General features: G+C 37.2%; 1 pseudogene; it reads left to right on the top strand.

Moving 5' to 3' along the window:
• Nucleotides 1-26,878: 26,878 nt before the first annotated feature.
• Nucleotides 26,879-124,928, top strand: LOC110193920 (dicarboxylate carrier SLC25A8-like; annotated as a pseudogene).
• Nucleotides 124,929-144,179: the final 19,251 nt, after the last annotated feature.

The following is a 144,179-nucleotide window of genomic DNA, read 5'->3' as shown; positions in this document are numbered from 1 at the left end:
TTTCCCAGTTGATTTCACGTTGCAGAATTATGAGTTTCTGGAGATCATGAGATCCAGGTTAGCCAGGTTGGAAATGATGAGACTAATTCCCTGAGTTGCCCTTTTTAAGTGGTGGAGGATCAAGTAGGAACTCTCAAATGTCTAACTTCTACTTTCTCTAAGTGGAGGAAGGGGCAGGTGATGCAAATGAGGTGTGATTTAATCCTGCAAAATTATGAGTTTCTGGAGATCATGAAACTTCAGTTGTCCTAGCAGTACCCAAACTGAGTAGATGCAACTTTGGAGGATGGTGGTTGTTGTTAATGAGTCATTTTGTCATGTCTGACTCTTCATGACCCCATCTGGGATTGGCAAAGATGCTAGAGTGGTTTTCCATTTCCTTCTCCAGCTCATTTTCCAGATGAAGAACTTAGGCAAACAGGGTTAAGTGATTTGCCCAGGATCACACAGCTAGTAAGTGTCTGAGGCTGGATTTGAATGCAGGAAGATAAGTCCTCCTGACTCCAGGCCTCTATTCATTGCACCATCTAGCTGTCCATTAGAGGATGGTACTCAGTTGGAACATTTACTCAGTCTGAATAACGAAATTGAAACTTTCAGCCAAACTTCCCCCAGCTTTGGTTGCAGTTTGTCATTTGGTATGAGTGGTCTGAAACACTGAGACACCTTGGCCAGTGTCTGAATGACCTAGAAGGGCTGTTTCCACACAGCTGATGAGGACACTATGAGAAAACTGTCTGCTGCTGACTGTCATGCAGCTGCCTCCCATTAGAAGAATAATGGAGTGAATCTGTGCCTCAGGTAGCAACACAGCACCAGCATATTAAGTTAAATATGGAGCAGGGATCCAGTTCAGAGGTCCCTGGCTTAAAAGACAGTAGCTACTCTGGTTACTTTAGTGAAGCAAATTGGTGCTGCTCTAGAATAATAGTCATGGCTCCCATATATATGATGCTTTGTTTTCTGTTAGCATCAACTTGAACCCAGGTTTTGACTCCTGCCCCAATTTTCTTCCTTTCTCATTTGAGCTCTGACCACGAATTAAGTTTTGCTTTCTCTATGCAATTTGTTGTCTTGATAGTCTCCATGCCTCAGTTTCCTTATCTGTAAAATGAAAGGAGTGGGCTTAATGGTTTCTAAGGATCCTTCTAGCTCTAAACCTATGATCCTATTGTTCTCTGTTATTATAATATGGTAACAGAAGAGGAAAATTGTTTTTGTGAGTTGGGTTATGCAACGGAGAGCAACTGTACTGGCTCAGTGGCTCTTAAAATTCAGCTTTACTAATCTAAGCTCATTATACTTTGTGTGTACTTTCCTGTCAGTCACAATTATATACACAGCACATTTTCTCCAGATATAGTCGATTACATGCCATTAACGTAAGCTTTTAGTCCTACAAACTATGGTAATCTTAAGTGACAAATCATAAAGCCATAGCATTTTTAGCTGGGTGATACATTAGAGATCATCTAGTCCAGTATTAGGGCAGCTAGGTGATGCTGTGGACAGAGTGCCAGGCCTAGAATCAGGAAGACTCCTCTTCCTGTGTTCAAATCTGTCCTTAGACACTTACTAGTTGTGTGACCCTGGGCAAGTCACTTCACCCTGTTTGCCTCAGTTTCCCTATATGTAAAATGAGCTGGAGAAGGAAATGATATACCACTCCAGTATCTTTGCCAAGAAAACCCCAAATGAGGTCATGAAGAATTGGACATAGTTGAAGAACAACAACAACAAGTCTAATACTCTCGTAATACAGATGAGGGAAGTGAGGCTCTACCACTTGTGTAGAATCGCAGGTAGTAAGTGACAAAGCCAAGAGGTCTTCTGATGGTAGATCCACTTCTGGGTAGATCCACTTTGCTATTCAAATGATAAGTGTTGGGGTCCTAGAAGAACACACTAATCAAGGTGTCTGAGGCATTGAGGGAAGAGAACAAAAGGCAATTTCAGTTTGATTTTTATTCTAGGTGATAGTACTTTCCCACAATGCAGAATGGGCTTATCAGAATATTGCTGAGGATTTTCCCCCCTAATGTTGTTCAGTTAGGCAACTTTCCTTTGGATGAGCCCTAAAGAGGAAGTACAGCATGAAGGAAAACACTGATGTAGGAATCAGGAGACCTAGGTTTGGATGAGTTACTTCTGTACCTCTTTTTCTATAAAATGAGAGGATGGAACTAGATAATTTCTAAAATTATTAGTTATGTTATTCTATTTCTAAGAACACCTCCATACTTTACCCCTACCTTCCACCAACAACAGAGAGATCGTTTTTATATTTGGTAGGTTCAATTGAAGCAGAAAAGTAATTTCTGTTTCTGGAAAGGAAAGGATCTCTTTAAGAATAAATGCATAATTTAAGGAAAAACAAGATTTTTAAGGGTTTAGTTAACATAATATTATGCCTTTGATTATGGTTTGAAGAAGGAAGAAAAACTAGATCCATTGACATTCTGTCACATCAAATAGAACCATGGCATGTACTTTGAAGTACCCTTTCTATGATTGTTGCAATGGGCACTTGTCCGCAAGGGTATCTTTAGCCCCATGAAACCAAAACTGGCAGAGATGAATAGACCTGTTTTCCTTCTTAATACTGCTTTAATAAGAATGCAGAGTAGAGTCAGTTCTTTCCAAGGGAGTTATACAGTTCACTGCTCTAAAAGAAACAAAACTTACAGTGGCATTAATTACATGATTAATTAGCAAATCAGAATTTCTTCCTCTAGCTCCAGAGATCTATAATATGCCCTGGGAAATGAGAGGTGAAGAGACTAAGAATTTCAAGCTTAAGCACAATTTCTACCCATGCCCCCTCATCCACTCCACAAAATTCTTCCATGGCGTCTGTTTCCAATTCCTTCCAGACTTCTGCAGAATTTGGGGAAGGAGAAGAAGGAAGGAAGAGGCTGCAGTGATGATTCAAGGTAATTAAAATCATAGGATTCAAGCCTTCCCCAATCTGAACCTTTTTTATTCAGACCACACCCTGGCTTCCTATTCTTTGAAGCTCACTTCCTGGCATTCAAACCCAGCCCATTCTGGTATTTAAGACTTTCTTCACTCTGGTAGCAAACTATATTTGCAGAGACTGATCACTCTCTGCCTCTCATTCATACAGTTGACACACACAGGATGCCTCGGTGTCGTCTAAACATGCCTTGTCCTTTCTGGCAAGGATCTTGCTTCTCCTTAGAGTACCATGTGCTCATCAGTACCCAGTGAAAGCCTGCGTACTTTCTAGGGCACACAGAAACTGGTCCATCCACACACACAGCACTAAAAGTCCCTTAGAGAATCAATCCATTGGATTCAATTTTTCAATCTTTCCAGATTTCTGTCTCTCTCATAGAATTTGCTTCTCAGATAGAGAATCATCCTTTGGGATCAGAACTGGGAGGGCTCTTCAAATCTAATTTAGGCAGCAGATCAATTTATTAAGATATCAGACCCACATACTTTTCTTTGCTCATGACCCAAGGCTAGCCCAATGAACCAGGTTGTAGAATGAGGAGGACAAAAGATAAGTTCTTGGGGCAGCTAGGTGGCACAGTGGGTAGAGCACCGGCCTTGAAATCAGGAGGACCTGAGTTCAAATCCAGCCTCAGACCAAACACTTGACACTTACTAGCTGTGTGACCCTGGGCAAATCACTTAACCCCAATTGCCTAAAAAAAAAAAGTTCTTACTATCTTCATGGTTAGGTGGAGACAATATTTCACCGTTCATGAGAATCTCCTTATACTTTCCTTTCCTACCTATACTCTAGAATCTAGTCAAACTGGCTTACTGACTGATTCTTGTACAAGAAATTCTATCCCCCATTTCTATGCTTCTCACTGTCTCCCATACCTGGAATAATAATTAATAATAATATTAATATCTGGCATTTATATGATGCTTTAGGTTTTGCAAATCACTTCACATGTGTTCTGCCTATCTTCCTTCAAGACAGCTCACATCTTACCTTCTTCAGGAGACTTTCTGGGTTCTCTGGAGCCACATTTCATCCCATGTATTCTGTATGTATCATGTATGTATGTAGTTAATTGCAAGAGGGCAGGGAGAGTGTTGTTTTTTGTTTGTTTGTTTTCTGCCCTTCTCTGTGCATAGGCACAGAAAGTCTATTCCAATAGGAACTTTCTCTACTTTACAATTCCCTTATAATTTTCCCCTAGACAAGGCAAGAAGACCCCAGACTACTTTGCAGAAAAAGCTGTGAAAACATCCCTCTTTCCTGCCCCATATGAAGCCTGCTTTGCCCTCATAAGCCACCTCTTTTCTGCCTTTGAAGCATTTTTTTCTCCTTAAGATTTCATCATATTTAGCCCTACTTTTCCTTTGGATTTTCTGCTAGGCAAATAACTCTGCAGAGAGGTTATTTAGTCCTTTTTTCTCTTTTTGGTGATATACAGAGAAATTCTGTTTGATTCAGTAATGCACTCCAAGAATTTAAGTAAATTTAAGTAAATTTGCCATCTTACTTTCATGAAGCCAAATTTGCTGTTCTTTACAATATAATAAGCTCTGAATACATTCCATGCACATAGCCCCTAATGCTCCCTGCTGTTTCCAACAATAAGTACTGGGCTTCATGCTCTTGGCTCATGTTTTTCTGAATAAGAGGAGATGTATGGACAATTTTCTGTCTCCTCATCCTGTGCTTGGCATTTCAACCACTTCCACAGAAGACTTTTTTGAATTTTCTCCATGATTTCTGATTTCCTATTGGGCCATTATATTCAGCCACAGTCACCAATAAAGTAGCTCCCACTTTTAAAGGAGACTAGCTCAAGATGGATCAGCATAAGGTTAAATCTCCTCTGTGAGTGAGCTATGGCCTTTATCTGTTTGGGAACTGGTGGAAAGTGGAGGAAAAGTAGGAAGAAGATTTGAGAAGTTACTTTTAGCTCTGACAAGAGGCAAGTCACTTAATCTCCCTAAGTCTTACTTGGCTCATTTGTAAGATGAGGGGGTTGAATTAAATGATCCCTATGGTCCTTTCCAGCTCTAAATCTTATGATCCTATTATTCTAAGTAGAACATAGGTCATTATTTGACAGCATTGAATGAGCAAAGGAGTGCAATATAAAGGACAGGCATATTGGGACTGCTGGTAAAGATTTTTGTTAAGTGACAAAACCTAGAAAGGGAGGAAGCTCATTATCATCATTTCCATCGTTGACCAAAAATCCAATTTTTGATAGGCCTGCCCCTTTGAAAGATTAAATGCTCTAAGGTGAGAACTTGACTTGCTGAGAGAAGGTAACTAGCTGCGCTGGAGTTTAATAGGCTACTCTTTCCTCTGATGACCTTGAGCTCTACTGCTTGAACTAGGATGGTCAATTTAGAGCTAGAAGGCACTACAGAGGTCTTGTAGTCCAACCCTGTGATTTTACAGTTAGGAAACTGAAGCCCAGAGATGTTGAATGCCTTGTCAGAGATTATAGTATTTCTAAAGCTCATCTTTAACTTTCTGCGTTGTCCTGCTGTTGATCACTCTCATTTTCTTCATACTGTGTTCTCTCTAGGTTTTTGTGATAGTATTCTGTCTTGACTGTCATATTTATCTGACTTCTTCTTAGTTTTCTTTGCTGGATCTTCTTCTAGTCATGCCTGCTAACCATGACTGTCCGCTTAGAATACCATGTGCTCATCAGTACCTGATGAAATACTGTGTACTTTCTAAGGCACACAGAAACTAGTCTGTTCACACACATACACCACTAAAAGTCCCTTAGAGAATCAATCCACTGTATTCAATTTTTCAGTCTCTCCAGACTCCTTCCTGATTCCTCTTCTCTTCTCCTTTTTATACTATTTTACTTGGTGATCTCATTAGTTTTAATGGATTCAATTACTACAAATCTTTTTGTTCAGCCCTAACCTTTCTGCTCATCTCCTGTCTCCAAATAACTATCAGATCTCATAGACTGCACATCTCATAGACATATTAAACTCAACAAGTCCGTAACTGAATTCATTATCTTTCTGCTCAAACCCTAACTTCCTCATAATTCTCCTATTACTGTTGAGGGTACCACCATCCTCCCAGTCACCCAGGTTAGAAACTTAAGCCATACTTGACTCCTCACTACCTTTCATCACCGTAGCTAATCTTTTGCCAAAGCCTATTGTTTCTACCTTTGCAACAATTCTCAAAAACATCCCTTTCTCTCTTTTGACAGTGGCATCAACTCTGGTGCAGGTCCTCATCACTTCACACCTGGAATAATGCAATAGCTTGCGGGTGGGTCTGCCTGCCACAAGTCTCTTTCCATTCTAGTCTATCCTCTACTTGGCTGCCAATGTGATATTCTAAGAGCACAGGTCTGACCATGTTACTCCCCTACTCAATAAAGTTCCCATAACCTCCAGATTCAAAATATGAAATCTTTTGTATTTAAGACCTTTATAACCTGCTTTCCCACCTTTCTTACACCTTCCCCTTCCTTCCCCTCCCACTTACTCTGTGATCCAGTGACACTGGCTACTTTGCTCATATTAGAATACTCCATGTCCAGACTTGGCATTTTCACTGGCTGTACCCCATGCATGGAATATTCTCCTTCCTCCATTCCACCTCTTGGCTTCTCTGGCTTCCTTCAGATCCCAGCTAAAATCTCACTTTCTATAGGAAGCCTTTCCTGAACACCCTTAATTCAAGTGCCTTCCTTTTGAAGTTGAGTATTTCCAATTTATCATATATATCACCAGTTTGTCCATAGTTATTGGCATGTTGTCTCCTCAATTAGACTGTGAACAACTTGAAAATAGGGACTGTTTTTGCTTTTCTTTGTGTCTCTACCCATTACAACAGCTCCTGGAATGCACATGGAAGGTGTTTGATAAATGCTTATGGGTTGATTAGCTGATTGCATCATTCTAGCTCCATTCATTTTTAAGAGTTCCTTGTATAGCACCTTAAGATTTACAGAGTACTCTCCTTAAAACAATTCTTCAAGGTAAGTAGCATTTGGGGCAGCTAGACGGTGCAGTGGATAGAGCACCAGCCGTGGATTCAGGAGGACCTGAGTTAAAATCTGGCCTCAGACACATAACACCTACTAGCTGTGTGACCCTGGGCAAGTCACTTAACCTCATTGCCTAGCCCCCCTACCCCAAAAAAAGGTAAGCAGCATAACCCCTATTTTACAGATGAAGAAATTGAGGCTCAGAGACTTGTTTAGGGTCACATAGCTAGGAAATATTGGAACTTGGAATTGAATACAGGTTCTTAACCCTCAAACCACTACCTTTTCTTCTATGTCATATTGCCTTTTATATAAGATTGCCTATCGGGGAAGCTGTAGAAGAGATTCTGGAAGTTTGGACTGGAACACTTCTAATACAGCCATTTTGTAAGACAATTTGAAACTATGCAAATCAAGTGGATAAAATATCCACACCCTTAGATTTATGCCCCAAGGAGGGCAATGATGAGAAGAAAATCTTTGAATATGCCAAAGTTTTTATGGCAGCACTGTTTTGTGATAGCAAAGAATCAGAAACAAAGTAGCTGGCCATCAATTGGTGAAGGGCTAAACAAATTGCATTATACAAATATAATGGAATATTAATCTGTGTTGTAAAAAATGATGTGTGATGAACACAAAGAAGTGTAGAAAGCTCTTCATGAACTGATGTAGAATGAAGCATGGTATATACAATATATACAACCATGACAACAATGTAAACAGATAGACTAACCCACCCACCCCCATATGCACACATCAAAAATGAATGTTGCAAAATTACAAGGAATAAGCATGGCTTGAAAGAAGAAATATGACCAAGTCCACTTCCACCTCACCTTTGTAGAAGTGGGAGGTCCACAAGTATTGTGCACTATACGTATTTTAGGCTTTTCAAAGTATTGGTAAGTTCTTTTCCAAGGTCAAACAATTAGTAAATAATAGAGCTATGATGTGAAACCACATTCTGACTCTCAATACAGCATTTCAAGGTGAATTCTAGTTTCTAATGTTTCTTTGACAAGTGTTCACACTATTCTATTTTAATGGTTCCTGTACTCTCTGAGGTAGCCTTTTCCTTAGTTGTACAATTTTGGTCCCTAAAACGTTCTCCCTTGCTTCAAGATAATGATAATAATAGCTAGCATTTGTATAGTGTTTTAAAGTTTACAAAAGTCTTTGCATGTCTTTGATCTTCATAATAACCCTATGAGGTAGGTATTATTATTATCTGCATTTTACAGAAGAGTCTCAGAGTTGCCCAGGGTCACACCAGTAATAAGTATCTGAGACAGGATTTGAATTTAGGGTTCCCAGATTCCAAGGCCAGTAATCCATCCAGTAACACTACCTAGCTGTCCTAAGAAAATCTGCCTTGTTGTTACTAATGCCCATTGGCCTTAGAAGAACTGAGGAGGCCTTGGTGGCAAATGGGAATATACCAGGTCAATGAGATGCCATTTCTGAAACCAGGGAGCATCTTTCCCTTTTTTCTGTCTCAACCTGCTCTAAGGGATAGTGGTCCAAAATTCTGAGAAAGAACTACCAAGGAATCATCAGTTTTAGGCACAGAATAACTCCTAGAACAAGCCAGATGTAGTCTGGCCCCATACTTTGGGAGTTAGGGTGAGAAGGGACTGGCAGGTTCTGTGTCCTCCTAGACTCACAGCTATAACCTAGAAATCTTTGTGTCAAATGTCTTGCATCTGGGGGGTAGAAAAGATTGTGGTGCTATCAGGAGACCCAAGCTCTAGTCCTTTCTTTATTGATAACTCACTGTGTGATCTTGGGCAATTCATTTCCCATCTCTGAGCTCCCATTTATGCTTCTATAGAGGGGGAAGAAGGATGATAATAAAGGGAGAAGATAGCTAGAAAGGTAGGGATTCAGCATCTATTGTGTATCTTGGTATCACGTGGACTTCTGAGAATTGGAGACAGGACTCTGGGTTTATGCATCTCTGTTCCTTCCTATAGACTCTAAAAGGTGCTGCTGCTTAGGCCTTTGCTTCACTAACAATGCAGTTGATACTGGGCTGAGAGGGACTAAGACTGTGATGAGTGTGTGGTGCTGATCAGATCATATTTGAGAAGACCCCACCAGCTCCTTTGAGACAATATCATTCTTTCGTGACTTGAGTCTCAGAGAAGCAGCTGCCCCAACTTCTCTCCATAACAAAGTATAATTTAGAGTAAACAGCTCTCTGCTGTAGTTAGCAGTGTCTCCTGCTGCCTGCTTATAGATTACAAATATACTCTAGTTGATTTTTGCAAGGGACTGCAAAATTTATGGCCTCAAGGGAGGAATATATCCCTGAATCAGAATTGCCATGGATATGGGACACTTTACCTAAATGTGCCAGCACCAGTGTTACGAAAATGGGGAATTCTGAGACTGTTTCATGAAGAATTCTGGGAGAAAGATGCCAGAAAAGGGAGAAGCCAGTAGGAGAGACAGATTTTTGGAGTCTGCTGTGTATCTTGGCACCACATTGCCAAAACTTTGCACCATGGACTTCTCAGAATCAGGCCAGGGCTCTTGGTTTATGCTTCTCTAATCTTTCATTTAAAGCTTTTAAAAGGTTGTTGCCCCTGCTTGGTGCTGACACTGCTGTTTTAGTTAACAATGAAGTCTATCTGGAGCCAAAAGAGACTATGTGTGCTGCTGATTAAACTAGGTTTGAAGAGATGACCCCACACACACCTTAGAGATCGTATCCTTCTCCTATGACTCTCTGAGTGAAAAATAGATGCCCTGACTTCTCTGTGAGACTGAGAGGAAGTAGAGCCCATGGTTCTCTGCTTTTTCCTTATCTACCAACTTCCTAATGTTATATAGAGTAATTTGTTGTCCAGTCATTTTCCAGTAGTGTCCTACTCTATGTGACCCCACTTGGGGTTTTTTTGGCAAAGATACTGGCTTTGTTTGCCATTTTCTTCTTCAACTCATTTTACAGATGAGGAAACTGAGGTAAATAGGGTTAAGTGACTTGCCCAGGGTCACACAGCTATTGTGTCTGAGGCCAGATTTGAACTTAGGAAGATGAGTCTTCCTGACTACAACCCCAGTACTCTATCCTCTATGCCACCTAGCTGCCCTATAAAGAAATCAGTGACTGCTATAAATTAATGAATGAATAAAAGTGAAGATGTTGGGCTCCCTGGTCTGTATGGCTTCTTGTAGCTCTAAGATTCTGTAATTGGAAAGAAAGGACAACCTTAAACTTCTTGCTAAAGTTAAGAAAAACTTTTAAAAAATTAATAAGAAGCTTCTATTAATTCAGAAAGGGATACTAAAACCAGAGGGACCATATCAGTGTATTATACTTGGGTTTTTTTTTTTAAAGGTTCTAGGGGTCAGGGACCAGTGAAAAGTGTGGCTTTATGTAAGGATCAGTTTGTTTTTCATAAAATAGTTAGATAAGGAGTGCTGGAATAAGGAGGCTTTTCTCAATGAATATAGGATTAAATAAGAGTCTGGGACCTGTCTTTGTGCAAATTGCTATTTAGGCTGACTTGGGAAGTGTTGAGCCCCAATGTAGAAGTTAAGGCCCCAACAATTTAAATGTTGTAGTCTCTGGAGAAGAACCCATGAAATTAGAGGAAAGTTACAAAAAAGTCTGATTATGTCAAAGGCATAAAGAAGGGAAAGAAGGGAGAAACAAAAGAAGAAGAGGAGAAGAAAGAGAGGAAAGAAGGGAGAAAGGAATGGACAGAATCAATGGAAGGAAAGGTAAGGGGAGAAAGAAATGCAAGGGGGTTGGTAATCAGATTTGTTAAACTGGAGCATTTCCCGTGGAGCCAAGGCAATATTCCAACCCTTTCCAGTGGTTACCATGATCAGGGTACTTGCTAAATTACCCAAAATTTACACTAGCAAATTTTACTAGTTTGTAAACAACTGGAGGTCGTGTTAAAGATTATTGGTGACCAGACCTGAAAAATTGTCTACTTAGTTATTAAAAGGGGAAATAACTTGCTCTTATTCTTTCTTTCCCCCCATAAAATTCATGGCTTGGGAGTCCTCCCTTGGAATTCCCATCAGTGGGTAGGGACTTTCTTTCCCCTTCTCAGTAGCAGCTAAAAGCACATAGCAGTGAATACATGTGAACCTGAAACCAAAGCTCAAATCCCTAGCTTCCACTTCTGTTTCAGGGTTCTTTCCTTGAGCACAGGTGGCAAAATATTGATCCTATGATGGATTTTCTAGCCTGACAGATGCCTTATGAAATCATATTTCAGAAATTCCCTCAAACTATATACCCTTCTCTGAGGAGAAAATGACTGCTGCCAGGAGGATAAGCCATGCACATGTGGCTTACCAGAAGATCTGAACCTTCAGTTACTGTTAAGATAGTGCAGACTGAAAAAAAAGTGAAATCTATTCAGTCCCATCAGTCCCCCAGGAGTCTTTCCTACCTAAAAGGAAGAAGTTATCATTTAAGTTTTCAGTATGTGTTCATGCTTTTTTGAGAGTCTTTTGTGTTTTTTAGCATTTCTTTTGTGTTGAAGGAAATAATTAGCTATCTTATTCCTGGTATCTACTACTTGCACATTGAGTAACTTTTCTGGAAAAGATTCCATTAATCTATTTTAAGGAGACCCTAGACACTGAGCTATACCTAAATTTTATTCAAACTATTCTCCCCACAATCTTGGAATTCGGACATAAAGAACCAGAGAGTGTAAGAAAAGCTGATGCCCCCTCTTTCTGGACTTAAGCTGTCCTCAAGATTGAGTCTGAATTCCATGTGAATCCAGAGATGGGCCTTTTATAGGATAGGGTGTCCCCTCCCTGGACAGTGGGTTATAGAAGAAGAGGAAAGAAAGTGGGAAAGAGGAAAAGAAAGAAAGGAAGGAAGGAAGGAAGGAAGGAAGGAAGGAAGGAAGGAAGGAAGGAAGGAGAGTGGGAGAGAAGAAAGGAGGAAGGAAGGAAGAAAGAAAAGAAGGGAGAGAGGAAGAAAGGAAGGAAGGAACAAAGGAAAGATGGAAAGAAAGAAAGAACAAAGGTAGGAAGGAAACTTGGAAGGAACAGTTACCCAAAATATGTTGTATTCCATAGGGAGAAGAGAAAGAATTAAAATAGCTAAAGGATGAAATGGAAAACTTGTTATCTTGAAATGTGTCTTCCCTCACCCAACCTTAGCTATAATTCCCTCTTTTTTGTAAAATTAAGGAGAATAAGGCCCAGAGATGTTAAATGGTTCATGCAGATAGTAAGAAGTAATTCGGACCCAAGTCTTTTGACCACCAGTTCAATATTCTGTGCACTGTGTCATGGTGATCACAGAGAAGCATTGCCCCTTTAGAGCAGGAGGGTAGAATTTCCAAGTGAACAGCCATGATGCCCAAGCTTGTTCTTCCACACATTGATTTGTTATTCTGTATTCAGCCCAGCATGAAATTTTCTGCCTAGTCTTCATGTAAATGATTTTTAATTTTTTTTCCAATCTCTTCATCATGAAAAATTCAGATGGGTAGCATGTGTCACCTATATTTTGAAAGCTCCAGGCAAAATGTGGAATTTCCAGTCCATTCTCAGAGAGAAGCTGGTGACTCTGACATTGAAATGTGGGGCCCTAACGGTTCTTTAGTGAGGCGTTAAGTGCAATTCCCATGTACGCTTTTTCAATAGAGACTGGGCTCAGAAAGGATGGAAATGTTGACGTGTCCTTTGCAATTGTTTTCAGTAGAAGTTGGTGTGTAATTTCCTAATGGAGAATTCCTACCTTGCCTTAGTATATAATATTATAAAATGTCATGTTCAGTTTAGAAAATATATTTTTACTTAAAGTTACTTGTCTTTTGGACCCTTATGCAAAACCAAACAAACACCAGTGTGCCTACTACTAGGTGGAGGCAGTGGCACATACAAATAATAATAGCTAATGTTTATACAATGGTTTAAGGTTTGCAAAGCATTTTATAAATATTAACTTGTTTGATTCTCACAATGACATTGTCAGATAGTTGCTATTATTATCTTCATTTTATAAATAAAAAAAACTGATGCAGACAGAGGTTAAGTGACTTGAAGTTATACTGATAATAAGAATCATAGGCAGAACCTGAACTCAGGTCTGCATGATTCCAAGTCCAACCTATCCACTGTACCACCTAGTTGTCCAAGTGTATATGTATATGTGTGTGCATATAGTATATACAGGAAAAATTACACAATAAATATAAGGTAGTTAGTTTAGAGGCTGCAGAGGTAGTTCTACCATCTACATAATGCTTCTGCTTAAGAATATGTGACATATTCCTAACACGATCTTTAAGTTGCTTCCTTCCCTCTTTAGTATTGAAGTGCTCTATTACTCTTTTCTGCTTTTGTGGGTAAGGCTGTGTTTGCCTGCATTAGTCAGGAATCACTTGGTCCGGGTCAGCTCATAAGTCTCCTGCTCTGGAGGCACCTCCCATATCTATGCCAGGCTGTGCTAGTAACTCATAGTAAATTTACTTAGTGATCAAAGCCCAGAGTTTCAAAAACAGATGAAAATAAGATGTAAAAAGCAAAGGAGAGTGACTGAAACTCTTTGAGCCAAGCTTTTTTAGGAGGGAGAAATCTAAGAGCACTCATTAGCTCCCTGAGGCCCTGGCACAGAAACTGCTAAGAGATAACATTGAGAAACAAGCAAGAGACCTGGGGCCATGTCTCATTCATCCATGTGTCCCCCACAGTACCTTTCACATGGTAGGCATTTAATAACTGTTTCCTGAATTAAAAACGAGTCAGCTTGCTTGCCAGGAGAGAGTTAAAACTGAAGATTTGTAGAGGAAGATTACTTACTGCTCAAGGTTTATTGTTTTCTTTCAGTTCAGCTTTACAGATACCTGGGGTAAAAATATAACTATAACCATGTGGATTTCAATGAATATATTTCCTTCAATTACCCCGATGGACAGTTTCTTCCACTTACCAGAACCTGTAATCATAGAGAACCTAACAGGTAATTGTCATTTAAATAATTTCAGATTTTTCTTACGCTTAACCCGACAGAGCTGTGGGCAACATCAGAGAAGAGATGACAGCCTGTTCAGATCAACACAGAAATCCAAGTGTTTTGGACAGCCTCAACCCTGATGATCACATTCAGGAGTGGATGCTTCACTGAAGCACCAAACCAGATTGCTACAGAAGATTGTGAGTACAACATTGCACGGCTACAGTGGTAGCTTAGAGTCCCCTTAGTTCAGGGTCATTAGCCTGGGATCCATCTACCATTGGGAGGTCTATGGATAAATTTCAGGGGGTCCATGAACTTAGATGGAAAAATACGTTTTTATTTTCACTAACTTTTGATTTCCTTTGAAATCCTGTATATTTTTTACAGTAGCTCTTTTTATGGTAGCAAAGCACTGGAAATTGAGTGGGTGCCCATCAATTGGGGAATGGCCGAACAAGTTATGGCATATGAATGTAATGGAATACTATTGTTCCATAAGAAATGATAAGCAGGCAGATTTCAGAAAAACTTGGAAAGACTTATATGAACTGATCCTGAGTGAAGTGAGCAGAACCAGGAAAACATTGTACACAGTAACAACATTGTGTGATGACCATCTTTTATAGACTTAGCTCTTCTCAGCAATGCAATGATCTAAGACAATTCCCAAAGACTCATGATGGAAAATATCCACATCCAGAGAAAAAAAAAACTCTTGAGATTAAATGTAGATCGAAGCATCCTATTTTCTTTTTTTTTTCTTTTTCTTTCTCATGGTTTTCCCCTTTTGTTCTGATTCTTCTTTCACAACATGACCATGTTGAAATATGTTTAATATGATTGTACATGTACAGCTCATATCAGATAGCATGCCCTCTTGGGGAGGGGGGAGAGGAGGAGGGGGGAAAAAAGATTCTTAGAGCACTGAGAAGTTAAGTGTTTTGACTGTGATCACACAGTTAGTATCCTTGTACAAGATGCAGGGCTAAGTCTTTTTAACTTGAAAGCCAGCTGTCTATCCATTATATGATACTGTTGGTATATCTGTCACTCCTTCTGACACATGTGTATACATATATACATATGCACATGTATAATAAATATATACAGTTCAAAAATTAAATAAGTTGTAAATGTTAAATTTTTGATAAGGTAATACATCTCTTAGAATGATCTCAAACTAATTTGATCAGAAGGACCCTTACATAAAGTATTTACTCTATAAAAAAGAAGAAATCCAGTATATTTTATTTTATGTGTTTTAAAACATTATTCTGAGAATATTGTTCAGTCATTTTAGTTGTGTCTGACTTTCCACGACCCTATTTGAGGTTTTCTTGCCAAGGATCCTGGAATGGTTTGCCATTTCCTTCTCCAGTTTATTTTACAGACAAGAAAACTGAGGCAAACAGTGTTAAGCGACTTGCCCAGGGTCACACAGCTAGTAACTGAGGCCACATTTGAACTCAGGACTTCCTGACTCCAGGCCTGGTGCTCTATCTATTGTGCCATCTTGCTGGCATTCTGAGAACTAATATATGCTATTTTGCCAAAATATTACAGTGAGATAGAAAAAGTTCATACTCCCTGATCTAGAACTAACTCCCTCATTTTTTAGATGAGGAGCTGAGGTCCAGAGAGGTGATATTATTGATCACACGACAAGTAAGCATCTGTAGCAGCATTTGAAGCCAGGTCTTCCTTACTCTGAGATCAATACTCTGTCCATTGTCTCATATGCCCTTTAAGACAAACATAAAACATGTAATATCATAAGCACCATAGACACTGACATTCTCCAAGCACTCCCTTATGATATATGGAAGAAAAGGGCCAGAAAATGTCCGTAGACTATCATCTGAAAGAGACAATTTATAGGATGCAGGGGCAGAGCCCTACTCCAACATAGCTTCTGCTAATTCAATTTCGAATAACTCATTCTTATGTGGTGCTTTATGGTTTATTGATTTTTAAAATCACATTAGCCCTTTGAGGTATTCGGAGACTCATAGAATCTAAGACTTGGAAAGGAATTTCATGTCCAAGTCTCATACCTGCCCAACAATTTCTTCTACAACATGCCTAAATGATCATCCCACTTGTGCCCTCTGATAAGGGAGAAATCAGTATCTTCCAGGAAAACCAATTCCAGCTTTTTATGGCTCTAATTAATGGGAAGATTTCCTTATATCAAACCTAAATCTTCCTCTAGATAACTTATACCCCTGACTCTTAGTATTGCTCCCTAAGGTCAAAAAGGTTAAGTCTCATCTCTCTTACCATTCCCCAAATTAAAAGTTGCCAAACAATATGAACAGAAGGTTTTCTAAGGAAGAAATTTAATCTATCAATAGACATATTTTTAAAAAATGCTTCAAATCACTAAAAATTAAATAAATGCACCTTAGGCAACTCTGATGTTCTACCTGGCAAAGTTGACTACAAAAAGAAAATGACAAATGTTGGAGGACATATAGGAAAACAGGCACATTGATGCATTGATATTAAAGCTGTGACTTGTTCCAGTCATTCTGGGAAGCCCACCCCCAAATTATTATTATTAAGTAACAATTGTAAAACTGTGCATATTCTTTGATCCAGTGGTTCCACTGGCCTAAGAAAGAGGAAAAGGACTCCTGTTTGCTAACATATTTATTGCATCTCTTTTTGTTTTGGCAAAGAACTGGAAATTAAGGCAGTGTTTATCAATTGGAGAATGACTGAAGAAATTATGGTATATGAATGCAATGGAATATTATTTCATTGTAAGAAATGATGAAAGGGACAATTTCAGAGAAACTTTGGAAGACTTCTATGAAATCGTGTAGAGTGAAGTGAGAAGAACGTGAAGAATAATTTATAAAATAAAAATTAGCTTTACATTGTGAAGACAAACAATTTCAAAAGATGTAAGAACTTTGGTCAACACAATGACCAATCAATCATGTTTCCAGAGGCATAATGATGAAAGATGTTATGCACCTCCTGACAAGAGAGGTGATATACTTAGAGTGTAGGATGAAACACACACTCCTACTATCTATCTATCTATCTATCTATCTATCTATCTATCTGTATGTATGTATGTATGTATGTATAGTATATGTGTGTATATATTGACATGGCCAATGCAGGAATTTGTTTTACTTGACTGTATATTTGTTGCAAAATTGTTTGTTTTTCAATTGGAGGAGGTATGGGAGAGAAAGAAAAATAGATTTTTTTAAATTAAAAATAAAAAATTTAGTCTAAAAGTCTTCTTCTACATGACAGTCTTTCAAATACTTGTAGACAAATATTATCTTCTAGTGTAATTATTTATTAAAGGTAGCTAGGAAGCACAATGGACAGTGTACTGGATCTGAAGTTAGGATGATCTGAGATCAAATCTGCCCACAGACACTTATTAGCTGTGTGACTCTAGGTAAATAATTTAATTTTTATTTGCATCAGTTTCTTCACCTGTAAAATGGGGATAATTATAATACCTACTTCCCAGAGTTGTGTTGAGGATCAAATGAGATATTTGTAAAGTTCCTAGCACATAGCAAGTGATTTATCAGTGCTTATTATCAATATCATTATCATCTCTATTTTAAAGATGAGAAAACAAGACTCAGAGAGGTTAAGTTATTTGCCTGTAGTCACATAGCTAATAGACATTAGAGCCAGGATTCACTCAGATTTACCCAGGTCTCCTTCCTCTAATTCCAGCATTTTTTCTTTGTGCCATATTACTTCTCCCTATGGAATATTTCAAAATGTTACAAAATTTGACCCTGCAAACCAGGAGTTCTTAATCTAGGTTCTGTGAACTTAATTTTTTTTTAATAAGCGTATTTCAATATAGTTATTTTCCTTTGTAACCCTATGTATTTTATTTTACGCATTTGTAAACATTATTCTGAGAAGGGGTTCATAGGCTTCACCAAACTTTCAAAGGGATCCCTGTCACAAAAAAGTTTAACAATCCCTTAACTCAATTTTTCACATAACTCTACTTTGCCTGAAGAAAGTTCAAAAATCAATGGGTATTATACTAAATTTGATGACTGGTTACTGAAAGGCTGTGGTCATTTCCTAAAATGTTGGCAGTATTTCACTTTTGACTTTGTTGCCCAAGAATCCCAGAAATGTTCAAAGGCATTTCGGTAGGCATTCTATTGAAGATTTTATTCATTTCATTCAGTTTGATTTTCCTCAAATTGCAACAATATGCTAGCTAGACAGAAAATTAAAGTTTGAGTGGAATGAGAAGTCATTGAGTCCATTCTTCTGAATTCAAACAGGAAGTACCAAAGCTTACCTGTTTCTACTTGGATGTTGCTGTAGTCAAGATGCAGACTGCCTTTACTAGGAGAGAAGTGGGAGTGGGGGTGTGTTAAGTGAATGCGATTCTTCTCAAGAGCACCTTTATTCATCCTTTGAGGTGACCAGAGGTCTGAAACACATAATGTTTAGATTTTTATAGTAAAAGCCATTAATATAAATAGGAAATCAATAAGCAATGTATTCAACATGCATATTTCAGTATCACATTGGGAGACGGTATTGTCAAATCCCTTGAGGTTAAGAACTTTGTGTGTGTTGGGGACTTGACAGGGGAAGGTTATCCTAAAGCAATTCATCTTGAGTCTGTTCTTATCACCTCCTAAATCATTCAGGGCATCTATTTTTGAATGTTTAATTAACTGACTTTTTCCATCCAATGTCCCTGCTCTGTAGCTACTCCCAGGAGTAATCACAGGATTAGTTGCCGAGAAGATCCATCTGCAAATGGTGGCTTGTAATTTGGCAGAAGCCTATAATTCTGACATTTGGTAAGGCTTTGGCTAGACCTTTACTCTTATTAATAATCCTCTTATTTAGAGAGATATTTCCATATCTTCCTCCCATTTCATCTGTTCTGTTCTTGCAATACCCCATTCCTCAGTAATTCTCAACTGTAGTCTGGACATATCTTTAACAAATAGTTTTGCTGGTTGATAAGAACTACTTGTTCATGTAAAACAACTGTATTTAAAAGATAATCCTATCTAAATTTTCAAGCACAGATATATATTCTTATCCATAAATCCAACAACCATTCATATCCAGTATACCATGGAAAACTCAAAATGGAGCAGAAGAGGCCTCTAAGTAACCAAAAAAGATATCACAAAGTTCATGCACCAAAATCATCATAAATATTACTCATATACTATTGTGATAATGAGCAGGATGCTCTCAGAAAAACCTGGAAAGACTTATATGAACTGATGCAAAGTGAAATGAGAACATCGTACACAATAAGAGCAATATTGTATGAAGAGCAATTGTGAATAACTTAGCTATTCTCAGCAATACAATGATCCAAGACAATTCTGAAGAATTTGTGATGAAAATTACTGTCTATCTCCAATGAAAGAACTGATAGAGTCTGAATGCAGATAGAAGCATACTTTTTCTTTAATTTCTTTATTTTTGTTGTTTTTTTCTTTTGTTCTGTGTTTTCTTTCATAGCATGACTTACATGGAAATATGTTTTACATGACTACATACATATAACCTATGTCAAATTGCTTGCCTTCTCAATAGAGGAGGGGTTAGAGAGTGAACAGGAGCATTTAAAACTCAAAATTTGAAAAAAAGAATGTTAGAATTGTTTTTACACAATTAAAATAAAAATATTACTAATAGAAGAGTCTGACTTCTGACAGAGAAGAATTATTGTTAGCTGGTTCCTTTTTATCAATCCATCAATTAATCAAGTAATTAATCAGTAAATAGACTATGTACCACATACTACTAGTTGCTGGGAAAGACACAAAGAAAAAAGCAAAAAAAAAAGTGTCTTCAAAGAGCTTATATTTTAACAAAGGAGACAACATGTACATACAAATACATATAATATATATGTATGTATATATATACACATACACACTCATATATATATGTGTGTATATATAGGTATGTGTGTGTATACACACACACACACACACACACACACACACACAAGCACATTTATAGGTCTCTACAAAGCACGTACATAGAGAAGATATACAAAGTTGCCTTGGAGGGAAGGTGTCCAGGAGGACCAGGAAAGACCTTATGCAGAAAGTCTTACATCTGAGCTGAGACCTGAAAGAAATGAGATTCCAAGAGCAGAAGTCAGGAGAGAGCATTTCAGGAACGGGAAACAGCCATAGCAGAAGCCCTGATATGAGAGGTGGAGAGTCACGTATGAGTAAGAGTAAGCAGTCCAATAGGGATGGACTGTACCTGGAGGGGAAAAATAGGCTCGAAGTTTGGAAAGATTATAAAGAACTTTAAATACCCAACAGAGGAATGTCTATTGGATCCTTGAAGTCACAGGAAGTCATTGGAGTCATTGAATCAGAATGTGACTTTATAGTTTTTTCTGTATCCCTTACCCTCCTACCCCATTCTGTTAGACATAAGAATTTTATACTGCATGTATTGTGAAATACAAAATCTTAACATGGTATTTAAAACATATCATGATTTGGCCACTACATAGCTTTCCAATCATTTCATATTACTACTTTCCTCTCTAGTCAAACTGGATTGCTATCTCTTCCATATACATGACATGTCATGACCCACACAATAGTCCTTCATGCTTATAATGCACTTCTTCCTTGCCTCTGCTTCATAAAATCCATGGCTTCCTGCAAAACCCAGCTCATATGTTACTTTCTACATGAATTCAAGGCCTCACCTGATACCCCCAGTTATTAACACTCTCTTCTTCCTGAAATTGCTTACAATTACTTTGCATACAATTTGCATTTATTTACTTCACTCATGTTGCATCTTCCCAGTAGATTATAAACTGCTTGAGGAAAAATTATTTTTATCTTTGCATCCCTAGTGCCTTGTGTATAGTAGATGTTTAATAATGTTTGTTGAACTGAATGGATTTAAAGAATTAAAAAAGAAAGTAGGCTGGGACCATTGAGATGATTCTACATCCCTCAGTGAATCATGAGAAAATGTGTCCCTGTACCATAGAATAATTCAGTAACCAGAAATTCATAGTGAAGACAATGGAGGAGTTAAATTACATTCTGGGCTCTCTGTTTAAGAAGACAAGGAAATATGCAATGCATTTTAGAAAGATTTTTTTAAATTATGAAAATAACGGAGTTTCAAAAAAGTTTTAGTATTTAGAGTAAACTTGAGTTACCTGGAAAATTTGCTGTGGGACAGCTCAATAAATCCGATTAAGCATTAAGTGCTTTCCATGAATGAAGTCCTATGAAGTAGGATGCCTACTACCAGAATGCCTCAACAAGGGGTGAAGGTGACCTTGAATTACAGAATTTGAGACTTAAAAGGGATTTCAGTGGACAGGTAGTCCAATGCATAAACAAAAGGAATCCCCACTGTACCATACTCTACAAGTGATCATTCATCCTCAACGACTCCCAAGGAGGGAGAAGCCACCACCTCTCAAGACAGTCCATTCCCATTCCACATCTGTATTACACTCATTGTTAGGTAATTCTTTCTAATGTCCAGTGTAAATTGACCTTTTTGCAGCTTCCACCCATTGTTTCTCCTTCTGCCCTTTTGGACCAAATGGAATAAATCTAATCTCTCCTGTAATATGAAAGACCTTAAAAACCTTGAGAGCAGCAAGGAGGTGTAGTGGATAGAGCACTGGGCTTAGAATCAGGAACACTCATTTTCAAATCTGACCTCACACACTTCCTAGCTGTGTGACCCTGGGAAAGTCACTTAACCCTTGTTTACCTCAGTTTCCTCATCTGTAAAATGATCTGGAAAAGAAAACAGTAAAGCACTCCAGTATTTTTGCTAAGAAAACCCCAAATGGGGTCATGAGGAGTCAGACGAGTGAAAAACAACTCAACACCACCAAAACTTTGAGCACAGCTTTTACTTTCTGCCAAGCATAGATCATGGACTATAGCCACATTGACACTGGACTATTAACAGCTACTTTTTGAGTCTGGCTATCCAACTAGTTCTTAATATATCTGATTACATTATCTAATCCATCTCTTGGTATCTCCATAAAAACAGCAGGGGATATTTTATTAACAGTTTTGCTAAAATCAATATAAACTGTATCTATAGAATCACCCTCATCTACTATTTTAGTAATTATGTCAAAAATGAAAATTAAATTAGCCTGGCATGACCTGCTTTTTAATTTGTATGCAATTAAAATTCATTGATCTTTTTTAAACATCACTATTATTTTTGACTATGTCCCTTCCTCTCTTATATCCTGTGAGCCACCCTTTCCTTATAAAAAGACTTAAAAAGAAAGGGAAAAAAGCAATTCAGAAAAGCCAACTAATGTATCAGCTAAGTCTGGCAGTATATGCAATATTCCACACTCGTAATCCCCTAGCTCTGCAAAGAAGGGAGAGAGATGTTTCTAGGAGAGATTATACAATTTCCTTTATGGGAAGTGGGAAGGGGAACTTTGAAAGGGAGAAAATCTCATCCGCTCTCCCTTTGAGCCTGAGGATTCTGTAATTCCTTTTTTCCTAAGGAATCTAGCTTGATTATCTTTGTATGACTACTCCTTGAATATCACCTATAAGGGTTGCCCAACTATCTCTTTAATGAGCCATTCTAGAATTTTCCCAGGGACTGAAGTAAGGTTCTGTACTTTATAGACTCCTCTCCTCTCCTCTCCTCTCCTCTCCTCTTCCTCTCCTCTTCCTCTCTCTCTCTCTCTGTCTCTCTGTCTCTCTGAAATTCAGAACTACAATTTGCCCTTTTCTAATTTTGTGGTACCTTCCAATTCTCCATGATTTTTTTTTCTTTCAACCAAAGACAAGGTTTATTAGAACATCCATCGTATTGGGCAGACTTAAGAAATCTAAGCAAGTGGGCCAAATTTTAAGAATCTGAGCAGTAGCTAGATTTTAAGAATCTGAGCCTCCACGATTTTTCAAATGTTGCTAACATTGGCTCAGCAATCACACCTGCCAGTTCTTTTGGGACACAAGGATACAGTTCATCTGGGTCCACTTCGATTCATCAAGCACAGCTATGTATTGTTAATATTGCCTTACTTCTCTTGAGTATCAATTCCTGTTAATAAATTTTGTTCTGTCAGTTCCAGTGTAAAGGTCACTGGGCTTTGCAGAGGACAGAGAAACAAAATAATAATTGAGCAGCTTTGTCTTCTTCCTTTTTGTCAGTTATAATCAAACCACCCACTTCAAGTGAAGGAGGGTAAAAGTTCACCTATTAGCCCTCAGTGGCCCAAAGGCAGAGTCCAAGGCTCCACTGGGGTGGAGATGGGAATGATGTCCCTTCTTTCATCCTCCTTTTTCTTCCTGTGCAACTAAGAAAGAAAGCAACAGAAACGACAGCTTTTGTTCTCCTAATCTTCCTTTACCAGCTTCAGCTCATTCTGAGCTTCCTTAGTACTTCTGAAATTATATTCTTACAGTAATCTGCTGCACAAATAGTCATTCATTATTACCTCTCTTTGCTTCCATCTTTTTTACATTTCCTTTTAAAATCTAACGTAATTGATGAATTTCTGTGCATCCACATTGGTTTCTTTAGACAAATCCAATTTTTCTTCCTCATTGGAATTGTTTCCCTTTGTATTTTCAGAAATTTTTTTCATCAGCATTTTTACTAGGATGACTTCTCTCCATGTAATCCCACTTATCTTTACTCTGAACCCTTTGAAAGATCCTTTCCCCAAACCTAACATGCATATCAGATTTTGTTCTATTTTCCTCTCTCCTATTAAAAGCTCTAGGATGAAGCAGTCACTTTGTCCAATGGATGCCATCATTTCTACCCTAAACTAGTTTCTCAAGTGAAGGCAAATTCTAATGGCTCCAGGATCAAATGTAAATTCTTTTGCAATATAAAACTCTTCACAACCTTTTTACCTTTCCAATTTTCTTACACTTTTCCCCCTCCACTTCACTACCCTGAATACCCTCTGTGATCCAGCCATGATGGTTTGTTTGTTGTTCCTTGCACATCTCCCACCTTGAGACTTTTGCACTGACAATATTTTCTATGCCTGAGAATATTTTCTTACTCAGCTTTTAACTCTTGGAATCCCTGTACAAGAAGACTGTTCAGAGTGGCTGAGGAAATTTGGTTATGGATTAGTATTATTTTTGAAACAATCAAGACAGTTCAGGCTTAAGAAAGATTCAGAGTTTAGAGAGTATCTGTTGGGTATATATAGAGAGAACTGCCTCTGACAGTAAATCACTTGAGGCAGTTGAGGAAAGCACCTCATTGTCAGCTTTCTTCTTCCCTACCTTGGTCATAGGAAGACCTTGGAGAACTTTGAAGGTCCAGAGGACTTCCTAGCTTTCTATTAGCATTTTAGCAGTGTTTCTGGAATAGCTGATGCCAGTGTCTGCATTGGGAGCCAAGAGCACACTGGATGTAGATTCATTGCCCAACAGAAGAACTTAGTAAAGAAGCTACACCATGCCCAAGGGAACTTCTTGAGCACCTTATGAAGGGGAGAAAGGGACTTCCAGCAATCAGGAGATGTGAATTACCCCTTTGTTTGTTACAGGTGCTTGCATCCATTTTCCCCTGAACTCTGTAGGTACTACTGGCAGAAGAGTGTGTCACAGACTTCTTTTTGGATAAGAGGACAGTGTTTATGTAACTACTTAACATAGCACCTTAGTAAATACGCTTTCTAAGAAGCTAAATGAGTTTGACTGATTATTCAATATCAACTAAAAATATTGGGGAGAACACACTAGGATGGGGCTCAAGTCAATAGCATTAGATAACTTCACTCAAACCCTCAGGACTACCCTTAGAGCCCTGAAGGGACATAGTGGCCTCCCTATGAGCATCCAATGTGCTTGTACAAACGGGAGTTGGGAAATAGTGCAGATTTTGTATATGCTACATATCTGTGTTCTAATTCAAGCATGTTTTCTTCCTCATTAAAATGTAAGCTCTTTGAGGGCAGGGACTGCTGTTACTTTTTATTGTATCCCCCAGCACTTAGCACAGTACCTAGCACACTGTAGGCTTTTAATAAACACTTTTTCATTGATTGCTGTAAGAGAGATCTGAATTGACTTCACCTTTGTTGATAAAATTGTCACTAAAGAAACTCAAGAAATAATTAGAGTCTGTGGTTTAGGGAGAGAGACAGGGAGGGAGGAAATGAAGGAGAGAGAGAGAGAAAGAAAAAGAAAGAAAGAGAGACAGAGAGCACTCCAGAAATAGGCATAACTGAAGTCTCCCATCATTACTATGCCATGCCTCTGAGCCAGGCTTGTGATCTGTTTCCCAAATTCTCCCTCTTTTTCTTATTTCTGTCCAGTTGGGTCTGTATGTAAATACCCTTGGGTATTATGCTAGGGGAGCATAGATGCTGTCAAGTTCTATCATGCTCTAAAGACTTTGATCTAGGAGTAAGGTATACCATCTTTTTATGTCCCTTTTCTCAAGAGTAGTTAATGATGAAAAGGGCAAAAAAATGCTTTTTTTTCTAAAGGAAGAGATTCTAATGCCTTCCTTCTGTTGATTATCTCCTATTTATCTTGCATACATGTTGTTTGTATTTACATACATATTTTTTGTAATTACTTATGTGTTGTCTTACCCATTAGATTGTGAGTTCCTTGAGGGCAGGGAATGTCTTTTGCTTTTCTTTATATTTCCAGTCCTTAGCACATTGCCTGGCACATAGTAGGCAATTAACAAATGTTTATTGACTGACTGATCAAAGCATGTAAGTAAAATATGCCTATTGTTATGGATGAATATGAATCTAAATAGAAAAATAAACCTTGTTGGAACTTCAGGACTAAGGCATCATTTGTATCTCAGCTAATTTGTATATTCATGTTTTATGACTAAAGAAGGTAAAATTAAGAAAATGAGAAGTAGTAAAAATTTGGAGACTGAAGTGTGGTTTAAAAAAAAGACTATCAATTTGACTGGAGAATGTTGTATCATTGTAACTTTTTAAGTAAAAGATGAATTTGGAGGTTCTCATTAAAGCAAAAGAACACATAGCCAGAGGATAAATGTAGAATGAAGGAAGAGTTGAAAACACAGAAGGGGGCTATAAATCTACTCCATTATAGCTATGGGACAGTTCACTGCTGTCTGACAGAGAGCTTCAGCTGAGAGGTTTCTGACTGGTCAGAGAACTGACATCATTGGCCAAGAGCTCCATCCACACCTATTGCCCTGCAGTGCCATCTAGAGGTGAAGGGTGAATTTTTTCAAAAGGGCTAGTAGGTTTCTGTTGCTACCTCTAAACTCATGAAGGAAAAAGAAGGGTAAAGAGTGGTTTAAAAAGTAATCCTGAACTGTGTTGCTGTGAACTCCATTGTGATTGGACAACATTACACCTAGATGAGTGACTAAGTGGCTGGTCTGGTCTGTATAGCCAAGAAAGTCAGTTTGATGAGCTTTGCAATTTTTCTGGCTAAAGATAATTGCTATTCATATAAAGCTAAAAGGTTCATTGAAAAAACTTAAAAAAACTATGTTAAAGCAAACATGGGAATAGTCAAGCAAAGAAGAGAAGCAGTTTTCTGTGGTATTCTGAATGGACCAATAGCACTGAAGCCCACAGTCTAAAGTTTGAGTTACCCTAAATGCTTCAGTTTTCCTCCTTTATGGGTTTCCATGTCAGATTCCTGTAAATATGTGCTCACTCTTCACATACTTATGGAGTACATTGGTGGAAGAGTGTCATTTATGTTTATGTGTATATTGTGATGTATTTTTATTTATGTATTTGATTTACCATATTAGCATTTATAATTATATAGTATATATAATATATGTATATGTGTATGTATATATATATTATATGTATATATATACATATATATATATAACTATAGATATACTGTCTGATAGATATTATCTTCACCAAAGGGATCTTCACCAAACAGGCTGTAGTTCTTATTATGGGCAGGAGGCAGAGCAAGACAGAATGGTGTTAAAAAGAGTTCTGCTGACCTATGATGGATGGAACAAATTTGTTGGGTATTGCCAAGGCTTTAACAACCTGGCTGCACTTGTCCTAGAAGTGATGGAAAGCAATGAAGACGATATACTGAAAATCATGATTTACCTCACTGAAAAGGTACCTCCAGGAAGCTACTTTGTTAATGATCTCCAGGCCTTATCTGAGGTCGTGGTAGTCTTCAGAGATCACTTGAGAATGAAACTTGCTGAATTATCCTAGCACCTGGATAATCTTCAGAGATCTTTAAACAGGGAAGGAGGAGGTAAATATGAACCCCCACTTACAAATGTCTTGTATTTTTTTTTTCTGGGAGACCATAAGTTGTCTCTACTTAATCTGTAATTTTTTTTTAAGTTGACATTCTGCTTGTATAGAAACCATATATTCCTTTAACATCATTACATTTTGCTTTTCTTCTTCTAGACTATTCTTAACTTCCTCATATTTTTATTCCCAATCAATTTATCTTTGTGTGTGTGTGTGTGTGTGTGTTTGTTTTTTGGTGAGGGTTGCCACCATAAATTCAAGTGTTTCTATTCTGACTATTATTTTTGCCGTGTAGTCCATAAATTTTACTTTCAGGATTATTATTTCTTTCTGGAATCATTTGTGTTTCTCTGATTTCTTAGAAATCTTCAGGGTTCTCTGTCTCATCAGATCTTATTTCAATTCCCTTTGTCTTGCAATATTTATTAAGAGATGTTTAGATTTCCTGGAGGCCATCTTCCTTCCATTTTAACATCTTCTCTGTTGGTTTATCTGTTTGTTCTTGAGGTTCTTAACTGTTTTCTTCATCCTGAGATCTTTTGGCAATTTTAGTCTTTTCTCCTCACATTCCCCCGTTGTTTACTTCCTGACTCCTTCTGTTTTGATGCCAAGGGGTTGAATCTCAAAGCTATCTCAGCTTTAACCAACATTGCGGAATTTACTTTTCATGGGCATTGGTCTCTGCTCCATGTGACTTCTGGAGACAGAAGTTCCCACAGATGGATACAAATCTCCTTTCCTTCAGGTCTTTTGTAGGAACCCTTCCCGCTCATCCCCCACCCTGTCCACGTTCCTTCCGTTCTTTAATTCTCTGGCTTAGTGCTATTACAACTCCAGTCAGAGTACACTTCTGTTTCCCTATTCTTCCCTTTTTTTCACAAAAGTGAGTTGACAGCAGAACTGAGTTTTGTTTACTTATTGCCCCAAATGATGGGGTGATAGCAGGGGCAAAGCACGCTAGCAAGCACTACAATAACAGTAAGGAAATTGCAGAGTGCATACCAGAGCACAAGCTTTTGGATCATGTTATTTCACCTTGCTAGAGAGTGGAGGGTGTTGGGGGAGGGGTTTATGAATGATCATGTTAAAAATTAAGGATTAGCCTTCTCTGCTACCAGGTTGTCACCTCATTAGACTTCTTGACATCTTAGCCTGTGGAGACAGCTACAATCACTTTACCTCTTGCACCTGCTACTTTTCTTCACTTTCAACTCCTCATTGGCTTTTTTTCTTCTCTCCTTTCAAGTGCGGAGATTATTCAACTTGGCAGAGAAAGTGGAAACAAAAGTTAAGAAGCTCTGTCTTTCTATTATCTATCACATATATTTTAAGCAGTGGCCATATCCATTCTTTGATACCCCTCTTCAAAGCATCTGTTTTATAATGGATAAACTGCTGGCCTCAGAGTCAGAAAAGACCTAGGTTCAAATCTTACCTCAGATACATACTGGCTGTGTTACTCTGTCCAAGTAATTTAATCTCTCAGCACCAATAAAGGAAAAGGACTACATAGCTTCTATGATCCCTCCCAGCTCTAAGATGTAAGATCTTTCCCCCAACATATTTATAATGTTAGATTGCATCAAGTGTTCTCTAAATTGATAGATGCAGCTCATGTATGACATGGATAGATAGTCTGGGATCTCTCCTATCTCTTCAGAGAGTAGGAGGAAGGCTATGCCTTTACCAGCACACTAACTGTGGGGAGGCAGGCAAGGTTTATCATTCCTGAGGCTGGGCAAGTTCTTTTTCATACAGCAAGAGGAATATTAGCCTAGAATTAAATCATCTGCCACCTCTCAAATATCTCTGGTCTGAGGGCATGAGTCCTAAGCTCAAAAGGAAAGTCATTTCTCTGATCATCCTAGAGAGAGGGTAGTCTTTATCTTATGTTCACCAGTTTATCCCTCTCCAAATGTTGGTTACACAAAAAGACCATCAGATATAGCAAGTAGTGAGTAAAGCCACTTAACCAAATAAAGCAAAAAGCAGAGATTGAAACTCTACAATTAAGAACATACTAGAATATATACAAAATTAAATGAGCCCTTTAGTATGGAGCAAATTAAGATCTAAGCTCCAATGAAGAGAGAGAAAATAATCTCTCTTACAAAAGATCCACTCTCTCCAGTCTGTAGAATTACAACCTTTGTAGATCAGGGGCTGGATTGCCATACACTTCCACAGCTTAAAAGGCTGCAGTCTACCATTCTTTCTTTTTCTTTTTACCACCTCCCTAAAGTTCCTTTCTTCACGTGTCTCCAAAAGATTTTCTGAAACCTGACCAGTTCTTATAGCAGTTACATAGTATTATACTCTGCACTTTCTCTTTCAATTGAGAGTCATATCTTCCTTCTTGTACTCAGCATGTAAAATTTTACCAGACATTGAGGAAAGCCAGGTTACATATATCAGTACTAGCATTTTTTGAATTATCCTTATCCACACCAGCCTCAACATAATTTGGGCTTTAGTAATGACACAATTCTTATAGAACTATGTCATACTGAGTACTATCATACTCAGTTACTTGTCCTTTATAAATATTTTAAAAAATATATTTTTGTAATTAATCTTTTTAAATTTTAAATTAAATTATATTTTCCATTTTAAATTATTTCCCTCCTACCTCCCCTCTCCCACCTAAAGAGAAAGCAAGAAAAATAAAGCCCATTACAAATAGCGTATCTTTTAAAAATAAAAATTGGTCAAAGATTTATGTATGAATTGACATCATCCCCTTAAGTCAGCATCCTCTTTTGCTCCTCATTAGAATTATTTCTCTGTGTGGTTTCAAAATTTCATTCTTAAGAGCTTTCCATCCATCTGGGTCTACTCTTGTTGAACTTTATGTAATAGGCTCTTACTCATCCTTTCTCTGAGCCATTTAAAATCAGTCTTTCCTTAGCATGCCTTTTTGACTATGTCTGGTTTTCCTCTCCTCTATCATAAACTTTAAGATGGAGTACACACTTCTCCCAAAGTTCTCATCATTTCTACTTCAATAACTAGTTCTTCTTTGTTGATAAGAATCTGTTCCAAGATAAGAGTTCTTCTCATCAGTTCTCTAACCATTTGAAAAATGAAATAAAAAAAAACAAACTAGTAATAAAAATAACAATTTGCTGACATTTTTGTATTGCTTAAAGATTTTTGTAGTACTTTGTATATATTATATCATTTGATCCTCAAATGAGGTAAGTACTATTATAATCCCCACTTTACAGAAGAGGAAACCAATTCTCAGAGAAGCTAAGTGTCTTGTTCATGGTAGCACAACTAGTAAATATCAGAGTTTGGGGCAGCTAGGTGGCACAGTGGATAGAGTGGCAGTCCTGGAATCAGGAAGACTCATCTTCGTGAGTTCAAATCTGGTCTCAGACACTTACTAGCTCTGTGACCCTGGGCAAGTCACTTAAACTGTTTTGCCTCAATTTCTTCATCTAGAAAATGAGCTGGAGAAGAAAATGGAAAACCACTCCAGTTTTTTTTCCAAGAAAACCCCAAAATGGGGTCATGAAGAGTTGGGCATGACTGAAGCAACTGAACAACAATAATATATCAGAGTTAAAATTTGAATATTGATCTCTCCTGACTCCAAGTCCAGCATTATCTATACTATAGCATGCTTGTCTCAAGCCAAGAAATGATTACATTTTCTACTTTTGGAAGAGATATAGCTCTGGTGGTGTCTGGATAATTGAAAACTTCTATCATCACTATATCATGTTTCCATTTCAGGCTTGTCATCTGTTTTCTTAACTTTTAATCTAATTTTTCTTTCTCTCCCTATAGACTGTCACATAACTAGACAGCAATATCACTTTATTTCTGCTTCTGCTATCTTCAGCCAAATTCTCTTGACCATAATTCTCTCCTCTGGTTTTTAGATTTACAATTGAAACTTACCTAGTCCTTTTATCTATTCTGATTCTTTTGAATAAGGTATATTTTTCCATTGCCATATTCATGTGTCCCATCCTACCAACTTTTGGTAATATATGTGACATCAAATTTGCCTCTTCACATTACTTTATACATTTGAGAGTAGACATCTGAGGTTACTGGTTTTATTGCTAGTTCCTTTCTTGGAATTTTTCTCCTGTAATAACATTACCATCTTTATGTTATTCTTATTCTATTGAAGGTATTCTCCATAGTCTTTAGTTGGGTATTGATACAAAGTCAGTAGAGTGTATAAAGGAAAATAAAGTCCCGTAATACTGAAAAGGGTAAATTGGCTTTTAATGACTTTTAATACAAAACAGAGGAGTCCGTGTTTGATTCTGTGTAGAACAGTGAATCACTATAGCTTATCAATTAGGGGAACAACATTCAAATTTGTGCTTTAGTAAAATTAGGTCAGCTAGCTGGCACAGTGGATAGAGCAGCAGGACTGGAGTCAGGAAGACTCATCTTCCTGACTTCAAATCCAACCTCAGGCTCTCACTAGCTGTGTGGTCCAGGGCAAGTCACTTAACTCTGCTTCAGTTTTTCATTCGTAAAATGAGCTGGAGAAGGAACGGTAAACCATTCCAGGATTTTTGCCAAGAAAATTCTTACTGCTGTCATGAAGAGTTGGACACAACTAAAATGACTGAACAACAACAACAACAACAAAATCAGTCTAAATGAATAAATGAAGAAGCATTTAGTGAACACTTATTATGTGTCATGCAGCACTACACTATGTGCTGGAGGTACAAATATAGTCCTTCCCTTCAAGGAACTTACATTCTAAGAAAGGAAGACAATACATATAAGGAAGGGATGGCCAGGAAGGATGATTTGGTCTGGAAAGTCACTGGGATGGTGAGGAGAACCATAGAGCATTTGATTGACATGACCCTTCAAAAAATGGTAACTTCTTTTGACTATTGTTCCAAGATCTAGAGATGGCAAGGAGGGGAGGAAGTAGAGAGGAATGTGGGTGATGAAATGATGTAAAAATAGTTGGGGAGCAATAGGCATCATGGTGGATCTCAGTTGGTCCTAGTTATGGAGGGCTCTGACAGCAGGACCCAAGGGCAGAAACTGGAGACTGAAGTGCAAGGCAAGTGTGGGTTGGATGCCTCGTAGAGCAGAAAGACTTGAAAGGGGAGGTCAGACAGGAGGTTATACAATAGTTCAGACAATGTATGATGATGGCCAAAACTACAGTGGTGGCTATATGAGTAGAGAAAAAGGGTTGGATTCAAGAAAGATGGAGGCAGAAATTAGACTTGGTGATTGATTGGGTGAGCGAGAGTGAGAAAATGAGGATGATACCAAGGTTTCAAATTTAGGTGACTAGAAGAATGATGGTATTCTCAACAGAGATAGGGAATTTCAGACTTAAGGGTTGGAGTCAAGATGGTAAAGTAAAGCCAGCATTTTTTCCGACCTTTCCCAACACACTTATTCTCCAACAACTTAAAAAGTGCATCAAGTTGAATTTATTTTTTTGGAGAGGGGTAGGGGAGGCAATCAGAGTAAAGTGGCTTGCCCAGGGTCACACAGCTAGTAAGTGTCTGAGGCAGGATTTGAACTCAAGTCCTCCTGATTCCAGGGCCACTGCTCTATACGCTGGACCTCCTAACTTCTCCTTAAAAAGTGCATCAAGCCAAATTCTGAGTGGGAAACCCAACAAAAAGTTAGATTGAATAATTTTTGCAGACCAGGGCAACTAAAGAAGACAAAAGGAAAAGTCTGTGAACACTGGAGTGGGTGTTGACTGGGAGCACAGAGCAGAGGAAGTGGCACTGACTATGGGCTGTGGCTGAGGTAGCAGTGGTAGGGAGCAGCCTAGCACTAAAGGATGGTAAGGGGATCATTATAAAGAGATTCCAGGGGATCATTGTACTAGCACTGGTTACAGGATCAGGTGCATTTGGCAGCTATGTTGTCCATTACCCAATTTGAGGTTGCAGTTCCAGGGTAGAGAGGAGTAGTTGCATTCACAAAGGAGCAAGGGCCTTACCTGTATAAGGGACAGAGCTCAGACTAGAAGGACCATGTCCAGACCTCTCCCCTAATCAAACCATTTTGGAAGCATCACAATCTTACAGGCCTCCACTGAGCTGTGAAAACAGCAGCAGAACATAAAAGACAGAAGCTCAGGTCAGACCCCTGCCCCCAGAGGTGAACAGAGTCCAACTCTAACATGAAGTTCAAAGTCAAGAAGTATGCTGGAAAGATGAGGAAACAACAACAAAAGAATCTAGCCATAAACACTACTATGTGGCAGGGAAGCTCAAGACACAAAATCAGAAGAAAAGTATTTGAAAATATGTAAAAGCAAAGCCTCAAAGAACAATGCAGATTAGACACAGGCCTAATAAGAATTCCTATAATAGGAGCAGCAGAGGAAAAAAATTGGGAAAAAATGGGAGCTATGCAAGAAAAGTATGAAAAGAGAATTAATAGATAAAAAGGGCAAAAAATAGTAAAGAAAAAAAAAACCTTAAAAATCAGAATTGGCCAAATGGTAAAAGAGATACAAAACCTCACTAAAGAAAATGAGTTCTTAAAAATTAAAATTGGTCAAGTGGAAACTAATGACACCATAAAACAAAAACAAAACATTCCAGAAATAAGAAATGTCAGAAAAGTGGTGAGTTTGGAGAAAAAGATATTAAATTTTCTTTTGGCCATATTGATTTTAAAATGTTAGGGATATTCACTTTGAAATGTTTCACAGAAGGCTAATGGTATAGGAATAAAGCCTAAGAGACAGATTAGGGCTGGATATAAATCTGAATCATGTACATAGAAATAATTAAATTCATATAAGATGATGAGGTTAGCAAGAAAGAGAAAAGAGAAGAGGGCCCAGGATAGATTCTTGGACTACACATAGAATGAGGGAGCATGTTATGGATGAGAAACCAACAAAAATAGACTGAGAAAAGTCAGGTAGAAAAAAAATCACCCAAGGTGATTCCCCAGAGGACAGACTTCTAGGGACAACACAGTGGGTAATCCTAATACTGCAGCTCATGGGCCCCACAAGGGTACTTGTTATTAATAATCAGACAGTAAACCAATTAGATTCAGGCTTTAGTTATCATTCTTTCTCACCACACAAATATGCTTGTGTGGTGTGATCAGTGAATGAAAGGAAGTTGGAACAATTGTGCCTTGGACAAATACTTCTGTCAGTGTGAATAGGCAGTATGGAAAAGGAGGGAAGAGTCACAGAACATGCTGTCTTGGTAGGTGTGCAGAAGGCAATGGTCCCCGACTCCTTCCACCCTTCTTCTTGAGGGAGCTTTGAGTCTGGCTTCTGAATCATGGGATTGATAAGAAAGAAGACAAAAGGAGATGAAAGAAGTCAGAATACTTCATTATGCATTAGCATAATCTCTTTATAAAATTCCTGTGTTATGAGTGAAGAAGGCAGATGGCACCTGGCACAGGGGAATTGAAAATCACAAACACCATGATAATTGTACCTGATCCTGTCAATATTATAGGCTAGTTATCCCAGGCCCAGGGAGAGTGATATGGGTTTATCAACATTTGCCAGTGTTCATTTCTCTATTCCTGTATTGAGATTGGTGAAGTATAGTTTGTTTTCACTTGGTGAGGAGTCCAATGTATCTTCATCACCCTTCCCCAAGGTTATGTGAAAAGGCTTGCCTTCCTGAGAGCATTAATGTGCAGCTCTACACTGATGACAATGTTAACTGGGCCAGATGAGGACATACTAGCAGAGTCCCTAGATTGGATAGTGGCTCAGATGAGGTACCCTAAGAAAAATTAAGGATTCGGCCTAGTCAGTCAAATTTTGGGGAATACACTGGGTGGGGAAAATACGGAGGATTCCAGGCACAGTCCAGAATAAGTTGACACTTGTTTCCTCATGATATAAGAAAGAAGCCCAGCGACTTTTTGAACTCTTCAGGTTTTGGAAAACCAACATTTCCCACCTGGGTATCTTGACCCTCACTTATCAAGTCACTTGCAAGTCTGTCTCTTTCAAGAGGGTCCCAGAACAGGCTATATCACTAGAAGATCTAAAGAAGGCTATCCAGAATTCTCTCCTCTTGCACCCTTATGACCCTACAAAGTTAATTTTTCTGAAGGTCCATAAAGACCAGGCCGAGTGGAGCCTTTGGCAGACATCAAGGGGTGGACAGTATAAGCCACTCTTAGGTTTCTGGAGCTCCAAGTTCTCCAGAGCATCCATTTACTATACCACTTTTGAAAAACAACAACAGCAACACCACCACCACCAACAACAACAGTTTCTTGCCTGTTTCTGGGCCCTAACTGAAACTGAACTGATGACACAAGTTTATATAATCACCTTTGTCCAGAGTTGCCTATTATGGATGATGCAACTTGGTCCCTCTGATAAGATAAGTAAAGCATAGAAGGTTCCTATTATCAAATGGAAAGGGCACATTAAAAATCATATTTGCCTGAGTCCCTCCAGTGTTAGTACCCTTCAGAAACAGGTGGTCACTGTGAAAGAGACTCAAGCCTCCTGTATAGTTCTTAGAACTCTTAACTCTTCTGTTGACACAATTCCTCCTTCCCTTCTTCTCAACCCATAAGGAACTGGCTCCTGAGTGATGTCATTTTGCTGGGTTGACCAATGATTCCATCTGTTATGAGTGGCATGAACAATTGGACTTCAGCAGCCACTCATCCAGTAACAAGGGGATACCTTAGGAAAAGGAAGTATTGGCAAATCCTTCTCGTGGGCTGAGCTCCATGATGCATGACTAGCATGTGAGGGAAAGGGTAGGGAAGATCTTCATCTATATTAATTCCAGTCAATAGGGCTTGGAAAACTCAGGACTGGATAATCAAAGGCTCTCCCCTTTAGGGTCAGGACCAATGGTGGAGTTTTGCTGATAGCTCTCACTGTATTTAGTTATTTGTGGGATGTCATCAACCACAAGAAGCATTCCAAGTTAAATGTCTAGGTTTGGGCCTTAGGAAAAAAAAACCCAGAAGTTGAAGAGTGGACACATTGCGAATATGGACATTGGGGTGTTAATTTCTTACTGTGCTGAGAACAGGACTATATTATCCTCTAACCAAGGACAAGGTGGTTATTCCTGCCTAGCTGGAGTCTTTGTGACAGTCAGAGCACCCATCTGACTCAAATGGCCCCCAACCTATTCCACATTGGCAAAATGGCATTCTCCCATTTCATTGCCCCTGCTAATCAATAGCTTCATTGCTATGCACATAACTTCCTAGATTGTGTGTCCAACCTCCAAGAAACCTTGTCTGTGATATCAGTGCTACCCTAGAAAGGTCCCAGCCCAAACCAATCTTGGTTATTCTTTGGGCCCAGATTGCTCAGAGTGAATGTAAATAGCAATTGTTTCTGTTTTAGCCAGAAACCCTGAGGGTCTTCCCCTCCCAAATTGATTTTTTTCTTCACTAGGTAAAAGAGGTCATTCTTTGCCTCATTTCTTAACCTAGCCTTAATCACTGAATGGACATTGCCTCAGTCAAACTGACTGAGAAAGACCTTAGCTAAAAAGGCCAAGGTCTTTCACTGCACAGAGGCCATCTCCAATCATCCTGATCTATATCTTGTCATTGGCTCCAGATGGCTCCAGAGGAGAAAATGAGGCTGGTCACTTTGCACAGCCCTCCCTCACTTAAATCCAATTCATTTGTAAGTCATGGCATCACCTTTTTGATGTCATGGTCCTCTTGGAGAACGATGGACAAACAACAACCCTAAAAATGAGAAGGGCTCTCTAATACAATTATTTCTTAGATCCAATCTTCAAGAAGACTTTCCTGATAAGAATGAATTGTTTTTTGGATATAGTTCTTGTTGACTGTATCTAGTCCTTCCTTACTCTTTCCTCAGTATGGAGTTGCCTTGGTCTCATAGTCCTTGCTCCCCTCAGAGGTTCCCATATACCTTGGAGACATTGCTCAGGTTCCTCTCAGTAGATAGACTTCCTTTTTCTGGGATAGTTCAGACAACCCTTTCTCAGAAAGGACTTGGGAGGCTGAGGACTGGTGTTGTTGGGAGATGACTTACTTTCTAATATTATGAGAGGGATAAAGTTGTTGCCATATAATTATAGTGGATGCAAATTTACTTGGAAGAAAGAGGAGCCTCTAGCTAACTTGGTGGCAATTTTAAATTATTGTATGGGGGTGAGGGAGGATCCTTATTTAGCTCCCATTGAAGAAGAGTGAAACCCATCTGCATAGTTCTCCAAGGGGGCATGTGACTTTCAGGGAAGGGGTGGTTTTGGTGAGTGAGCCAGGGAATATTGAGTGGGTGGCATCATTGAGAGAATCCTGAGGTATGTAAGAGTTTTATGATCTTTTAGACATTTTACTACAGATGACCCCAAGACATGATGGAGAATTGTTGACTATGCCCAAAGTGTCATCATTGGTGTATGGCCCTCATTTTCTGGTGCTGCTTCAATTTATCATTATACCCTCACAACAAGAGAAGAATCAGTGACTGATTTGGTGTCATCATCTGTTGTATATTCCTTATACTTCTCATGCTGCTCCAGCATCATCATCACCTTGCATTAGGAGACCCACTGTGAACCACAAAAATTTGGCATCACCTACCACATGGGTGAGATTATTGAGATTTGAGGCTTGGATGTTTCAAAGTGGGGAGAAAATACCCAATTCTGGCTTTTGTCTTCCTCCACATTTTTTCTTTCTTTTTCCTTTTGATGACTTTGGGTTGAGGGACTGTTATTCCTCTTCTTTTTCTTTTTCTTTTCCTTTTAGTACTACTAATAACAAGAGAATTGTTCAATAAAAGCCCTTGTAAGCATGTAAATGGTGGAAAATCCCAGAAGATCCTTAGAACTGTGCCATCAGAGGGATGTTATTAGATGGGATTAGGGTTCCTCCATTTTCCTAAAATAAAAATTTATTTTCCCTAAAAGCAAAAATGTGACCCCTGACTTGATTTGCCCCTGCTTCCTTCCATGCAACATCCTGGTTACCTAAGAACATAAAAAATGGCCATCTACATTAGATTTGGAGAGACCATACAAATCTCCATCCCTTGCCATGCTGAACAGATGCATTTAAGTATGGAATACCTAAGTGCTACTCTATTCTTCTTGAATGTCCTTGCTGTGTCAAGGCAAAGTAAAATTTTTGTTAACTGTCCAAGGGCTTACAAGTCCTTCATTTCATACCAATATTGAGCCTGAACCCGAATGAAGAAAGTGCTGTAATTAGGTCTGTCTCTACCATTTTGACCTCCTATTAATGAATATATGGCAATGACTGGAATCTCTTTCAGTTTTTAATCCACAATCCGTGAATAACTGTCACAGATTATACTTGTAGATTTTCCTAACACATCCTCATCATTTTTCTAGCACCCCTTACCTACTCAAGGAAAATCTGAATTCCAAGTTACCCTTCAAATACAACTTAGTCTCACCTCTCTGGGCCTCAGCTTTGTAATCTCTAAAATGAGGGGACTGCCAGAGGACAGCTGAAAAAAAAAACCTCACATCCCTCTCTTTATTGCCAAGGTGGGGGAATATGGCTATGAAGCATTGTGTGAGCTATTAGACATGGTTAATGTGTTAGTTAGTTTTACTGAAACTGCCTTTTCTTTTCCTTTGTTTTTTATCTTCATTACAAAGGCTAGAATGGCAAGTAGAAGAAGTGAAAGGGATATATTCAGAGATGAATGTGATTTTAAAACAAAAGACATAAATAAAAACTAAGATTAAAATTAAAGTAATAAAATGAGGGGGCTGAACTGGATAGTATCAAGGGGCCCTTCCAACTCTAGCTCATTGCACAAACTGCTCTACATTTCTTATATATTCTACATCTATTGAGGGAAGGGACTATATCTTATTTTTCTTAATATCTGTCTCAGTGCCTGTCAGAGTACTTGCTTAATAAATGTTTGCTGAATATTGAGGTTAGAAAGGTTTCCCCCCCCTCTCCCTCTCAAAGCCTTTGGGTGTATTCATTTATTCAACCTGAGGCAGGAAAGAAACCTGCCATCACGGTGCTGAATCAGCAGAAATGAGAAAGCCTTTGTATGGATTTATCTTTGACAAAATTCTTTTTCTCATTTAAACCATATGAACACAACCATGTTTTCTTAATATAGAATCCATAATTCTAGTTCATTGTAACAACTTGCAACAAAGAAGTCATTTTAAAAGAAAATTGTGGAGAAAACCTTTGAAAGTTTGGGGATTCATTATGAAAACTAAAATTGCATTATTTGGATATTTCATATGTATAACACTCTTCTGCTTCCTTATTATAGCTTGCCCTCAGGTGCTCATAACTTACAGTGAATTTAAGTCAATGTATTCCTTCTTGAAAGGGATTAGGGAATGAAAGACTTGATCTTTTATAAAAGGAACTTCATAATCAGTCAGCAGACAAGGGACATGACTTTCCAGGGGGAAATAATGATCTTTATGGAATCCCTGATACCTAATATAGAGGCAGATGGTTGGTGCGGTGGATAGAACACTAAACCTGTAGTCAGGGAATACCTGAGGTCACTTACTAGCTGTGTGACCATTAGCAAATCACTTCACCTCTGTCTGCCTCAGTTTTCTCAACTGCAAATTGGGAATAATAATGACACCTAGCTCACAGGGTCATTGTGAGGATCAAATGAGATAGTATTTGTAAAGTGCATAACACAGTACCTGGAAGGTAGTTGGCCCTTAATAAAGGCTTATTCCCTTCCTTTTTCTCCCTCCCTCCCCCCTGCCCCCCCACAGCTCTGAAATCATGTCATGCAGGTGGCTCCCTGTTCTGACTGTTTATAGAACCAGTCCTGTTTAATTGCCACAATATAGTCCTGACTGAGGGGTGTTTCTGTCTTTATTTGCCAAGAACTGTTGCCAAGTGGGCAGGCTCATATTCGTAGTTCCTTCCTTATTGCCTAGGCCTCATTTCCAGGAAGAAATGGTGGGAGATTTGAAGTGATGTTTTGAGCTGGGAAATGGATAGGTAAGTGTTACATTAATGTTACCTCTGCCATTCATATACTTGCTAAATAGGCAATAGTTTGTAGTATAGTGGAAAGAACATTGGATTTAGGGTAGAGGCAAAGTCTGTCTCTTTTATGAGAATCACTTTATCTTAATGGGTTTCTTTACCTGTAAAATGTGGGGGTTGGCCTAAAAGGGTTTCTTTTAGCTTTAGTGTTTGGTAATGATTTAGCTATTACTCACCATCAAACAATAAGCTTTTATTAGGTACCAGACACTATATGCTAGACATAATGCCAGATCCTGGAGATACAGAAACAAACAGAATTTAACACCTTGTGACAGAATTATCTTTACCTAAAACTTTTAATGGATTCTGAGCCACAAACTTCAATCAGTTTGCCACACAGCCTGACACCCCAAACTTTGACAGGCATATGGATAACACAGGGAAACACAAGCACACCACAAAGCCATCCAGATACCTAGACTCCCCATAACTGTGTTAATTTGCTACAAAGAGGTTTACTTGGCTCTTTTGCTCTTTTCCATGTCAACTCAATTAGCTATCTAGTTGTTATATAATTTAGAAATATAGATAACATATTTAATATATTTAAATACTTATTCTATATAATATAATGCAAATAATATGTTAATATAATATGATTTAATAATATATCTCTATATTTCTAAATTATATAATAGCTAGAGAACTGTTATAGTATCTATTATGTAATTTAGAAATAATAGGACAAACACTTGGATTATCTCTAATATTATATGCTAACTTCAGGCAGGCTCAGAGTGGGAGAGAGACTGCTGAACTCATTAAGGATATTGGCAGCTACTCCAGTCTATCTCTCCTAAACATCAACTCTCCTTCCTCCTTAATTGAGGTAATGCTTAGTACCAGCTGGTACTGTATGAGGTAAATCTCTCAGGATTTTGGACAGTTTGTGACAGATATTCTCAACTAGAGTTCTTTGGCACTCAATAACATCACCAATTAAGCTCAAGGAATGCCTTCTCGGACTTTCCCTCACATTTGATCAGTTATCGAGCCTTGTAATTTCTTCTTTTGGAATTTCTCTCATAGGAGAATGTATTCCTTCCTTTTTCCATTACAACCTCTAGATTATCTTCTTGGACACAGTATTTCCTTTCCCCTGGTTGAGTGTTCGATAAATATTTTTTAGTATTTAAAAATCTTCAGTAGCTTCCTATCACCTATAGGATAAATGCCAAACTTCTTATTTTGGCTTTCAAGGCTTTCCATAGCCCAGGCCCAGACTATCTGTTTTCCTAGTACTCCTAGACACAAACCCTAGATTGCTCCTTGCTCTTTAAACATGCCATACATGCTCCAGCCACCTAGCATTTGCTCACATTGTCCACTCCCCAGCAATGACGTGAAATGCTTTGCACTATCTGTACTTATCTAAATCTTACTCATCCTTTGGAGTCTGATCCCATTTCTACAATGTTCTCTCCTTTCTGAGCTCTTAGAGCAGTCAGTATTGATATTACTCATTTGGTCCTTATTATATCCAGGTTTTCACTGCTAGTTACCTTTTTATACATAAAATTTGTCTCTAATTAGACATTAAGCCACTTAAGGGTTGGGGCCATATCTTATGCACCTCCATATCCTTCAGTGCCCAACATAGTGATTTCTATACACAAAGTAGATGCTTAAGAAATGTTTACTAATCATTTGCTGTTAAATTATCAAAACAAAATGAATTTTCATTCATTTTAACTTTAAAAGACTCAACATGCTATATGTCATGCCTGAGTTATAGGAAGAGGATCAGAAAGCCAAACAAGAATATGGTATCAATCCCAAAGGTGATTGGGTGATCCAAGGCCTGTTGTCCTTTTCACACAGCCTGCTCCCCATCCTCAGGTGGTTTTGAGCCTTGTCTCTTTTCTACGACTCTGAACCTTGACTTTTTTCTGCCTCTGCCAAATGCCACTTTTAAAGGGTAAATTAAAAATCTGTCTCCTTGAGCTCAAGACTCCCTCCAGAGATCACACAGCAGAGTGTGAAGAACAGACTGTATTAGTACAATCTTCCAAACTGCTCTCTTGTCTGTTTTCCTGGTGAGTGTTTAAAAAATTAAAAACATGCCAGGAGAACATTGTGTTTTGGGTAGGAAATTTAAAGGTTGGTAGAAATCTTAAAGGATCTCGAGTGGGAGTGGATATGACATTGTCTTTTGTTTGTTTGAAGGTCTCTGGACTTTTCTATGATCATCACAAATATGAGAGATATTCCCTTGCCCAGGTGCATGGAAGAAGATATAGCTTCATTAGATGTATACACTATTTTTTCCCCTTAAAAATGAGAGTATGAATCCGAGGATCACAAAACTACAAAACCATCTGGGGACTAAATTGGGTGCTTAGAATCTTAAAACAGGAATAGCCCTTAGGGATTATCTAAGCTAATTCATTAATTTAGCCAAAGAGGAAACTGAGGGACCAGAGAGGTTAAACAACTTGCTGTGATTCAGGGGAAAGGGAACTCTTAGAGTTAGGAAGACTTGGGTTCAAATCCTGTCACTGACAACTGACTGTGTGATCCTGGGTGAGGCACCTCTCTATAAATTGCTGAGAAGGTATCAATTTGCATAGACAGAGGACATACCTCATCAAGAATTCTCACTGTCAATGAAATCACAGGCATGGCTAAAAAAAAAAAAAGAACAAGATTATACTGGTAGATCTCAAAACCACATCTGGAAGACTCTCCACATTGGTTATTAAAAACACATCTCATTGCCATGCACTCTTCTGGAATTCCTTTGGGAAAGAGGAGTTCAACTGGCCCCTCCTCTGACTTGATTCAGGGACTTTTAAAGCAAGCATTTTACCTCTGCCTCTTACCCTATCCCTGTTAGGGCAAGGAGATACATGAAAAGGCAGAGAGATTTCTTTGGAACTATGGTTCCAGGCATTTGTCAGACCTAAGGCCTAATGCAGCCAATACTCAGAAGAGAAGATCAATGAGGTTGCTCTCAGCATAATGTGGTGTAGTGAGGGTTGAACAGGATTAATGGGATGGTAGAAGGTGAAGGGTACAGTGTGATCAAATGACCACACTGTTCTCCAATAAAGTGATCAGATAGTCATGACCAAATTCTTCTTGGGAAAGAGAACACAGACGAGGACTGATGAATCAATCCTTTAAAGTCAGTCCTTTAGGGCAGTGGTTTCCAAAGTGGAGGTTGTGACTTCCAAGGGACCATGTTCTTACCCCAGAGGGCATATGATCAACATGTCTTGATCAGAGGGTGGGAAGATGGGTCACAATCCACTCTACCTTCAATAGCCAATGGTGGGGTTTGTCTCTGACAAGCCTTATCTCCCCAAACTTCCTTACTCCACCTGAAGTGGATAAAGCACTAGTCAGGAAGACCTGAGTATAAATCCAGCCTTAGACACTTCAGTAGCTACGTGATCCTGGGCAATTAGCTTAGTTTCCTAAAATGTAAAAAAGGGATAATAACAGTACTTAATTCATAGGGTTGCTATGAAAATTACTGTTCAAGAGAGGGCATTTATGACCTTACCATTACTCAGATACTCCCTGTGGCAGCTGCATAGGTATCATTGGGAAAATTCACTAACTTAGTTTTCCCCCTTTCCCAACCTCAGATATCTTTGTAGATAGATGTAGCAGGGTCCTTCAGAGGCAGGTTCTGCTCTCTGGGATAGTGCCCAGTGATTAAGAACCTCATCTATCTCTTTTTTGTTTTTGGTGGGACAGAGCCAGTCCTAGAGGATGAGAGGGCTTGGTTGGGTTATGATCTATATTATAGATTTTATAACATCATCTATACCCCAAACCCATCCATCTTCCAAATTTTCCCTATTATCAAGGCAGTACTATCTTTCTAATCACCGAGGTTTACAATCTTGATGCCATCTTTGATTTCTAATTCTCCCAAATACCACTTATCCAATGAGTTACAGATCTTATTATATCTACCACCACAACTTATCTCACAACTTATCCCTTTCCACAGCTACCTTTTAAATTCAGGTCCTCATCACCTCTCCCTTGCCACATGTTGATAGCCTCTTAATTGGTTTATTTGCCTCATGACTCACACCCCTCAAATTCTTCTTCCACAGAAGAGCCAAAGTGATTTTTTAAAAGAGCAGGTCTGACACTGTCACAATAAACTCTTGTAATTCCCTAGTAGCTCTAGGATCAAATATTATTTCATCTTTATCTCCTGTTAAAATGTCTATTTTATGTGAGTTTTACAGTATCCACAATTTTTAGTACATTCATGAATGTATATAATATACAAATTAGTATGCATACACATGTTAGGGGGTGCATGCTCATTTTTTGTTTTACTGATGGAGTGAACAATCAAAAAGGTTTGGTGAGCATTGCTCTAAGGAATGAAAGTCAAGCAGTCATCATTAAGTAACAATAACAGCTTATATTTATAAGGTACTTTATGGTTTACAAGATGCTTACCAAAAGAAAAAAGCCTTTGAAATAGGAAGCGATAGAGTTATTATTCCCATTTGATAGTTGAAGGAAACTGAGGCTGAGAGGTTGAATAACTTCTCTACCATCATGAAGCTGCTAAGTGGTAGAGCTGGAATATAAATTCAGGTCTTCTGATCAAAAATCCAGTGTTCTTTACCTTGCATCATGCTCAGGAAACTGAGATGTTTGTTAACACATGTGGTTATAAGCTGATCAGCTGGCCCATAGCACAGGTAGCATACACACACATATATACACATATGGGCTGCATCTATATGTATATATAGTGTGTTTGTGTATATATATGTATATATGTTTAAGTGTGTGCATGTGCATATATGTATGTATATACTCTGCTAGCTGTCATTTGTAGCCATAGTTATAGACTAGAATTTTGCATTAGAGGGGTCTTGGAAATAATTTCGGAACTTATAAAAATGTGGGAGCAGAGGGGGAGAGTACCATTCTTTCACAAAAGCTACTGGCTGGTAGAACTGTCAATCAGGATCAGAGTAGCCAGTGATGCTTTAATTGGTAATTATCCACTCAGACAAGAGATGCAGGAATAATGGAAGCTGTAGAATGTGTCTGGTGACCCAGCATAAGGAAATCCTGGAGAGAATTCTAAGGATGAAAAGTGTATGCTGTTCCTATGGAGACACCAGACCAACATCAGATTCTGCTGAACAGTCAGATTGTGGCTTTATCTGATGTCTTTGTAACACCAGCACACCTAAATGTCCTATTGTGGTTATAGCCTAGCCTGTCACACATGACTTCCTTTTAAAGTCATAGCTATAACTGACACCTGGTTGGTTTATTTGATTCTGTTTATTTAATCATTTACTTATTCATTTGGGCAGCTCAGTGGATAGAGAGCTGGGATTAGATAGAGAGCTCAGGAAGACCTTAGTTTAAATCCGACTTCAGACACTAACTAGCTGTGTGACCCTGGCCAAGTTATATAACCTCAATTTACTTTAATCCTTTGGAGAAGAAAATGGCAAATGACTCCAGTATCTTTGTCAAGAAAATGGTTAGCATTGGCATGCTGTGGTCTACGGGGTCACAAAAAGTTAGACATGACTGAACAACTGAACAAAATTAATTTATTCATTCATTCAGTAGCTAGATGGCATAGTGGAAAGAGTGCTAGATTTGAGGCCTGAAAGACCTGAGTTTCAATCCTGCCTCAGATACTTCTTAGATGTGTGACCCTGGCAAGTCACTTAACCTCTCTTTGCCTCAGTGTCCTAATCTGTAAAATAAGGATAATAATGGTACCTACATTGTAGAGTTATTGTGGGAAACCGAATGAGATAACATAAACCTTAAAGCACTATGTAAATATTAGCTATTAGGATTATTATTTATTCATTCACTCTTTCATTCATTCAGCAATCATCCATTAATGTAACCTAAGTCCTTTTCTCTCCCTTCTCTACAACCTCTCACTGACTGACTTCATCAATTCTCAGGGACTTAATTATTTTCTCTATGTAGATTACTCCTAGGACTATACAATTAGCCCTAGTCTTTCTCTTGTGCTCCAGTACAACCTCACCAACTACCTATTAGATATCTTAAATTTCATAAGCACTTCAAACATGTCCAAAACAGAATACATTTTCTTTCTTCACAAGCCTACCTTTCTTTTGAACTTTCTTATTTTTTATTAAAGATAGCACCACCCTTCCAATCATTTGAGTCTTTAACCCTGATATGATCCTTGTGTCCTCATTCATTCAACCAATCATTTTCCAAATCTTGTTGTTTCTACTTCAATCTGTCACCCAAGTCCCCTTCTCTCTATCACAACACAATAGTTTAGGACTTTATCACCTCTAACCTGAACTATTCAATAAGTTACTAATTGGTCTTCCTGCCTCAAGTCCCACTCTTATACAATCCATCCTCCATATAGCTGGTAAAGTGGTTTTCCTAAAACCTGGATCCAGCCACACGACTCCCCTACTCAGTTGATTTCAATGACTCCCTGTAATTCTCTTTGACGCTTAAAGACTTTCAAAGACTAGCCCCAGTCTATGTTCCCTAGCCTTATCATACATTGCTTCCCTTCATATATGCCATGATCCCGTCAAACCAGATTAACCTAGTCAAAAATGCATCTTACAGTTCTTCATATGTGGTAGTCCATTTTCTGTCTTTGTGCCTTTTCCCATGGCCTCCATTCCTGGAATGTCATTCTCCTTCATTTCTGTTTCTCAAAATCTCCAGTTTCCTTAAAGACTTAGCTCATGTGCCATGAATTAGGGATGAGATAGAAGAATCACTTTATGTTTCCTCACCAATGCATTCTGCGCGTGGAAATTGTTGCTATTCCCTAAGCAATAAAAAGTAAAATGAAATCAGAATGAAATCCAAAGTTGCTTATAAAACTTTCATGCCTTAAAAATTGCACTAGAAGGAAATGCCGAGTGTGTCACTGTGTGAAGGCACTACACTCTGAAATAACTGAGTTAGAGAAACAAACACATATTGTCTGCCTCTCTGACTCACACACTTTAAAGGACTAGAGATTAGGAGACCTCTTTCTTTCTTTTTCTTTCTTCCTTTCTTCCTTCCTTCCTTTCTTTCTTTCTTCATTTCTTTCTTTCTTCCTTCCTTCCTTCCTTTCTTTCTTTCTTTCTTTCTGTCTTTCTTTCTTTCTTTCTTTCTTTCTTTCTTTCTTTCTTCTTCTTCTTCCTTCCTTCTTCTTCTTCCTTCCTTTTCCTTCCTTCCTTCCTTCCTCTTCCTTCCTTCTTCCTTCCTTCCTTCTTCCTTCCTTCCTTTCTTTCTTTCTTTCTTTCTTTCTTTCTTTCTTTCTTTCTTTCTTTCTTTCTTTCTTTCTCCCTCTTGCTATTTGAATATTAAAGACAAATACAAGTGCTATTGAACTGTCTAGAATTTGAATTCTTTTGTCTTGGACCTGCAGTGTTATAGATGATCCATTCAACTGGTTAAACCAAATTCCATAAAATGTCTCATTTCATTAAATAGGCCTTGTTTGAAATAAAATGACAGCAAAGCTCTTTCCTCTTTACTGTGGATTCCTCAGGTCCTCTGAGCTAACTTTATCTTCGTTGATACTCAGATAACTGATGGCTGATGCATTCCTCTTCTTTATCCTTCCCTTCCTCCCTTTCAAAGTACAGTGGACTAGAAGTTTCTGGTTTCTAGTCTAGTTTCTGGTTTCTAGTTTTAGTCCTGCTATAGGTTGAGTAAATCATTTCCTTTCCTTTTCTTTCCTTCCTTTTCTTTTTTTCCTTTCTTAGCTCAATACCTTATGAAACTTCAGACTACAGTGATTTGACATTCACATGAAGCATTATAGTTGTTGGTTTTCTTTTAGCTAAATAAAATTTTCTTTTAATAAACTGTGTCCGTAAGTATGGAAATAGGTGCTAACCTAATGGGCTGTCTACTGGGGACATTTTTCATGTTTATGGATGAAATCTTGGGCCACTAGCCATAAAATGCTTCTAAAAATATCACACTTTGAGCCATAGGTAACTGTGACAAAAATGCATACAAATAGTATATAAATGTAATCCAAATAGTATATAAAGTACTGAAAGAATATATAATAAGGGAAGGCAGCAAAATAGGTTAGAAAGAGCACTAGACTTGGAATCAGCAGATCTGAGTTTGAGTTCTAGATCTGGTACTTACTGACTGTGCAATCATGGGCAAAGTCTAACCTCTATAAAACATAATGTCCCTGCCTCTAATTGGGGATCCTGCACTATACCTTCAGAGAAGCAATAGGGAATAGTATATAGAGGGGATGGCTTTGCATTCAGAAAGACCTGAGTTCACTGCTGCCTCTAACAGGCAGCCTTTAATAGCTGTGTGACAATGGGGAAATTGATTAATCTCTATGCATCAGGCAACTGTATGATATTTGAAGTCACAGACAAGTTGTTGGACTTCAACAATGGAGGAACTTTTCATTCTAGGAGTTTCTTATCTTAATGGACTGCAAGAAGCATGGATAAAACAAATACATAAATCAATTACCTGCCGCACACAGAAAAAAGTTCTTTGTAGCCTTAAAGAGCTCTGTAACTGTGAGCTGTTAATGCTAATAATAAAGTATGGGATTGATTTGAGGTTGTACAGTGCAGTGGAAAAATACTCTGGAAGTTAGAGGAGCTGAGTTCAAATTCCCTCTCTGACACTTTCCTGTGTGATGTTAGGGGTAATCTCTCCGGGTCTCAGATTCCTTATAAGTAAAATGAAAGAGGCAAACTAGAGGTGAAGCAAGCCAAGTTTTGCAAGAAATGTAAGATTTGAATTGATAGGAAAAGGGGATATCCAGAAAGGAGAAATAGATTAAAGAAAGAATTATAGTTACATATTACTACAGATATTTTTCATGATAATAGTAACAATAATGGTAAGCACTTTAAGATTTGCAAAGTGTTATATACGTATTATTTCACTTGATCTTTAAACTTCCTTGTGACTTAGGTGCTATCACAGCCTCCTCTCCTCTTACAAGTGAGAAAACTGAGGTTTAAAAAGATAAGGTTGATTTGTCCAGGGTCACACATCAGTATATCATTTTGGAAATTCCAATACTCTAAAGATCCCTTATGGACTTTCTAGCCAGAAAAGTATTTCAATGCAGTGGTGAGCCCTTTTGTTTTGACTGAGAAGATCAGTTTGATTCCCAACCTCATCACTTTCTAGCTGTGTGACCTTGGGCAAATCATGTAACTTCTCTGATCCTCAGCCCTGCCATCCATAAAGTGTCAGTAACAATGCCAACCGTGCCTAATTCACAAAGTGGCCTTAAGGATTAAATGAGAGAACCCATGTGAAGCCATTATTATGTGACAATTTCAGGGATATCCTGATTATCATAGTTTTGCTCTTTGATTGCCTTCAGCACTGTTTCTTCCTTTTCTTTCCCCTTTCTTTTACCACTGTCTCTTTGTGATTGAATTCTAGTCCGATGCTCTCTCCACTGTCTCCCATCACCCCCTCCTCCACTCCCACCTTCCCCCCACCAAGCCCCAAACTGCAGGGAACATTGATGTCCAAAGCTCAGCCTGGTGTGGATTTCTTCTCCAGGCAGGCTGACAGATCCCTGGCAGCTCCAAGCTTTGCTGATGACAAGGGGTTTCTGAGTACCTGCCTTCCTAAACAGCAAATAAAGATAGACAGTCTGTCAGAAACATGCAAACCTGGCAGACTCAGAATTGGTAATGATAAAAAACCAAATACCCCTCTAAGCCCATTATTCACATAGAAGACCTTAAATTAGGGAGCAAGAGCAGCAAGAATGCAGAATCTGCTTGGGAATTAAATGATACAAAATTGCAGAATAATTCTGAAAGGGGCAGTAGAGGTCATCCTGGCCAACTCTCATTTTGTAGATGAGGAAATTGAGGCCCAGAAAACTTAAATTACTCTCCCAATATTATACACATGGTAAATGGCTGAGATGGAATTGAACCTAGATCTACTGAGTACAAATAAATCCAGTGCTCTGAGAGCTGAAGGAGACTTTCACACTCCTCTAAGATCATAGGTTTACTGTTAGAAGATGCCTTAGAGGTCATCTTGTCCTAGCCTCTCATTTTGAAAATGAGGAAACTGAAAGCACAGAAAAGAATGACTTAGCTAAGCATGTCACAGCAGGTAATTGGCCAAGCTGAAACTGGGGCAAGATCAATGTAAACCTGTCTCTAGCACAGCACAAATCACCCCCCTCCCACTCCAGCTTAGTCATTCCCTTCATTGAACTTTCCATGTCCTCCCAAGAACAAGGGGTTAAAAGAAATGCAATAACCATTTTTTTTTCTTGGAAGTCAATTACTTCCCTACCTCAGGGTAGTTATTTCCTTCAGGGCACCAACTATCTAGTGAGGTAATAATGATGGTGAAAAGTGGTAGAACTTTAAAAAACTTAAGAAACCTTTTTTTCTTGCTTTCTCTCTCTCTGTCTCTCTTTCTCTCTTTTTTAACATGTAGCAAGGATTGCACACTTTGGAGAAGATGAGTCTGCAGGGGCTGTACCAAGTATCCTATGCCTGATGGGAAATATGTGTCCTTGATGCTAAAGGAATTTTGGGATGATTCAGAGAATTCAGGGTGGTCCTAAGGGCAGATGGCAAGGAATATTTGGGATGTATACACAAGGGAATCGTTCAATACCATTGGGAAGGGAGAGTGGGTCTAAGGGATATTATGGATAGGGAATTCAGAGATATGTCTGTTAGAAATGGTGATAAGGAAGTAGTGTCCAGCCTAGGAAGAGAAAAGAAATAAGGATCATTGGCAAGAAATTTCAGTAAGAGTTCTGAGGGGAGAAGGAAATGGCATCTTCCTGGGGACCTCTAGTAACTCCTTGTTGGGAATATAGGGTGACCTAAGTGTGGGGGAAATGGTAGCGATAAGCAATAGTATAAGGCTTGGTCCAAATATGATTTCTTCCAGACTGCTTGTCAGTGTTCCCAAGTATTCCTTGTTCACAGGTTCATTGAAGCTTGTTATTAACTTTATTTTTTTCTGATTCTTCTTTATCCAGTCTATTCTAGTGTTCTACTTTTGTATTTTTTGTAGCCATTACCAAATAGTTTTGATGATTACTTTTTTTTTTTGGGTAGCCAATGGGGTTAAGTGACTTACCCGGAGTCACACAGCTAGTAAGTGTCACATGCCTGAGGCCGGATTTGAATCCTCCTGAATCCAGGGCCAGCGCTCTATCTGCTGTGCCACCTAGCTGCCCCTGATGATGATTAATTTTTACAGTACAATTTGGGGTTTGGAAATTCTATTTTCTTTGTCATTCTGACTTGTTTAAGTTTTTTGAGATTATAGACTTTTGTTCCTGTAAATAAACATTACTTCCCCTCCCAGTTCTATAAAGTATTCCTTTGCTAGTCTCATTGGAATAATACCAAACTTAGCTAATGTTATCATTTTTATTATATTAGCATGGCCCCTCCATGAGCACTGAATATCCCTCCAGTTATTTAAGTTATTGTTTATTTCTATGAGGAGTGTTTTAAAATTCTATCTATACAAGTCTTACATATATCTTAGTAGATTGACTCCCAGATATTTTATGAATTTTGTAGTCATTTTAAATGGAAATTACCTTTCTATCACATCCTTTTGGATTTTATTATTTCTATGTAGAAATTCTGACTATTTTTGTAGGCTTATCTTGTAGCCTGCTTGTTCTTAGCCAAAGCTGACCAAGCCAGTTCGGGTCTGATGAGAATGGATGGGTACCTCAGATATGGATTCTAAAATGAAATGAAATGTTTGTAGTCCATCTAACAAACTGAGGTTTTCTTAACCATAGTGTGGAAAAGGCATTCAGAGCATTCAGAGGTGTTCATTGAAGATACAGTTGATTCATCTGAGTGTAGTTTTCCTGTGCTGCTGTTGATTATGCCTCTGGTGTATGGTCTGAGGCCTTAGAGAAGAGTTCCATTCCGCTCCTCATATCTGGCTATTTCTGTTCTTGGGGAGCCAGGAAGCTATGATAATGGTCCTTAGTCCTCTGAGTCAGTTAAATCTTGAGGATGAGAACTGGTTCAATGTGTTTGAAGGAAAAAAATTAGGTTAACTCAATATTGTACCACCATACCTCCCCCTTTGTTGCCAAGATCAAAGGTTTTTAGAAGATCTTCCACCACTTAAATGAGTGAGGACTGTTCCTCACCCATTGGGAATCCAAGAAGCCTGACAAAGGCAGCACTGGAAGAAGAAAAAAAAACTAAAACAAAATCAGAAAGATATTAAAAAGAAAACAAATTAGAAGACAATAAGCAATGTTACAGTCCCTTGAAGGAGTGACAATCTGGGGGAAAAACGACCAGGAAATCTCAGACTTCACCTTCTTCCATTTCTATAAGTACTGAATCCTGACTCTTCATGGTTTAATCTATATGTTGTATGATTCTAAATCTTTACAGTTTCTAGTCATTTTCTTAATGTAAAGTGCTGATGAGCAGGAGCAGCTTCAAGAATACCAGGGCTATCGCACATAGGATGTCCCATCCTCCACATTCATTGATATTCATTAGGAGTCAGGGTCATCTATGGTGAGGCTTTTGTCTTACTACTGGACTTTGATGACTCAGGAAGAGGGAGTTAGAATGATGACTTTGTGCAACTCTGCCTCACTTAAATCCACTTTATGGTCACCAGCAACTCAAGATATCAGCTCTGATGTCATTGGTGCTCTTCGTTAACCTTTTTCATGTCCCGGAGTCACTCATTTAGTATCTCCTGACCATTAGACAAGACCCCTCTCTCTCCGGGGACTGAAATTGGGAGGGGGCTGGAATACCAAATCTTTGCCCAATTAGAGATATCTTCAGAGAGAATACTTCTCTTATTCCATGGGACCTGGTAGGTCTTTTGATCCCTCACTCCTAAATCTTAAAGAAGTCAACTACCTCCTGAAAACATCACCCCTTGGTCCTCTTAAGCCACTAGTGTCAAACTCAGATAGAAAGCCACTAATCCATATATGAGGAACTACTAATCCAAGTACAAGGATCCTTGCTCTCCACATATTGACCGTTTTAAAATGTAATATTATCTATGTTTAATTGTATTTTCATTTATTTTGTTAAATATTTCCAAATTACATTTTAATCTGGTTTAGGCTATATTCAGAAGTATTGTGGCTGCATGCAGTCCATGGCTGTGTTTGACACCTCTGCTACAAGCATTGTCCAATGACCACTGGATACTGTACTGGTAACAATGTGGAGGGTACCATAAGCTCTAGATTCCAGTAAGCAAATGGTAATACTGGGTCTGCCTTGGTCATGTTCCATGAAGAGTGCTCACTTTGTACAAAAGACTCATGAAGAAAAATGCTATCCATATCCAGATAACTGATGCATTCTGAATGCAGATTGAAGCATATTTTTTCACTTCATTCTTTTTTGTGTTTTTTTTCCTTTTGATCTATTTCTTCTTTTACAACTATGACTAATATGGAAATACTTTTTACGTGATAGCACATGTATAAACTGTATCAAACTGCCTACCATTTTCAGAAGGAGGGAGAAAGAAAAATTTGGAACTCAAAATCTTGTAAAAATGAATGCTAAAAAAATTTTGACATGTAACTGGGGAAAAAAATAAAATACTATTTAAAAAAAAGAGTGCTCACTTTGTTAAGGCACATGTCTCTGCCCAGTGTTAAGGAAGGAAGGAAAGAAGGAAGGAAAGATTTATTAAATGCCCACATATTCCAGGCACTGTGTGAAGTATTTCACAAATATTATCTCATCTGATCCTCACAATAACCCCATGAGGTATGTGCATTATTATGGAAACAGAGTTAAGGAAATAGTTAAGGGAACTGGGGTAGACAGGTGTTGTGACTTTCCCAGGGCCACAAAAAAAGTGAGTATCTGAGGTCAGATTTGAAATGAGGTCTTCCTGACTCCAAGCCCAGTGCTCTATCAACTGTACCATCTAGCTATACCACCTAGCTTATCACAGTGCCTGGCACAGAGTAGATACTTAATAAAAACTTATTGACTGACCTCACTCTCTCTGCTTTTGGGGTCTGAGCTACTATTCCCTGCACTACCATTGTGGGCTTGGATATTGGTGGATTAGGGTGGTATGAGGTATTCCTGCTCCCCCCTCCCCCCAACCCCCCCCCACATACATACACATACTACCACAGCACTAGCTAGGAGTGTTGTAACCAAGGAAATTGTAGTATGGACCTCAGGTAGTTTGGGTCAACTTTGTCTCCAGGTGAATTGATATTAGATCCTACTATGACCCTTTGGGCAAGAAAAATATTAAAGAAATTTTTCGGACTTTGGTCCTTAGTTCAGGAGACTCCAGAGGAAATTCTTGCCAACTGCATTCAATTTTGTTGTGGACTTTTATATTCTTAAACTTTTTTTTTTTTGCCTTGTGAAGTTGGTATTGAAATATGTTTTTAGTAAAAGGACTCCTCGAACCCTCAGGCCTGCATGGTTCATTGCACCAGAAGTAGATACCAAGCAGGGCCAGCTGCCTCCTGCCACCGAAGCCTTCGCTATCTTCCTATGCCAAGACCTAAATCTGCCTCCCTATACTGTGGCACAGTGTTACCACAGGCTTAAAGAGTGCCACACTGACACTATTTCCCTGTGCTGGGGCAAAAACATTGCTGCGTAAGTTTACACTATTGGGGCCTGACTGTCCCACTGGGCTCAGTTTCAGCAAAGACTTGCTATGCTGGATTAGGTGCTGTCCTCCCTGTACCAAGATTATGCTGCTGCTGCTGACACAGCTGATGTGGCAAGCCAGAATGTCATTGCCTCTGTCTGGTTCATTTCTTTGATGATGTCAAGAATGGCCACATGGGATGGCCTAGGAAATGTCAAGAGGTTCTGACCTGCCAGGTCAAATCATGGATTCTTCCCATTTTCTCCACTGAAGGAAATTCTTCTTGCTGCCAGTCAGTCCCAACATAGGGACCTAGGAACTCCTGACATCTTAAATGCAAAAGCCTGCCACTAAGACTAGAAATGTCCAGCTCGATATCCCTCACCAAAGCTCAGGAAAACACAAAGCCAAAGAGGTGGTCAGAGGTTCCTTTAGATCAATACACATTCTCTATCTGCCATGAGCAAATCATCATTAATTCTGCCAGATCCAAAGAGGCCTCTCAGTCACTCCTTACAGGGAGAGGGAGAGGGAGAAGGATGAGAAGGAGAGGAAGAGGGAAGAAAGGGAGAGAGAGAGGGGAAAGGAGAGAGAAAGGGCAGGAGGAAGAAGAGAGAGGGACCAGTTCTAAAGTGAAAGCAGAAGCTGTCTCTTTTTAAACTTTTGAAACTGCTGTATTCCTTCCCTTGTGAAATGCATCTATCCTTGTCTCCAAAGGTCCCAGCATTTCTGGAAAGAACAAGTACTATCTTCGTCTCAAGTGTTTCCTCAATGTCTTATGCCAAAGAACCCCAACAAATCCACAAGGCACAGCTCCCAGTGGAGTATCTCCCAGACCCCACAAAAAGCCTCAAGTAGTTCCTTCAGCACAGCTTTTTTTTCCTTCAAAATCAAACAGTTCTTTCCTCATTCTTTCATGTTAAACATTCTTTCACAGTTAAACAAAAACTATTCCCTTTAAACTACCAAGATACAGTGGGGTCAATTTACATCACAGATAATTCCTTTAAAAGCTTGGAGCTGTTTCCACATTCAGAAGGCTTTTACTCTGGAAGGGCAATCGATACAAATTCATTTGGTCACAGCAAGGGATTGGGGTCTAATTCTTCAGCATTTGATTTTTGCTACTGAGGTAGGAGAGAAGCTTTCCATTTAAAAAAAAATGAATTCCTCTCTAACCATTTGAAGGCAAACCAACTTCTTTCCTTAGAATAGGGGTTCTTAACATTATTTCTGTAACAGACCTCACTTAGCAAAAAAGCCTATGGGTCCCTTCTCAGAAAAGTGTTGGGGGAACGTGGTACCCAGGGTCAGAGCCCTTGCTTTCGAAAAATATGGAGATTTTTTATTAACAAAGTAGAAAACCTAAGCCCTCTATCTACTGTACCACATAGCTGTCTAACAGAGAGAAAAGCCATTCCATTAACTCTCCCCACTGAATCCTTTATCTGATCTACCTAACACCATGAGAGGGGTCCACTGTGAGGCTGAACCCCAAATGATGTTAATAACTCAACTGAACTCATTTGTCTATGATTAACTCCTACTAGTTATGCCCTCTTCATCCCAGTGATCCTGAATCCTCTGCTGTCATCCAAACCCAATTCTCCATCTTCCACTGCCTCTATTATTCTTATCCTTCTTAACCTGAACCCCTGAATATAACACTAAAGCTACCCACCCCTTCCACTATGCTCTCTGAAATATTTGCTTCTTAGGTAATGACTTCACTTTCATCTTTTTCCTTTCCCATTCCTTTCATCTTCTGACTTTTACTGAGACTAGGTACACTCCTAATAACATAGCCTCCCTGCTACCTTTTCCAGAACTGGTTGTAATTTCTTTCACTTCTCCACCATTCTTCTTGACTCATTGGTTAAGGTGAGAGATTTGGAATACTTCTTTTTCTCCACTGCCACTTCTAGACTCTCCTTCCACCTTCATCACTGAGTAACCTCTCTTTCTTTGAAGTTCACTCAATCCATTTATGCCACCTAGTCAAAATTCTGGTCTATCTTTCTTTAATCAATGAATTCAATGCCTAGGTCACAGTCTTTCTCTCCTCCCCAATTTCTGCCCTCATACTAGGAGACTTCATTTGTATTGATACGTCTTCAAACACTAACCTCCCAGCTCCTCAACTTGCTGATTTCCATTGACATACTCCATCACTTCACCTCAGCTACAAAAGAGATGGTCATTTGCTTGATCTTGCCACTACCCACAAATGTTCCACTCCACTTCCATGCTTATGAACTATGAAATTCCATTATCTGCTTATACTCTGCTATCATTCCATCTATTCTTTGGCCTTACAACCTCTGACCCTTTTTTTCTTCTTCACCCTGACAGCCAGTCCCTCAACCATTTAGTTCTTTCCCGGGTTATGACTTGTGCACAGGCTGTATGCTCCTCCTTTCCCCATTTTGACCCCTTAGTGAACCAGTTCAGTTCTGCACTGTCCTTCTTCTCTTGACTCTCTTGCTCCCATATTTTATTGCTGATCTTGCCCTGCTAAGCCCTAACCTTAGATTACTCCCACTGTCCATTGCTTTTGCTTTTACTCACCTGCTGCCAAATAAATCTAGAGAAAATCATGAAACTATGTTGACTGGGTCCACTACAAATTTATGGTAAGTCATCTCAAGTGGGCCCTTAATGCAACAAGGCAATCCTTTTACAATTCCCTAATGGACTCACTCTTCCACTCAGTACAGAGGCTTTTCCCAACCTTTTCTTCTCTCCTCAAACTTCCAATAGATCTCCTTCTCTACATTCTCTCAGCTGAGAATCTTCCTTCATATTTCACTGAAAAAAATAAGGCCATTTAGAGAGAACTTCCTCTTCTCTTCCTCTCCCCTCTTCTCCTCGCATCTCCTGCATAACTTCTAACACTATCTGCATCTTTATAACTGTCTCAGATAGTGAGGTAATTCTTGTCCTTTCTCTAAATATACAAGTAGTCACATTCTATCTCATCTTTTCCAGTAGTTTGCCCTCTCTACCATCCTCACTTTCTTACTTATGTCCAATCTTTCCCTGTCTATTGGCTAGTTCCTTACTACCTAAAAATATGCCCACATATCCCTCATATTCAAAAATCCTTTTTTTTTTGATTCATCCATTTCCAGTATCTACTGTCCTATATTTCTCATCTATTTTGTGGCCAAATGCCTTGAGAAAGCTATCTATGATAGGTGCCTTTGGCTTCCTTTGCTTTCACTCTCTTCTTAACTCTCTACAACTGGCTTCCGTCCTCATCATTCAACTGAAACTGCTCTCACCAAAGTTAGTAATAATTTATTTTTTTAAAGTATTTTTAAATTTTTCTCATTAACCTGAAAACACAATTTTTAACATTTGTTTTCAAAACGTTGAGTTCTGAATTTTCTCCCTTTTTCCCTACTTGCCCCCTCGTCAAGAAGTCAGGCAGTTCAATATAGATTAAACATGTGTAGTCGTGCAAAACATATCCATAATAGTCATGTTGTGAAAGAAAATATAGACAAAAAAATCAATAAAAATAAAGAATGTTTAAAAAAAAAGTATGCTTCCAAATGAACTCAGGCACCATCAGTTCTTTCTCTGGGGATGGAAAGCATTTTTCATCATAAGTCCTTCAGAGTTGTCTTAGATTATTGTATTGCTGAGAATAGCTAAGTCATTCACAGCTGATCATCCTACAATATTGCTGTTACTTTGTATACAGTACGTATCACCTTGCATCAGCCCATCCAAGACTTTTCAGGTTTTTCTGAGAGTATTCTGATTATAATTTCTTATAGTACAATAGTATTCCATCATAATCATGTATCAAAACTTGTTCAGCCATTCCCCAATTGACGGACATCCCCTCAATTTCTAATTCTTTGCTCCCAGAAAAGAGCTGTTATAAACATCTTTGTACACATAAGTCCTTTTCCTTTTTGATTTATTTAACTCTTTTTGGATACAGATCTAGTAGTCATACTGCTAAGTCAAAGGGGATGCATAGTTTTATAGCCCTTTGGGCATAGTTCCACATTGCTCTACAGAATGGTTGAATCAGTTAAAAACTCTACTAACAGTGCATTAATGTCTCATTTTTCCCACATCTCCTCTACCATTTGTCATTTACCATTTGCCATTTACCTATCCTATTAGCCAATCTATTAGCCAATCCAGTACCTCAGAATTGTTTTATTTTGCATTTCTCCTATCAGTAGTAAGTTAGAGCAATTTTTTCACATGGCTATACATAGCTTTGATTACTTCATCTGAAAACTGATCATATCTTTTGATCATTTATCAATTTGGGAATTGCTCTCATTTTTATAAATTTGACTCAGTTCTCTGTGTTTGAAAAATTAGGCCTTTATCAAAGAAACTTGCTTCAAATTTTTTTTTTTGCCGTTACTATTGCTAAATGTATATCCCTCCAACCTACTCCCCCTTTATTCTATTTTCTCTCTCTCCTTTCATTTTGCCCTTCCTTAAAATGTTTTGCCTCTGAATATCCCCTCCTCCCAATGTGCCCTACTTTCTATCACCCCCCCTTTTCTTATTCCTTTCCCCTCCTACTTTCTTGTAGAGTAAGATGAACTTCTTTCTTTCTTTCTTTCTTTCTTTCTTTCTTTCTTTCTTTCTTTCTTTCTTTCTTTCTTTCTTTCTTTCTTTCTTTCTTTTTTTTTTGCTAGGCAATGGGGTTAAGTGATTTGCCCAGGGTCATACAGCTAGTGAGCATTATGTGTCTGAGGCCAGATTTGAACTCAGGTACTCCTGAATTCAGGGCCGGTGCTCTATCCACTGTGCCACCTAGCTGCCCCCGAGTAAGATGAATTTCTATACCCAATTGAGTATGTATGTTATTTCCTCTTTGAATCAATTCTGATGACAGTAAGGTTTTCTCAATCCCCTTCACTTTCTCCCTCTTCCCCTCCATTGTAAAAGTTTTTTGTTGCCTCTTTTATGTGACATAATTTACCTCATTCTACCTCTCCATTTCTCTTAGTACATTTCTCTCTCACCCTTTAATTTTATTTTTTAGATATCATTCCTTCATATTCAACTCACACTTATACCCTCTGTCTATATATGCTCTTTCTAATTACTCTAATGTTGAGAAAGGTCTTATGAGTTACAAACATCATCTACCCATATGGGAATGTATATAGTTTAACATTATTAAGTCCCTTATGATTTCCCTTTCCTGTTAACCTTTTCATGTTTCTCTTAAGTCTTGTATTTGGAAGTCAAATTTTCTATTCAACTCTAGTCTTTTCATTAAGAATGCTTGAAAGTCCTTTATCTCATTGAATATCCATTTTTTTCCCTGAAGGATTATACTCAGCTTTGTTGGGTAGGTGATTCTTTGTTGTAATCCTAGCTTCTTTCCCCTCTGGAATATCATTTAATGTAGAAACTGCCAAATCTTGTGTTTTCCTGACTGTGGCTCCACAATACATGAATTGTTTTTTTGGCTGTTTGCATTTTCTCCTTGACCTAGGAACTCTGGAATTTGGCTATAATGTTCCTGGGAGCTTTCATTTTGCATCCCTTTCAGGAGGTGATCAGTAGATTCTTTCAATTGCTATTTTACCCCCTGGTTCTAGAATATCAGGGCAGTTTTCCTTGATAGTTTCTGGAAAGATGATATCTAGGCTCTTTTTTTGATTATTACTTTCAGGTAGTCCAATAATTTTTAAATTCTCTCTCCTGGATCTATTTTTCCATGTCAGTTGTTTTTTCCAATGAGAGATTTCATATTGTCTCCTATTTTTTCATTATTTTGGTTTTGTTTTATTGCTTCTTGATTTCTCATAAAATCATTAGCTTACATTTGCTCCATTCTAATTTTTAAGGAAGCATTTTCTTCAGTAAGCTTTTGGACCTCTTTTTCCATTTGGTCAGTTCTGCTTTTTAATGTATTCTTTTCCTCATTAACTTTTTGGACTTCTTTTGCCATTTGGCCTTGTCTGTTTTTTAAGATGTTATTTTCTTCAGTATTTTTTGTGTCTCATTTACCAATCTGTTGATCTTTTCTCATGATTTTCTTGTATCACTCTCATTTCTCTTCCCAATTTTTCCTCTACCTCTCTTTTTGAACTCTTCCATGGCCTAAGACCAATTCATGTTTTTCATGGAGGCTTTGTATGTAGAAGCTTTGACTTTGCTATTTTCTGCGTGTGTGTTTTGATCTCCCTTGTCACTATAATATCTTTCTATAGCCATATTTTTTCCCATTTTGGGCTTATTTTCCCACTCTATTACTTGACTTTTTACTTTCTTAAAGTGGGGCTTTGCTTCCAGGGTGGAGGGCATACTGTTCCAAATTTCAGGGTTTTGTACAGCTGCTTTCAGAGATGCTTCTAGGGACCTGTAAGTTTTCAGTTCTTCCAAAGTGAGCAATCATAAGCACTCTTTTCTGTCCTGGAATTGTGAGGAGAATCCCCCTCCTTTCCCTGTGTCTGCAAGCTCTGTTGTTCTAGGGCTCCTCCTTGCCCTGGGATTACCACCCAGAACTGGAACCCAAATCCAAGTATGGGCAAAGCAACAAAGCTTTGCCTCAGTGTTAGCAAAGAGACCCCTGTAATATCCTTCCGACCAGTTGTTTGACCCCCTCACCATCTGTGGGCTGAGAGTTCTGGAAACTGCTGTTACCGATTCAGTCACTTCCAAGACCTGATCCTGGTTTGCTGGGGCCAGGTTGTGCTGGTGCAGCCTGTACTGGGTTGCATTTCTCTCTCATCCTTATGCAGTAGAACTTTCCTGCTAACCTTCCAAGTTTTCTTGGGCTAGAAATTATTTCACTCCATTTTTTTGTGGGTTCTGCTCCTCTAGAATTTGTTTAGAGTAATTTTTTAAAGGTATTTGGAGGGAATTAGAGGAGAGCTCAGGCAAGCCTCTGCCTTTACTTAGCCATCTTGGCTCTGCTGGAACAATTTCTTAATTGCCTATTCTAATGGCCTTTTCTCAATCTTCATAATTCCTGAACTCTGCAGCTTCTGACCATGTAATCCCTCTCTTCTCTTTGATACTTTATTCTATATGTTTTTGTGGTAGTACTCCTGTTTCTCCTCCTACCAATCTTCTTTGCTGGATCTTCATCCAGGTCATTCCCCTTAACTATAGTGTCCCCCAGGGCTCCTTTCTGGCCCCTTTTCTCTTCTTCCTCTATACCATTTCACTTGGTGATCTCATTAGCTCCCATAGATGCAATGATCATTTCTATGCTGATGATGCTCAAATCTATTCATTCAACCGTCTCTGCTTGCTACTAACCTCCAGTCTTACATCTCCAACTGTCTTTGGACATTTGGATGTACTAGGGATATCTTAAATCCAACACATCCAAAACTGAACTAGTTATCCCTCTTCCAATCTTCCCTATTACCATCAAGGGAACCACTATCCTCCTAGTCTTTCAGACTGGCAACCTAGGAGTCTTCTCTTTGTTTTCTATTTCACTCCCCTTTTCCAATCTATTGCCAAGTCTTGTTGAATTTACCTTAGAAAAACTCTCCTATATGCCTTCTTCTCTTCTTGATGTGGCCACTACCCTGGTATCATTTTGTCAAATTGAACTTACTAAAGTGCAGTTTTGACCATGTCACCCTTCAATGCAATAAATTTCAGTTACTTCTTTGACCTCCAGGATCAAATATGAAATTGTCAATTTGACTTTCAAAGCCCTTTATAACCTGGCCCCTTCCTACTTTTCCAGTCTTCTTATTCTTTACTCATTTATCCTGTGGTTCAGTAACACTTGATCTCCAGATTGTGCAATGTCCAAGCTGTCCTCCATGCCTAGACTATGTCCCTCCTCATTTCTGCCTTCTGCCCTCTGGCTTCCCTGACTTCTCTCAAATTCCAGCTAAAATTCTACCTTCCTCAGGAAGTCAATCTCCCCTACTGCTAGTGCATTCCTGATGTTGATTATCTCCCATTGATCCTGTATATATCTTGTTTGTACATAGTGATTTTCATGTTGCCGCCTCCATTCCACTGTGAGCTCTTTGAACACTAGAATTATCTTTTACCTTTCTTTGTATTCCCAGCATTTAATACAACTCCTGGCACATAGCAGGGGCTTAATAAATGCTTATAGACTGAATGATACAGTGTAATGCTGAACTCAGCTTTCCTGAGTTGTTATTGGTTATGCTGCCGCAGGTCTTGTGTCGTGGTTATTTATATATTCGAGCAAACAGGAAGAGATGTAAGTGGCTGGAGCCTTAGTCCCCTGCACTGATTAAATCTCAAGGATAGTTTTAATGGTTTTCAAGGAAAAAAAACAGGCTAGCTTGCTTTAGGATATTGCTCCCACTATACTGCTACCTTAGTAGAGTTATTGTCTATGTTAATAATTTTGCTGAATCTGTTTTTTTTAGTTGTGTCATTATGCCATCAGCACATTGAAATATAGTTTTCATCTTTTTACTCAAGTTTATGCCTTTAATTTACTTCTCTTGTATTACGGCTGCTTATTGTATTATTGCCATTTCTAGGACTATCTCAAATAACAATGGAGAAAGTGTGCACTGGTATCCAAGAATATGGGCTTTTCTTCTGCCTAATTTACTGGATTTTATCTTCTGTGAACTGGATGTATAAGATTATATTCTTTTCTTATTGTAGCTACTCTAGTTTGGTGGGCAGTTTCCTTCCTACTCCAGCCTTTAAAAATAGCTATCATTTTATTGACTTTTTTTACTTTTATATTTCTTAAATTTCCCCTTATATCCTTTTCCCTCCTACTATGAGAGAGCCCTCTAGAATAAAGACTTTTTTTAAAAAAGAAATAATAGAAAAAATAGCTAATCTAATTAACATATAAAAAAATCTGTGTTACAGGCAATATTTCATATCTGTTGTCCTGGGAGTGTGCTGGATTCATCTCTAACCAGCTTGAAAGAGCTGATTGTTAAAATTTCAAAATGAGCATTCATATCTTGGAAATTGTCAATTGCTACAAATCAGGGTTTGATTTAATGTGACTTTCTAGACTTAAGAAAATGTTCACAATGTAGACTAATTATAAAGGCATGTGTGTGCATACTATATTTAGGGGGGTAGACATTGGGTGTTAAACATTTATGAGTGTGCATCTGTGTAGCTCTATAAACACTGCTTGAGCTCATCAGAAGTCCTGTAGAAAGGTCAGGTAATGAAACCATCAGTAAATTAGAGGCCTGGTAATTGCAGACTAATAATAATAATTGGCATTTATATTGTGTTTACAGTTTGCAAAGTATTTTACATCCATTTTCTCATTTGAGTCTCACAGTACTTCTGTGTGGACCCTTTGTGTGGAACTTTTGCAAATCTGAATGCCCACATGTGCTTGCATGCATGCATTTGTATATGTTTCTGTGTGTGACAAATTTGTTTTTTATACTTTCTCAGTATTCAGTTTCAATTACTTTATAGTGGTTGTTCTTTTTCCTTTACCTTGTTATTGTTATTGTATATATTGTGTTCTTGGCACTGCTTACTTCATTTTTTATCAGTTGATTTGAGTCTTTGCCTTGTTTTCCATATTGAACTAACTTAAGTTTCTTCCAGAATAATAATGTTTCATTATGTTCATGTACCACACTTAGTATTCTAAGTCTATCAGTTCTCTATCTGGAGGTGGATAACACGTTGCATCCTGAGCTCTTTGGAACTGTGGTTGGTTATTGTGTTAATCAAAATTAGTAAGTCTTTCAAAATTCTTTATCTTTTTTAAAAATTTATTTTATTAATTTATTTTGATTTATCAACAATCACTTCAATATGCTTTTGAATTTAAAATTTTTCTCCCCCTTCCTCCCTACCACCCTCCCCCAAGACAGCACACAATCTGATATAGGCTATACATTGACATTCCCATTAAACATATTTTCACATTAGTGAAGCTGTAAGCAAAAATTAAAACCAATAGGAGGAACCATCAGAAAGAGGAAACAAAACTCAACAGAAAAAAAAGCGATTCAACTTTCACAGTTATGATTACTATCTGTGACTTTTTCTGCATCCTTTCCCCCCCCCTGTTTATGCTTTTCTTTCTCCTCTCTCCTTTTCCCCCTCTTACTAATGTTTTGCTTTTGACCACCACCTCCTTTAGTCTCTCCTCACTTCTATTATCCCTTTCCCTTTTCTTCCCCTTTGCCCTTACTGCTTCTTCCCTCCCTTCTATCCCCCCTCCCTTTTCTTTCCCCTTTTCCCTCCTACTGCCTATAGGGCAAGTTATATTTCTATGCCTAACTGATTATGTTATTCCCTTCTTGAGCCAAATCTGATGAGAGTAAGGTTCAAATAATGCTCACCCCCACCCCAGCCCTTCTTTCCCTCTGCTGTAATAGGATTTTCTGTCTTTTCCTGTAATGTAATTTACCCTTGTCTGCCTCCTCCTTTCTCAGTACATTTCCTAAGATCAGACTAATCCACTGTAGGATTTTGGCAGCTTACCTTGTGTTGGGCTGGAATCAGAAAGGCTGGAACTTTCAGGCAATTCTAGGTTGCCTGCTTTTCCTTCCCTTTAGCTTTCTTCAGCTCCTTTTAGATGGTGCTGCAGGGTATTTATCTGCTTGTGGCTCCTTGCAATGCTGCCTCCCTCGTTTCTTGCTAATGCACTGGGAGATTCCTTTTTGGTAGAGTGCCAAGGCACCTGGTGGTTTTCTGAGCTGGTTTCCACTGGTTCCCAGCCCTCACTGAGGCACTTGGAGGTCCAGGTGCTGGTGTTTGCCTGCTCTACCACCTGGGCTTCAGGATCTCCTCCTGGTTGACAGTTGGGAGTGTAGGGTTCTGACAGCTTACCTGGTGTTGGATTGGAATCAGCAAGGCTGGGACTTTAGGAAGACTCTAGGTTGCTTTCTTCTGCTCCTTTCAGATGAATGCTGCAGGGGGCTTATCCGCCTGTGGCCCTTTCCAACGCTGCTTCCCTTATTTTTGCTGAGGTAATGGGAGACCCATTTGCTGGGCTGCTGTTCCCTGTCTTTCTTCTAGTTCAGCTGTTCCAGGGCTTTTTTTTTTTCTGGGGTGATGTTTTTTGGGTTTTCAGAGGTTGATAGGGGAGGGTGAGAGCAACGACCTTTTTACTCCGCCATCTTGGCTCCTGGAAGCGGAAGTCCAAAGTTCATTATCTTTACAATATTGCTATTATTATATAAATTGGTCTTTAGGTTTTAACAACTTCACTTTACAGTAGTTCATACAAGTTTTCCCAGCCTTTTCTTATCTCCATTATTTCTTAGAGTAAAATAGTATTTATTCATATTTATATTCCATAATTTATTCAACCTGTTCTCCATTGTTGGGCAAACCCTCATCTTTCAATTCTTTGCCATCACAAAAATGAGCTATTATAAACAGTTTTGTACATATGTGTTCTTTTCCTCTTTCTCTGATCTCTTTGGGGTATATATGTAGTAGTGATATTAGTGGGACAGTTTAATAACTTTATTTTAGTGTAGTTCCAAATTGCTTTCTATAATGGCTGAACTATTTTATAGCTCTACCAACAATGCATTAATGTGTCTGTTTTCCCACAGTCTGTCCAGTATTTGTCACTATGCTTTTTTTTCATCTTTCCAATCTGATAGGTGTGAGGCAGTATCTGAGAATTGTTTTAATTTGCTTATTAGTGATTTAGAACATTTAAAATATGACAATAGATAACTTTCATTTCATCCTCTGAAAATTGCCTATTCATATCCCCTGGCCACTTTACCAGCTGTGGAATTCTTCTCTTTCTTTCTATTTTAAATTTTTATTATTTGATTCTTGTTCTTCATACTTACTTATTCTTTTAAAAATTTCTTTGTATTCCTCATAAGATTTAAAACTTCCAAAGTAATAAGTTTGAGTTCTCTCTTCTAACTAGTTTCTGTCTTTGTAGATCTTGTCCCCTTATCCTTCTTTTTCTTCTATTGCATCTCAAGCCATACAAAGTACATTTGAGGAAAATGAAGAGGATAAAAATATTGCCCTATGGTAAAAATTACCCTGTATCCATAATGTTGCAGTCTACCTAGCCATGATCTTTTGCCTTCCCATTTGCTACGTTTTCTCCTCACTAAGTCCTTGTCCTCCAACATTTCTTGGTTCTGGCTGTTTCTAAAAGCTCCAGTTTCTTTTTCTTTTAAAGCATGATGCTATCTAGGCATAACAACTTAAGAGGAAGTAGTCCTCCTGGACACTAATTCCCCCTGCATTGGAACCATTATATGATCTTCATCTCTTATTATAGACACTTACTTCTTCAACTGTGGGAGTGTTTTTCAGTGGGAAACCCTCCCCCCTATTACTTTGAAATACTTCTCCTTTATAAAGGCTGATACCATAAGTAAACTGGAAGAACAAGGAATAGTTTACCTATCAGATCTATGGATAACAGAAGAATTCATGACCAAACAGGAGATAGAGAACATTATGAAAAGCAAAACGGATAATTTTGATTACATTAAATTGAAAAGGTTTTGCACAAATAAAGCCAATGCAACTAAGATTAGAAGGAAGATAGAAAATTGGGAAAGAATTTTTACAACCAGTCTCTCTGATAAAGGCCTCATTTCTAAAATATATAGAGAATTAAGACAAATTTATAAGAACACAAGCCATTCCCCAATTGATAAATGGTCAAAGGATATGAACAGACAGTTCTCAGATGAAGAAATTAAAGCCATCTGTAGTCACATGAAAAAATGCTCTAAATCATTATTGATTAGAGAAATACAAATCAAAACAACTTTGAGGTACCACATCACACCTATCAGATTGGACAACATGACAAAACAGGAAAATGATAAATGTTGAAGAAGATGTGGGAAAATTAGAACACTAATACATTGTTGGTGGAGTTGTGAAATGATCCAACCATTTTGGAGAAGAATTTGGAACTATGCCCAAAGGGCTACAAAAATGTGCATACTCTTTGATACAGCTTACACTTCTAGGGCTTTATCCCAAAGAGATCAAACAAATGGGAAAAGGACCCACATGTACAAAAATATTCATAGCAGCTCTTTTTGTGGTGGCAAAGAATTGGAAATTGAGAGGATGCCCATCAATTGGGGAATGGCTGAGCAAGCTGTGGTATATGAATGTAATGGAATGCTATTGTGCTATAAGAAATGATGAACAGGCTGACTTCAGAAAAACTTGGAAAGGCTTATATGGTTTGATGCTGAGTGAAGTGAGCAGAACCAAGAGGACTTTGTACACAATAACAGCCACATTATATGATGACTAATATTGTTAAACTGAACACTTCTCAGCATTACAAGGATCTAAGACATCTCCAGAGGCCTTGGGATGGAAAATGCTGTCCACATCCAAAGAAAGAACTGTGGACTTTGAATTACTATCACTTATTTTTACCTTCTGTTGAGTTTTGTTTCATCTTTCTGATGGTTCCTCCTATTGGTTTTAATTTTCAGGTACAACTTCACTAATGTGAAAATATGTTTAATGGGTATGTAAATGTAAAGCCTATATCAGATTGTGTGCCATCCTGGGGAGGATTGGGGGGAGGAAGGGAGAGAAAAATTTTCAACTCAAAAGCATATGGAAGTGATTGTTGATAAATCAAAATAAATTAATAAAATTTTTTAAAAAATTAAAAAAAAATTTTAAAAAAGAAAAACTTCTCCTTTATTCCTCCTGTTTCAATCCTTCCCTTTTGCTACCTCTCACATTTTCTTCTAGCCCTTTTTCTTTCTGAAAGTTAATAGGCACTATATTCCATTCATGATTCCCTTATGGATTACCTCAAATATTCCCCTCTACCTCCTCTCTCTCCATATGTGTATTCTCATATTTTTTTTTATTTAGCTCCACAAAATACAATAATTCACCTTTGGAGGGGCTGTGGAGTTTAATCCTTGATATTTCAGGGCTCCTCCTATGCTATTTTATTATTTCTTTAAAATCTACTTTTGTCTTTATCCCATTACTGTTTCAGTTAATCCTAGGAGGTTGGTGCTATTATTATTCACATTTTATAGAAGGGGTACAAGAATCCTGGTCACGGTTCCAGGGCAGAGAGGGGTGCTTGTGACCACTCACAGACCAGAGCACAGGCCAGGACAGCAGTGACTGCACCTCTCTTTGGATCATGCCACCTTTGAAGAACTGAGGGTTTTGCAGGCTCCCAGAACTAGCTCTGAAAAAAAGCACCTGGCAAGAATGAAAGTCTCTCTTGAAGAAAAGTGATGGGAGATGAGGCTAGAGATGTCTGTTCTGCCTCCCTTGCAAACTATAATCTCTCACCAGCTACACATGACTATAGTCTCTCACTGAATGTGATCCTTCTCTCTACTTGGGGCACCATATCTTCACATGTGGATGCTCTGTTTATAGGAGCATAAGTTTTGGTTACAAAATACAAATTTTCTAAGATATTTTTCAGCTTGGGGGCTAGATTTTTTTTCCCTACAAGTAGGGATAATTAACTTTTTATCCTGTGCAGTTTTCATTTAAGATTTCTTGAAATATAGCTCAAGAAAAACAGGCTTTAAAAATATTTTTAAAGGAGTTCAATGATTCTCTGTACCAACCCACTGTGTTTGAAATGGAGCTACTTGACTAGGCCTTTAAATCCAAATCAATCTTTCTTCCATCAAATGGACAATAATAGCTCCCCAGCCCAAGCCTCTATGATTCATTGTTTAGATTTTGATGGCTTGGTTGGTTGGTTGTTGTCCTTCATTCTCTACGAGGATGAAAATGGCATTACTATGTTGTGGCCAAGGTACAGTGTGTCCAACTGTGGCTGATCAGACCAATATGAGCTCAGAAGGCTCTATCACAGTTTGGGCACAAATACTTCACATGAATATTTGGAGTGGATATGTCTAAATTTGTACATCTCACATTTCTTTTGAGCTACTGCAATTCTGTTTCTCCCATAGAGCACAGTACCTTCTTTGATGTGGGCATGCTGTGCTGGGCAGTCCTTTGCCAGTGTCTCCCATGTCAGGCAATTAATACAAAATTCTTCAGAGAGAGTTTGAGAGAATCCTTGTATAACTTCTTCCGACCTCCTTGTGAGGGCTTGCCTTGTATGAGTTTTCCATAAAATGGTCTTTTAGGCAAATGTACATTTGGCATTCAAATAACGCAGCCAGCCCACTGGGGCTGTGTTCTCTGCAGTACAGTTTGAATGCCTGGTAGTTCAGCTTGAGAAAATAACTCATTGTTTGGTACCTTATCTTGCCAGATGATCTTCAGAATCTTCCTAACACAATTCAAATGGAAGCAATTCAATTTCCTGGCATGATGCTGGAAAACTGTCCTGGTTTCAAAAGCATACAACAATGAGGTCAGCACAATGGCTCTGTAAATCTTTAGTTTGGTAGGCAGGCTAATATCTCTTCTCTCCCACACTTTCCTTTGGAGTAACCCAAACACTGAGCTAGCTCTGGCAATGTGTGCATCAACCTCATTATCTATGTGTACATCCCTGGAAAGTGTGCTGTCCAAGGTAAGCGAACTTACCCACAGCATTCAATATTTCTCCATTTGCTGTAACTGGTGGTTCTATGTAAGGATGTCAGTCTTTAGGGCTTGTGGAAAATTGTGGCAAAAATTTGCTTGCCCAGAGAAATTCGTCAGTTTTGCAATGGTGTGCTTGCCCAGTTGCTGGATAATGGATGATGTTCTTGCACTTTCTTAGTCACCAAAGGAGTGAAGTAAGGCTGTGCACTTGCTCCCATGTATTTTAGCATGATGTTTTCAGTAATATTGTCAGATGACTTCAATGAGGAGGAAAACAGCATCAAGGTCAGGTACCTCGCTGACAGTAAATTATTTAACTTGAAAAGGCTACAAGGCAAAAGTAAAGTAGAGGGGGAGTCGGTGCATGGTTTTTTGTTCACAGATGATTGTGCACTCAATGTAGCCTCTGAGACTGGGATGCAACAAAGTAAGGATAAATTCTCTGCTGCTTATGCTAATTTTGCCCTAACAATTAACACCAAGAAAACACCAGTTTTTGAAGGCTTAGAATGAGTATAAATAGTAACTGTTTTCTGTTCTGGCCAGAAACTTTGAGGGTCTTTCCCTCCCAGATTGATATTTTTGTGCTGGTAAATTAGGCCATCTTTTGTCTTAGTCTTTATCTAACCCTTAGTCATTGAATGAGCATTGTATCAGACAAATTGAGGCCTGGGAAAAACCTCAATTTAGAAAGGAGAAGGTCATCTACTGCATCCTGTGCAATCACCAGTTGTCTTGATTTTTGTCTTGCTGCTGGACTTTTATGACTCTGGAGGAGAGAGTGAGGCTGACAACTTTGTGAAGCTCTGCTTTACTTAAAGGCAATTCACTCATAATTCAAGACATCACCATCATGATTGTAATTGATCATCTTCAAGAAGAAAAGATGAACAACAACAAAATTATGCATTTAAAAACATCTTTCCAAGGTCCCTGTTGATAGGCCACTGTTTTACTTTCTGTACTTTATTGTATTTCCTTGGTACTGATATTTCTCTTTCTTGTGTTTTTGCTGCTTCCAATATTTTGCAAGTCAAGTAACATGGCCAGATTTTTGGTTTTGTTTTGTTTTAGCATTTTTTGGAGGAATGCTTCAAATGTTTCCCTTTTATTGAGCCTCCATCTCTTTTCATTCAGGTTTCAGGGTATGTTATATTTTGGGTTTCATCATGAGAATTTTTTTGTTTTTTGTGGAATGTACTATTCCATTCCCTTCTACAGAATATTCTTGTGTTACTCAAATTTCCTTTCCTTTTTATTTAAAGGTCTTTCTCTTGGATGTTTGCAGAATATTCTATTTGTCATTAGAAATATTATATTGAACCATTATGTTTCTTGGAATTTGAAGCACTATTTTTATTTTGTTTTATTTTACTGGAGATAATCTGTGGATTTTTTCTATTGGGTTTTTTATTCTGTTTTCAGAAATTCTGGGCAGTTTTCTTGTATTATTTCCTGAATCACAATGTTTAGATTTTTGTTTTGTCATATTTTTCTTGGGGATCTATTTGTTTAAATCATATCTACATAATCTGTCTTCAAGATCACTGTTTTTCTCGCATATAATTTTTTTAGTGTTATTGCCTTTTGCTTACGTTTCCTTCAGATTTATCTTTTATGTTAGTACATTTGTATTCCAAATCTGTTTTTCTTTTCTTTTTTACTTCATTGGAGATTCGAGATGTGCTGTTCTGCTGATTTTTTTCTACTGTGCAGGCCACCAATTTTGACTTTTTATCTCTTCTAACTTTTTCTATGGTTTCAATTTCTCTTTCAAACTATTCTAGAATGTATTAGTGCGCTTTTATGATTGCTTGGGATTTCACAGGATTCTATTTCATCAGCATTGTTTCAATTTTCTTTGTCTTGCAATATTTATTTAAGGAAATGTTTGTATTTTTGAGGTTTTAGTGCTCATCCTTCTATTTTTAGTATATTTGCTATTGATTTATTTGGTTGTATTCTACATTTTTAATTAAATTTTTCTGTAAGGTATCTATTGCCTTTATAGGTTGTGTATAGACGTATATGTGTCTCTATATGATTTATGTCTTTACAGACATAAACTCCACATGAATTTGTCTTAATGTGGCTCATAGGGAGGCATGAATAGGTATCTCTGGAATTTTGCCTGCAACTCTCCACAGAAACCCTACTCCATTAAAAAACAAAAAAGCTCCACTAATGTTTCTCATAGCCTAGAGCGTGGAGAGATATTCTTTAAGTCCCTTCACCCTCTTAGGAGGGAGAGCAGCTTACGCTTAAAATATAGAGAGCAGTCTCTTTTCATGGCTCCCTCCATACTTGAAGGTTATGCATGTTACATCATATCTTATACCTAAATGTCATAATTAAAGTGGATCCAATTTCATAGTGATTAATAAGGGCACTGATGGTAATTGAGAAGTCAGTGGGTTTCATCAGAGCTGAGAGAGTAAAAGATTTGAACAGAGAAATCTACATTACAGATCAAGTTTCAACACAGAGAAGAACAGAAATTTGCGGTTCCTAGGATTTAATGTTGGGAAGAATCTTATAGATTCACCAAATCCAATCCACTTCTTATAGCACCACCAGAGGTCATTCAAAATGCTGATTGCATTGATGAATGCTTGATTGCATCAAACAATTGCAAAAGTCCCCTAAAACCAGCCATTTTGATTCTTGATGGGATACTTCCCAATTGGCCCTTGATGTCTATCGGGTAGATAGTCTTCACACTTGCACAACTTGGATTTCCCTTATTCTGATTGTTCTATTGTGCATCAGATCCACCCTTTTGTTCTCTTCTTGTAGAATCATCAGAACTGAATGGGACTTTCAGAGACTCCAAACTAAGCAAGAATCTCATCTGCAACATACATAAGGTCTTGTGAACCCAACATTGCTTGAGATCATCACAGTTAACAAGAATTTTCTTGGCATGGTGTGATGAAAACAGCATTGGGTTCAGATTCATAGGATCTGGGTGTAAATGGCATGGTGTCCTATTACTTACCACCTGTGTAACCTCAGGTAAGCTATTTCATTTCTTTAGACTTCAGTTTCCTCCTTTGGAAAATGAGAATGTTGGACTCGATCAGTTCCCAACCTGAGGGTTGGAGTGTCTGTGGGTACCAGAGTTACTGCAAGGGGTCCAGAAATCTTTGGATAAGCAAAAATACCTTCTGTAGATGAAATAAATCTATTGTGTATATACAATATGTATGTACACTATATATACATGTATATACATTGTTTATGTCTACATACATACATATGTATGTATATATATATATATATATGTGTGTGTACATATGCCACATAAATACATGTGTTTTACTGTTTTAAAATATATACAAATGCTGGTTTTAAAAACATTCATTTTAAAGTTGTTGATTCATAAATTTTTTTTAAAATTGTGTTTTCTCAATCAACAGATCTTAACAGCATAATTATTATGTGAAGGTCTGTGGAATTTTTTAACATCAATAAAAGAGTTTGCTTACTTGAAAAGGTTGGGAACTATTGGATTAGTTGATCTCTAAGGTCCTTCCTATCTCTAAATCTTCTGATCCTAATGATCCTACTCTACTTCATAGAGAAAAAATCTAGGCTATGGGCTCATTATCCCTCAGTTTCTGGATAAATTGGTGTTTTGTGCAGCTGGAGTATATGTGATAATGGGGAAAAATGAGCAGATATTCCCAGATAAATTTAATAAGCTGAGCTTGAGGTTGAGGAAAGGGAAGTAGATAATTGTTTAGCTTTAAAGGGAAAGAAACAATCATGAGACATTCAAAGAATGATCAACATGAGTGAGAGGGTGTTGTGTTGCTTTTAATTAAAACTGCAGCTTCCAGGACGAAGCTAGAGAGAGCCTGCATTGTTTCAGAGGGGATTTAAAGTTCAGCCCATCTGCTGGGCCTGCTATAAATGGCAATGTTGGCTTCTATACATCTTATCACATTCAAAGGGAGGATTGATTTAAAAGAAAATAATTCTTTTTCAAATGGAAAGAGCAATTATTCACCAGGGAAGTGAGGAGAGAAAGAGACAAAAAAATCCTAGGAATAGAGAAAGAACATAATTTTATAGCCCTAAAATTTTGAGACCATCAGGCTACAAAGAGAAGGTATGCTGTGTAGTGAAAAATATGCTGGACTGTGTGAGAGTCAGGTAAAGGTTAAATTTCCACAGAGAAAGAGAATAATGCAGAGATTTAAAGAACAAAGGTCCCAGGAAGTGGTACACCGTAGGTGGGCTGGGCTTGACCAATAGGAAGTAAGTGGATTGTTCCAAGAAGACCCCAAAATCAAGATAAGGGTCAAGCCAGCTCAGATCATTTGGAGTCAACCTGAGGACACCTGAAAAGTGCTAGTGCGCCTGCTTAAAGAGCTTCATTACTATTATCTGACACACCCCGAATAAAGTTGGAGCCTCATTAACGAGTCATGGGATGTACGACCAGGGAGGGGGAACATACTTGAGCATGTCAAGGGGAAACATGGTTAGGAGGGGTGTGGCCTGGGAAGGGATGGTCCAATCCTGGCCTGGGAGGTTTCACACCGAATTCAACTGCATAAAAGCACACTTGCCCTTGCACGCAGGGCCACCCCTCCTGAAGAGGGGTGGAGCCCACTTCTGGCCAGAAACATCTAAATCCTCTGGACTTTCTTTATAATAAATTTTCTTGATACTAAATTTTTGGTGTCAAGTCTATTTCTAACAACTGAGAGGAAGGTGGCTTGGTTTTCAGAGCTGGTTGCTTCCTAATTATATTACCTTGAGATAGTCACTTACCCTCTCTTAGTCTGAATTTCTTTGTGTAAAATGGTAAAATAATTTACATAGCCTACCTCACATTATTGTTTTCAAGAAAAGGCTTTGCAAACTTTAAAGTGCTGCAATATAGTGAACTATTATCAACTGTGTCTAAGGCTTTCCCAGTTGAAATTATTGAACTATATAGTACATAAAACATAGCAGTAGCTTTTCTCTACATCCACAGCCCTTGTGGAAATGGCCATTTGTAGGGGGTTGTAGCAGCATTTACCATTTTGTGACTGACCAAACCAAGATCTTGAGTTCACTTATGACTGATTAGTTGTAAATACCTGTTTAGGAACATTACTACCAACTCCATTGACTTTACATAATTTATTTCTCTGCCCACTTTTAGTTACCTCCCTCTCCTTTGTCTTCCCTCTCTTATCGTCCTTCTTCTTCATCTTCTTTTAGTCTGTCAGGTTCACTCCACAATATAGTGGAAATCTTACCTAATTTTGAATGTTGTATTTGCTATTTATTGCCATTATAACTTGCCTAAGCAACTCCACACTTTGGCTTTCAGTTTTCTAATGTTTAAAATGAGTAAGTTGAATAAAATAGGTTCTAAGGCCTTCTAGTGCTAAGACCTATGAATTTGCTGAATTTGGCTGCTTGGATATGTTAGGGGAACACTTCTCTTGTCCACATCCTGAATGCCTGGTCAGTATTAGAATTTCTGAGACATAGTCATAGGGAGGTGTCCTGATAAAAGAAACAAGTTGAAGGAGACTAGAAGAGCTTTTTGCTTCATTAGTTAGCTGAGAGAGAGAGAAAAAAAAAGAAGGGGAGCTTCAGATAATTAGATAAAAAAGAAAGAAAAAGGAACTAAAGTTAAGCAGAACTTCCAACTAGTGAAAAGGGTAACATAGGAAGGGCGGGAATAACTTGAGATTGAGGAAAAGAGAGCCAATAGAGTTAGAGTTGTCTTAAAGTAGGTTAAGCTAAAAGAATTTAGTTAATTGTCATTATACAGGAAGAGGGGGGGAAATCCTAATTTGGAAAATTAATAACAACCAATATTAGAGACAAATGGGAGAAAGTATAAATTTAGCTCTCATAATTTTAAATGTAGATGGATTAACAATCTAATAAAAGTAAAAAGAGTGATAAATTGGATAAGAAGACAAAACTCCACAACTTGCAAAAAAAAATCTGAAGAAAAGACATACACAGAAACAAAATAGATGACTGGAAAAAAAATTACCACATGTTAGGTGAGTCCAACAAGGCAGAAGTTGCAGTCTTGCTATCAAAGCAAAAAATACACATTCACCGCATTAAAAGAGATTAAAGAAACTACATTATGCTCAAAAGAACCACAAACAATAAACCAAAATCAATATTAAATTTATATGCTCAAAATGGTTTAGTAACTAAATTCATAAAGAAAATATTAACTGAATTGTAAGTGTGTGTATGTGTGTGTGTGTGTGTGTACGTGTGTGTTGGTGTGTGTAGCAGCTAGGTAGTGCTGTGAATAGAGCGCTAAGCCTGAAGTCAGGAAGACTTATCATTTTCAGTTCAAATCTGGCCTCAGACACTTCCTAGCTGTGTGACCCTGGGTAAGTCACTCAACACTGTTTGTCTCTGTTTCCTCTTCTGTGTGTGTGTGTGTGTGTGTGTATACATATGTATATAATCTATATATCTATATATAGATATATATCTATATATCTATATATCTATATATAGATATATAGATATATACACATATATATAACGTATATGTATGTATCTATGAATTGAGAGAACATTAAAAATCTGCTATTATTATATTAGTATATACAATGTGTGTCTGTATATGTATGTGTATAAAATATTCAATTCTATGTTTTAACTTTGGTTATCTTTCTGTTAGACTTGTCAGAAACTGAGAAAGGACCAGTATCATATCCTGCCACTATTGTATTACTATATATACAAAAGAATACTCCAAATAAGAGAAATGAAAATTAAAACAACCTGGAAACCTTTCTCCTTGCAAATTTGCAAAGATGACAAAAGACGCCATGTTGCAGGGATTGTGGGAAGATAGGCACACTAATACATTGCTGGTGGAGCTGTGAATTGATTACAATAATTTAGGAAACCAATTTGGAATTATGCAAATGAAATTAATAAAATGCTCCAGTTCTTTGACCCAGAGATTCTACTACTTGCCTGTACTTTAGAGTATCTGGCAAGAAAGAAGGAAGAAGAAATAGGTGAGTAATTTGTGAGTCAGATCACATACTTGGCACAAAGGTATGATTGGATAGTTCTAGGCAACTTTAATTATCTAGATATCTATTGGGGCCACATCCCCCCTACTCCCCACACTGCCAGAGCAACTAATAGCTTTTTGATTTTTTTGAATAAGTTTATCCTTTCAAAGTTTTAACCACTAAGGAAAGCTCTATCCTGAATCTTATTCTTGTTAACATGATGAAACTTATTGCTAGTGAAAATCATGAGACCCTTGGGACAAGTTACCACTCCTCTGACATGTACCCTAGATTTGGACAGACAAAAAAATCTCAAGAGGTTCAGAAGGACCATATATTGTATCCCACAGAACAACTTAAAAAGGAAATGATCCAAAAGAGATGAAAAACTTTCATTAATAAAATATTGAAGACACAAAAAGAAACTTCCTGTAGGGATAGGAGAACAAGTTGTTTAAAAAAAAGATGTAATTTTATAGAGACCTCATCAGCCAACTTACACATTAGAAATACATTACAGATCCTCTAAATAATATAAATCCTCTAAATAAGTACTAGTAACAGAAAATAATTGCAAAAGCCTAGCATAGACCTGTGAGAAAAGTGTCAGGAATACTCAGAAGGAGACTAACAAGACGAAACATAAAACATTTTCAGTAATTCTCACAAATAAAGAATTTTGTTCAAGAGATAAAATAAATAAAGATATTTCCATGGGTCAAGACAACTATAAATCTAATAAGGTAATAACCCAATGAATTAACAACAGAAAAGGCTATTTTTTTATTTTTTAAAATTTTATTAATTTATTTTGATTTATCAACAATCACTTCCATATGCTTTTGAGTTGAAAATTTTTCTCCCCCTTCCTCCCCCCAAACCTTCCCAAGATGGCACACAGTCTGATATAGACTTTACATTTACATTCCTATTAAACATATTTTCACATTACTGAAGTTGTACCTGAAAATTAAAACCAATAGGAGGAACCATCAGAAAGATGAAACAAAACTCAACAGAAGGTAAAAATAAGTGATAGTAATTCGACTTCCATAGTTCTTTCTTTGGATGTGGACAGCATTTTCCATCCCAAGGCCTCTGAAGATGTCTTGGATCCTTGTAATGCTGAGAGTGTTCAGTTTAACAATATTAGTCATCATATAATGTGGCTGTTATTGTGTACAAAGTCCTCTTGGTTCTGCTCACTTCACTCAGCATCAAACCATATAAGCCTTTCCAGGTTTTTCTGAAGTCAGCCTGTTCATCATTCTTATAGCACAGTAGTATTCCACTACATTCATATACCACAACTTGCTCAACCATTCCCCAATTGGTTGGCACCCTCTCAATTTCCAGTTCTTTGCCACCACAAAAAGAGCTGCTATGAATATTTTTGTACATGTGGGTCCTTTTCCCATTTGTTTGATCTCTTTGGGATATAGCCCTAGAAGTTATTGCTGGATCAAAGTATGCACATTTTTGTAGCCCTTTGGGCATAGTTCCAAATTTCTCCAAAATGGTTGGATCATTTCACAACTCCACCAACAATGTATTAGTGTTCAATTTTCCCACATCTTCTCCAACATTTATCATTTTCCTGTTTTGTCATGTTGGCCAATCTGATAGGTGTGATGTGGTACCTCAGAGTTGTTTTGATTTGCATTTCTCTAATCAATAATGATTTAGAGCATTTTTTCATATGACTATAGATGGCTTTAATTTCTTCATCTGAGAACTGTCTGTTCATATCCTTTGACCATTTATCAATTGGGGAATGGCTTGTGTTCTTATAAATTTGTCTTAATTCTCTATATATTTTAGAAATGAGGCCTTTATCAGAGAGACTGGTTGTAAAAATTCTTTCCCAATTTTCTACCTTCCTTCTAATCTTAGTTGCATTGGCTTTGTTTGTGCAAAAACTTTTCAATTTAATGTAATCAAAATTATCCATTTTGCTTTTCATAATGTTCTCTATCTCCTGTTTGGTCATGAATTCTTCTGTTCTCCATAGATCTGATAGGTAAACTATTCCTTGTTCTCCCAGTTTACTTATGGTATCAGCCTTTATATCTAAGTCATGAACCCATTTTGACTTTATTTTGGTATATGGTGTGAGATTTGGGTCTATGCCTATTTCTGCCATACTCTTTTCCAGTTTTCCCAGCAGTTTTTTTCAAAGATGGGTTCTTATCCCAGAAGCTGGGGTCTTTGGGTTTATCAAAAATAGATTACTATAGTCATTGACTACTGTGTCTTGCATATTTAACCTATTCCACTGATCCACCTCCCTATTTCTTAGCCAGTACCAAGCAGTTTTGATGATTGCTGCTTTATAATACAATTTAAGATCTGGAATTGCTAGGCCACCTTCCCCTGCATTTCTTTTCATTATTCCTTTGATATTCTGGACCTTTTGTTTTCCAAATGAATCTTTATTATTTTTCTAACTCTATAAAATAATATTTTTGGTAGTTTGATTGGTATGGCACTGAATAAGTAAATTAGCTTAGGTAGGATTGTCATTTTATTATATTAGCTCCCTACCCATGAGCAACTGATTTTTCCAATTATTTAGATCTGATTTTATTTGTGTGAAAAGTGTTTTGTAATTGTGTTCATACAGTTCCTGGGTTTGTTTCAGGAGGTAGACTCCTAAATATTTTACATAATGTCTACAGCAAGTTTAATGGGATTTCTCTTTCTATCTCTTGCTGTTGGGCTTTGTTGGTAATATAGAAATGCTGATGATTTATGTGGGTTTATTTTATAGCCTGCAACTTTGCTAAAGTTGTTTATTATTTCAAGTAGTTTTTACTTGATTCTCTAGGATTCTCTAAGTATATCATCATGTCATCTGCAAAAGTGATAGCTTTGTTCTTCTTTGCCTATTCTAATGCCTTCAATTTCTTTTTCTTCTCTTATTGCTAAAGCTAAGGTTTCCAGTACAATATTGAATAACAGTGGTGATAATGGACATCCTTGTTTCACTCCAATCTTATTGGAAATGCTTCTAGCCTGTCCCCATTACATATAATGCTTGCTGAAGGTTTTAGATAGATGCTATTTATTATTTTAAGGAAGACTCCATTTATACCTATGCTTTCTAGTGTTTTTAATAGGAATGGGTGTTGTATTTTATCAAAAGCTTTTTCTGCATCTATTGAGATGATCATGTGGTTTCTGTTGGTTTTGGTGTTGATATGCTCAATGATGCTGATAGTTTTCCTAATATTGAACCAACCCTGCATTCCTGGTATAAATCCTACCTGGTCATAGTGTATTATTCTTGTGATTAAGTTGCTGTAATCTATTTGCTAGTATTTTGTTTAAAATTTTTGCATCTATATTCATTAGAGAAATTGGTTTATAATTTTCTTTCTCTATTTTGACTCTTCCTGGTTTAGGTATCAACACCATATTTGTATCATAAAAAGAATTTGGTAAGACTCCTTCTTCACTTATTTTCCCAAATAGTCTATATAGTATTGGAATTAATTGTTCTTTAAATGTTTGATAGAATTCACATGTAAATCCATCTGGCCCTGGAGATGTTTTCCTAGGGAGTTCATCAATGGCTTGTTCAATTACTTTTTCTGAGATGGGGTTATTTAAGTATTTTACTACCTCTTTGGTTAATCTGGGCAATTTATATTTTTGTAAATATGTATACATTTCACTAAGATTGTCAAATAATTTACCCTTGTCTGCCTCCTCCTTTCTCAGTACATTTTCTATGATCAGATTGACCCACTTATTTGGATCCATTTAACCCATTTGATTAGATTTATTTTTAATCATTACATCAAAGTCAACTAATATCCACCCTCTTTATGTATACTCCTTTAACAAGGTGTAGTAACAATACAGTTCTCAAGTGTTGAAAGTCTCATATTCCCTTGTAGGGGTTTAAATAACCCCCCCCCTTATTAACAACATATTGTATCCTTCTGTCCCATTTACCTTTTTAAGTCCTTCTTGAGTCCTGTACTTGAAGATCAAATTTTTTGTTGAGCTCTGGTCTTTTTATCAGGAAAGTTTGGAGGTCTCTTATTTCATTGAATATCCACCTCCTCCTTTGAAAAATGATGCTCATTTTTGCTGGGTAATTGATCCTTGGCTGCGTTCCAAGCTCCTTTGCCTTACAGAATATCATGTTCCATGCCCTGTGGTCTTTTAATGTAGAAGCTGCAAGGTCCTGTGTAATCCTGACTGTGGTTCCATGATATTTAAATTGTTTCTTTCTGGCTGCTTGCAGCACCTTCTCTTTCATCTGGTAATTTTGGAATTTTGCTGTTATATGCCTTGGCATTGTCAATTTGGTATCTCTTTGAGGTGGTGACAGGTGTATTCTTTCTATGGTTATTTTCCCTTCTGGTTCTAGGACTTCTGGACAGTTTTCCTTTATGATTTCCTGAAAGATACTGTCCAGGCTCTTTTTTTCATCATGATTTTCAGGTAGTCCAATCATTTGTAAATTGTCTTTCCTGAACTGATTTTCCAGGTCAGTAGTTTTACCAACGAGGTATTTTACGTTTTCATCTATTTTTTCATTTTTTTGTTTCTGTTTGACTGATTCTTGATCTCTCATAGAGACATTAGTTTTCATTTGTCCAATTCTAGTTTTTAACTGATTGTTTTCTTCTGTTAGATTTTGTACTTCCTTCTTCAGTTGGCCAATTGTGTTTTTTTATGGACTTGTTTTCTTCAGTGTACTCTTCTATTAGTTTTTGTCCTTCCTTCTTCAATTGGCCAATTGTGTTTTTTAGGGACTTGTTTTCTTCAGTGTATTTTTTTTCCAATTGGCCAATTTGTTTTTGATGTACTCCTCTACCTCTCTCATTTGACTATTAAAATCCTTCTTGAGCTCTTCTAAGAAGGCTTTTTCGGCTTCAGACCAGTTCATATTCCCTTTTGTTGTTGCAGATGTGGGTTGGTTGACAATGTTGTCCTCTTCAGAATTTCTGTCTTGATCTTCACTCTTCTCACAATATGAATCTATGGTACGTTTCTCTTTACTCATACTGTTTCTTTATTCCCTGGCCTTTAAAGAGATTGAGCTCTCCTGCTGGGGAACAGAGGGCACTGACCCAGGCTTCTTGTGTTGGGAGCCTAGGTGTTGGTCACTGGCTTTGCATTCAGGGGCCTCTTATGTTGGGAATTGGAGGCTGTAGGTTTCTGGCAGCTTACCTTGTGTTGGGCTGGAATCAGCAAGGCTGGAACTTTCAGGCAATTCTATGTTGCCTGCTTTTCCTTTCCTTTAGTTTTCTTCAGCTCCTTTTAGACGTGTGCTGCAGGATGTTTATCTGCCTGGGGCCCCTTGCAGTGTTGTGTCCCTCGTTTCTGCTAATTCAGTGGGAGATTCCTTTGCAGTAGAGTGCCAAGGCACCTGGTGTTTTTCTGAGCTGTTTTCTACTGGCGCCCCCCCTCCCCCACTGTCACTGAAGCACTCCGAGGTCCAGGTGCTGGTGTTTGGCTGTTCTACCACCTGGGCTTCATGATTTCTTCACAATTGGAGGCTGCAGGGCTTGACAGCTCACCTGGTTTTGGGCTGCAACCAGCAAGTACCAGGCTTCAGGAAGCCTTTAGGTTGTTTTCTTCACCTCCTTTCAGATGAAGGCTGCAGGGTACTTATTTGCCTGGGGCCCCTCATAGTTCTGCCTCCCTCATTTTTGCTGAGGCACTGGCAGACCTGTTTGCTGGGCTGCTGCACTGCTGCTCCCAGTCTGTCTTCTAGTTCGGCTGTTCCAAGGTTTTTTTCTGGGGTCATATTTTCTGGGTTTGTAGAGGTTGATAGGGGAGAGTGAAAGGGACTACCTTTTCACTCCACCATCTTGGCTCCCAGAAGTGGAAGTCAGAAAAGGCTAATTTTTAATCCCTGATGTATTTACTAGGTATCTCCTCTCCCACCATCCCTTATAGTTTGAGAAACAGGGCAACTAAGCCCAAGGTCTTCTTCTCTAGGCTCCATTCAGCAATTCTCGTGCTGCTGTAATAGTCTTTATCAGCATATCCTGCTTCTGCCATCACCCTGCATTCAGTATCCTAATAAGCAGGAGAATTCAAGAATTTAAGCCAAATGCTTTTGTGCCAAGAAGGTGGAAGAATAAGAAAGTAGAGGAATTCTCTGAGGCATCATCATACTGTGCTACAGCAATACTTAGAGAAATAAAGATCAGAAGGAACTGGTATAGATCACCAGTGTTGAGGAGAATGAAGTGGGTGGAAGTGGTGGTGCTTTTCCACTAGACATGAAGGAAAGGGAACTAGCATCCAGATGGAGCCAGTTATGTTCCCCCAACATTACCTGAAATGGGGACCAAGACTGGTGAAAAGTAAATTACCCTGCATGGGAGGAGTTTGGGACAGCTTGGGGAATCCACCATCAAAGGAAAAGTCAGAAAGTAAGCAATGGGGAATACAAGGAAAAGAAAACCAAAATTACCAAAACCTTAAGAGGAAGAAAACTCAGTTTAAAACTTATAAGCCAGGGGCAGCTAGGTGGCACAGTGGATAGAGCACTGGCCCTGAAGTCAGGAGTACCTGAGTTCAAATCCAGACTCAGACCAAACACTTGACACTTACTAGCTGTGTGACCCTGGGCAAGTCACTTAACCCCAACTGCCTAAAAACAAAACAAAATATAAAACTTATAAGCCAAAGAAGACAAATCAACAAAGTAAGTATTTAAAGAAGAAGGGAAGCTGATCACCAGAACATCTGAGTCCAGGCATTTCTGAATAAATATTGCAAGACAAAAGTGAAACAACACCTGATGAGGCAGAGAACTGTATGGATTCCTAAGACAGTGTGGAATCTCAATAGATGTAAGAGATAAATGGTTTAAGAGATAAATAATCATAAAAGCAATGTCTACATAGTAGACATAATTGCTAGAATTTAAAAAAAATCTTGAATTGATGATGGTAAACTTCACCAAAGAAACTAAAGAGATCAACTAATTGGGAATTGAAATACACAGAATTTAAGATTGATTATAAAGAAAAGAAGCAAAAAGCAATAATATTAAAAGAAACCATGATCTATAAACAAACAAAACATATTGACCACAAATACAAGAGACGTAGAAACAATTTAAAGATTATAGTTTTCCTAGAACAAAAGAAGTAAAAAATTAGAAACACCATGGTACAAGCAGTAAGACAGGATAATTGCCCTAAATTTCTGAATACAGAAAACAGTGCCAATTGAAAGAATTTGCAGATCAACTTGAGAGTTAAAAAAACAAACAAAACAAAATAAGTTACATTATGCTGCAAATTCCAAGATACACAGTGGTTAAATTTAATAATTCCAATGGCAAACAATAAATTCTGGGAGTGACAAGGAGAGTATTCTACACCCATCAGAATCCATAGAAGGAAAAAATAAAATATTCTGAAGCATAAAGCAGATCAAAATGCAACCCATTGAGACATACCCTACAAAGCTGAATCTAACCATTAATGAAAAAAAAAAGATGGGCATTTAGGAAGAGGGAGTCATTAGAAGTATTCTTACCTCCCTCCCCAAAAGCACGCAAAAAAATTATTCAATTTGTAAACACCCCTGCCAACAGAAACACAAGAAAGGTAAATTAATAGAGCTACCAAGGGAAGCTCAAATAAAATAAATAATCCCAGGAAAGAAAAGGAGAAAAAAAAATAGATACCTTTGGGTTAAGAACAACAGCAACAACAAAATAACAATAGAGGGACCATTAATAGATTTCTTTTTAAAAGCATACAAAGGAATATAGATGAAAGTGGAAATTCTGTAGAAGTGATGACAGAGAAACCTAAAATACCATGTACTAAACCTCACAACCATCCCCTCAATATAGGTGAATCAAGGTGCATGTGCGTGCGTGCTTGTGACTGTAAAATGAGAAGGTTCATAAAAGCAGAGAGGGGAGGCAGAACAAAGAGTGATGCACCCTAGTCAAGTCATTGGTAAACAGTGAATGACTTTGAAAGTCTCAGAGGAAGAAGAGGGCCTACAGGAGAATGGGTGTGGTAAAAAGTGGAGGAATTGAAGCCAGAAGAGAAAGGACAAAATTTCAATTTGGTAGTAGGAAAGGGTCCTGATGAATAATGTTTCCTTGAAGGGAAAGTGATGCTATATAATGGGAAATGGGGATCTTGCAATTGCATCATCTTCAGAGATGTGTTGCTTAGAGAGATTCCTACTTGAAAGAGAGGTAAGACAGTATCTTGCCTTCAAGATAAGGGGAATCAGAGCTGTTAGGGACAACTGACATCCAGAAGTAGGGTAGGGTATAGACCCTAAGCTGATATTTCATGGTAAATGTGAAAAAAGTATTATGATGAGTGTGCATGAATATAATATTACTGTGTCATAAGAAATTATGATTATGATGAAAACAGATCCATGGAAAAGACTTATATGAAGTGACATTACAATAATTTAGATGAAAATAACAATTACAAATCAAGCAAAATGAATGTTGCATAATTACACAGAATAACCATCATCCCAAAGAAGAAATACAGGAAGACAACAGAACAATGAATATTTTTGGACTTTTTTGATATAATAATCAATTTTACTTATTTTTCTTTCTTTCCTCTTATCCTTTTTCCTTTTTAACAATATTTTAAATTTGATATCTTTTTGAAATAGTTGAGGAAGAGATACTGGGAGAAATTCTGGTTACCTTAAAAATAGCAATAAAAATTTATTTTGAAAAGAAAGGAAAAAGTATGTCCAGAGACTGGACCCTATTGAGGCTCAATAAGAGAACTAGTCCTCTGGAAAAGGGGATAGATGACATCTTGCGGAGCAGAATTGAACTGCTGACTTAAAACAACCGTAACAGCAGAGTTCAAAGAATGGCAGAAAGCAGAGCATGAATGTGTAGGACAGCAATAAATTAGCAATCTACCAAGTGATTTAGAGAATATAAGTTATATACTGCCTCCATAACACCTGGCATGGTTGTTATATATCACTTATTCTTACTTTCTGTCTCTACTCCCACTCCCAGATATCTCATTTAAGGGTGCCCTTAGTGTCTGCTTTCCTCCCAAAGACACCCTGCATTAAAACCTTCCCAGTAATAATGTTATCATATAAAGCAATGATAAAATCTCCATGAAAATGCTTCTAATAATTTATCATGTTCCCTCTTCTTGAGCATCAAACATGTCTGCCTCAAATAGAGGTGGATTATTCAAAGCCTGGACATTTTTCTTAATATTGCTAAGCCCCTCCTGCTTAGCAGTTGGCAAGATTTTTAATTTCAAGGATTTGGGGATTGGTATGGATACATTGCTGATATGGTTATCTTCTCATCTTTTGTACTCTTATAAGAAACTTTTCCTATAATGACATCTATAAATATCTCTTTATTGTTGTTTCATATGCCTCTAAACCAGATACAAACTTGACTGAAAGGACTGGCACAATGTATGATTTACTGGAATAAAAACTTATTGGAGCTAAAACACCAAAGTGATAGCTGAGTGTCAGAAAACATAGGGTGATAGATGCTGTGGGCTATTGGAAAGCAGACCTACTGATCTACAAAAGATAGTAACCAGGGCCAAATAGAATGAGAACTGGGCTATGGGAAGCAAGTTCTGTGAAGGACAATGCTGGCAGCAAGAACATTACCACCTGGGGAGCATTTCTGTTATTTAATGCAGCTAATAAATTGCATAGCCATTAACCACAATTTTGTCTAAACCTGTATATTTGTGGTTTGAGATTGAGAGAAGGAAAACTACCTGATGGGAGATGAAGTTTGTCTATTTTTATTTGAAGTGGTAGTTGAACTGATTATAGAGAGAGTTTCTGAAGTTTTGGTAACATGGTAAGATTTTTTCTTCCAAAAAATGCCTGTTAGTGTGTCTGTGAACCCAGGGAGAGAGAGAGAGAGAGAATTAATAGAGAGGCAAGCCAGTAATGGAGAGTGGTGGAAGTTGGTGTGTTTATGTGAATGCACCAAAAAGGTACTGCATACTATTTCCATGCTTTCACAACAGCTACATAAATAAATAAAATCATTTGTGCTTTACATCTTATGAACCTGTATGCTTGTTAGGGTTGTGTACCCTTTGGGGAGTGTCAGATGCTGAAATTCCCAGATCACCTGGGCAGGGGAAATGAACCAAAGAAGTGAGCAATCCCTAAAGTGCTAAAGAGACTTTACCATCCGGAACAATTTTCTGACACAAAGGTTAGATGTGTTGCTTTGTGACATGAAAGGTGAGAGAGAGGTGCATGGTTAATATAAGTAAGCCATATGTAGCATATTACCAGTGATGACTTAAGAGCAAAAAATGGAAAAAACATATTATCATGGAAAATATTATCAGAAAAAGAAAGAAGTGAACTGATCATGTTAAATGTTACTGGCAAAGGCATAGTAAGGTCTTCACTATATCAATGAAATATTTAAAAACCTAGAAAAAGGCCCTTAGTATAATTGGGTAAGGCATCTATGCAGGATTTGTCAAAGAACATGGATTACAATTATGCAGGATGAAAGGGTATGTATGGTTTAAAATTCACATTGGTAGAAGAAGTGGCCAAATTGATGAGATCAGGAAGTTTGGAAGTTTCACATACCCCTGGTAGACTGAGGTCCATGAATCTAGAGATGTTTTTGGATCTCTTCTAGTACTAGCACAGTGTTCTGAGCACAGAGCACAAATGTTTGTTGAAGAAAAGATAGAAGACCAGGAAAACCTCTTCTGTCTTTAGGTTATGTGTCCCCCTTCCCTTTTTATCCCCCAAATTCTGCAAGTATGTGTTATAGACCACCAGTGGGGCCATGATAATGTCAAGGCATGAGATGGAGGTATGGAGGAGATACAAGTTGTGGGCAAATTTCATTGGTTTTCCCACATATCAAGAATGTTCTTCTTTTCTACCTCCTGGCCTCCCTGGCTTCCTTCAAATCACAAATAAATTCCTACCTTCTACATACAGAAAGCCTTTCCCAATACCCCTTAACTCTAGTATCATCCTTCTGTTATTTCCAATTTATTCTATATAAAGCTTGTTGCAGATAGTTGGTTGCATATTGCCTTCTCCAGTTTCTTTGTATCTTTCAACATTTAGCACAGTGCATGGCACATAGCTAGCACTTAATAAATATGTATTGAGATCAAATATAATTCCAAAAAATGCTATGCATCTCTAGAGAAAGAACTGATGGAGTCTGAATACAGATCAAAACATACTTTTTTTAATCTTTCTTTTTCTTGTTTTTTTTTTTGCCTGCATCTTCTTTCACAACAACTAATATGGAAATGTTTTGCATGACTGGACATATATAGATTATATTAAATTGTTTGCCTTCTTAATAAGGGGGTGAGGGTGAGACTAAGAAAGAGAATTTGAAACAAAAAATTTTTTAACTGGATGTTACTTTTTTTTACATATAATTGGAGAAAAAATAAATGCTTTTACTATTTTTGCTATATTTACTGACTAGAAAAACAAAAGATTGACTATTGACTGAAAAATTCTCAGAAAGAGAGAAATCCCTTGATCTAGGACACCTCTTTGGATAGATGAAGCATTGTCCATTGTAAACAGAACTCTGCACAATGAAAGGGTTGGGTAATGTGTCTGAAATTAATGATGATCCAAATATTCTGGTGTTTTTTAGCTTTTCACATGTACAATTTATCAACCTAATGTTATCTTACTTTCATTTTTGAATGACATATAAACCCAAAGACATACAAATACTAAATTAATATTACTTCTCCCACATATAAAATTTACATTCATTTGTCTGATATTATCTAGCCAACATTTTTATTGCTCTATCAACCAAAAAAGAGTGAGATAGTTTCCTAACTACAGATTTAGATATGTACACTCTTCTCTCCTCTCCTCTCCTCTATGATGTAAATTGTTTTATCAATATTGATGACAAATCAATTTAAATTAATATTTGATCTATATCCTAAAGATTTCTAAGAAACAGGTCATATATATTATATTATTGTATTATATATATACACAATATTTCATTTATATTATATATTGTATATATGTAATATATACTATATTATATATACTAATTTATACCATATTACATTTTTGCTTTTGTATCCTCAGAATCTATCACAGTGCCTAGTACAAAGCAGGCACCTAAATGTTTACAATAAGTTAGTCAATAAGCATTTATTAAGCTCTTAGTAAAGACTAGGCACTGTATTAAGGACTTTGAATACAAAGAAAGGCCAAAACACTGTCCGTGCCTTCAATAAGCTCCCATTTAAATAGAGGGTGCAATATGCAAATAACTGTATCTACAATATATATGCAGTATAAATGGAAGGTAAATAGAGGGAAAGCACCAATAATACAAAGGATTGGGGTCTGAGAAAGGTCTTCTGCAGAAGGTGGGATTTGAGTTTAGTCTTTTAAAAATGATTTACTCATTTATTTTTGACATTCTTTTTTTGAAAATTTTGAATTACAAATTCTCTCTCTCCCTTGCACCTCTCATACACCCCTTGAGAAGGAAGGAATATATTAATTATACATGTAAAGCCATGAAAACATATTTTCATATTAGCCATGTAGCAAAAAAAAAAGTGAAAAAAGCTTCAATCTGCACTCAGAATTCATTAGTTCTCTCTCTTGATGTAGATAGCATTTTTCATCATGGGTCCTTTAGAACTGTCTTACATCAATGTCTTGATCAGAGTAGCTAAGTCTTTCACAGTTGATCATCCTTACAGTGTTACTGTTACTACATGTAATATTCTCTTGGTTTCTTCACTTTGCTTGAGTTAATATAAGTGTTCCCAGATTTTTCTGAAACCATCCTGCTTGTCATTTCTTATATTACAATAGTACTCCATCATAATCATATACCACATCTTATTTAGCCATTCCCAAATTGATGGGCATCCCCTCAGTTTCCAGTTCTTTGCCACCATAAAAAGAGCTGATATAAATATTTTTGTACATATGGGTCCTTTTCCCACTTTTATGATCTCTTTGGGATACAGTCCTACTAGTTGGTATTGCTGGGTCAAAAGGTATACACAGTTTTATAGCTCTTTGGGCATAGTTACAAACTGTTCTTTATAATGTTTGAATTAGTTCACAACTTCCTTGATATCAAATTAGTATACAATTTTCCTACATCCCCTCCAACATTTGTCATTTTCCTTTTCTGTCATGTTAGCCAATTTGATAGGCATGAGGTGGTATCTCAAAATTCTTTTAATTTGCATTTCTTTAATCAATAGTGATTAGAACATTTTTTCATGTTACCATTGGTAGTTTTTATTTCTTCTGTAAACTACCTTTTCATACCTTTGACCACTTATCGATTGGGAAATAACTCATATTTTTGTAATTTGTAATTTGTGTCAGTTCTCCAATGTATTTGAGAAATGAGGCCTTTATCAAAGAAACTTGCTATAAAACATTTTCCCCAGTTTCCTGCTTTCCTTCTAATTTTGGCTGCATTGGTTTCATTTGTGCAAAAAAATTTGTTTCATGTAATCTAAACTATCCATTTCACTTCCTGTGATCCTCTCTGCTTCTTCTTCAGTCATTAAACCTTTCCTTATCCATATATCTGACAAGTACACTTTTCTATTTTTCATTAACTTACTTATGATATCACCCTTTATCTTTAAACCATTTATCTATTTTGACCTTATCTTCACATATGGTGTGAGGTGTTGGCCTGTGCCTAGTTTCTTCTAAACTGCTTTCCAAGTTTTCCAGCAACTTATTTTTCAAATGGTGAGTTCTTACTCCCAAAGCTTGGATCTTTGGGTTTATCAAATGCTAGATTACTGTAGTCATTTACTATTATGTATTATATATTTAATCTATTCCACTGATCCACCACTCTGTTGCTTTCATGATTACTGCTTTGTAATATAGCTTGAAATCTGGTACTGGGAGGCTGCCTTCACATTTTTTTCATTGATTCCCTTAATATTTTTGACTTTTTGTTTTTCCAGATAAATTTTGTTATTTTGTTGTTATTTTTTCTAGCTCTATAAAATAATTCTTTGGTAGTTTGATTTGTATGGCACAAATTTTTGTATGTTTCTCATGGTTGTCATTATCTTTAATGATATTATTGATTTTATGATTTATTCTTTGACCCATTCATTCTTTAAGATTATTTAATTTCCAATAAATTTTTAATCTATGCTTCAGTGGTCCTCTGTTGAACGCAACTGTTATTGCATTGCGGCTTGAAAAGTGTGTATTTAATGTTCCTGCTTCTCTGCATTTGTTTGTGAAGTTTTTATGCCCTAATATATGGTGAGTTTTTGTGAAGGTGCCATGTGCAGCTGAGAATCTATTCTCATTCAGTTTTCTCCAAAGGTCTATCATATCTATTTTAATTTCTATTCACCTCCTTAACTTCTTTCTTGTTTATTTTTTGGTTAGATTTATCTAGTTCTGAAATGAGAAAGTTAAGTCCCCTACTAGCACAGTTTTACTTTCTATTTCTTCCTGTAACTCGTTTAACTATTCCTTTAAGAATTTTAAACGCTATGCACTTGAGTACACATGTGTTTAGTATTAACATTACTTCATTGTCTATGGTATCTTTTAGCAAGATGTAGTTTCCCTGCTTATCTTTTTTATTTAGGTCTATTTTTGCTTTTCTTTTGTCTGAGGTCATGATTAGTATCCCTGCTTTTTTTACTTCAGCTGAAGCATAATACATTCTGCTCCAGCCCCTTATTTTAATTCTGCATATCTCTCTCTTTCAAGTGTGTTTCTTTTAAACAACATATTGTTGGATTATGGTTTCTAAACCATTCTGCTATCTCTTTCCAGTTTATGAGTATGTTCATCCCATTCACATTCACAGTTATGATTGCTTGTAGTGCTCATATTTCTTCTCCCAATTATTTTTCCATCACTCCTATTTGATTCTTAGAATCATTTTTTAATCCTTTCCAGGAATTCTTGTTGAGCTTGCTCCCCAGTCACATTTCTTTTCCTTTGGTACATTGTTTGTAGCTGTTTTGCTATATTATTACGTTTAGAATATTTTTATTATGATATGCTATATTATTATGTTCTTCTCAGTTTGTCTCTTGATCTTCCCTGTCACTAAACCAGCATTTTATATTGAGTTCTTTTTTATTGATACTGTTGTTTACTCATTTTTTGCAGACTATTTCTTGACTTTGAACTTTATGTTAAAGTAGGGCTGTATTCCTGATGTGGGTCAGGAGAGTGGGGCACTTCTGTCCCAAGTTTTAAGCTTTTTTTTTTCAAACTGCTGTTTTCAGAGCCAGTTCTTAGAGTTTAGAAGTTTTTGGTGCTTCCAAGATGGTGTGATACAGGGAGAGGTATGGTCACTGCTCTCCTGGTCTTTACCCAGAAGGAACATTTGATCCCTTGTAGCTACAAGCAATACTGCTCCTCAGGGCCTCTACTCCCTTGGAACTGAAAGCCATACTGTTCCTCTGGGACCTTGCTCCCTTGTGACAGCAAACATTCCTCTCCACCCTGGAACTATGACCCAGAAGTAGGCATAGATAGTGGAATTGCCAAATAACACCTAGTGCCATAACCAGTGCCAGATCAGGGTCCCCTGTAATTTCTTTTTGACCAGTTGCAAGATCCCTTTAACGTCTCTGGCTTGAGAGTTCCTAAAGCTTCCAGTGCTATTCTTGCCATCTCAAAGGTCTGCAGATGGTGTTGCCACCATGTGCATTCCAGGCCAGCTCCCATCCCAGTGTCACTTTCTTTCTGACCTTCTAAGTTGTGTTGCTCTGGAAAAAATGTCTCACCTTAACATTTTGTTGCCTCTGCCATTCTAGAAATTGATTTAAGGTGTTATTTTAAAGTTGTTAAGAAAGGAATGGTGGGTAAACTTGGCTGCTTCCTGTATTCTGTCATTTTGGCTTGGCTCCAGTTTTGAGCTTAGTCTTAAAAGAAGTACTGGGAAGCTGGAGTTAGAAATGAAGAGCAAGAACATTACAATTACAAGGCAGTGAAGCAAGGAGGTCAGTATGACTGGATTATAATGTTTATGGAAGGGAGAAAGATTTTTAAAGACTAGGAAGGTAATAAAGGCCTAGGCTATGAAGTGCTTTAAATTTCAAGCAGAAGATTATCTATTTGACTCTGTAAGTAACAGGGAGTCACTAAATTTTTATCAAACTGGCAAGGCAGAAGGTAGGAAAATCATTTGGGAAGGCCAAAGGAGGATGAATTGGGGTGAGGAGACACTTGAGGTCAGGAGACCAATTGGAAAGATCTTGAAATAGTAGAGGTAATGAGAACCTATACTGTGTGAGTAGAGAAGGGGACCTATATGAGAGGTGTTGTGATGGTAGAAAAGACAAGATTTGGCATCAGATTGGAGATTCAAGGTGAGCATGAGTTATGAAGTTAGGATGACATTGAAGTTGTGAGACTGGATGCTTGGTAGAATGGTAGTACCCTCAAGAATAATAGGGAAGTTTGGAAGGGGAGAAGTTTTTTGTTTTTTATGGTGGTGGGGGATGTAACAAGTTCTCTTTTTGACATGTTGAGTTTGAGATAGGATATCTAGGTTGAGGTGTCCAAAAGACAACTATTAATGTGAGATTAGAACTCAAGAGAGAGGTTTGAGCTTGATGTAATAGATCTCATAATCTTCTATATAAAGAAGATAATTGTACCTATGGGAGCTAATGAAATCACCAAAAAAGACTGAGTATTTCCTATCCCAAGGAGCTTATCTTCTGTGGGGGAAACAATATACAGAAATAGCATGTATTTTTAAAAAAACATAAGATGTGTAAAAAATAAATACAAAGTGTAAACCCTTATCCTCCAGAGATGTTGCCATGGAAACTTTGTGGGACTGGGGATAGTATCTATAGAAGGACACATGTAAATTTTACAATAAGTTCCCCAAATTTCTGGGAGTGTTGACCTGGGAATGAGTTTCCTTTCATTGAGAAACTTGGGTACAGAAAAACCATCAGTAGACATGGATAACAGAGAGGACTGGGTGCTACCCCTCTGATAGTGAGAAGGGGAAGCAAATAGAACTGAAATGCAGGAAGGTGCACCAGAGAGCCTGGCAAGCATTTCCTCCATCCATATTCCTCTCATTCCTTTCTTTTCTTGCTCTAGAATGTTTTTTTAGCACAGTCTTTATTAGCCAGTCCCAGCAAGGTGATAGGCCTGTCCCTGGAGGTGAGGAAGTGCTGAATTATAAACCAGGTTTTCATTTCCCCTTTCAGCTCTGCTGCCTGCTAGATGTGTGATCTTGAGTGAGTTGTATCTCTACCATAGGTATTTGTCTTCTCACCTATAAAATGAGGGGGCTAGTTGAAATGGCTTCTAACATTTCTTCCAGCTTTGACATTGTAAATGTTTAGCTAGCCAGACTTTTTGGAGACATGGTCAATGCCATCGAGAACATAGACTTTCTGCTTTGCAGAGATTATTGTGTTCTAGAAAATACTGTTCCATAGATACAGACCTTTTAGTGTTCTGCACTTCAGGGTGCTTGTAGTGAAACTATTGATAATGGACACGTCCTTATGGTACCCTGGGACCTAATTAGGTAGACAGAGCCTGCTGCTGCTTCTTATTTACTTGCCTCTTCCCCTCTCTGGATGATACTGAAACTTAGCAAGGCCAAAGCCTAAGAAAAATACTGAAGTTAATTATCTGCTCTTTGCACATTTACCTGTGAGGATTTAATTAGTTATTTTAATTTCGATCTAATCTTGCTTCTACCTTAGAAGGAATTTTTTTAAACTACCTTTGAAATAAATTACTCCAAGTTTAGTTACCCTCAGGCCTGTGCCTTTCTCAGTTTCTATCCATCCACTTTGCTTAGTCCTACCCTCACCTGTAAAGTGACCTGGAAAGACATGAGGGACACAAAAGATTAGAGGACAGGATCCCTGCCTTCTATAAGCTGACAATCCCATTGGTTAGAGAATATTCATGCACAGGTGTGGAAGAAGAGTCAAGACCTTAGAATATAATGTAAGTTCTGTGCTCCACATGGGTACTGTGTGACACTAGATACTTTCACATTTCAAAGAAGAAAGAAATCAAGTTGGAGTTTGAATAGTCTGTAAAGGCTTCATGGAGTAGGCAAGGCCTAAGCTGAGACTGGAAGAATGATGAAGATTTAAAAATATAGAAATAAGTACATTCTAGGTAAAAGGAAGACTTGTGCTCTCTCAAGCCAGTCTTGAAGGCCAGAAATCCTTGAATTCTTTTTAAAATTAGCCCTACCACTACACTACTCTCCCCCAAACCTTTTAACCTTTTAACAAAAATTGTGATAGAGAAGTGAGGAAACATGGAAACATAGGACTAGGCTAAGTAACCTCTATTCTTTTTAATACTCCTTCTAATACTCAAAGCCTTTCACCATACTGCTTCCTTTCCTATGTCTTTCTTAATTCAGTCTAAGTCTGCATTAGCTTTTCTGCCACATTTTGCTGTTGATTCAGACTGAGTTTGTAATAAATTACAATTGCCAGATCCTTTTTCAGACAAACTACTGTTTAATCATATCTCCTTCAACTCCTTGGGGAGTTGATTTTTATAATTATCTTTATTAATTTTCCCCTTACTGGATTCTGCCACATATTCCAGCCTATTGAGGACTTCTTTTTTGAAGCTGATTCTTTCATCAAAAACATTAGATATCCCTTCTAACTTTGAGCCATCTGGAAAACTAATAAACACAGTATATTTATCTAAGTTTGAAAGATACAAACAAGCAGGACTACATTAGACAAAACACTTAGCTCCAGGTTGTGATTATTCTTTGAAGAAATTATTGGAACTCCATTTCCCATGGACATATATACTGATTATGCAGCTGTAGAATTGGGTGAAGAGATTTATGCAAGCCTCTTTGCCTCATTTTCTTTATCTGTAAAATGGGGATGATAATAATAACCTTGTGAGGATAAAAAGATAACATGTGAAGTTCTTTATAAACCTTAAATCACTGTATAAGTGCTAGTTATTATTAGTATAGTAATAACAATAATAATTTTATTATTTTTACTTAGTAAGCAAGTCAATAAATCAACAAGCATTTATTAAGTGCTTACTGTCTCAGGCAGTGGGGAGAGGAAAGAGAGACAGAATTTGGACCTCAAAACTTTTTTAAAATGGTTAAAATTGTTTTAACATGTAATTGGGAGAAAATAAAATACATTAAAATTCTAAAACAAATTATTGCAAACACTTATGTGTTAATGCTGATCTGTAATAAAATTTTACACTTTTCATCTTTGAAAATGTCTTTTCACACAGATAAGTACTCCCAAATACTGATACCAGTCCATGAGCATATGATTTTAATTGGTCATATTTGTCACTTGGAAGGCATTTATAGAATTCTATTAGATTTTCTTCTTGATATTTTCCTTTTAGGATGTCATTACGTTGCAGATCAATCACTTAAAATTGAAGCTCCTCAACTAAATAATGAAATGAATGTTTATGTATGGAAATTTCTTTTGTACTTTCATTGATGTCCAAAAAAAGTTCTTGGAACTATAATTTAAGCTCAGAAAACACATACCTTGATTATATTAAATTAATAAATTTTGCAGAAGCAAGGCTAATGCAACCAAGGTTAGAAGGAAAGAAGAAAACTGGGAAACAAATTTTTATGGCAAGTATCTCTGATAAAGGCCTCATTTCTCAAATGTTTAGAGAACTGATTCAAATGTATAAAAATATAAAAAAACCCCTACCAAATGTATAAGAATACAAGTTATTCCCCAATTAATAAATGGTCACAGGATATGAACAGGCAGTTTTCAGATGAAGAAATTAAAGCTGTCCATAGTTATGTGAAAAAATGCTCTAAATCACTATTGGTTAAAGAAGTACAAATTAAAACAACTCTGAGGTACCACCCCACATCTATCAGATTGGCTAACATGATAGAAAAGGAAATAACAAATATTGGAGAGGATGTGAGAATATTGAGAGACTAATACACTTTTGGTGGAGTTGTAAACTGATAGAATTCTGGAAAGCAAACTATGCTGAAAGGGTTATAAAACTGTGCATACTTTTTGATCCAGCAATATCACTATTAGGTCTGTATCCCAAAGAGTTTAAAAAAAGGAGAAAAGGTCTTATTTGTACAAAAAATATTTATAGCAGCTCTTTTTGTAGTGGCAAAGAATTGTGACATCAAGGAGATGCTCATCAATAGGGAAATGGCTAAACAAGTTGCGGTATATGATTATAATGGAATATTATTGTGCTACAAACAATGATGAGCAAGCTGATTTCCAAAAAAAAAAATTGAAAGACTTATATGGACTGATGCAAAAGGAAATGAGCAGAACCAAGAGAACATTATACACAATAACAGCAATGCTGTACAATGATCCACTGTGATTGACATAACTATTCTCAGCAATACAACGACTTAAGACAATTCTAAAGGACTCATGATGAAAAATGCTATCCACCTCCATAGAAAGAACTGATGAAATCTGAATGTAGATTGAAACACACCATGTTTTTACTTTTTATATTTTTTGGGGGGGTCTATGTCTTTTCTTCCACCACATGACTAATATGGTAATATGTTTTGCATGATTGAACACGTATAATCTCCATCAAATTGCTTACCATTTCAGATGAGGAAGGGAGAGAGAATACCTATGACTTAAAATTTTAAAAAATAGAATGTTAAAAATTATCTTTACATGTAACTAGGGAAAAATAAAATATTGTTTAGGAACAAAAGAAAAAAACACATACATGCACTGCAAATTTGCATGGGAATAGACATCTAGTTTCTTGTTTTAACTTTTAACAGCACAGAAGGGATATAAAGCAGATTGACATTAGTTGTGATTCAAATAATGTTAATTATTATTGATTTGATTTTACCATGGTATAAGTTTTGCACATAAGTACTATTTTGCTTTGTAGTTTTAAGCTGAATTCACTATGAAATATCATGAAGTCTGCCGCAAAAGTTTATTCCAAAGGCAGTAAGTGTTCAATAACGGTGTTTGAAGGAAGTTCTCTCTGTTCAGACAAATTTCAATCTTGGCCCTGAGCAAAACATAAAAAAGAAACAACACCCCCCCCAAAAAAAATCTCAAAACCATAATAAAACTTTTCCCTCCTCTTTTTGTTTTGACATGATGAATATACACTGGTTATTAAAAAAAAAAAGATGTCATGATATGACAATACTTATGGTACTTGAAGTGCAATTTGCAATACACTGAGCATCACTATGAAGCAATGAGTGCCACATATGGTTTCTGTCACAACTACTCAAATCTTCTATTGTATACATTTTTTAAAAAACCAACAACACCAACCACTAGCCATAGACAATACTCAGACAAATAGGTGTAGCTGTGTTCTAATGAAACATTATTTATGAGCACTCAAATTCGAACTTAATATAATTTACATGTGTCACAAAATATTCTTCTTTTGATTTTTTTCACACATTTAAAAAACATAAAAACCATTCTTAACATGTGGACTACATAAAAACATTTAGGAGGCTTGATTTGGCCAGGAAATAGTTTGCTTAGTGCAATGACCCTGGAATCTCTTCCTCTTGACTACTTTAAAATCTTACCTCTGAAGTTATTTGTCACCTATGGGCAAGAGATGGTAGAAGATTCTTCTATCCTATTTAACAAAATATATCTAGCATCAAAAATCATTTCCCTGAGCAAGTCACTCCATGCTGCCTTAGAACAATTCCTTACACCAAGAAAGGACTGTTTTGCTTGGGAATGGGAGGTTGAGAGGGGTCTCTCTCTGTCTCTCTCTCTGTGTCTCTCTCTCTCTCTGTCTCTCTCTCTCTCTCTCTCTGTCTCTCTCTCTCTGTCTCTCTCTCTCTCTGTCTCTCTCTTTCTCTCTCTTTTCCTCTCTGTAAAATGATTTGAAGAACTGAGCCTTGGAGGAAGCTAGATATTCTAAGTAAAGCTGAAGATATAAGTACATTCCAGTCCTAAGAGTGATGGCCTGTGCTAAACAATAACTTGTACAAGCCCATTTTGGGGTGTTTGGAAAGGTGGTAGGGCTTGCTGAGTCCTTTTCAGGGTTGCTCATCTACCTTTGGTGGCCACCTCTCACTCAACTCTCACCTGTGGCTCCAAGAAGCTGTGGCTTGTACAATGACTGCATCCTGGTAAAAACCATCTCAGTAGACAGGCTAAACCAGGTTGAGTGTAACCAACAAACCTCAAACCCATCAGTAAGTTAGGTGGATGTCTACCTCAAGCATGTGAACACTTCTTCTCAAGGAGAATGGGTGGATGAGAACAATTTTTTCCAAAAGCCATGTAGATGGCTGAAGCAGGTGCTGTGGAGCTTAGAGCTTGGTCAGACACTGAAGATGCCAAGGTCATCTATTGTATCCCAGGCCATCACAAGTCATTCTGACTTTTGTCTTGCCACTAGGCTTTGATAACTTTGGAGAGAAAGTGAGGCTGATGACTTTGTGCAGCTGTGTCTTACTTGCCAGTCAAAACATCATCCTATGATGTCATTCATCCTTTTCAAAAATGAAGGACAAACAACATTGGGAATCTTATGTAGATGACGGCCAAATGAATCAAAGTAAGGTGTGACCTGCAGGCAAATCATCTCTCTGTCTCTTTTATACATACATGCACACACATCATTCACATATAAGCCCCCAACACTTTGTAGAATGGAGGAATTTCTATTTTGCCTCTGAAAGTTTCCCCCTTTGCATCTCAGTGTCTCTGTCTTTTAGCTCTTGCAGACCTTCAGCTTTTGCTGGAGTGCCATGTCTTCCATAGGGTATGTTGTAGAGAAAATTCTTGTTCGTGTACTGATTGGACCAATTGGCCTTTGATATTCCTTCCAACTCTGATATGTGATTCTGTGAAACAAGTCAGTATAATTTTAGAGTATACTTGTAATGAGATATAAATGAGACTTTAGAAGTAGATGAGGAAGATTAAAAATATCTCCAAATCATAGTGACCTCTGAGCCTATTTTGGCAAATCTATAACTTCCTGTTAATTCTCTATACAGTATCCTAGCCAAGTAGTCATCCAGTCTTTACTTGAAGACCTCTAATGAGTGACAGGGGACTCTATTATGTCAAGCCAATAAGTATTTAATAAGGCAAAAAAAAAGGCAAAAATAGTCCTGGTAGAGGAACACAAAAAACAATTATGTTCAGATGATATACAGGATAAATTGGAAATAATCTCAGAGGAAAGGTGCTAGCTTTAAGTGACAGTAGGAAAGGCATCAAATTGTATTTTAGGTGAATCCTGAAAGAAATCAAGGAAGCTAGGAGGTTGAGATAGAGCATCATCAGCATGGGAGACAGCCAATGAAAATTCAGTCAGGAGATAATGTCTTGTGTGAAGACCAATATCACTGGATCCCAGAAGATGTAGAGGACAGTAAAATCAAAGATGACGGAAAAGTAGAAAGGGACCAGTATATGAAGAGATTTAAAATCCAAATAAATGATTTTAAATTGGATTCTGGAGGTCATAGGGACTTTATTGAATAGTCAGATCTATACACTAGGAAGATCACTTTGATAGTGTTGAGGTTTAGGGGTGCTGGGACCCCGATATCACAATACTCAGATGCTGCCCCAAAGTATCAGACCCAAGCTTTCTTTCAGCCAAAGACAAGGTTTATTAGAACATCTGTCATATTGGGCAGACTCTTAAGGAGTCTGAACATTAGTGAGCTATTGGCTAGATTATAAGAATCTGAGAAGTGGCTATATTTTAATAATCTGAGCACCTTAATGGAGACAAGATGGACCTTATATACAGAAAGACAGTGGGAGGGATCTAGGAGTGGCCAATAGTTTGGGGTGACTACAGGAGGGGTCTAAGGAAGATCTGAATGGGAGTGGCCGGTAAACTAGGGAAAACAGAACACCTGGGACCTGGACCTCTTGGCCAAGGGAGAATGAAGCCTAGCTAGGATTAAGGATGGAAAATAGCCGGGGGCCATAGAGAGGTAAAACAATGGAGGACTAGACTAGATTAAGGGTAACTGAACTGGGAGATTGGGTGTAGCCACAAAGAAAGGCCAGTTGATGGGATTATAGCCTCAGGCAAATGCCAGAGATTTGGCCATGTGGGAAAGTTGAGAGTTTTCCCTTTTTGGAGTCTAGCTCCCATCCTCATCAATAGCTGAATGGAAGATGAACTGGAATAGGGCAAGACTTAAGGTAGAGAGATCAATTAGAAAGCTATTTCAGTAGTATGAGGTAAGGAGGGCTTGCATCAAAGTAGTGGTGGTGGTGTTAGAAGAAGGGGGCATCTAAGAGAAATGTAGAATTTCCAGGACTTGGTAACAGATTGTGTGTGGAATTGGAGGTTTGAGAGAAAGTGAAGTAGCAATCTTGGATAACTTGGAGGATATTGATACTCACAATAATAGGGAAGCTATGAAGGGAGGAAAGTTTCAAAGGAACGATAATGAGTTGAGTTTTGGATGCCTTTAAGATGTTTAAAGGACATCCAATTTGTTATGTCCAATAGGAAATTGGAGATGTGAGACTGGAGGGCAGGAAGGAGAATAGGTTTGGATAAATTGATTTGAGTATCCTCTTAATAGAGATGATAATTGAATTTATCAGAACTTAGGAGATCACCAAGTGAAATCATAAGGAAGGAAAAGAGAAGAAGGCCCAGGATAGAGCACTGAAGGACACCCATGGTTAGCAAGCATGTCTTAAATAAATATCTAATAAAGGAAATGTCCAAACTTTCCCTAGGGATGTTTCTGGAGCTTAATAAAACAACATTTTTGTCCATTTAAAGAAGAGATATTGCCTCTTAATTACCTTCTAATCCACCCCATTCCCATATCCATATCCCCATCAGCCATATGCCAATTGCACATGGAATTTCATCTTTTCATTTCTTACCAAAAGAAGTCTTCACGTCACTAGGAACCTGTGAGGTAGTGTTCAGGAGGATAGTCACTGAATGCAATGCTGAAATAGTGAAGCCCCCTCAGAGTAGGATCCCACCCTATATTTCTCAGAAGGTGCCTCACTGAGTAAGCAAAGTGTCACGAGTAGATCAGATGACAGAGCCACAGCCTGTTCACCCAGATTGTATCCCTCCTCAGGCCCCCTCCCTAGTTGTTGGAGCAAACCATTTCCTGTTTTGCACACACCCTTTTTGTCCTTGGTGCTGGGGAGAAGTTTCTGCACTTAGACTGTGAGCTCCGAAGCCCAGCCAATGGGAAGAAGAGCTAGTGGGTGGGGTAGTTGCAGTTAGGATCTATATAATCTACTGAGCTGAACACACTTCTACACTTCTGCTCTCTGTGGTCTGAGCCATCTTTTGGGTCCTCTGAGGGGAGTGGTTTCTTAAGAAAGTCAATAAATGAACTATTCTTTTTGCTAATATCTCTGAGTCTCTGATTTATCAATAAGGGTCTTCATACTCCATACATCACCCACAGACTTAGCTCTAGAACCCTGAAAACATTTTCACAGAGAGCCAGACTGCTAGTGGTGGTGTGAGTTCAGTCAGCAATCCCTGAGGGGCCTCTACTTGATGACCTTTACTGAGAGGGAAGCCAGTCCCTTTGTGAGAAGTGAGAGTTAGGGTCAGAGGTAGAAGTATACGTGTTATAGCAGAATTGGCACTGGTAGAATCCCACCCCCTCCCCAAATATGTTGTGGGTTTAAGGTGCATAGCAGGTAACACCTAGCAAAGATAGTCTTGATCCCCCCAGCTATTTACCTTGTGCATATTTTGTACATATTTATTTCATATATGAAACGTGCACACATTAACTCTCTATAGAATATAACCTCATTGAGGGCAGAGTCTGATTTTTATCATTTCATCTATCCCCAGACTAACACAGTCCTAGGGATAGTAGGCATTTAATGAAATGTTTGTTGGTTTTTTGATTGGTGAGTTGGAAGTACACAAATGCAAATATATGCATTTAGGATAATAGGGTCATAAAATTTTTCAGTTAGAATGGACCTAGTAATTATCTATCCAACCTCCTCATTACATAGATGACTAAATTAAAGCCTAGGGAAGAAAATAACTCTCAAGGTCAGACTGATATCTCAATAATAATATCAACCTCAGACCTTCAGGCCATACATCCAGTACCCTTGTATTAGCATGCAGTCAAGAAGTGTGGCCCTTTAATTCTCTCTTAATCCTTCCACGGTTAGAAAAGTCTTTCCACTGTAGTTCTCCAGTTTTCCAGAGAACTGACTTTTTAGCTCCTTATCTTCTCTATTGAGCTAAGAGTGGGGCAGCTGAATTTTTGTACACCTGCTGAGATTCCTGGTGGTCAGCCTTATTCTATGGCTCCAACCTCCTTCACAATACCAAATCCCTTTTCCACACTCTTGCTGGATAGAGCCTGGAATTAATTTCAAGGACTTTTCAGTGACCATTTGCAATTAATGATGTGGAAGCATCTCAGGGCAATTAGTGCTGGCAAGTTTCCAAGGATCATCATTAACACACACTGAAGCAATCAGACTTAATTATCATGTTTTTAAAAAAATGTTAATCATATTGGTGAGGGTTTCTGTAAACAATTAAGTAAGCAGACTTGTAATTTAAATGAAGATAATACAAGTACTGTCCAAAATTAGCCCTTGTAATTTGCAAGCAACTCAAATCCTTGACTTTAAGTATAATCTTTAGGTGTTTTTTATTACAGAGTTACTGTATTTGGAAGGTTTCTGGGAGATGAATCTTGTCCTTGAGCTCAGGAGAGCTAGGAAGATGCTCTTACGATAAGTCCACACAAAATAATGACCCAACAAGGGAGACTGAGGAGTGGTGAAACAAGCAGCAGGAGAATCAGGAGAGCAAGTAATGTCATGAAAGCTGAGAAGAGAGAATACCTGGTAGAAGGATTAAGGGCACAATAGTGTCAAAAGTTGTGGAGAGATCAAGAGAAAAGAAGACTGAGAAAAGGTCTTTAGATTTAGCCATTATGAAATAGTAGGCATTTCTAAACCTGTAATCCCCCCAAAAAATACAAAGAGAGAGGACGGGGAAGTGGTGTAATGGGGAAAAACAAACCCAAAACATTTGTTTCAAATTTCTCTGAGAAGGGTTTGGTATTCAAGACATATAAATAATTAATTCATATATCTACATCTATATCTACATCTATACACATACCTGTATCACCACAACTCATTCCCCAATTAGGTAAGTGGTCAAAATATATAAACAGTTTTTAAAAGAAGAATTGCAAACTATTAAAAACCCACATAGAATTGCAAATCAAAACAACTGTAAGATTTGCTTCACATCCTGTAAATTGGCAAAGATGACAAAAGGCACAAATAATTGAGGTTGGAGAAATTTGGGAAAGATAGGCTCACTAACAGTTTTGAAAAACAATTCGGAGTTATGCAAATAAAATGACTAAAATGTCCATACTCATTGACCCAGAAATGCCTCTACTAGGCTTAAGCCCTATGGAGACCGTTGATTAGAGGAATATCTTCATATGTGCTAAAATAATTACAGCAGTACTTTTTGTGAAAGCAAAGAATTGGAATCTGTAAGTCGATGCCTACTGATTGAGGAATTACAATCAAATATAATGGAATATTATTATGCTGTTGGAAATAACAAATATGATGAATGCAGAGAATTATGAAAAGATCTATTTCAATTGATTCAGAGTAAGGTAAGAAGAGTGAAGAAAACAATATAATAATATATAATGCATATAACATATATAATAATGTAAATGGATAAAAAAACACAGAAAAATGAAAAATTCAGTTACAAGATTACAAAAAACACTCCACCACAATATATTTCAGAGGTAAGAGGTTAGTGGATATGGTACATTGCACACATTTTCAGATTTTTTCCATGTATTGATTGTTTTGCTGGTTTTTTCCTTTTTCTTTTTCTTTTTAAAAATATTATTTGTTAAAGGAATGGCTCACTGGGAGAAAGGTTAGCTACGAATACTGGTGAACATTTTGGTGATGTAAAAAAAGACTTCAACTTTTTTTTTTTAAAAGAAAGATTTGTGGAAAAGGGAATCGTTAGAGTTAGAAGGGCTTAAGTTTCCACAGGTAGAATAATGCAGAGATTTAAAGAACAAAGGTCCCAAGAGGTGGTACACTGTAGGTGGGCTGGGCTTGACCAGTAGGAAGTAAGTGGATTGTTCCAAGAAGACCCCAAAATCAAGATAGGGGTCGAGCCAGCTCAGACCAGTTAGGGTCAACCTGAGGACACCTGAAAAATGAAATTCATTACTATTATTGACACACCCTGCATAAAATTAGAGCCTCATTAACAAGTCATGGGATGTATGACCAAGGGAGGGGGTACATACTTGAGCATATCAAGGGGAAACATGTAAGGAAAGGTGTAACCTGGGAAGGGTTGGACCAATCCCGGCCTGGGAGGTTTCGCGTCGAATTCAACTGCACAAAAGCACACTTGCCCTTGCACTCAGGACCCACCCCTCCTGAAGAGGGGTGGAGTCTGCTTCTGGCCAGAAATGTCTAAGTCCTCTGGACTTTCTTTATAATAAATTTTCTTGATACTAACTTTTTGGTGTTAAGTCTATTTCTAACAGAATGGAGCCACAATCCTGAACAAGGGTCTTGTTTTTAAAAGAAGGAAGACTAAGGAGTATGGCAACTATAAGGCAGTGAACTGGATTTTGATTACTAGAAAAATTCCAGAATGAATCAGAGATATTTGAAAAATCTTTTCCCCTCAATTGACTTCTTATCTAAGTTTCATTCATTTTGCTTGGGCAAAAGAGATGATTAATAAGTATCTGGTAATAAAAATAGAAAGGAAAACAATGATTACTAAAAACTAGCCTGGTTTCACCACGAATGGGCTATGCAAAACTAATTTCTTTCCTTCCTTGACAGAGCTACTAAAATAGAAGACCAGGGAAGTGCCATTGATAGAGTTTACTCAGATTTCAGCAACGTATCAAAAATATGATAAACTATCTCATCATATTCTCACGGAAAAGACTGAGGGATGTGAACTGAACAGGAATACAATTAGATGGTTCTAGCTTTCATTTAATGGCCAGACTGAAAGAATCTCAAAGATGCATCAATGTATCTCAATGCCAACTTAGCAGGTGGTCAACAGTAGAGGGACCCTGGAATCTCTACTTGACTCTGGGCTAGTTAACATTTTTGTCAGTGTCTTGTATAGAGGCATAGACAATATGCTTATCAAATTTACAGATGACATAAAGCTAAGAAGGACAGATAACATGCTAAATGACAGAATAAGAGTCACAAAAATTTTTACAGGCTAATGTACTGGACATAATCTAATACTTTGTTATTCAGTAGGGATAAATATAAACTCTTACATTTTAGTTCAACAAATCTACTTGACAAGTACAGGATAGGGGAGACATGGTTAGACAACATATTTGAAAAGAGCTTTATGAAGCTTTATAAGCTCAATATGAAACAATAGTGGCAGTCAAAAAAGGCCAATTGATCTTTTTTTTATTTTTCCCCTTTTTTCCTTTTTTATTTTTTCAATTTATTTTTAAATTAATCCATCTTCTCACTACTTCCCTCTCCCTGAGGAAAAAAAAATAAAGCAAGTCCTTCTATGCATACCTACATAATCTGGCCAAGTAGTTCCCATATTAGCCATGTTAGAAGAGGCACATTTTTTTCTTGATTTTAAGTTTATCACTTCACTTTCAGGAGGTCAAATGAGATAATATTCATAAAAAGTGCTTGGCACAGTGTCTGGCACATATCAGGTGTGATATAAATGCTTATCCTCTTTCCCTTCCCTATGCACCAATCAATCATTCCCAATATCTTCTTTAATTAGAATGCCATTAAAGTTGAACAGGAACAAAAAATTAAGTGAGGAGGACAAAGGTCCTGGTCCACATTCCTGTCTTTAGTATGTGTATCTGTTAACAACAAAGGCCTTCATCTTTCACTTTTCTCTTCCTCTGGAGAAGGTACAAAGGAAAAGACTCTACAAAAAAGCAAAGGGCAATGACAAAATAGAAAGAAAAAAATACTAGACTAGTATTCATGAGACCTGGGTCCTAGTTCTTCAACAAACTTGAAGTTTATAGTATTGGGTTAATCATCTTTTCTCTCTGGCCTTTAATTTCCTATAAAATGAGACAAAGGATTTTGAGGTTTCCTGAAACTCTAACACTGATTCTATGGTCCTAGCACATATGGAATATAATGAGAAATGTCAGACTAACTGCCTCCATCAAATAACGCTCAAAAATTCAGGAAAAATTGTTCTCTTGCCCAAAAAGCCATTTTCTCTTAGATACTTCAGTCTCCAGCTGCTCCTCCAACGAATAGGACTGGGAAAAGTTAGTGTGACTTGCCTCTCATTTATCTGAGCCACAGCTGCATTCCTGGTAAGAACCTGATCACTCAGTAAAAGCTCTTCCTCCCTCTGGTTTTCACACTTTAAAAAAAAAAACCACAGTCTCTTGTCTTTATCCAAGGAGCTCTCCAGTGGCTCCAACTTTCCACTTACAAATCAGTTTCCATGTTCTGTTTCCACACCTGTAGTGACAGTTTAATTGTAATTTTCACGGCTCTGGGTCCCTCAGTCTTCCCAAGATTCAGGTAAAAAAGAGAGGAAAGAGCTCTTCATTTGCAGAGCTGCTGTTCCAGGAATCAAAGACTCTCAAAGCCATCTAGTCCAAACCATTTGTGAATATAAACCCTCCCTACAATGTACACCAAACATATGGTCACCTAGTGAAGAAAAACCTGAGGTAACCTATTCTCCTTTCTGATCACTCCAATTGTCATGATAAGAACCATAGATAATAAATTAACATCACTACTAAACTTATATGTTCCAAATCATTTAGCATCTAAAATCATAAAGGAAATCATAAAGGAAAAATTAGCTAATATACAAGAAGACGCAGACAACATTACAATGCTAACAGGAGATTTCTATGTCTCTCTCTCTCTCTCTCTCTCTCTCTCTCTCTCTCTCTCACTCTCTCTCAGTTTTGGACAAATTTTACAGATTGATAAACAAAAAGAAAAATAGGACATCTTCTAAGTGGAGCTGCTAAAGAATTTATGTATTTCCTAACATCACAGGCAACTTAAAAAAACCTGACTATATGTTAGGGCACAGAAATATTGTAAATAAATGCAAAAAGGCAGAAATAGTAAAGACATGTTTTATAAAATATAACCAATTAAAAATAGCAACTTATTCAAGCACTATAAATAAAAGATACGGACCCAAAAGAAGATTTAACAATTAAGTAATTAATAATGCAGCAATCAAAGAACAATTCATAGAGAAAATTCATAGAGAAAGTTAGTAATTATGTGAAATAAAATTATAATGGTGAAAAACATACTGAAATTGAAAGGATGTACCTAAAGATGTCCTTGGGTGAAATTATGTCATGTATATAAGATATATACCTCAGGTTTAAGTCAGTCCCTCCCTAGCTAAAGTTCCAACTGAAAAACAGGTTTTGAATGCCATTAGGCTCCTTTTGTGTGGCAAAGTACCTGGTGCTAATTCTATTCTAGTTGAGATTTATCAGGTGAGGGGCCCACTGCTTTTACAAAAATTAACTGAAATTTTCCAGGTTATAAGACAAGACGAAGTAATCCCCTCTAGGAGTTCAAGGACATCTCCATTGTCCATCTCTAAAGGTGAAGGAAATAGATTGTCCTATGACAAACATGGTGTGGGTGAGGGGAGGGTCATCTCCTTCTTAATCATTTCTGTCAAGATTCTTGCCAGAGTCCTTAAACAAAAACAAAACATTATAAAAATGTTAAAACCAAATTCTGGTTCTTTAAAATGACTAATACAACTTATAAACTTTTAGGAAGTTTATCTGATGATCTGATTAAACCAATCTAACAGACTCTTTTTATGTTACAAATAGTCAGTTAAGGACAGAGTAAAAGAAGAAAACTATATGTCAATATCATTAATCATTATCAATTAAAATTTTTTAAATAAAATCCTGTCAAACTAAAACAATTCATCCAGGAATCCTTCATTATAGTGAAGTTGGAATTTTATCAGGAATGCAAGAATGGTTAAACATGTGGAAAACAACAAATATAAATAATTATATTAAAAAAACATCCCAAAACACATGATTATTTCAAGAGATACAAAAAAAATCTTTGTCAAAGTCCAACACTAATTTGTGCTAACAAATAAACCTATAAATAGACATTTTTGAGCATCAAAGAAAGTATCCATCTAAAAAAAAAGTAATTAGCTATGCAATAGGGATGTACAAGATGCTTTCCCACTAAATACAGTAGTAAAGCAAGCATAGCCACTCTCCCCATTGCTAATCAATACAATTCTGGAAATATTAGTAATAGAAATAAGACAAGAGAAAGAAATGAATTAATTAAATGAATTAAAAATGAATTAAATGAATTAAAATTAATTAAGACAACAGAAGGAAAATGATTCAAATTAGGTCAAGAGTACATCCAATAAAAACTTACATGGATTGACTTCCTGATGTAGAATTAACAGTGTCTGTTTTGCCTATATGCTTCCTTGGACATTAGGAACACTTAGCACAGAGGTTCTCAAACTTATTTGGCCTACCACCCCTTTAAAAAAATTACTCAGTGCTTCCCCCCCACCAAAATCTACTTTCTTTAATTCTTTAATGTTTTTTTTTAATTTTCATCATTTCAAAAAATATAAAATATATATATATGTTTAAAATGACGCGTCTTAAATTTAATGATTTATTGTAAATATGTAGCTTTCTTCTTACATTGAAATTTTGATGATGCAATATTAAGTCATGTAACCATATAATATTGTACTGTAAACAAGTCATTACATGCATATATTCTTGCAGATGCACACTGGACTTCCCAACAATGCCCTACATGCTACTGATGAGACATAACGGGAATTTTGTGCTTTGTTTGGAAAATAATGCAATCACTATGACTTTAACTCTGTTACACAATGGATGAAACATGGATGAAACATGTATGAACAGTTTTTCTTCTCTTTCTTCCTTGTGTTTCCACTGGCCCATTATTTTTACTCAATGTACCTGAAGCTACTACCACCCCCCCCACCCCACCCCCGATCATTTCAATGCCTCCAGGGGGCACAGTATTACTCACTTTAAAAACCTACGACCCAAGAGATTCCATATTGGAGTTTTACTATTATAATTATAACATCAAGCAGCAACTGTAGCATCAAAGTATGTAGTTTAAAATTATCATACATAAGCACTAAATTAAATAGGAACAACCTAATTAATAAAGTAGCGGTTTGGTCTTGTGTAAAAAATGGCAAGCTAAATCAGAATAGAATATTTGAGTGTCTGGAAGCCTAGAGGAGGACACAATTCCATTCATGCCTATGAGTTAGAATCATTTGCTGCATAAGAGAAAGGGAGAGCATCTTCTGTCTTCTCCCGTCTTCTCCTACCTCTATCAAAGTAGGACCTTGTGAACTTCAAAAGATCAGATGATTTGGACTTGTGCCAAGTATAGCTGAAATGAGAAATACTCAGTAAAAGAAGTTTAGGATTCTTGAAATGAAGACTCCTTAAAGGGGAGAAAAAGCACTTTCAGAGAAAGAATGATTTCTAAGAGGTGTGAGTCACTCCGTTTCTCACATATGCTGTAAGTTTTAATCTACTTTCCTTTGGACTCTATATACTTGTGCCATTGCCTATGCTTAATTTGAGGGAATATTTATACCAATTTTTTAAATTATACTATCTTAGTAAATACTTGTATCTAAAAGCTAATCACATTTATCTGGCTAATTGATATCAATTGATAATCAATGGGGGATGTGGGAAGAGTATCAGTTGTTTTAGAAAAGCTCTAAATGTTGGGAAATTTTCCCTGGCATCATCCAAAGACATTCCAAAGTCCTTGAAATTTAAAACAAGGTAGCATTTTGTAAACAAGAGGAGGTGGGTAGGTTAAAGCAGGGAACATTCAGGTTTAGACAATGCTCTCAAGGAACAAGCAGGGCTTCTTAGCACTTGTTTTTAAACAAGCTGTCCTATTCTAGACTTAGATTATACAATGTGCTGTGACTAATTGCTGTACAGGTAGACTCCAGCACTTTGCTAATGCCATTTTGCCTCTTGGAAATTTCCATCCCTTGGTCCCATCTATGTGCTCTGAAGAGAAATTTTCTCTCATTCTGGTTAATCATCCCCACTTCCTTTAAGGAATTGTCTTTTGTCATGAATTCCAGTCCTTTCAACATCTTGATCTCCTTCCCTCCGCTAGATATGCTACAGTGCTTCTCAAATTGTGGGTCATGACCCCATGTGCTTCTATTACATTTAATCTTATTAGATTTAGTCCGGTCTTCTAACCTGGCAAAATATTTTTGAATCTTGACTGTCAGCCATATTGTTAGCTATCCATATCAGCTTTGTTTCTAAAAATTTGATAAATATGTCAATTTTGTCCAGTGCTGGCAGAAACTGGACATAGACCAACATCTTATATCCTATACCAAGATAAAGCCAAAATGGGTACAAGATTTAGATATTAAGACTGATGCTATAAGCAAATGAGGACAGCAAGGAATAATTTACCTCTTAGATCTATGGAGAAGAGAAGAATTTATGACCAGACAAGAGATAGAGAACATAATGAAATGCAAAGTAGGTAATTTTTGTTATATTAAATTAAAACTTTTTTGCATAAACAAAGCCAACGAAAGCAAGAAGGAAAGCAGAAAGCTGGGAAACAATTTTACTACCAATGTTTCTGATAAAACCATCATTTCTAAAATATATAGAGAACTGAGTCAAATGTATAAGAATACAAGTCATTCCCAATTGATAAGTGGTCACAGGATATGATCAGGAAGTTTTCAGATGAAGAAATGAAAGCTACCTATAGTCATATGAAAAAATGCTCTAAATCACTACTGATTAGAGAAATGCAAATTAAAACAACTCTGAGGTACCACCTCACACCTGGCTAATATTGGCTAATGTGACAAAACATGGAAATGATAAATGTTGGAGAAGATGTGGGAAAATTGAAACGCTAATGCATTGTTGGCAGAGTTGTGACTGTTCCAACCATTCTGAAGAGCAGCTATGCCTAAAGGCCCTTTGATCCAGCAATACCACAACTAGGTCTGTATCCCAAAGAGATAATTAAACAGGGGAAAGGATCCACATGCACAAAAATATTTATAGCAGCTCTTTTTGTAGTGGCCAAAAAGTGGAAATTGAGGGGATGCCCATCAATTTGGAGACTGGCTAAATAAGTTGTGGTATATGAATGTAAGCGAATACTATTGTGCTATAAGAAATGATGAGCAGGCTGAGAAAACCGGAAAGACTTATATGAATTGTTGCTGAATGAAGTGAGCAAAACCAGGAGAACATTGTACATAGTAACAGTAATCTCATGCAGTGATCACCTTTGATAGACTAAGTAAGCTCTTCTCAGCAATGTAATGATCCAAGACAGTTCCAGAAGACTTATGGTGGCAAATGCTGTCCACATCCAGAGAAAGAACTATGGAGTTTGAATGCAGATCAAAGCATACTATTTCCTCTTTTTTATTTTTTCTTATGTTTTTCCCTTCTGTTCTGATTCTTTTTTCAGAACAAAATTAATGTGGAAATATGTTTAATATGATTGTATGTGCATAGCCTATATCAGATTGCTTGCCATCTTGGGGAAGGAGGAAAGGAGGAGAGGAAGAAGGGGGTGGGGTGAGGAAAAATTTGGAATTCAAAATCTTATAAAATTGAACATTGGAAACCATATTTACATGTAATTGGAAAAAAATAAAATGCTATTAAGTAGAAAAAAGCCCAAAATTTAAAGAGGAATAAATTTAAAGTAAATTCTATTAAAAACGAAAACAGAATATAGAAAATATTTGACAGTCTATCTATCAACACACATACAGAAATATCAATACAAGTACAAAATCCTCTTTAGAGAAATAGATATAAATTGGAAAATATTACATATTGTACCATAATGAATTCTCCAAACTCTCTACTTATTCAGTGCTACCAAAAACACCAAATGGTTTTGAAAATCTAGAGAAAATACAACAAAAAACATCTAAAGGAACAAAAGCTCTAGAATCTCAAGAGAAATAAGGGGGAAAAGGTAGGAACCAAAGAAAACTGGAAGTACCAAATTTCACATTATGTACCACAAAACAATCAAAACAATGCAAAAACAGAAACAAATTATTTAGATAGCACAGTATTTTATAAATTCAAGGACCCTAGCTTTTAAGGTAATTGTATTTTTTAAAAATCTCATACCAGATACAAAAATAAACTCCAAATGAACATATGACTTGATATCAAAAATTGTATCACCCACAAATTAGAATAGCATGGGAGGAAATAAGTTTCAGACCTATATGCATCAAGGAAGAGTTCATGACAAAACAATGAATAGAGAAAATCATAGAAGATAAAATAGATGTTTTTGGTACATAAAATTAAGAAAATTTTGCACAAATTAAATGGATTCAGTTGCTATTAGAAGGAAACAGTTAATGGGAAAAAATTGGAAAAATTTCTTCTGAGAAAGATCTCACATTAAGATAATTGAAGACTGACTTCAAATGATAACAAAAATCATTGCTCAATGGATAAATGTTCAATGGATATTAGCAGGCAGTTTTCAAAGGAAGAAATACAAACCATTCACATCCGTGTGAAGAAAATAAATATTGTGAATAATTAATAGCATGGAAATGCAATTGAAAACAACTCTGAGTTTCTACCTCATATACAATCATTAGATTTGCAAAACTTATGAAAAAGGAAAATTAAAGCTGTCAGAGAGAATCCAGTGGAAAAAAATGATAAAAAGGATGGTTTCAGAGGAAATTGTGAAGACTTTTGTGAATGGATGCAGAATGATGTGAGCTGAACCAGGAAGAAAATTTAAAGAATATAATATCAGCATTTTAAAGACAAAGAACCTTGAATTGTTAAGAATTCTGGTCATTTTTTACTGTATTTTGTTTTGAATGTGAAAGGAGAATTGGAAAGTAGAAAGGGTCTAGGGATTAGGATTTTTTAAAAGCAACTAAAAGGAAAGAAAGATGAGCATTGAAATATTTTTTTTTCTTTTAATGAATGAGAGAACAGAAAAAAGGCCAGAGGAATCATAGACAAACAGAATAGCTTTGGAAGTTATAGGTTGGTAAGGGTGGAGCCAAGATGGTGGAGAAAAGGCAGTGACTCACCTGAGCTCTCTCAAAACCCCTCTGAACACCTTTAAATAATGCCATAAAACAATTCCTTTAGTAGCAGAACCCACAAATGGATGGAGTCAAATAATTTTCCATCCAAAGACAAATTAGTAGGTTGGCAGGAAAGGCTGTCATACCTGGGTGAGAGTGAAGTACAGCCCCAACCCCAGCCGCAGCAAACCAGGAGCAGGCCTTGGGAGCCACTGAATTAGCAGGGGCAACAGCTGCTTTCAGAGCTCTCAACTCACAGAGGGTAAGGGGGTTGAACAGCTGATCAGAAGTAGATTACAGGAGTCTCATTGATGGCACTGGGGGCAGGACTCTGTTGTTTTGCCCATACTCAGATTTAGGTCGCAGTCCTGGGTGGCAGTCCCAGGGTGAGGAGGAGTACTGGCACACCAGAGTTTGAAGCCTCAGTGGGCAGGCACACCTGTCTCCATTCCAGGGAACAAAAGAGTGCTTATGGTCACTCATAGACCAAAGCACAGGCCATGAGAGTGGCCTCTCTGCACCTCTCCTTAGATCATGCCACCTTGGAAGAACTGAAACCTGACAGGTCCCTAGAAGTATTTCTGAAAACAACTGTAAAAAGTCCTTGAAGCTTGGGACAGTGCACCCTCAACCCTGGAAGCAAGGCCTCATCTTAACAAAAAGTTACAGGTCAAGAAATAGACTGGAAAAAATGATCAAACAACAGAAAAAAAATCCTGAGCATAGAAAGTTTCTGTGGTGACAAAGAAGATCAAAAAATACACTCAGAAGAAGATAACAAAGTCAAATATCCAACACCCAAAACCTCCAAGAAAAATATGAATTAATCTCAGACCATGGAAGAACTCAAAAAAGGATTTTGAAAATCAAATAAGAGAGGTAGAAGAAAAGTTGGGAAGAGAAATGAGTGATATAAGAAAATCATGAAAAAAATTCAACAGCTTGGTTAAAGGGACACAAAAAATACTGAAAAAAAATCTTTAAAAATAGAATAGTCCAAATGATAAAAGAGTATGAAAAGCCAACAAGGAGAAGAATGCCTTTAAAAGCAAAATTGGCCAAATGGAAAAAGAGACACAGAAATTCACTGAAGACAGAAACTCCTTAAAAAGTAGAATTGGCCAAATGGAAAAGGAGGTAGAAAAGCTCAGTGAAGAAAATAGTTCCTTAAAAATTAGAATGGAGCAAATGGAAGATAAGGCCCTATAAGAAATCAAGGAGCAATAAAGCAAAATTAAAAGAATGAAAAAGTAAAAGACAATGTGAAATATCTCATTGGAAAAACAAATGACCTGGAAAATAAATCCAGGAGAGATAATTGAAAAAAATTGAAAAAACCTGAAAGCAAAAATAAAAAAGATCCTATACATCATCTTTCAGGAAATTATCAAGGAGAACTGCCCTGATATTATAGAACCAGAGGGTAAAATAGAAATTGAAAGAATCCACCAATCACCTCCTGAAAGAGATCCCAAAATAAAAACTCCCAGGAATGTCATAGCCAAATTCCGGACATCCCAGGTTAAGGGGAGGATATTACAAGCAGTCATAAAGAAACAATTCAAGTATTGTGGAGCCCCAGTCAGGATAAACACAAGATTTAGTAGCTTCTACATTAAAGGACTGGAGGGCTTGGAATATGTTATTATAGAGGGCAAATGATGTAGGATTGCAATCAAGAATCATCTACCCAACAAAACTGAGTATAATCCTTCAAGGGAAAAATTCAATGAAATGAGAACTTTCAAGCATTCTTGATGGAAAAACCGGAACTGGATAGAAAATTTCCAATACAAGACTCACGAGAAACATAAAAATGTAAATAGGAAAGGAAAATCATAAAGGAATTAATAAGGTTAGACTATTTACATTCCTACAAGTGAAGATGATACTCGTAAATCATAAAACCTTTCTCATTATTAGGGCAGTTAGGAGTATATATTGACAGAGGGCACAGGTGTGAGTTGAATGTGAAAGGATGATATCTAAAAAAGTAAAATGAATTGTTGAGAAAGGAATGTACTGGGACAAAAGGAAAGGGAGGGGGTAGAATGGAGTAAATTATCACTCATAAAAGAGGCAAGAAAAAAACTTTTACAGTGTGTGTGTGGGAAGATAGGGGAGGCAGTGGTGGAGTGAATGTATCTTGCTCTCATCAGAATTGGCTCAAAGAGGGAATAACATACACACTCAGTTGGGTATAGAAATCTACCTTACCCTCCAGGATAGTAGGAATGGAAAGGGATAAGAGATTGTGGAGGTGATAGAAGGCAGGGCAGATTGGGTGAAGGGTTAGTCAGAAGCAAGCCACTTTTGAGGAGAGACAGTGAAAGGAGAGAGAAAGAGAGAGAGAAAAGAATAAACGGGATAGGGGGATAGGATGGAAGGAAATACAGTTAGCAATAGTAACTGTGAAAAAGTTTTGAAACAATTTTTTTTTCTGACAAAGGTCTCATTTCTCAAATACATAGAGAACTGACTCAAATGTATAAAAATGGGAGCCATTCCCCAATTGATAAATGCTTAAGAAATAGTGACTGTTTTCATACAAAGTAATCAAAGCTATCTGTAGCCATATAAAAAGATGCTCTAAATTGCTATTGATTGGAGGAATGCAAATTGAAATAATTTTGAAATACTACTTCATACTTGTTAGGTTGGGCAGAAATACCTCACATCTATTAATAGGACAAAAAAGCAAAATGACAAATTTTGGAGGGGATGTAGGGTAAATGAAACATTAATGAATTGTTGGTAGAGTTGTGAACTGACTCAACCATTCTTTAGAGCAATTTGGAACTATGCCCAAAGGGCTATAAAGCTGTGCATACCCCTTGAATGAGCAGTGCCACTATTTTATGTCTTTATCCAAAAAGAGAAAAAAAAAACAAAAGGGAAAAGGATCTATATGTACAGAAATATTTATAGCAGGTCTTTTCTGGTGGTAGGGAGTTGGAAATTAGAATGATGCCCATCATTTGGAGAATGACTGAACAAATTGTGCTATGTAATTGTGATGGAATATTATTGTGCTATGAGAAATGATGAACAGGATGCTCTCAGAGAAACCTGGAAAGACTGATGCAAAGTGAAATGTACTGTATACAAAGTAACAGTAATATTGTAATATGATCAGCTGTGAATGACTTAGCTATTCTCAACAATACAATGCTCCAGGACAACCCTGAAGGACTTATGATGAAAAGTGCTATCTGTCCCAAGACAAAGAAATGTTATTTAAAACACAAATTTAAGCATACCTTTTTTTTAACTTTCTTTATTTTTCTTGAGCTGTTTTTTTGTACATGTTTTATTTCACAAAATGACTAACATGCAAATATGTTTTGTATGACCACACGCACAAAACATATATTGAATTGCTTGACTTCAATGAGTGAGGGGGTAGGGAGGGAGAGAATTTGGAACTCAACGTTTTTAAAGTGAATGTTAAAATTTTTTTTATGTAATGGGGAAAAATGAAATAATAAATAAATTTTAAAAAGAAAAAGAAAGCTATAGTTGAATTTATTTTATACTTAAAAAAAGAAAATAAAATAAGAATTTTTGAAAGAGAAATGGGACTTTTTTCTTTCCGTTTCACATAGTAGAGATGTGCAATTTCATGTATGATCTTGTTTCTTTTTTCTACTATGCTTATGAAAGTTCTCATTTAATTGGTTTGTTAATACATGAGAGAAAGGAAGGAAGGAAGGAAGAATGAAAGAAAGAAAGAAAGAAAAAGGAAGAAAAGAAGGAAGAAGGAAGAAAGATCAAAGAAGAAACAGTGGCTCTAGAATCAGATGACCTGGGTTTAAATTCTACCCGTGATTGTTCATGACCTTGGGCACGTCCTTTACTTTCTTGGGGCCTCAGTTTCCTGAAAGGATTAAATTAGATTGTTTCTGAGGTCCCTTTTAGTTTTGGAGCTATAATACCATGAAAACAAAATAAATTCAATTGTAAATGCATATTCCATTTATTAATCTTTGTCTTTTTCATTTTGTTAATATATTTTAGGTATATAATTTCCCCCTGGTGTTTATTTTTAGCAGCATTCCCTGAAATCAGTAGGTTATTTTACCATTGTCATTTTACCTAACATAATTCTTAATTATTTCTATAATATTTTTCTTTGAACTACTCTATTTAGAATTTTTTTGTTTCCATTAATTCTATATGTTTGGTTCATGCTCCTTGAACTGATCATTACTTTTATAGTATTAGCATCTGTAAATAATGTACTTACCATTTTTGCTTTTCTATACTTATATGCAATATTTCTGAGGCCTAACATGGCTAGTTTTTATAAAATAAAAATTTGGTACTGAGAATTATATATATGTGTGTGTATATATATATATATTCTTTAGTAATCCCATTTAGATGATGGAATAAGTCATTCAGCTCTAGGTTCTTCAGCAATTTGTTCAATTTTATATTCTCCCTTTTATTTATCTTTCTGTTCATTTTATCTAAAATTCTGAGAGGGATATTAGTGTCTCTTGCTATATTTCTGTCTTTTTATTATAATGAATTTGTGAATTTAGATTCTAAAGTATTTCAAGTACATAAGGTTTTTTGTTTTTGTTTTTGTATTTTAGGCAATTGGGATTAAGTGACTTGCCCAGGGTCACACAGCTAGTAAGTGTCAAGTGTTTGATCTGAGGCCAGATTTGAACTCAGGTCCTCCTGACTTCAAGGCCGGTGCTCCAACTAGCTGCCCCCAAGTACATAAGTTTAATATTGATATTGCCTCCTCCTCCACCCCCATTATGCTTCTATCAGCATAATGCAGTTTTCTTATTTATCTCTGTCATGTGAACTTTTGGTTTTGTTTGGTCTGACAGCATAGAAACAAAACAAAGCAAAACAAAACCTCACCTGTTGCACAGAAAATTTTGTTTTAACATGTTTTAATTCTATTTATGGCTTTGATTTTTAGGTATAGTTCTTATAGGCATCATATTTTGGGGGTTTGTTTTTTTACCCAATATGCCAATTTCTTTCATTTTATTGGATTGTTTATTCTACTCATATTTATAGTTCTGAGAGTTAGGTTATATTGTTCTCCATTAGTCACTAATTTTGGTTGTTGTTGCTGTTTTTTTTTCCCCCTAGGATTTCATTGTTTCTCTTTTTTTTAAGACAATTTTTGCTTAATCTGCTTGAATGCAACCCTTTTTTTACAATCCCTTCTCCCTCACCCTCACCCACCCATTTGTCACTCCTTTTCCTATTTTTGGAGTTTTACTTAACTAATTGATTCCTTCTTCTTTGTTCCTTTTATTTCATTGTCTTATTCTTTCCCTCTCAGTTAGTAGTTGGTTAATATCCTGCTTCCTCTATTTCCCTTCAACTTTATTTGTAAGCTTCTTTTTTCTTTTTCTAAAAAAAAATTATTTCTTTCCCTCTTAACCTTCATCAATTCTCTTCCCTTTCACTGTTTTCTAGAATTTTTTTCTCTGATTCATAGTTCTTATATTATTTATTTATTTAAATAATCAAATATATTATATTATTTATTATTTATTTATTCTTTCTTGAGTCTCTGTATTCTTTATGGAATACATTGCCTATTTTGAGCTCCTTCTAAATAATTTCTGTCATTACCTTATAGATCTTGGTTCTTCCCTCTTTTTTTTCTGTTGTACCTCCTTCAGCATAGGTCTCTGCAGGAGACAGAGTAGATAGAAGTATTGCCACTTAGTAGAAATTTTCCTGTGTCCCTGATTGTGTTTCATTTCTACTCACCCACCATACCCTCTGATCATTTTTTTTCCCTTTTCTGAAGATATATCCTCTTTAAATCCATGCATTCCATCTTTCTGGATATCACTTGCCTTCAGGAATTATGTTCCCTCTTTTCCTGAGTCATGATACTATCCATAAAGGTACAACGTTCACTCAGGGGTAGTGATCTATAAATATGAAATCTTGGCTGATTGTATCCATTAGAAGTTCCTCATCTCTCATTACAGCATATATTTCTACCCCCATGCAAGTCATCTTCAGTGGGATCTTATCCCAACACTCAGTTGAAATTGCCCTGTTTTTTTCTCCTTTTGTTTCATTTCCTCTCTTTTCCACCTTTCCTCCATTAGGTCCTCTTCTTTCTGAAAGACTGCAGGAGCTATTTTATCTTTGTTGTTTACCACTGACTTGATTAGGATTTATCACACATTGTCCTTTTTCTTCTACCTCCCCTCTCCCATTTCGTACACCATTTCATTTTGCAGTTTAGTATCACACACACACACACACACACACACACACACACACACAAACACACACACACATACAACAATTGCCTGTACATGGAATTGCTAGATTGATTTAGTCCATGAGGTTTCAGGCCTCTTTCTGTACCATTACCTCCATTTCTCTAAGTTGAGTCAGTCAATTAACATTGATTAAGCATCTACTATGTTATGGAATTTTACTAATTGCATGGGTGCAAAGAAAGGTAAAAGACAGTCTCTAGTTTCAAGGAGAGATCTAGTAAAGGAGACAAGATGTAAACAGACTACGTACAAGCAAGGATAAATAAGAAATAGTCAACAGAAGGAAAGCACTAAAATTAAGAAGGATCAGGAAACTCTTCTTCTAGAAGGTAAGATTTTAGCTAAAATTTGAAGGAAGCCAGGGAAGCCAGGAGGGAAAGAAGAAGAGGGATAGCATTCCAGGCAAAGAGGGCAGCTAATGAATATGCCTGCAATTAGAAGATGGAGTTGTCTTGTGTGAATAACAGTAAATAGGGCAGTGTCACTGGATCACAGAATAGCTGGAAGTGTGTATGGTGTAAGAAAACTAGAAAGGTAGGGAGCAGCCAGGTTATAGAATGCTTTTGAACACCAAACAGAAGATTTTATATTTGGTCCTGGAAGTGATAGAGAGCCACTGTAGTTTATTGACTAGGGCAAGGTGGGAAGGAAGATGAGTTGGTTGTACCTACACTTTAGGAAGATCACTTTCCCCATTGACTGGAGGATCTGCTGGAGCGGGGAGAGACTTGCAGCAGCCAGCGACAATTATAGTAGTCCCTGCATGAGGTGATGAGTGACTGTACTAGGTTGATGGCAGCTACAGAGAAGAGAAGGGGCACATGTATGAAATGTAAAATCAACAGGCCGAGGCAACAAATTTGTTATAGGGAGTGACAGAGTGAGGGGTTAAGGATGACACTTAGGTTTGGTGCCTTGGCAACTGGGAGAATAGTGATACCCTTGATTATAAGAGGGAAATAAAGAAGAAGGTAGTGTTTTGATTGAAAGATGATGAATTCAGTTTCCAACATGCTGTTTTTAAGATGTCTATGGGACGAACAGACATGCTCAATAGGCAATTAGAAACGTGACATTGGAGGACAACAGAGTAGACAGGGTAAGATTGAAGATAGGTGAGAGAGGAGGGATGATAGAGGGAGTAATCTGCTGGAGGAGATGAGAAGGAATAGGATCCCTTGTGTAGTGTTAGAAATTTATTAATGATCCCTCTGTTGTTATTTTGTTGTCTTCTTAACCACACGGATTCCTTTGCTTTCTAGTTTTTTTCTTTTTTTTTGAAAGGTGGTTTTATATATGTGTGTGTGTATGTATATGTGTGTGTATGTGTGTGTGTGTGTGTGTATGTATATATATATATATATATATATATATATATATATATATATATATATACATACAATTTGTGCTTTCCTTGGTATTTGTATTTCTTGTATTTCTGTTGCCGGGCTATTTTCAAAGCAAATTATCTTTCTTATGCCTTTTTTTTGGTAGAAATGCTTTGAATGATTCTCTTTTATTGAATACTCATCTTTTTTTCATTGATGATTAGACTTAGATTTGCAGGGTATGTCAACAAGGGTTGAATCTGAGCTGTTTTGCTCTTTAGAAATATTATTCCATTCCCTTCACTTTTAGGTTGGTGTAGCATAGTCTTGTGCTCATTGAATTGTCTTTGTTACATTTGAAGGTCTTTTGCTTGCAGAATTGTTTTTTGTTTTTGTAATTTGGATTGTCAGATTTAATGACTATGTGCCTTGGGGTCTGTCACATATGACTTTTTTTCTGGAGGGGAACTGTACATTTTTTTTTGAAAGACACTTTGTTGTCTCTGTTCAGAAGTTCTGGGACATTTTCTTGTATTATTTCTTACATTATGTTGTTCAGCCTTTTAGACTTTTATGTTCTGAGAGACCTATGATCTCCAATGTGTTTAAAAATCCTGTATTTGAAATGAATATGCGTTGCTTGTATAGAGGTCATGTATTCTTTTGATGTTATTCCCTTTTGCTTCTCTTTTTCCAGATTGTCCTTTATTCCAGTATATTTATATTCCCATTTAATTGTTTTCTCTTTTGTTTCTTTAGAGAAACTTGTCACCATGGATTCAAGTTTTTCTATTCTGACAATTATTTATTTAGCAAGGCCATATATTCTACTTTCACAATCCTTATTTCTTTCTTGAACAATTTGGGTACATGCTGCTGTGATTCCATGATTTCTTGGTAATTCATGTACTCCTCTGACTCATCAGGCAGTGGTTTAAATTCCTTTCTACTGAAATATGTATTCAAAAATGTTTGGACTTATTTAGGTGTTTTGAGAGACCATTTTCCGTTCTATTGTTAATATCTTTCCTATGGTTTATCTGCATACGCTCTACTTTTAACTGTTTTGTCACCCTGAATTCAGAGACCTTTGGTAATTTGTCTTTTTCCCTTATTTTCTCTTTTTCTCACTTCTTTTCCTTTGATATTGGATCCCCCCAAATACTACACTTCAAAGCTTTTCAGCCTCCTCCCACTCTAGAGAATCTGTTTTTCACTGGCTTCTATCCTGCCCTGAGTGATTTCTGAGGTAACAGAACTGGCCCAAGCTTCAGAGCAGCCGAATCCCCTCAGGACTGGCATAGCCCTTTCTATACACGTATGCCTCGCCCCAGTTCCCTATGCTCTTTAGTTCCGTGGCGCTGATGAGTTGCAGGCGCTGGTGCCCCAAGCGAAGCGGGCTTTCACTTTCATATCGTTATTCCCTTTACCAGCACGGTGGGTGGTGGGTCGGGCAGAGTTCTGAAGGCTCACCACAGAATGGTAGAGTAAAGGCAGGAGTAAGGTGTGCTTACAAACTGCACCTGAAGTAAGGGAATTGCTGAGGCGGAACGTGGGACCTGGTCAAAGACAGGGTGCTAAGTGAATGCTTTAAGAATTTAAGATTACTCCTGAACCTCCTCTGAGACTGAGAGCTTTTAGAGACCCAGTTGAGAGACCACGAGACAGCCCCTCCAGCCCACTGAATGCTAGACTTTGCTGCAGGCTCGTGCCTCCCGCGGCCTCCTCATGTTTTCCTCTATGGTCCTGGGCACATAATATAATCATTAGGTGTTCAGTTTCCCAACAATTTTCTATGGAAAATCAAGAGAAGTGGGCCATGGTTGGTGTGAACAACTTTAAAGAGTGGGACACCTTTAGAGAAGCTTGATCAAGGTGCCATCATCATGAGACCCTACAAATCAGGACTTTGGCAGAGTTCTTCTATCTTGTCTTACTCAATCAGTGGAGGCTATCTTTCCATTTCTCCTTTGCTTCCTGGGAAGTAGCAGAAAGCCAGCCTCGCATTGTGGTTGGATTTAGGCCTACAGACATGCCCCCAACAGCCACCATAAAGTTCCTTGGGGCCAGTGCCCGCTGCCTGTATTGCTGACCTCATCATCTTCCACCTGGACAAAGCCAAAGTTCAGCTGCAGATTCAGGGAGAGAGCCAGGGAGCCATCCCAGCTTCTTCTGCCACTGCCCAGTATCGGACCGTCATGGGTACCATTCTGACCATGGTGAAGACTGAGGGCCCTGGCAGCCTCCTACAATGGGCTGGTGGCTGGGTTGCAGCACCAGATGAGCTTTTCCTCTGTCCACATTGGCCTCTATGACTCTGTCAAGCAGTTCTACACCAAGGGATCTGAGCATGCAGGCATTGGGAGCCGCCTCCTGGCAAGCTGCACCACAAGGGCACGGGCAGTGGGCGTAGTCCAACCCACAGATGTGGTGAGGGTACATTTCCAGGTCCAGGCTCAGAGCTTCACCCAATGTTGCCCGCAATGCTATTGTCAACTGTGCTGAGCTGGTGACCTATGATCTCATTAAAGATGCCCTTCTGAAGGCCCACCTCATGACTGATGACCTTTGATGCCACTTCACATCAGCCTTTGGGGCTGGCTTCTGCACTGCCATCATTGCTTCCCCCATGGATGTGGTCAAGACTACATACATGAACTCTGCCTTGGGCCAGGATGCTAGTGCTGGCCACTGAGTCCTCACCATGCTCCGGAAAGAGGGACGCCAAGCCTTCTACAAAGGGTTCATGCCTTCCTTCCTCTGCTTGGGCTGCTGGAATGTAGTGATGTTTGTCACCTACAAGCAAGTGAAATGGGCCCTGCTGGCTGCTTGCAGTTCCCAGGAAGCTCCTTTCTGAACCCTCTCCTGCTAGCTTTCTGCCTGATGTCTCTCCCCTTTGAGTCTGACCCCATCCTGCCTCCCCTCCCTCCCATTTTTCCCCTATTCCTCTCCTCCCCTGCCTTAGCATTCAAGGATCTCCCTACATTCTCCCTGCTTAGAGATAACCCCACTTAAACCCTCTCTAGTGGGCTTCTCCTGCCATTGCATCCTCACTCCATTCTTCTCACTCCATTCTTAAGCTCCTTACTTCTAATAAAGCCAGACCAGAACCCCCCCCCCAAAAAAAAGAATTTAAGATTAGCCTTGTTAAGTTATCAGGTTATCTTGTTAGTATTCTTAGTGTTTTGGCCTGTAAAGGAAGCTGCAATTACCTTAATTATTGTTCATAGTTATTATATTGGAAAGTTTTGAGCATTCATGAAGATACGTGAACATATTTATTTCTCCATCTTATTGGTCACATGACTTTAAAACGTCACCTTCCACATAAAAAACTGACAAAGATGATAAAAGATGGGAATAATTGATACTTCAGGGGTTGTAAAAGTCAGGCATGATAATACACTGTTTGTGTGATTTAGTTCATTCAATTTGGATAGAAATAGGAATTATACAAACAAATTGATGAATCTGTTACTTCCCTGTGGGGTTCCCCTTCCCCCCACCTTTGGGAGTTTATGTATGGGTTAGTTAAAATTTTCATTTCTTGTTTACTAATCTAGGTTTTCAAAAATTATGTAAAAATCCATCCACTGTATCTAAGCTATATAGTTATAACACATTTGAGCAAAATATTTTCTTATCATCTCCTTTATTTCATTGTCTATTTTTACAAATTCTCCTTTTTCATTTATGATGAAAATTTTCTTTTCTACTGTCTTTTTAAATTTAAACAAAATGTTTAGCTACTTTGTTAGTTTTAATTTTTTTAATTTTTTAATATTTTCTTTTTCTTACATCGTTATCACTTCTCCTGTATCCCTCCATCTTCCTCTCCTTGAGAGCCACCCCATAACACAAATAGTGATTGGTTTAGTGTTTTTTTAAGAGGAAAAAATAAATTACCATAATTTTTTACTGTGTTGTTTTATCCATTTACATTGCTGTAGTTATGTATATTTTTCCTGTCTCTGCTTACTTCACTTCATCAAGTTCATGTAAATCTTACCATGTTTCATCAGGTGCATGATTTCTTGAAGTGTAGTAGCATTATATTATATATACATGTATATGCATTATTTATGCATTTATTCAACCCCAATGATGGACATATACTTTGTTTCCAATTCTTAGCTATCACAAAAAATGCTGCTATAAATTTTTGGAGTATATGAGACTTCTTTTTCTTATTGATAGCTTCCTTAGGATATAAGTCCAGTAATAGAATCTTTGGTTCAAAAAGTATGGATATTTTAGTCACTTTATTTTCATAATTCCAAATTACTTTCCAAAATGATTGTTTCATTTCACCCATCCACCAACAATTTATTAGAATTCCTATCATCCCACAACCCTTGAAAGATTGACTATTGTCATATTTTTGGTCATTCTTGCCAATCTGCAGGGTGTGAGGTAAGACCTCAGAGTTGTTTTTATTTGCATTTATGGGGTCCCAATTTGGGAAAGGCCACAAAAACTTAAACTCTGTGAAAGGTGGAAGCCCAAACATGGTGACCCATTAAAAATCATAACTTAGATACTGAATACACTGAGTCATAACTTAAGATACTATTACCTTTGAAAGCTATGACAAGAATATATCAACCAGAACATGATCAATACACAAACTTATGTTTGGGCATAGCTTTGACCAAATGCCCAAGCTCATTACTAAGCAGAAAACCAAAAATGTCCACCAATCAGAAATGATGCACTCTCTAGCTCCTCCTCCCCTTTTCTGTTTTCTATAAATACCATGGGTATTTTGGGGTTCTTTGTGGAGATTCAGTGATTGGTCTGGCTGCTTCTCCAGACCAAGGATGATTAATATTTTGGCAGAGATCCATCATATTGCCCTATGTAAGTACCCAATTGATTAAAGTACTATCTATAACCAATCTGTAGTTCCTTGGTGTCTTCCTTTGATATGGAACTTGTTCCACTGTTTGGGGAGGGAGAAGCAGGATTCCATAGGTGGGGGAAATCTGGACCTTATAATTGGCATAATTGGGCAGGATACTGAAGCAATGCCAAACAGTAGTTGGGGCTAGCTAGTGAAGGGAAAACAAGGCTGGTGGCCCTTTCCCACACAATTAAGGGGAGCCACCACCAAGGAAGGGAAAACAGCTCAGTTTAAGGAAGTTAGGCATGAGAAAAGAAGGCAATAAGGTAGGGGACCCCTGGGAAGACAGTAATACAAGAGAAGATTCAGAGGATGGTATAGAGGAAAGAGAAAATCTCTCTTTCTCTTCTCCTCTCCCTCCCTCCCTCCCTGACAGCAGTAGCCTCAGAGAAATGGGTGGATGGGAGAAAGAAAATATTTTGAGCGAAGTAAAGATTATTTGAGTTGTGATTGATAAAAGCATGTAGGAACAAGAGGAGCATGGGTAGAAAGAAAGTTGTAATCTTAGTAATAGGTTTGGAAACTTTTGAAAGAAAAAATTGTTGATTTGCTTGTGTACCTTCACATTTCTGAATTGTAGTCAGGTTCTTTTCATCACTTTACCCTCCTACCCCAACCCCTGGAATGACTAGTTTATTGTTTTACAGCTAGAGAAGGTCATTTCACTGAATAGAGACAAGTAGATTTGGGGACTGTGTCAGTGAAGGTGAAAAGGGGGAAGAGGCTGTACTTTGGAATAGAACTGACACTTAACCCTTTCCTGACTCATGAAAAAAAAAGAAAGTTGCTTCACTGATTATCAATATTATTTGATATACTTGGAAAAGCCTAGGGATCAGCAAAGATACTAATTGAAACAATTAATAGTTTCAGCAAAGTTACAGGCTGCAAAATAAACCCTTGAAAAATCAACAGCATTTCTATGTAAAAATAATAAAACACAAGAAGCAATAATAGGAAAAGAAATATCTGGGGACCAACTACAAACACTCACAAAAGACTCTTCTGGATTCATTTCACAAAGTGCTCCTTAAAGAAATAAACAATAACTTAAATAACTGGAGGAATACTTTGTGCTGATGCCAATGTAATAAAAATGACTAATCTACCAAATTAACTTATAATTTTAATGCTATATCAATCAAATTATCAAGGGGATATTTTGTATAGTTGGATAAAAGAATAACACATTTTTTTCAGAAAACAAAAGATTTGGAATTGTAAGGGAAATGATAAATAGAAAGAGGAATGAAGGGCAAATAGCATTCCCAGACCTCAAACAAAGTAGGGGTCATCCTTTTGGCATTGGCTAAAAAATGGAGAGATAGATTTGATTATACAAAATAGAAAAATTTCTGGACAGACACAATAAATGTATCTAGGATAAGAAGGGAAATTGTGAAATAGGAAAAAATATAACAAATTTCTCTGATAAAGGTGAAGTATACAAGATATGTGAACAATTTACATATAGACATATATACACATCTGTATATATCTGTATGTATGTATGTGTATGTATATATGTATATACAACATGCATATACATATACATATATATATATATATAGTAGACTAACAGTCATTCCCCAATAGACATGTAATCAAAGGATCAAAACAGTTCTCACAATAAGTACAAAATATTCTCAAATACATGAAATAATGATCTATATCACTAATAAAAAATACAAATCAAAACAACCTTGAGTTTTCACCTCTCACCCTGTAAATTAGCAAAGATGATAAAAATGACAGTAGTGTTGCAGGGTTTGTGGAATGATAGATGCACTAATATGTTGTTGTGGGAGCTGTGAAATGATGTAACTGTTTTGGAAAGCAATCTGCAATTAAGCAAAATAAAGTGACTTAAGTGTCCATACCCTCCAAGTCAAAGACATCATTCCTGGGTTTATACTTTAAGGAAGCCATTGATAAGAATAAAGTTCTGATATTCTCCAAAGCAGTTACAATAGCACTTTTTGTGATAACCAAGATTTGGAAACAAAGTAGTTGCCCATCAGCTGGGGAATAGCTAATTGTGGCACATCAATGTAATGGATAATACTGTACTATAAGAAATGATGAGAAGCATAGAAAGAGCTGCATGAACTAATGCAGAATGAAGTAAGCAGAACAAGGAAAAATATATACAAAATAACCACAATGATGTAAATGGAAAGAACAACCATACATTTAGAAAAATCAAAAGTGAATGTAACCAAATACAAAGATCAAAGAGTATTCAAATGAAGAGATATGAAAAAACACCCTCAACCCACCTCTTCATGTAAGTGCAAAGCCCCCAGATGGTTACACATTGCACATGTTTTCAGACTTCTTCAATGTTTTCATCAGTTGCACTGCTTTTTTTTCTCTTTAAAAAAATGCTATTTGTTAGGAGGGAGAGGAATGCAGGGGGTAATGATAATGATGTAAGAAACAGAAGACATTAATAAAAACTTACTTGAAAATAAAGTTAAAAACAGCTATGATGATAGTGGACATTGGCAGATAAAAACATTTTGTTTACATGTTTAAAATCTGTTTGTAAGGTCTATATCTTTAACAGTCTGCATGTATATAGTCAAGTAATTATATCTTATTCAAGAAAACTGGCCTGATGAGTAACTCCATGGACACATCACCAAGATAATGGCAAGGCCTATATTCCCAAAGTCTTAATGCCAGGAAGGAAATTCAGGCTTTCTGATAGGAGAGAAGAGAGAGCTAGGATTTTGGAAAGATGGCAGAGTAGGTCAGAAAATTCTCTCAAGATTTTCCCCCACAGAAGAGAATAACTCCTCAGGGCAAACTGTAAAAATAAAAAAGAGTAGGGGCAGAATAGGGGCCGTCCTGGGATAATCAGAGAAGATCTGAAGAAAAGTCCCAGGACTAGGTCTGATTCCTATGAAGTAAACACCTCCAGGATGGGTCTTAGGTCTACTTAAACAACAAGTGGCGAGCCCTAGGGTTAGCTGGGTTGGGAGGCTGCCTCAGCCCCAGCCACAGCAACATTTACCCCCAGGGACAGTGAGGGGTGTTAGGTGTCTGAGCAGGGGAAGATCAAAGGAACCTCTGCTGACAAGGAACACCAGACCAAGTTGTGCTGCAGGGATGCAGTGGGTGTGAGAAGGAATCAGCACGAGCCTGGTGAGTGCAGAAACGGTAGGGCTGGGACACTGCTGCCTGTGGGCACTTAAGGAGGCTGGAGGTCTTAGTTCCAGTTCCAGGCAAGAGTGGAGAACTAATGGAGGATCTGAGGACAGAGGCATTATCCCCCATACTCCAGGACTAGAGGTTATCATAAGAATTAAGCCACTACAAATAAAAAAAAAAACAACACACAGGCAAAGGAGAAAGAATCTAACCATAGAGAGTTACTATGGGAATACAGAAGACTGGGGTTCATCTTCAGAGGAGGATACTGAAGTGAAGAAACCTTCTTCTACCCCAAAGAGTAATGTCAAATGGTCACCTGCTCAAAAAGAATTCAGAGAAGAGCTTAAAAAAAGACTTTAAAAATCAAATGAGATTGAGAAAAAAATTTTTAAAAAGAACAATCCAAGAAAAATGAGAAGATTATGAAAAGAAAGTCAACCAATTAGAAAAGGAGATCCAGAATCTTAAGAAAGAAAGTGACTCCTTGAAAATCAGAACTGGGCAGGGGAAGACAGTGAAGTTATAAGAGATTAAGAAATAATGAAATAAAATATAAATAATGAAAAAATAAAAGAGAGTGTGAAATATCTCATAAGAAAAACAACTGCTCTGGAGAACAAATCAAGAAGAGAAAACATAAAGATAATCAGAAAGCTATGAATAAAAAAAAAGAATCTTGATATAATTTAAGAAATAATTAAAGAAACTTGTCCTGAAATAGGAAAAAATCCGTCAATCACCACCTGAAAGAGATCCTATGAGGAAAACCTATAGGAATACTACAGTCAAATTTTGGAACCCCTGGTTCAAGGATAAGATATTACAAGGAACAAGAAAAAAACAGTTTAAATATGGTGGTGGCACAACTAGAATTACAAAAGATCTACCAGTGGTGACACTAAAAGACTGCAGGTCTTAGAATGCTATATATCAAAGAACAAAAGAACTGGAGTTAATGGACATCTAATGAACTGTCAGACTTTGAGGATTATGTTAAAAAAAGAAGATTTGCAGAGAAGAGCCAAGATAAATATAAAGTACATACCAAACTATAAGTGACTCAATAAGGACACACTGTTTACTTTTTATCTATGTAAACTATAAAACATATGTCTACAATTTTTATTAGTAAATGGGTAGTTCATAAGAAAGATTGGGGTAGACCTAAGTATGACATGGCTTTGAAAAGTAAAACCATTTAGGAATAGCTAAAAAGAGTAATTATCTTATACAAATGAGATGTGAGAGGAAGAACCAACACAGAGGAATTAGATGAGAGAGGAGGCTGTTAGTTTTGGAAACCTACTTTCATCTGCAATGGGTTTAAGAGGGAATAATACATATATATTTAGAAGAGTATAAAAGTCTCCTAAATTCAGAAAGAAATTCAGAAAGACTAAGGGGATAGGGACAGGGGAGAGGATAAAGGAGGGATCACTAGAGGGGTGGGTGAAGGAATAGGTTAGATGAGGGTGGGGTATAGAAGAGTGTTTAGGTTAATGGGAATGGGAAGAGAAGGGAGGCATCTTTGGAAGGATAAGAGACGGATCTTCAGAGAGGGTGTATAATAAAGTAACAAGAGGGCAAGGTAGGGAGTAGAAGTAGAGGAGTTAGGAGGGATAGGAAATAGGAGATGTACAAACACAAAAATGAAGATCAAAAGTAGAATTTTTAGGGAAAGTAAATGTTTATATATATGTATGTAGGTAGTTGTATGTGTGTATGTGTATATGTGTATATATGTATCTATATATCTGTACCTGTACATAAATTTATCTGCACTTAATTGCAACCTTCTGGGGGATGAGGAGGAAGGGGGGAAAAGAACAAAGTAAAAAGTATACAGTAGAGAATGAAAGAAAATTAAAAAGGAAGCAAAGAAAAGATGGACAGCTCTCAACACAATGTGTAGTATTTATTATGTAGGCTTTCTTGAAAAGGAAATTTATTGCTATATATTTTGAATCCTCTCTTTCATTCTGCTGTGCACATGACACACTTTTTTCTCCCTTTTCTTATTTAGTACTTAAATTTCAATATTTAAGTTTATAATGGTTCTTTTTTTCTTATTGTATATTTAAGTTTCTGTAATAAAAAAGCAGATAAGACAGACAGCCTCTTGTTTCTTCAAGTCACATCCTCAATAACTGTGATATTTTTAAACTGAGTTAGGTAACTACTTAAATAACTTTTCGTGTATAGGTATAGTCAGCATGACTGCGTCTGGTTATATTTCTGGTTTTGATTTGTTGCCTTCTAAAGAATGCTTCCTTGGGTCTGAAATACTAAATAAATATGATCTCATAAAAGATATGATTCTCTCTTTGAGGCTGGTGACAAAACTTTCACAGGCAAAATATTTGGCTGGCATACAGAAACAACCCATAGTTTATATAACAGCAGGCTGATTGTTTCAAGGCTTTTGCTATTAGCATGTGTGTCTGATCTGAACTCCCCAACCCCCAACACACACATGCACCAAACAACAATAATAACAAAAACCAAAACCCTATCTTCTCTTGTTTTTTCCACCTATTTCTAACTAGTGGATTTCTTTGCTAAAAAAGCAACTTACTAGACAAACTGCCTCCTTTCCTTGTAATAGAATGTGAGAATTGGAACCAACCTTACAGATCATCAAGTCCAAATTCTTCAGTTTTCAGATGAGGAAACAGGGACCACGTGATTTGTATAATCTACTGATTACAGTGGAATTGGGGCTAGAATGCAAATCCTCTACTTCTCATTGGACCACCAGTTCAGTGCTTTTTCTACATTGTGTTTCTTCTACTAATGATCAAGGAATCTTTTTCAAATTTAAATTTAATTTAATTTTCTAAATTTAAATTTAATTTAGTTTTAATTTAATTTAATTCATTTAATGAGACAAGACACAGATATAAAAGGCAATTGATATCTTGCATAAAAATATGGCTGATTAAGGATATCTTTCAAATAGAGTGCGAAAGAGAGAAATTATCTGGATGACTGTTCCTAGGGTTGACTCTGTTGCTTTTCATGAAGTTGAAAAAAGAAGTGAAAACAAATATCCCTCGTGTGAGAAGCAACGAATAGGCCTGTTTGACAAGATAAACAATTGCATTAGAGAATGGTAGCAGATGATGTTGGAAGTGTAAAATAGAATTAAATTATGGATGGCTTTAAATCAGGCTTGCGCAACATATGGCCCAAGGCTGCTTGAGGCCTGCCAAAGGATTTCAAGCAGCCAGCAAAAAATGTAAAAGAAAGTAAAGATGTAATGAATGTTTTGTCTTTGCCCCACTTAACCTGCCTTCCACTGGTCACTAGTGTGCCTGTCATGTAACTTGGTGGTCAGTTGCCACTGTGCATACTCTTGTGTTTGTCACGTGACCCACAGCAACCAACCATTGTAGTGTATCTCTAGTCTGAGAAGCTAGCTGTGTTTCCCGTCATTAATGGCTCTGAACAAAGACAAAGTGAGTTCGGCCACATGCCAAAGCAATTGATTCTATGTGATGAGTGGCAACAATGCAAGGGCTTCTTCCCCTCTCTTGCTGCATGGCTGCTCTCCAAGTTATATGAATGTCTGCACTCTCTCCAAGTTCAATATTTCAATTTGATATTTCTTTGTATGTGAGCAGTTGCTGTGGAGATTTTTTGGTTCTAACATTAAAGTTTTTGGGGTGACTTTGTAAAATGGGTGATAAAAGGAAATGGAAGAGTGAATCAGAACATAGAGTGTTTAATCTGTAGTGGACAGATAGATATTTGTTTACTTACAGGAGAAGTAATCTTTGCTGAGAAGTTCTGAAGGAATACAATTTTATCACTGTTTTAAGTAAAAATATCCCCACTTAAGCAAATTTCACACCAATGAAAAACAAATTAAGGCATCCAAATTGTTGGAAAATCTCAGTGAGGTTTTTCAAGAAAGCAAATTCAGGAAAAAAAAAATAAATTCAGAAAATGAGTTGGCTCCTAAGGTTAGTTTTCAGATTTCTAAAGAAATTGCGGCTGCTGGGAAGTCTTTTACTGAAAATGGCTCCATAAAGAAGTGTTTAATGATTGCAGTTTCTAGATTATGTCCCATTAGCAAAGTCATTTTTTTTAACATTAATGTGATTTCATGATAAATAAAAATCTTGGGTAATAAGTATAATTAATTAATATTAATTGAAATTTTCCTTTTTTAAAATATGGTTTACTTGCAAAAAAGCTTAATCATTAATTATACCTTTACTTGGAAAGTGAGCCACTAAAATCCTACCTGCGGCCCAAAGAAGTTTAGCCTACTTTACTTGTGGCCCCTACCTCCTGCCAAGTTGTGCAGGTCTGCTTCAAATTCTAAGATGAAGTTGATCTTGACCTCACAGCCACTTACTACGATTTTAATCAAATCACTAGTTCTTTTTGAACCTTACCTTCCCTAGCTGTAAGAAATAACGAATTGGACATGGGATTCAGTTCACAATTTTTGAAATCTGTGATCTTATGATCCCATATGCAGAGAATATTTTCCATATAGTCTGCATGCTTTAAGAGGATTAATCTAGCTGGATGGATTGGAAGGGGAAGAAATTGGAATGGGACAGACCAGAGAAATGATAACAATTTGGCCTAGTGGTTGAAAGACCACTAGATTAAAAGTCAGAAGAACTGAAGTCATTTTGCCTCTCTAGGTCTGTCTCCATTGTACTTTATGAACTCTCAACCAAAAGAAAAAATGATCCATATTATTAATGACAAGAGAAATGCAAATTAAGATACTGGAGAACTACTTATCAGGTTGACAAAAAAATGATTAAAAAAAAGATATATGACAATTATAAGATGGACTACAGAAGGACAGGTAATGCCAATGCATTGTTGGTTAAACTATGAATTAATCTGGCCATTCTGGAAAACAAGTTGGAACTATACATAAAAAAGTCACTAAATTGTCCAAACCATGCACCAAAGAGATTTAAATAAACAAACCAGAAAAAAAAAAGAGGCAAAGGAACTACATGTACAAAAATATTCATAGCAGCCTGCTCTGGGTTGGGGGCTGCTTCAGGCCAGTCCCCGGCTAGTTTTGTTAAAATGTTGAAATAGAATAGGTCATTCACTAGTTAAAGTAACCTGGAAAACAAATGACTGAATCTCAATTGAGTTTCAATTTAAGGAACTAGAGATGTTTAGAAAAGAAAAGAGAGAGAAGAGAAAAGAACATTTTGGGGGAACACCAGAATTGCCTTTAAGCATTTTAAGGGCTTTCTTGTGAAAGAGGGATTGGATTTATTACATCTGGCCACAGAAAGCAGAACTAATAGCAATGTATAAAAGTTTTACAGATAAACTTCTGTTTGCTTATGTGAGGAAACAAAACAAAACAAACAAAAAAAACCTTCCTCATAAGGAGAGCTATGTAGAAGTAAAATGTTCTGCCTGGTAATGTGGTATGTTCCACCCTCACTAGTAGTCTTCAAACAATGGCTGGATGGCCATTTGGTGTAAATGGCCTATTTTAGGTGTAAAGTGTATTTAAGTATAAAGTTTATACTTTATTTTATACTTTATTTATATACAGTCTATTTTAAGCTAGGTATAGGTTGGATTAGATGGCTTTTGAGGTCTCTTCTAACTCTAAAATTCTATTACTCTGTAATGAGGTTTTCTAAGCTAGACTGTTCTCTGTGACAAATATGAAATAAATGAACTTAATATTTAGTGTGGATTTCTGGATTCAGTATAAAATAAGAAGTCGAGGAAGCATGCAGCACTGAGGATTTCATTTCTGAGGTCATTGTTTATAAATGGTGAAGCAAAATAGGAAACAACTAGGAAAAGAAGTATTAAATAAAATATTAATGAACTTTTTCAACATAATTCATTTCCATTGAATAACTGCCAAAAGCCATTTTTTTTTCTTTCAGATATGATATATGTCTATATGAGATATGGTCACTAGACATATATTCTAACAAAAGATCTTGAGACACAAATATCCTATTCAGTAAATGGCATATGGTATGTTTAGAGAGAACTAGCATCTCTTGGGTGAGGGCATGCTTAGCCCTTTTTAGGGCTGCTTGTCTCCTTTTGGTGTCCATATGTCATTCAATTCTCACCTGTGGCTCCAAGAAGCTATCGCATGCACAGTGGCCACGTCCTGATAAAACCATCTCAGCAGACAGGCTAAACTATGTGGAGAGGAACCAACAAACCTCAAACCCATCAGTGAGTTAGGAGGATATCTACCCCCAAGTATATGAAGACTTCCTCTCAAAGCTCGATCAATCAAGCAGAAACAAAAGAATGAAAAAAATAGATGAAAATGTAAAATATCTCATTGGTAAAGCAACTGACCTGGAAAATAGATCCAATTTAAAATTGGATTTAATTTAAATTTTTTTAATTTAAAAATCATTGGTCTACCTGAAAACCATGATGAAAAAAAGAGGCAGGGCAGCATCTTTCAGGAAATCATCAAGTAAAACTGCCCTGAGGTCCTAGAATCAGAGGGTAAAATAGTCGTCAAAAGAATCTACTGATCACCTCTTGAAAGAGATCCCAAATTGCAAATGCCAAGGAATATAGTACCCAAATTCCAAAATTACCAGGTCAAAGAGAAAAAACTGCAAACAGCCAGAAATAAGCAATTTAAATATCATGGAACCACAGTCAGGATTACACAGGACTTTACAGCTTCTAGATCATAGGGTGTGGAATATGATATTCTGTAAGGCAAAGAAGCTTGGATTACATCCAGAGATCAACTACCCAGTGAAATTGAGCATGATCTTTCATGGAAGGATATGGACATTCAATGAAATAAGGGACTTTCAAACCTTCCTGATGAAAAGACCAGAGCTCAACAGAACATTCAGTATTCAAATACAAGACTCAAGATAGGCATAAAAAGGTAAACAGAAAAAAAACAACATATTATTAGTAAGGGCAAACTATTTACATCAGTAGAAGGGAAGATGATACTTGTAACTCTTGAGAACTGTATTGTTATTACACCATTTAAAAGGGGTATACATAGATAGAGGAAGTGAGTATAAGTTGACTTTGATGTAATGATAAAAAATCTAATTAAGTAGTTTAAGTGGATCTAATTAAAGGATTGTACTGAGGGAAAAGGAAAGGAGGAGACAGACAAGGATAAATTACATTACATGAAAAGGCACAAAAACCTATTACAGTAGAGAGAAAGAAGGAAGAGAGATGAGCATTGCTTGAACCTTACTCTTATCAGATTCGGTTCAAAGAGGGAATAATATAATCAGTTAGGTGTAGAAATATAACTTACCCTATAGGAAGTAGGAGGAGAAAGGGAAAAGAAAAGGGAGGTGGTGAATAGAAGTGAGGGAAGAAGTAGTAAGGGTAAAGGGGAAGAAAAGGGAGGGGGCTTATAGAAGGGAGGGACCAAGGGAGGTGGTGGTTAAAAGCAAAACACTAGTAAAGAGGAAAAGGGAGAAAGGAGAAAGAAAAGCACAAATGGGTGGGGGAATACGATGGAGAGAAAGACAATGATAGTAATCATAACTGTGAATGTGAATGGGATGAACTCTCCCATAAAATGGAAATGGATAGCAGAATGGATTAAAAACAATAATCCTACAATATATTGTTTACAAGAAACACATTTGGAACCCAAGGGACACACACAAGGTAAAGATAAAAGGCTGGAGTAGAATATATTATGCTTCAGCTAAAGTAAAAAAAAGCAGGAGGAGTAATTCTGATCTCAGACAAAGCAAAAGTAAAAATAGACCTTATTAAAAGATATAAGGAAGGAAACTACATCCTGCTAACAGGCACTACAGATAATGAAATAATATCATTACTAATCACGTATGCACCAAGTGGTATTACATCCAAATTCTTAGAGAAGTTCAGTGAGTTACAAGAAGAAATAGACAGCAAAACTGTACTAGTCGGGGACCTCAACCTCCCCCTCTCTGAACTAGATAAATCTAACCACTAAATAAACAAGAAAGAAGTTAAGGAGGTGAATAGAATTTTAGAAAAGTTAGATACAGTAGACTTCTGGAGAAAATTGAATGGGGATAGAAAAGAATATACTTTTTTCTCAGTGGTACATGGCACTTACACAAAAATTGATCATGTACTAGGGCATAAAAACCTCACAATCCAATGCAGAAAGGCAGAAATATTAAATGCATCCTTTTCAGATCATGATGCAATAAAATTATATGTAATAAAAGGCCATGGAAAGACAGACTGAAAATTAATTGGAAACTAAATAATATTAATCTAAAGAATGAGTGGATCAAACAGCAAATCATAGAAATAACCAATAATGTCATCTAAGAGGATGACAATAATGAGACAACATACCAAAACTTATGGGATGCAGTGAAAGTAATTCTTAGGGAAAGTTTTATATCTTTCAATGCTTATATGAATAAAACAGAGAAAGAGGAGATCAATGAATTGGGCATGTAACTAAAAAAAAACCTAGAAAAAGAACAAATTAAAAATCCCAAATTAAATACCAAATTAGAAACACTGAAAACCAAAGTAGAGATTAATAAAATTGAAATTAAGAAAATTATTGAACTAATAAATAAAACTAAGAGCTGGTTTTATGAAAAAAACCAATAAAATAGATGAACCTTTGGTTAGTTTCATTAAAAAAAGGAAGAAAACCAAATTACCAGTATCAAAAATGAAAAGGGTAAATTCACCGCCAATAAAGAGGAAATTAAAACAATAATTAGGAACTATTTTGCCCAACTATATGCCAACAAATTTGACAATCTTAGTGAAATGGATGAATATTTGCAAAAATATAAATTGTCCAAATTAACAGAAGAGGAAGTAAAATACTTAAATAAACCCATCAATGAAGCCCCTAGGAAAAAATATCCAGGGCCAGATGGATTTACAAGTGAACTCTACCAAACATTTAAAGAACAATGAATCAAATACTACATAGTCTATTTGGAAACCTAGGTGAAGAAGGAGTCTTACCAAATTCTTTTTATGATACAAATGTGGTGTCGATACCTAAACCAGGACGAGTCAAAAGAGAAAGAAAATTATAGACCAATTTTCCTGATGAATATAGATGCAAAAATTTTAAATAAAATATTAGAAAATGATTATAGCAACTTATCACGAGGATAATACACTATAATCAGGTAGGATTTATACCAGCAAAGCAGTGCTTGTTCAATGTTAGGAAAACTATCAGCATAATTGATCATGTCAACAACAAAACTAACAGAAACCACGTGATTATCCCAAGACTTCCCTCTAAAGTAGAATAGGCAGATGAGAATTTTTCCCCCCCAAAGGCCATGAAGGTGTCTGAAGCAGGTATTGTGGAGCGCTTAGAGCTTGGTGAGACATAGAAGACACCAAGGTCATCCACTTCATCCCAGGCCGTTGCTGGTAATCTTGACTTTTGTCTTGCCACTGGATTTCGATGACTTTGGAAGAGAGAGTGAAGCTGATGATTTTGTGCAAACTCTGCCTCACTTAAATCCAATTAATTCATACACAAGTCAAGACATCACCCCATGGTGTCATTCGTCCTCTTCAAAAATGAAGGACAAACAACAGACTGACCTTAATGATTTTAGCACTATCTGCCAGAAGGCAAAGGTTTGGGCTGGTTTGAAGCCACATACTTTTCTGGTATTTTGTGATTCTGTGTTGAATCATTGTTCTTTAAAAGCTCTTTCCCAGACATCTTGTCCTATTTGATCCAAATGTAATTTCTCACTTGTGTTTTCAACCTTCCCTTTGAGCCTAAGATAATAACATTGCACTTCTTAGTATACTTAGCCTCCACTCTCTGTTTTCCTTTGTTTTCTAACCTAGATTTTCTTCAGCCATTAGCAGATTTCTTGTCACTCTGTCTGTAGCCTATGTTTTGTTTTTGACTGCCAAATATGACACTTTTTAATACAGACATCAGTAGATGTAGTAATACAGTAGAGCCGCCCCCTCTTTCTCTCTCTCTCTCTCCTCTCTATCTTTCATTTATTGCCCACATTTCCTACATGAAAGATTAGCAGATCTCCAAAACGAATATGAAAATCAGTCAGGAACTATAACCTGGAAAGGGAATTGTTTTGGTTTATAATTAAAGAGTAATCAGGTCCTTAGGATACTCTGAAAAAAAATCAGAACATCTTTAAAGACAAAGGGACATAAATGGTGCTCAACAAGTACTGCTAACTTGGAAACTCTGTGTGTGTGTGTGTGTGTGTGTGTGTGTGTGTGTGTGTGTGAAATATTAGCAGGAGGGGAAAAGGAAAAAAAAGGATATAAAAAGGAAGTAGCATCATTGGAGAGGGAGAGAAAGAGGCATTTATGGTGACCACCATTATATCAATATAGCTTACCTCAATTTCCCCTCACTCAGAGTCCATATGTGTTTATGAGACTGAGTATTTGTTCTGAGCCCTATAAATGTCATCTGGATGATACCATTACTATCTTTCAGGATCCACAGCCTAATTTATTAAAATGCATAAACTTTAGACATTTCTGATCACTAGGTTTAGGACATTGTTAAGAAAAACACATAGTCAGTAGCTGGGGACAAGAAGAGTGACAGGGAATTGTCAAAATGGAAAAGTCTTTTTTTTTCCTGTAGTTGATTGTATACAAATGGAGTGTTAAGAGCCATATCACTCTGGGCACCCAGTTAGCCAGCCCAGGTTCTAGGTATTTTGTGAGTCACAATCCTTTATTAACCAAACTAAGGAACTTCTACTGATGTATTTTACTTTTAATAGTTAGCCTTAAGATGTTCTTAATTCATATCAAATATATTTAATTAAATAGTAACATAAAGTAACAACCACATAAACTTTAGCTTACCCTTCCTCAAATACATTCATGCTCCAGAGGAAAAGTAGAATTTTAAGAAAACACACATGGAACATCCCCACATGGAAAAGACATGTGGCCAAGACAACTGTGTAAAGAGATGTAAATATAAGGAATATCCATGGAGAAAAAGTTCAAACTTTCAATTGCCAATGTCTTCTCCTGCTGCCATCATGCTGTTTTCTGCTACATGGGCTCCCCGCCAAGCGTTACTCTCAGCTGTTCCCCTTTTGGTATCCCTGATCCTCTCTGGTGGGTGAAATGTCTCTATTTCAGCCAATCTGTTAGCATAAATCAGCACTTTCAGCCAAGTTCACAATTACTGGGGTTTGCTGTGGTTTATAAATATAAAATTAGGGATGGAAACCCTTACTTCAGTCAATTTGGACAGAAATAGCCTAGACTTCTGAATCAATGAATTAATCCAAGAAGTAACTAGGTACACATACTTAATCAATTTTCAAGGAGTAAATTATTTTGATAATTTAGCACACTGGAAATGTGTTAGGATTAGTTGAAAGAATTAGACACAACTCTGGGTCTATGTATATTACAGTAAGCCATGTCAGAATTGAGGAATTCAGCAGGAACATTTCCGTAACTAGCCAATACGGTGGTCCATGAAATTGCCCTTATAGGGGGAAGGATTAAGTTCTCTATCACCATCATCCCCATGGACCACAGGATGACAAATGACCTTGTAAACTTCAAAAGATCAGAAAATTTAGACCTCCAATTGGTATCTTTTGTGGCATTCTCTGGCTAAATGCAGAATCTGCATGGATTGAAGAAAGAGATGATGAGAATGAACTGGACATGCCAAAGAAAGGCAAATTCAAGACTCCATAAGGGAAATGACTTTCAGAAACTAGACCAGCTGAGAGCTACTCTTAATGTCAACTTCATGAGATCTCATCATCAAAGGGAGAAATTGACTTCTAGTAACTCATAACTACAAGTTGCCTATTTGCCATATAATTTGCACCCACTTTTCTCATAAACCCTAAATTCAATTGTAGGAAAATGTGCCTCAGGTTTGGAAAAATGTATTTTCTTTTGGTTTTGTTGTTGCTGTTGTTGTTTTTTATAACATTAATCCTGGTGTTAGAAATGAGGCCTTAGAGAAATAAAGCCTTCTAGTTAAAAATGAAACTAAGCTTGGCGTGAGTGAAGAATTGTTTATTACAGTTCTAGCAGGAGAATCGGGCATATCTCTCAGAAGAAATAGTGCCAATTACAGAATTGAGAAATTTTATACTGTTAGAATGCCATGACTCCTCCCTTCCAGGCCCAGATTGGTCCATTCCTTTCCAGGTTACAATCTTACACATCCACCTGTCTCATGTCCCCTTGACATACCCCCCACATCCCTCATCATCCAAAAGCCTGTGCCCTTTGTCCTACTTAGGACTAGTTAAAATCGGCTCTGCCCTCCAGAACTTTGGGGCCCTCCTTATTGGCTTGCCCTTTCAAGGTTTTGCAAGCTTGTTAAAACAATGTAACTTGTTTTTACCAAATTCTTTGCTGATGTTATAAGATGTCAAAGGTTATCTTAAATTGTGGGAGCCTGATATCTTTTCCCTTACACTGGGTATACCTACTTTATAAATATCCTTTTGTAAAACCCCTTTGTATTACTATTAACTAATTTATATTAATCACTATTGGGGGTATATTGAATGGGGGCTCATAAGTAATAGTATTAGAAAATTCTCAACCACTTGGTGTTAACCTTTAGAATTTTTAAGTTTAGAGTACCCAACTGGCTTGTGGGGATACAACCTGCCAATGTTAGTAGGATTTGAAGAAATAGAGCCAGGGGCTGTATTACATGCATTTAGAATATAGACAGAACGTTAATTTCCATATTTGTTTATGAATTGACTTGAGATTCTTTAGTGGAAGCATCTGGAGAAGGCATTCAAGAAGGGTAGTGCTGAACCTCCCCAGTTTACTAAGGATGTATCCAGGATTTGGGTTTTGCCAAATGAAATTGAGTTGATTAGTTGAGGACAGCAGGGCTTAACTTGGCTGGGGCAGGGGTAGGGGCAAGGATAGTGTAAGGATGAAAGTCTTTCACACTTCAATTAAATATAGATGCTTCTGGAAAAACTATCTTTGCTATACTTTCATAATAGCTATCCCCCTTTTAAAAAGCTAATTGATTCTGGTTAATTGACAGTCAGCAAAAAGAGCACAACGAAGGAGGGTTCATGAGCAATCATTCTAGAAAACTCTCAACTTCTAGAACCTGGAAGGGGAGGAAGAACAGACACCTGTCTTCTGAAGACCTAGTCTGCCAATGCTAATGGGAGTTGGGGAAGTGGCCCCAGGGGATGTGAAACCTCCATTTCAGAAAAGAGACTACAGCTCTTTCACTCTGCTGAAAAAAAATGACAACAGGAACAGGAAAATACAGTTCTATAGCATTGTCTTGATGATAGTAGCTGGTATAAGCCTCAATTTTTAAAATTTGTCTTTAATATTAACTCACCAAGTACAAGAAAGAGACAGAGACAGAGACAGAAAGACAAAGAGATGGAAGTTTAAAGCATTACTAGTTATATTCTGAGAACTGTGTTAAGTGCTGGGGACACAAATACAAGTAAGGAAGATGGTTCTTATCTTTAAGGAATTTATTTATATTCTAATGGGAGAAGACAATATATTAAGGAGAGATAGAAAGCTTTGGTTGGGAGGGAGGGTCCATTCATGGGGGCAATGTGGCTTTCATTGAGGAGAAGAAGTCCCCAGAGTTTAGTGGTTAGTGAAGTGAAACATAGATTAAGACTCTCCTGCAATAATGGTCTTGATAGGCTGTTATCAATCAGGAAATGGATTACCTTTTAAATAATAATTGTGATACCTTGCAAGGTTGTTGTGTGACTTCATTGGGATAATGAATCCAGAAAACAGGAAGATAGATTTCATTTTGATTGAAGGATTAACTTTCTAACACTTAGAACACCCCTTAATGGAGAATTTTGTGAAGTTTTTGAGGTCCCCATCACTTTAGGTTTTATATAAAAGCTTAATGATTAGTCACTATGGATTCTGCAGAAGAAGATTCCTGGATTAGATTAGAAGATAAATTTTGTGAACTCTGAGGTTCCTTCCAAATGTAAACTCTGCAACTATAGGTTGTCCAGAATGTCTTGGCCCCTGTCCAGGCCCTTGTGGAGAGAGTTAGGACATAATTCATATGTG

Source organism: Phascolarctos cinereus, unplaced genomic scaffold, assembly GCF_003287225.1.
Source record: "Phascolarctos cinereus isolate Bilbo 61053 unplaced genomic scaffold, phaCin_HiC Scaffold_5;HRSCAF=322, whole genome shotgun sequence".
Taxonomy (NCBI): Eukaryota; Metazoa; Chordata; class Mammalia; order Diprotodontia; family Phascolarctidae; genus Phascolarctos; species Phascolarctos cinereus.
Note: the sequence above shows the minus strand (reverse complement) of the source record. Positions and strands in the feature narration are given on the sequence as shown.